This window comes from Pseudochaenichthys georgianus, chromosome 7 (assembly GCF_902827115.2).
Source record: "Pseudochaenichthys georgianus chromosome 7, fPseGeo1.2, whole genome shotgun sequence".
Lineage (NCBI taxonomy): Eukaryota > Metazoa > Chordata > Actinopteri > Perciformes > Channichthyidae > Pseudochaenichthys > Pseudochaenichthys georgianus.
This window is the reverse complement of record NC_047509.1, coordinates 44,023,543-44,167,721: the sequence shown is the minus strand read 5'-3', so window position 1 is coordinate 44,167,721 and position 144,179 is coordinate 44,023,543. Positions and strand designations below refer to the sequence as shown.

The following is a 144,179-nucleotide window of genomic DNA, read 5'->3' as shown; positions in this document are numbered from 1 at the left end:
TCGTGACGCGATGTTTACAGTGAGAACAGCTGTGAGGTCCTTGCAGAAAGCAGAGCAGTGTGTATAATATATATCACTCTATAACAGGCCTACTCTCTTTATTTGCTGTAGTTTAGTAGATATCTACAAACAAAGAGTCGATATTTTTCTAAAACCATTCAGTGCTTCACATAATAAAATACGCAACAGCTGTAGCCTGATTATGTGTAGGTGTGTGTGGTACAGTGTGTGTGTAGATGCAGCGGACAGACAGGTCTCAGTTGGTTTGGAGTCCTCTGCTTACTTTTAATACTTGTAAATAAAACTTTTGGCCCGTAATTTATTTTCCTCATTGCAGCGACCAGAGAGGGGGGGGGTATATCCAGTCTCTGATAGTGTTACGTTATTATGAGTGCTCTGTTTGATTCTGAAATTGTATATATTTATATAAATATATACATATATATGTGTGTGTGCGTGTCCGCATCTGTAGCCATTATTGTCTCATTATACCGCACTGTGAATGAATCAAAGTAAATATAGAAGTGGTCATGAACACATCTGTCCATCAGAGGGCTGCTGCCTCCTGTCATCATTGATGGACGTCTCTTTAAAATGACCGCTCAGAGGAGAGGAGTTCTCATTTCTCTAACCGCCTGCTGCTTCCCCTCCTCTCTCCTCGGTTCCCCTCCTCGGCTCCTCGGCTCGCATCTCCTGTGGGCGGGACTAAGTCTCGAGGATAGGAGTCGAGGAGGGGAGTCGAGGGGGGGAGTCGAGGGGGGGAGTTAGAGAAATGAGAAAGGGCCATAGTAGGCTTGTTTGAGACACATTGCGGCTCGCCTCGAAAGTAGACGAGAGTAGCCGATCGCAGCCGGGGGAGGTGTCAAAAAGCTCGTCTTAAGTCGGACAGCTCGGACTCGGAGTCGGCTTGACTGGCTGGGTTTGCAATGGCGGAAATTGCTTTGCCGTTTTTCGTTGCAGATGAAGTGGATGCAATATAAATGCTCCTCCCTCTTAATGTTTGCAAAACTGATAGGTGACAGGCTACAAATGATCAGTCCTTCAGATCCGCACACATGAAGCTTAATGAGCATGAATTGAACAGACCTGCTGCTGTGTTAATTCTTTAGCTGCCACTTTAAGCTTTATGATGTGTACAACATGGATGTAATTTGATTTAATCTTGCCATTTTAAATGATGTATTCAATAAATAAGGTTAAACCAAATCATTACATTACAATATATTTTATTTTAATGATTTGGTTTAACTTAAAGATAAACTTTATTGTTATTGCACATATTACAGGTACTGAGACAACGAAATGCAGTTTAGCTTCTAACCAGGTGCAACAAGCAGTGAAGTGGAAAGTAATGTTCACAATCTACAGAATAACATATAGAATGAATTGAATGATGAATAAACAGTGGGGTATGAATACACTAGATATCAGCCTGTGAGCAGTATGAACAGTGTGTATGAATATGCTAAGATATATAAAGTATGACAACGGTAAGCAGTATAGTATAAAATATATAGATATTAATTTCATGATGATAAACATTGTGGAACAATGATGAAAAATGGGAATGGATGTGGCGACGTAAAACAGACACAAAACAACAACAAACTTTTGCCAGCCAATTGGAGAGTTTCATCAGCAGCACGTGGTAAAAACCACCAATGAGCGCTCAGCTCGAGATACCAGCGAGCCGTTTCCCATCAAGCATTTCGCATCCGCAGCTCGTGGAGAGCAACTGCGCCAACTCGCCTCGCCTCGCTCTCAAGGCTGCGGGCGTCTTTGTCCCGCGAGATTTCAAAGTCTCATGTGGGCGAGCCTCCAGAGCAAGTCGGACAAAATGACTAACCATCATGCAACGCACTAGCAAGACGTTGATCGCAACTGCGCAGGTCTGCGCAGGTCTTGCTTGTCTCAAACAAGCCTATTGACGGACGGTCAGGGCCCCTCCCCGTCGCTATATTACGTACAGGGTACCCCTTGCCCGTCAGGCTTCTACGGGCAGGGCGTCCCATAGACCTTCATTGCGGACAGCGGACCCCTTGACCGTCAGGCTTCTACGGGCAGGGCGTCCCATGGACCTTCATAATGCCTATTTTAAGGTTCATTTGGCCATTAAAATGCGTTTTGATCTCATTTTATGCGAGTAATGAGTTTTTATTTCTGATTATTTGTGCAGTACATGTACATGATGTTTAGTTTGCTAGTTATGACGAAGATTACTTCATGAATGCTAACGTTTTTTTGGTGGAAATGTGTTTTTTCACAGCAAAGTCACCCTCTGTACTTGGACTTATTGGGAGAATCTAAAGGCAAGAACATCCCAAATATTAATTTAGGTCTTTATTTTAGACCTTTAGTGTTGCCGTCTGTGAGGAAAATACATGGGGCTCAGAGCCTCGTATTTTTAAAATCTTTTTTTCCTTCTAATTTGTTATTCTTTTCAAAATAACACACTGTTATTTACTCACCAATAACACACAATTATCCTTGCTTTTATTTATTGGTTTAATTCCATAATCTCGGGCTTTTTTGGTGTTCGTCAGGAACTGAATTTCAAAATAAAAATAACCGGAAACAGACGTAGGCCTATAAGGGCCATTTCGAGCATCATTGCGATTGTCAACATTTTTGAGTTTAGGATGGCCGAAGACACTACACTACCCATAATCCCCAGCTATCGTTTAGGACTACAGTCCCCCGTGATTACTCTTCAAGGTCTGGGATTGGATGTTGGAGTGGCAGTGCGCCAAGGTTACGCAGCGTCAAACAGCTGTTTGAAATTGAACGAAACCACGCCAGACTATCCAAAACTGGAATCGAACGCCCCCCCAGAACTACACACCACTCTATTGTGTTTCGCAAAATGTTCTATGGGACGTCTCTACTGAACGTTTTCGTTTTTCCCACAATTAGAAGTTGCCAGTATTAAACACATTGGTGTTATCAAATGTAAAACATATAATTAATAAATGGGTGAAAATCGCTGTCCATAATGCGCAGCATTAATATATAGCATTAATATATACCCACATGACAGCTCATTGATACTTTGTAATTATACTCCACTACAATTCAGAGGTTAACCTGGTATTTTTACTCCACTACACTTATTTGAGTTACTTTGCAGATTCTGATTAATGATGTGAAATATAAACAACCCTTAAATCAGACTTTAGTTACACCTGAGTAAAATGAGATATTTGATAGTTGGTGCTTGAGAAGACTAAACATGTATCTGCAATTGACATTAATGGAAACGAGTAATAAAGTATATTAATTACTCGTTATTCTCTACTAATAGTTAATTAAAGACTATATATTATGGCTATTTTGCACATCCCTTTCAAGATTTCAAGATTTTAAAGGTTTATTGACATATCATATACACAACTACGGTGTAGTTATGCAATGAATGAAACACTTGGGTCACAGGTTCCTCAACAGTGCATTACAAGACATCTATCAATATGTGTGTATACTTCCACCATTACACTGTCGTATTCTGCACATTTCTTATTCTATCTACATACATAAGAGTATAATCCATATGTATAATATCAGTTAAAATAAGTGCTTCAACATAGTTAACATTGCAGGAAAGCAAGACCTTAATCTGTTATTTAATGTTTAAATAAAGGTTAATTCGTTTTTCTGTTTTGCACCTCCTCCTATTAATATCTTTGTACATCCTGCACTAAACTGTTTTATTGAAGAGATCACTTATAGTATCTTCTTGATTTTTTATATTCTATATTTCTATCACAGACCTTATACTTTCCCCCTATGAAAGTATATGTACTCTTAATATTTTTTTAATCAAATATAACACATAAAAACAATAATTCAATAACGTGCTTTAACCACTAGGCGGTGCACACAAGGTACACACAGACACTTGTATGTACAACATCTGAAGATGTGTAGTTTTATTCATGCTTTCACATAATTTTACAGCATATTGCTATACTATTTCAGACTCAGTATTTACATTCTTACATTCAAAATTCAATCCAATTCAAATCAGTAATATCTTTAAAAACTACAAGTCCTTTTATATCAGCTGTGCACCGTTATGGTGTAAATATAACCTATCTGTGAATTAGATCAAATGTAAAAGTCAGCCGAATTAGGGTTGATACTGCAAGGAGACGTATTGTGTGAAGAGAAATTGAAGATGTTTTTTAATTGTTGATATATTTATGATCCACGTCAAGTATTCAGTTTCGGCGGCATTTCTTCAGTTTTTCCAAAGGTCTTCTAATCAGGGCGCTATAAATAGAGAACTACGGCAGATCTGTAATATTTAATGCAGCCGAACCGTGTATTACAATGCCGTTATGTGATGACTTTCAAAGAGAAAAGCAAGAGCACTCGGAATTAAGTATTATTTTATTCTTTTAAAATGTTTTCCGGATTTCATATACTATAAACACCAAATCCCAGCATGCATTGCGGCTAAAAACATCCAATTAGTGTAGCTGAGAATCTTGGGTAATCGCTCGAAATGCTACGTCTGTTTTCGGTTATTTTTATTTTAAAATTCAGTTCCTGACGAACACCAAAAAAGACCGAGATTATGGAATTAAACCAATAAATAAAAGCAAGGATAACTGTGTGTTATTGGTGAGTAAATAACAGTGTGTTATTTTGAAAAGAATAACAAATTAGAAGGAAAAAAAGATTTTAAAAATACGAGGCTCTGAGCCCCATGTATTTTCCTCACAGACGGCAAAACTAAAGGTCTAAAATAAAGACCTAAATTAATATTTGGGATGTTCTTGCCTTTAGATTCTCCCAATAAGTCCAAGTACAGAGGGTGACTTTGCTGTGAAAAAACACATTTCCACCAAAAAAACGTTAGCATTCATGAAGTAATCTTCGTCCTAACTAGCAAACTACACATCATGTACATGTACTGCACAAATAATCAGAAATAAAAACTCATTACTCGCATAAAATGACATCAAAACGCATTTTAATGGCCAAATGAACCTTAAAATAGGCATTTTCCACGGAGAATAACACGAAGGTCGGCCATCGTTGTTGATCACGTGGTCTATGAAGGTCTATGGGACGCCCTGCCCGTAGAAGCCTGACCGGCAAGGGGTACCCTGTACGTAATATAGCGACGGGGAGGGGCCCTGACCGTCCGTCAATATGTGACGGGATGGGAGTGAGAACGTGTTGGGTTATTGGTTAAGTAGCCGCTGCCCAATGTGATAGACGATGGCAGGACAGCTTGTAGCAGGTATTTACAACTGATATCCTCCAATTAGTAAGATAATACAAAAGTAAAGTTGAAGTTTATCTATCTCTTATCTGTACTTTATGGTTAAATACTGCAGTAGAGGCTTTAGCATTAGACAGATGATATAGGAGCGATTATTTGTCATCAGTCAAAACAAAACATTTCCTTCTTTTAGCCGTGCTTTTAGCCAACGATTTCAAAAAGCATAAATCCGACACAGGTGCTGTGTTCATGAACATACCCCTACTAAACAACAGCCATTCATCTCTGCCTCCCCGCATCATGGACCAATTACGATGAAGGAGGTGGACATTGTAGGAGCAAACATAGTGGTGGTGGCTTAAAGCCCACCTCCGCTCCGCGCCGTCCGTTAGATGAGCCTGGTCAGATTAATAAGAGAAGGAGTTCAAAACACCGGCATAAAAGTTATAACAATAATCTGATTTTAATGGTAAAAAACACCAATACAAGTTACAGAGTACTCTGGACTCCCAGTTCTACTGCCGTGCGGTACAGATATCAGGACCAGCCAGTCAGAAACAGGGGGCATTTTGCATGAATAAACAACAGACAACAGACAATAGACATATTTGGGGCGGAGAGTCACTTCCTATCTTGCACCTGAGTTCACTCCTTTACTTTCCCAAGGAAGATTTCACACAAACTATTCTTTCCAGACAATCAAACATTGTACACAGATATATTGGTGCTTGAGATTATATTGGCCCCAGCAAGATGTGTGTGCTGGTGGGAAGAGGTGTGTGTGTGTGTGTGTGTGTGTGTGTGTGTGTGTGTGTGTGTGTGTGTGTGTGTGTGTGTGTGTGTGTGTGTGTGTGTGTGTGTGTGTGTGTGTGTGTGTGTGTGTGTGTGTGGTGTGTGTGTGTGTGTGTGTGTGTGTGTGTGTGTGTGTGTGTGTGTGTGTGTGTGTGTGTGTGTGTGTGTGTGTGTGTGTGTGTGTGTGTGTGTGTGTGTGTGTGTGTGTGTGTGTGTGTGTGTGTGTGTGTGTGTGTGTGTGTGTTGGTATCTGGGTCAGTGAGTGTACGTGAGAAGGTTTATATATATATTGAATTACTTTAAAACAGTCCCAAATAATACATGTTCCCTTCAATACAGTTCAAGATAATACCTGTTTACTTTAATACAGTTTAGAACAATATCTGTTTGCTTTAACATTTGGCTCCTTTCATTGGCTACAACAAATGTCATCCTTATGAGAACCAGGAAGTTTACATTTGTTGTCACTAAGCACTGAGGCCCAATCCCAAACCACGCCCTACACCCTACCCCTATACACTCCCCCTCCGTGACGGAGTGAACTCCGTGGAGTGACACATGAGGCTCCCTCCTGTCCAACCCGATATGGCAAGACGTGAACATGTGACGATTTAGCATGCTGGGAGACGTGAAGATATCACGATTTCGTCCCTTTAAACGTGACAGTTACACGGTATTGTTAACCCATGTTAACCAGTGGAGAAATACCCGGAAATGCCAAGCAAATGCTACCCCGACGGTCGGTTGTTATTGTCAATATTAATATAATAATTTTCTTGTTGCCCCAGCTGGTCGACACCTCTTTTAGCAGAAACAAAGGCTACATTAATGTATTAAATCGATGTTAATCCATGCGTGTGGATGTGGAATTAACGGACGTGACGTTGTGCAATTGCGTTGCCAGGCAACAGCTTCGGTTCATGTTAATTTACAAACTCTTCAACTACAACCGTAGTTATATTTACAAACATGTTAGAAGGCCTCATGAAATACTTTAATGTAAATTAAAATGTAAATGTGAAGGAATGTGTGTATAACAAAATACATCCGTCATAAACAATACCGGAAACAGACGTAGGCAAGATCCTCAGCTCGATGATTGGATGGTCACAGTTCCCTCAACCACCGAGGAAGAAACGCTCTTTCTCACCTTCACGCCCTCAGGCGGAGCCTTGTGGCGAAAACAGGCAACTACATGCACCAACTAACCCTGCTTCAACAGTAAACATAACATGCAAACATTCATACATAGTTGGCACAAAGATACTAGACAAATAAACATAAAACATCGTGAACTATATCGTCACACTTGCTTGGTAGCACATGTCTTCCGAGTCACTTGCTTCAGAAGCGAGGCAAGAATACTTCCTGGCATTCGGAAAACAAAGAGTGGAACAGGCGAGCATAACACATAGTGAACTATATCGTCACACTCTCCCCCACTTACAAAATGTCGTCTCGACATTTTTACACCTACTAGTGTTAAACAAATACATGGGTAGTAAGACAAGAGCTTGGGCCACTTTGAATAAAACACTTCTTAATGAGATACACAAGCTGCTGTTCACTGCAGCTGTGAATACTACTGATTTGATCCGTTTTTCTTTTTTTTAAACCCAAACATTTGCATCTTTAATGCATATTACAAAACCATGAGTCCATTCTGTTGAAAAGGGTCATCATTTTTCTTTCTAAATCAATTCAGGAACCCAATCCACACAACACCTAAAGTGCAGCCAACACTCACATTAACACAAGGCACTTTAAGTATACTTGCAAAGAGGCAAGGAGTGTCACTTCCTATTTATTTCCAAGCCCATTACCAGGGCCGCCAGTAGCCATTTAAAGCTATCTCTTTGGTGGAAATTAATCTCTCTGCGAAACTAGGCTGGCCAAGTGTGTCATAAGTCAGAGTCTGTGGTTGCTTTCTTTGTTGTCTTGGATACATTGTCCTCTGCTCCGAGTCTTCCACTGTTCCCTCCTCTGAGCTCTCTGTAGCTGGTGTCACAACATCCTCCTCACCTTCGTCAGATGTCACTGTGTGGACCTGCTCCTCTTGTTCCTCCTCCCTGCTTTGCAGTGGCTCCCTTGTTCCAGAGATCGTCTTCCCCTCTTGAGGATGGCACTTCTGAGCAGAGGGGTTACGTGCAGGCATCCTTTGGTGTTCCTCTGAAGGCCAGGTGAAAGTCACATCATTAAAGTCATCATCTGATTCCTCATCAACATTTGTTTGTTGTGTGTACTTGGTCACAGATGTGTGTCTGTTTGTGGAATTGTTTCTTTTCTTTGTTCGAGTTGGGATGGTAGCCTGATATCTGTCATCTGTGGCTGGGAGGAAGTCACATGGTAAAAGTAGATTCCTGTGGAGGATCCTTGTCCTGCCTTAAGTTCACATAACTTTCAAAATCGACCGCCATTCTGGATAAGCCGTCAGCATCTGCATTTGCTTTGCCTGGTCTGTACTTGATTTTGAAATTAAAATCTGCCAACTCTCTGGAGGGGTGACGGGTGAGCGTTCTGGATCCATAAGCGATCACCTTCAGCTTGCCATGACTGCGTTGGTACAGCACTGCACCAAGTCCTGCTGTGAAGCATCAGTGTGCAAAACAAACGGTTCCTTCAGATCTGGGAAGCCTGGATTGGAGGGTTAGAGAGTTTGTCCGCTAGGTGGCTCAGAACCTGATGATGCTTTTCAGTCCATGTAACTGGTGATGATGAGGTCAACTGCCCGTGTTTTGTTTCCTTTACTTTTCCCTTTTTAGCCACATTGTGGTTTTGTGGTGAAGCAGGAACAGGGAATGGGGCAACAGTTCATACAGGGGCTTTGCTATGACAGAAAAGTGTTGTATGTATGTCCTGTGTAGAACAGGAAGCCTACAATCTGTCTCACTTCTCCCACTGGGTTAGGACATCTTTCCTTCAGGGCCTGCAATGGAGCCACCTCTGCCGGGTCCATGCTATGCCCCTCTTTTCAATCAATCAATCAATCAATCAATCAATCAATCAATCAATCAATCAATCAATGTTTATTTATACAGCCCAATATCACAAATGTTACATTTGTCTCAGTGGTCTTCACAGTGTGTACAGAATATCAGTATGACAATACGACACCCTCTGTCCTCAGACCCTCTGTCCTTAGACCCTCTGTCCTTAGACCCTCTGTCCTTAGACCCTCTGTCCTTAGACCCTCACATCATACAAGGAAAAACTTCCGAAGAAAACCCACAGTTTAAAGGGAACATGGGAGAAACCTCAGGGAGAGCAACAGAGGAGGGATCCCTCTCCCAGGACGGACAGACGTGCAATAGATGCCGTGTGTAAATCGAAGAGATAATACATTTTACAGCGTAGGTAGACCAAAAATGTTTGGAAAGACTAAATGTTTGGAAATGCATGTGTCTATAATAAGAAGATGAATCCACGAGGATGTCAGCAATCCTGTGGGAGCCATCAGGGAAGTAGTATGGTGAGAGTCAGGCAGGACCGCAGAGACCGGTTCAGCCAGGACTCGAAGTCCAGGACTCGAAGTCCAGGACTCAGGATAGAGGATCCAGGACACGACCACAGCAACAGGATCAGCCTCGACTCAGGATCCCGGCGTATATATGGACACAAAAAAGAGATTTGGGGGAAGCTGGGTTAATCGGAACATGAGAGTACACAGGGACAAACAGTCAGAAAGACGGAGTAAGGTGCCCCCCCCCCAACAGTCCAAGCCTATAGCAGCTAAACTAACGTGTCTACATACATGCACTCCCTTAGGATAGGTTGAGGGAAAGGGGTAGCAAGTAAGAAGTAGGAAACAGAGGTGGAGAGCAGGGGCGGCGGGTACTGTAGGCTAGGGAAGGCTAAGCCTTCCCAAATATTTGTGTCACTGCATCCTGGTAAAATAAAAATATAATGTATAATGTTTGTGTCTTTGACATTAGCGCTGCTATGCAGCCACCAGTAAACTGTACTACGAAGCCAGTTCAACAGACCCTGGATATGTTTGAGTTATCTAAACTAACCCTAACAAACGAGCGGTCCTACGACGCTGGTTATCAACTCGGTAAATCTAGCCAGGGTTTCTCTCTCCAGCTGAGAGCGCGTTCATGTGAAAGGGGCGGGGTTAGCAACATTTGACCAATCACAAACAGGGACAAGTGCAGAGTCATACTTCATTAATAAAAAGTAAACTAATATTAGACAAATATGAACTTTAAATATCCATGACATAAACATATAATCCAGGATACAAGCCACAGAGCTGCACCTGCAAGGTGAATACAGAACAACTGGTTAAAAGATAAATAAACCACCGAGTGTTTGAAAGCGTAACAGTTTTATGATACTGCCCCATAAGACACGAGTGGACCTGACTTTAATTACATTTGAGTTGAGTGTTTCGTCAACTTAATGTGTTGCTTAAAATAATACTTCTGCATACAGTATGTGGCACTGTAAGTGTTGCACGGCCAGATACGGCTCGAGAAGCTGACTCAGATAAGGACATATTGTGATATTATATGATCGATGATCTGATTGATGATGTGACATCAGTGTGATATGAATGATAAGTGCGACACGTCGGCGTCTTCTCTGCAACGGCAGTTTAAACTGTATTTCCTTTATCCTGTAATATGACTTGATAGATTTAAACTCCGCACACTGAGCTCTGATTGGTCAGCAGGCGGTGCTTTCACTGAGTTGATCTCTTTTCTATACACGCCGGAGGCGGGCAGCGTCAGGTAAAAGAAAGTTATTTAGCCTTCCCAAACCTGAGCCTCACGCGCCGCCTATGGTGGAGAGTCACACGCAGGGAGAGAGGTCCCCACTGGAACCTGAATCGGTGAGAGGTAAGGAGTAGGTCTGTGGCTACGTTCCACACTCCCCGGCCGGAATAGGCCTCTCTGCAACCTGTTACCCTCTAATACAGGGGTCGGCAACAGGCGGACCGCGGTCCGGATCCGGACCCAGACGCCGACCTATCCAGACCTATAATCAATACATTAATAAGGGATTTCAATTTTGACGGGGCGATTCTATTTTAACCGCTGCCGACAGGGGGCGAAAGAGACGAGTGAGCGATACCGGGAGAGAAACACAGAAGAAGAGACGAGTGAGCGATACAGGGAGAGAAACACAGAAGAAGAGACGAGTGAGCGGCAGATAGAAGCGGAGAGGAAAGTGAGTGAAGAGAATAATTAGCGATACAGGGAGAGAATCGGAGAGGAGAGTGAACAGGCGTGTTAGCGGCAGACAGGGAGAGACAAATAATTACACATGGCGCTCTCCAAGAAGAGGAACGTGGACAGTGAGAACAGAGCCTTTAACCCTGAGTGGACTCCTTCATGTTCATCCTGCCCACCGGGAGCACAGAACCAGTGTGTCTCATTTGTTCAGAGACCGTGGCGCTCATTAAAAGAGACAACACGCCACTATGAGACAAATCACAAAGTGTTTGACCAAACATTCCCTCTCAAGTCAGAACTGAGCTCACAAAAAATAAGCAGTCTCAGAGCCCGATATGATCAGTCCACCAGGATCAAAATTAAAACTAAGTATCGTTCCAGCGCAGGCTAACCGAGGCTAACCGAGGCTAACCAATGAGCTAACCGAGGCTAACCAATGAGCTAACCGAGGCTAACCAATGAGCTAACCCAGGCTAACCAATGAGCTAATCCAGGCTAACCAATGAGCACCTGCATGTGTGTATGAGAATGGCCCTGACACCATTTCAGCCCAGATTTAAACTCCTGGCAGGACAAACTCAAGCTCAATTCTCGCAGTGAATTAAACAAAGTGAGTGAGGGACTGCAATATAAGAGGGAAAGAAAGAGACACTTTAAAACTGTTCAATTGTTATGATGTGTAAAGACTGATGTTGTTCTATAATCGTCTGAAACTGTTAAAGGTAGGTAAGTTTGAGAAACCGGCTCGAGATCGCTAGAATTTGAAAATACACAACCGGAAAAAATCTGCCACTTCCTCACAGAGCCCCTCCTCCAACACACACGGACACGCACATGACCAATGAGGGCACGAGATAAGTTTGTGCACAGATGGAAGGCTGACAGGCAGGTAGGCCATCCAGTTATTTTAGCCGGGCCGGCTCAGGTGATTGGTCATGCTTTTTACAGCGCTACAGCTTCCACAGATGACATTTTTTATGTTTTTTTTGTCAAAGCACTTCAGATATTCATTGCTATCGGGATGTTAAGAGCATTCCATGGAATATAACAAAAAGTGTATCTCGAGCCGGTTTCTCAAACTTACCTACCCCACCTTTAAGTCATGATGTGAAACGGTTAACAAAGAAAAATGGACTCTCAAGCTGCTGCTACACTTTATTTTATTTATCTAAAATTAAGCACTTTTAAGATGCACATATTTTCAAAAGCTATTTTATTTATTTCCTCTATTTTATTTTTAAATGCAGCCCGAGAGGAACATTACACATATCCACAGTATTTACTGTATATCTGTAAAGTTCAATGTTAATTGACAATACATTGTTGTTTATGAATTGTACTTTCTTTATTTGGCAGTCAGTTGTTGATTACATGCAGACGTTGATAAAGCTACAGCTACTTCAATATATATCACACTAATTCATGAAGCAACTTAGACATTTTGAAGTTCCGGACCTTTGCATGGGGACATTTTCTCTAACTGGACCTCGTTGACTTTTAGTTGAAGACCCCTGGTCTAATAGAACCTCGAGAGGTCAGAGAGGGGAAAGGTTTTACATTTTAAAGTTTTAAATATAAGATCTAAGTTTTTAGGATTTAAGTGAAAGAGTAAGAACTAAATTGTATAGATGAAGAGGCACAACGTATCTATGTCAATGCACTAGATTATTAGATTATTATTATTATGCACTAGATTATTAGATTATATTATTAGATTATTTGATTTTATCACTATAAGCTTTATCAAAAAGGAAGGTCTTAAGCGCACTCTTAAAAACGGATAGGGTGTCTGCCGCCCGAACACAAACTGGAAGCTGATTCCACAAATGTGGAGCTTGATAAGAAAAGGCTCTGGCTCCCATTGTACTTGTAGAGATTCTAGGAACAACCAACAACCTGCATTCTTGGAACGCAATGCCCTAGTACAATGGTTCCCAAACTTTTTCAGTCGGGCCCCCCTTGGGTAATTGGAAATATTTTCGGGACCCCCCCCAACCCGGTTCCCATCTATATTGGTAGGATTAATTGTATATTGTTGTAAAAACATTACATTTGTCTCTGCTGATAATAAGAAGATATAAAGATCCAACTATAATTTTATATTTTATTATGGATTACACATGAACAAAAGTGCTTGTAATAGATACTGTGAATTAATTTGGCCTAATTAAAACTGGTTGGCCTTCTTCCCTGAGTAGTAGATTTTTAAATTCAAATTTCTTTAAGGAAAATATATGAATGAACTATTTCTACTGCAGGTTGCAAACGATCACATCACTTTACCATTCCTATTCCACACATAGCTTATCAATGACTTGTGTTTGCTTGCTTTCCCTTGCAGATCTTCTCAAACCGGGGCTGTTGTTTTGAGACTGCCACTCAGTTCATTCTCAATGTTCAGCTTTGATCTGTATTTCATTTTGATGGCAGCAACAGCAGAAAAAGCCTATTCACACAAGTACGATGTTGTCCACGTTCATAAAGCAAAGCAGCAGCATCAGAGCACGGTGCAGAGTCTCTAGATGAGTTTACAGTAGTCCCTCGTTCTTATTAAACATCCATGTTGTAGTCCGCTGTATAGAAAACTGTAGTTTCCATAGTTTCCCCACAGCAGCAGACGCACATTTATGACGTCCGCTGGCGCATCATAAACACGTCGGATAGTGAAAGTGCAGTCGGATTCTCTAAAGTACCGCAGTATCTTCTCCTGAATCCTTTTGAATTCTCCTATCCACTATCCCTTAACCCCGTGACGTTTCACTCAGAGGTCAAGGAATAGACGATAGGGTTAGACGTTAGGAGCTGATTTTTGGATTATCTGACCGCAACCCTGGATCGCCCTGGATCCGCGTTCATAATGCCGAGGAAAATAACTCCCAGAATAACGTTATTAGCACATTTTACAACTTGAAGACTGAATGTTTTTAATAAGGGCTATACAAATATTCATACGGGGTAGTTTATTTAGTTACAAAAAAATTATCCAACGATGTACAGACGTCTCTTTCCGTGCCCAGACTGATACGGAAGTGTAGTACTGCCGTTTGGCCACAACCAATATTTTCATATGAGTCCGGCGCACTTCATAGGGGCTTGTCACTGGGACATGGTGCATGAATGTATAAAGAGAAAAGCCTAGCTGCTGTTCTGAACAGGTTAGCGTCACGTTAACGTTCATTTCGAAGTTTATGAGCTATACTGTAGCTGTAGCATAATGAATAGAAGTGGAGTAGCTTAACGTTAATGCTGTGCTTTGCTATGTAGCGTTAGCTCAGTGAATCAGCTGTAAGCTAGCTGCATCATTGCTTTTACAGTCAATGCTACCTTTTAATAAATCAACTGTACGTATGCTATTGTTTTACGTTATATCCGTATCTTTCGGCCGTTAAGGTCCTTCACTGCTTTCAAGTGAAAAGATTACTGTTAACTATATCATTACTACTTGTATAAGACAGCGTGGAACAGGTGCTGAAGAGCTCTAGAGCAGGGGTGCGAAGAAGTACCAGACTGTTGGAATACTCTGTCAAAGGTTCTGCATTCAAAATGTTCCTCAAGTAAAAGTAGAAAAGTATTATCATCTAAATATAGTGAAAGTAGCGACAGTAAAAGTAGTCGTTGTGCAGATTGGTCCATTTCAGAATAATATATATATGTTTTATAATGATTGATCATGAAAGTGTCCTCAAAGCTGGTGAAGGTGCAGCTAGTCTGAAGTACTTTGTAGGCTGCAGGGTAGCTGGTGGATTTACTCCAGGTGGAACTAAAGTCTGATTCAACACTTGATTAGATTTCACATCATTCATCCACATCTGTGAAGTAACTAAAGGGATTAAATACATGTAGTGGAGGAGAAGTACACCATTTATCTCTGGACTGTAGTGGAGTAGAAAAAGTAGCATAACATGGAAATACACAAGTAAAGTGCAAGTACCTACAATTGTACTTAAGTACAGTACTTGACTAAAAGTACACCACTGGGTGCAACACTCTTTGAAACAAAAAATCAATATTCTTGTTAAATGTTAACAACCTTTCTCCCAAGCCTAAATATCTATTTGGGGAAAAACCCAGGCATTAGCTTGTGGCGAGGGTTTACAACTTCACTTTGCTTCATTCAAGCCGTCATGTGAGCGAGAGGTTTGGAACCACTGCCCTGCTGAATAGTTAATCCATGAATGATAACAGCAGCAGCCGTGATGACGTTGCGGGGATCAGCTGACACCTCAGCACCTTGTTACTCTGCTGCATGTGTACTTAATGACTCTGTGTTGGATTGCAGAGCATCATGGGTAATACTGAGAGTGTGTCGGTGCAGAAGCGGCTGTCACGCTTTCGCCCGGAGGAGCGGCCTGTGGTGGAGGGGGTCTTCGACAAGCTCCAGGGCGGAGGGGCCCCTTCAGGAGCCCCAGGGAAGACCCCAGCAGGAGATACTCTAACGCTTGAGATGCTGCAGGTGTGTTGCTCAACAGTAAACACAAACAGTTCCACAGGGATGCGTATTGTCCCATCAGGCACTAGTGAGCAAATACAACTCTTCTCCGGGGAAACAATATCTCTTGATCTATAAGATGTTTAAGAGTCTACCATGAGTCTGAATGACACAGACATTTTTGGAGAATGTCCAGTTTTTCAAATTCTAATAACGACTTCATAAATGACTTCTTTCTGATCTTTGTTGACAGAGAAATATGATGTGTTGACCTGATGGCTACTATCTCTCAATCTTTCACTAAGCACAATCATTGCTGTCATCCACTTGTTGTCTTCTCCTAGTCCTCAATGGGCAGCGTGGCCCCCGAGTCTATGGTGAGGAGGGTCTATCAGTGCATGTGCAGCATTGACCCTGGGCTGGCAGCCCCCCCAGCTGCTGCCTCTGGAGTGGGGCGGGAGCAGCTGGTGATCTTCCTGGCAGACACCCTGAGGGGCACTGCAGAGGAGCGGGCCCCCCTGGTCAGGGCCATGGCCCAGCGAGGGGCCGGGCCAGGCACTGTGGTCCCCTGTGAGCAGGTAGCAGAGGTGAGTGGAGGGTAACATGGAATAGTAATGTCATCATGGGTGGTCTCTGCTCCGTGTCCCGTCACCCCCCCCTGCTGACTCACCTCTGCTACCTCATGGTCCTGCATGATGACACCAAAGGGTTCTGCTCTACTGACGCCCTGTTGTGGTCCTGTTTGCATTCTCCACAGTTCCTGGAGGACCTGATCTCTACTGTAGTTCAGATAGTGGTCCACAGGGGGCGCCTGCAGGCCTGGCAGCCGGAGAGGATGGGGGACAGCTCTCTGGGGGTCAAGCTGCTGGCAGAGCACCTCTGCTCTGAGCTGAAGCCCTCAGGTAAACACTGCTCTGATGGCGTTTCATCTCCAACAGAGGAGACTCCGAGGCTCCACTGCATGAGTCCATCAGGCTGCGCTGGTTCCTGACTCGCTGAGCTTCTGCTTCCAGCTCCTCCTACTCAGACACATTACAGCAAGACAAGCGTCCTCTGAAGCACATCACCCTCTCTGTTCATCAAACAACATCCCCTCTCCTCTCTCATCTCTCCTCTCCTCCTCTCCTCTCTTCTCTTCTCCTCTCCCCTCTCTTCTCCTCTCCCCTCTCCTCTCCTCTCCTCCTCTCATCCCCTCTCTTCTCCTCTCCCCTCTCCCCTCCTCTCTCCTCTCCTCCTCTCCTCTCCTCCTCTCCTCTCCTCTCCTCCTCTCCTCTCCTCTCTTCTCCTCCCCTCCCCTCTCCTCTCCTCTCCTCCTCTCCTCCTCCTCTCCTCTCTCTCTCCTCAGATCAGGGTTGTGATGATTCCTGTCTGGAGGACTGGATCTTCAGGACCCCCCAGGTGTCTTTGTACCTGGAGATGCTGGTATCTGAGGGTCTGGATGTGTCCCTCAGTGGCCAGCCGGCCCCCACCCTGCTGCCCCCCTGCAGGGACACTCCTTGGAAAGATCTCAGGTGTCTGCTGGACCTGCCCTCCCTCATGTTCCTGGCACCACAGGTCAGAATACTACTGATTAGAATCATTATGAACAACGTGTGTGTGTGTGTGTGTGTGTGTGTGTGTGTGTGTGTGTGTGTGTGTGTGTGTGTGTGTGTGTGTGTGTGTGTGTGTGTGTGTGTGTGTGTGTGTGTGTGTGTGTGTGGTGTGTGTGTGTGTGTGTGTGTGTGTGTGTGTGTGTGTGTGTGTGTGTGTGTGTGTGTGTGTGTGTGTGTGTGTGTGTGTGTGTTAGGGCTGTACCCGAATATCCGAATATTCGGTCGTTGGCCTAGTATTTTTTATTCGGTTTTCAATTTCGTTATTCGGATATTCGTTTTTTTTTGGGCAGCTGCACTGCGGCCAAATTGATCTTATTGAAAGCTCCCATATCGACGTAAGAGTGTGTGCCTCTTAGGGGGGTGCTAACACTTAACCATCAACTTTATCGTTTACGTTCTCCGTCTTTATATGTAGGCTAGATATTACTTTTCTCCGTCACGTTGTTTCCATAGCAACAACAACTTTCTGTCAACAGAGCTAACTCTCCTTCAAAATAAAAGCATGTCCAGACAAAATAGGAAGCCAAGCAAATTACACTTAAGACAACTGCAACAAAAGTAACACACACGATGCTCCTCCTCCTAACACGAGGATGGGTGAAATGCAGAGAAGCCGTGTTGTTACTAGTCTGTGCTCTGAACGCATCCCTTGAATACACCGAAGAACACGCATTGAAGTGGTCGCTCAACCCCCTCGCACGCCGGTCATTACGGTTCCCTGTACTTCACACAGTGGCATTTAGCTTTGGGTTAGTTAGAATTGAGGTAAGATAACATGAGTAAACATTTACTACTGTATGTTCGACAGAATGAACAGCTCCCCCTCCAGGGCGTCACGTTGGAACGATCAACGATCTGAGATAGTTGTGTTAATGAAACGCACAAGGGGTTCTTGAATGAAATAATACTATAAAGGCAAACCAGAATTGTTAACGCCCAATCCGCTCCTTAACCAGAACAAACAGAGACAGATTTCATGCACGGATCCATTATATTGACAGTTTTCCAGCCAAACAACATGAAGCAGTCCGCTCTGCGACACACAAAGTGTCTTTACTGCCTAATCATTTTTCACTTCATGCTGTAAAGCTCCTTGACCTGCCTGGTGCTGGAAGGGGCTTAATGAATCAACGTGCCTGATCCAGGCTCATTGTTCATGCTCCTGCGCCCGTCGGCGGCAACAACAGAAATGTGTGTCGACCTTTTCAGGCTAGAATCCACACAGAAAAGGAACACGAGGACGGCGTGTCCCAGAGGAGCCACCTCACCGGGGTCGTAGAGAATATCTCTCTCTTTGAGCGCGTCCTCTCCACGGAGACGTGCTTCTTGGTCGGTCGATGCAACATCCACAGATTGGGTTTTCCTCCCGCTGCACTTACCCATATATCTACACGCTGAGGCAATTACAATATCCCGCTGAACACCAGCTGACCCGTGAGAACCCCCCGGCATCCTGCTGACGCGCCACTAGATGGCCTCTGGGCGCGGCGCGACAGGTGAACATGCAGAGCAGGCGTGCAGAACCACACCCTCACACCTTACATGAAGGTGGACGTTTAGCAGCTGTAGCTGCGAGGATAATACACATCATAGATCTCATTTCAATATAAACAACATGCCTTAACCTTTTCCTAAGAAACACTTAGATCAATCTGCGACCGTCACAACATGACACACAATAACAGCTACACTGTGTGCTACACTGTGTTACACTGTGTAACACATTGTAGCACACAGTGTAACACATTGTAGCACACAGTGTAACACATTGTAACACACAGTGTAACACACATTGTAGCACACAGTGTAGCACACAGTGTAACACATTGTAACACATTGTAGCACACAGTGTAACACATTGTAGCACACAGTGTAACACATTGTAGCACACAGTGTAACACACATTGTAGCACACAGTGTAACACATTGTAGCACACAGTGTAGCACACAGTGTAACACACATTGTAGCACACAGTGTAACACACAGTGTAGCACACAGTGTAACACACAGTGTAGCACACAGTGTAACACACATTGTAGCACACAGTGTAACACAGTGTAGCACACAGTGTAACACACATTGTAGCACACAGTGTAACACATTGTAGCACACAGTGTAACACATTGTAGCACACAGTGTAGCACACAGTGTAACACACATTGTAGCACACAGTGTAACACATTGTAGCACACAGTGTAACACATTGTAGCACACAGTGTAACACATTGTAGCACACAGTGTAGCACACATTGTAACACACAGTGTAACACACATTGTAACACACAGTGTAACACATTGTAGCACACAGTGTAACACATTGTAGCACACAGTGTAGCACATTGTAGCACACAGTGTAACACATTGTAGCACACAGTGTAACACATTGTAACACACAGTGTAGCACACAGTGTAACACATTGTAGCACACAGTGTAACACATTGTAGCACACAGTGTAACACACATTGTAGCACACAGTGTAACACACATTGTAGCACACAGTGTAACACACATTGTAGCACACAGTGTAACACATTGTAGCACACAGTGTAACACACATTGTAGCACACAGTGTAACACACATTGTAGCACACAGTGTAACACACATTGTAGCACACAGTGTAACACACATTGTAGCACACAGTGTAGCACATTGTAGCACACAGTGTAACACATTGTAGCACACAGTGTAACACATTGTAGCACACAGTGTAACACATTGTAGCACACAGTGTAACACACATTGTAGCACACAGTGTAACACACATTGTAGCACACAGTGTAACACATTGTAGCACACAGTGTAACACACATTGTAGCACACAGTGTAACACACATTGTAGCACACAGTGTAACACACATTGTAGCACACAGTGTAACACACATTGTAGCACACAGTGTAGCACATTGTAGCACACAGTGTAACACATTGTAGCACACAGTGTAACACATTGTAACACACAGTGTAACACATTGTAGCACACAGTGTAACACATTGTAGCACACAGTGTAACACATTGTAACACACAGTGTAACACATTGTAGCACACAGTGTAACACACATTGTAACACACAGTGTAACACACAGTGTAACACATTGTAGCACACAGTGTAACACATTGTAGCACACAGTGTAACACATTGTAACACACAGTGTAACACACAGTGTAACACATTGTAGCACACAGTGTAACACATTGTAACACACAGTGTAACACACATTGTAGCACACAGTGTAGCACATTGTAGCACACAGTGTAACACATTGTAACACACAGTGTAACACATTGTAGAACACAGTGTAACACATTGTAGCACACAGTGTAACACACATTGTAGCACACAGTGTAACACATTGTAGCACACAGTGTAACACACATTGTAGCACACAGTGTAACACATTGTAGCACACAGTGTAACACATTGTAGCACACAGTGTAACACATTGTAACACACAGTGTAACACATTGTAGAACACAGTGTAACACATTGTAGCACACAGTGTAACACACATTGTAGCACACAGTGTAACACATTGTAGCACACAGTGTAACACACATTGTAGCACACAGTGTAACACACATTGTAGCACACAGTGTAGCACATTGTAGCACACAGTGTAACACATTGTAGCACACAGTGTAACACATTGTAGCACATTGTAGCACACAGTGTAACACATTGTAGCACACAGTGTAACACATTGTAGCACACAGTGTAACACATTGTAACACACAGTGTAACACACATTGTAGCACACAGTGTAACACATTGTAGCACACAGTGTAACACATTGTAACACACAGTGTAACACATTGTAGCACACAGTGTAACACATTGTAACACACAGTGTAACACACATTGTAGCACACAGTGTAACACATTGTAGCACACAGTGTAACACATTGTAGCACACAGTGTAACACATTGTAGCACACAGTGTAACACATTGTAGCACACAGTGTAACACATTGTAAGCACACAGTGTAACACATTACACATGGAACACCAGTGTAAACACATTGTAGCACACAGTGTAACACATTGTAGACACACAGTGTAACACATTGTAGGCCCACAGTGTAATCACACATTTGTAGCATCACAGTGTAACACATTGTAGCACACGTGTAACACAGTGTAGAACACAGTGTCACAACATTGTAGCACACAGTGTTAAACACACCAGTGTAGCACCCACAGCTGTAACACACAGTGTAGCACACAGTGGTAACACACAATTGGTAGCACCACAGTGTAACACAGTGTATCCACACGTGTACACAACATTGTAGCACACAGTGTAACCATTGTAGCACACAGTGTAACACATTGTAGAACACAGTGTACCCATTGCAGCCACAGTGTAACACAACATTGTAGCACACAGTGTAACACATTTGTAGCACACAGTGTAACACATTGTAGCACACAGTGTAACACATTGTAGCACACAGTGTAGCACACATTGTAGCACACAGTGTAGCACACATTGTAACACACAGTGTAACACACATTGTAACACACAGTGTAACACATTGTAGCACACAGTGTAGCACATTGTAGCACACAGTGTAACACATTGTAGCACACAGTGTAACACATTGTAGCACACAGTGTAACACATTGTAGCACACAGTGTAGCACACATTGTAACACACAGTGTAACACACATTGTAACACACAGTGTAACACATTGTAGCACACAGTGTAACACATTGTAGCACACAGTGTAGCACATTGTAGCACACAGTGTAACACATTGTAGCACACAGTGTAACACATTGTAACACACAGTGTAGCACACAGTGTAACACATTGTAGCACACAGTGTAACACATTGTAGCACACAGTGTAACACATTGTAGCACACAGTGTAACACACATTGTAGCACACAGTGTAACACACATTGTAGCACACAGTGTAACACACATTGTAGCACACAGTGTAACACATTGTAGCACACAGTGTAACACACATTGTAGCACACAGTGTAACACACATTGTAGCACACAGTGTAACACACATTGTAGCACACAGTGTAACACACATTGTAGCACACAGTGTAGCACATTGTAGCACACAGTGTAACACATTGTAGCACACAGTGTAACACATTGTAGCACACAGTGTAACACATTGTAGCACACAGTGTAACACACATTGTAGCACACAGTGTAACACATTGTAGCACACAGTGTAACACATTGTAGCACACAGTGTAACACACATTGTAGCACACAGTGTAACACACATTGTAGCACACAGTGTAACACACATTGTAGCACACAGTGTAACACACATTGTAGCACACAGTGTAGCACATTGTAGCACACAGTGTAACACATTGTAGCACACAGTGTAACACATTGTAACACACAGTGTAACACATTGTAGCACACAGTGTAACACATTGTAGCACACAGTGTAACACATTGTAACACACAGTGTAACACATTGTAGCACACAGTGTAACACACATTGTAACACACAGTGTAACACACAGTGTAACACATTGTAGCACACAGTGTAACACATTGTAACACACAGTGTAACACACATTGTAGCACACAGTGTAGCACATTGTAGCACACAGTGTAACACATTGTAACACACAGTGTAACACATTGTAGAACACAGTGTAACACATTGTAGCACACAGTGTAACACATTGTAGCACACAGTGTAACACATTGTAACACACAGTGTAACACACAGTGTAACACATTGTAGCACACAGTGTAACACATTGTAACACACAGTGTAACACACATTGTAGCACACAGTGTAGCACATTGTAGCACACAGTGTAACACATTGTAACACACAGTGTAACACATTGTAGAACACAGTGTAACACATTGTAGCACACAGTGTAACACACATTGTAGCACACAGTGTAACACATTGTAGCACACAGTGTAACACACATTGTAGCACACAGTGTAACACATTGTAGCACACAGTGTAACACATTGTAGCACACAGTGTAACACATTGTAACACACAGTGTAACACATTGTAGAACACAGTGTAACACATTGTAGCACACAGTGTAACACACATTGTAGCACACAGTGTAACACATTGTAGCACACAGTGTAACACACATTGTAGCACACAGTGTAACACACATTGTAGCACACAGTGTAGCACATTGTAGCACACAGTGTAACACATTGTAGCACACAGTGTAACACATTGTAGCACATTGTAGCACACAGTGTAACACATTGTAGCACACAGTGTAACACATTGTAGCACACAGTGTAACACATTGTAACACACAGTGTAACACACATTGTAGCACACAGTGTAACACATTGTAGCACACAGTGTAACACATTGTAACACACAGTGTAACACATTGTAGCACACAGTGTAACACATTGTAACACACAGTGTAACACATTGTAGCACACAGTGTAACACATTGTAACACACAGTGTAACACATTGTAACACACAGTGTAGCACACAGTGTAACACATTGTAGCACACAGTGTAACACATTGTAGCACACAGTGTAGCACACAGTGTAACACATTGTAGCACACAGTGTAACACATTGTAACACACAGTGTAGCACACAGTGTAACACATTGTAGCACACAGTGTAACACATTGTAGCACACAGTGTAACACATTGTAGCACACAGTGTAACACATTGTAGCACACAGTGTAACACACATTGTAGCACACAGTGTAACACACATTGTAGCACACAGTGTAACACATTGTAGCACACAGTGTAACACACATTGTAGCACACAGTGTAACACATTGTAGCACACAGTGTAACACACATTGTAGCACACAGTGTAACACACATTGTAGCACACAGTGTAGCACATTGTAGCACACAGTGTAACACATTGTAGCACACAGTGTAACACACAGTGTAACACATTGTAGCACACAGTGTAACACACAGTGTAACACATTGTAGCACACAGTGTAACACATTGTAGCACACAGTGTAACACATTGTAGCACACAGTGTAACACACATTGTAGCACACAGTGTAACACATTGTAGCACACAGTGTAACACATTGTAGCACACAGTGTAACACATTGTAACACACAGTGTAGCACACAGTGTAACACATTGTAGCACACAGTGTAACACACATTGTAGCACACAGTGTAACACATTGTAGCACACAGTGTAACACACATTGTAGCACACAGTGTAACACACATTGTAGCACACAGTGTAGCACATTGTAGCACACAGTGTAGCACATTGTAGCACACAGTGTAACACACATTGTAGCACACAGTGTAACACACATTGTAGCACACAGTGTAACACATTGTAGCACACAGTGTAACACATTGTAGCACACAGTGTAACACACATTGTAGCACACAGTGTAGCACATTGTAGCACACAGTGTAGCACATTGTAGCACACAGTGTAACACACATTGTAGCACACAGTGTAACACATTGTAGCACACAGTGTAGCACATTGTAGCACACAGTGTAACACACATTGTAGCACACAGTGTAACACACATTGTAGCACACAGTGTAACACATTGTAGCACACAGTGTAACACACATTGTAGCACACAGTGTAACACATTGTAGCACACAGTGTAGCACACAGTGTAACACATTGTAGCACACAGTGTAGCACACAGTGTAGCACATTGTAGCACACAGTGTAGCACACAGTGTAACACATTGTAGCACACAGTGTAGCACACAGTGTAGCACATTGTAGCACACAGTGTAGCACATTGTAGCACACAGTGTAACACACATTGTAGCACACAGTGTAACACATTGTAGCACACAGTGTAGCACATTGTAGCACACAGTGTAACACACATTGTAGCACACAGTGTAACACATTGTAGCACACAGTGTAACACAGTGTAGCACACAGTGTAACACAGTGTAGCACACAGTGTAACACATTGTAGCACACAGTGTAACACACATTGTAGCACACAGTGTAACACACATTGTAGCACACAGTGTAACACACATTGTAGCACACAGTGTAACACACTGTAGCACACAGTGTAACACATTGTAGCACACAGTGTAACACACAGTGTAACACATTGTAGCACACAGTGTAACACACATTGTAGCACACAGTGTAACACACATTGTAGCACACAGTGTAGCACACAGTGTAACACATTGTAGCACACATTGTAGCACACAGTGTAGCACACAGTGTAACACATTGTAGCACACAGTGTAACACATTGTAGCACACAGTGTAGCACACAGTGTAACACACATTGTAGCACACAGTGTAACACACATTGTAGCACACAGTGTAACACACATTGTAGCACACAGTGTAACACACATTGTAGCACACAGTGTAACACATTGTAGCACACAGTGTAGCACACATTGTAGCACACAGTGTAACACACATTGTAGCACACAGTGTAACACACATTGTAGCACACAGTGTAACACACATTGTAGCACACAGTGTAACACACATTGTAGCACACAGTGTAACACATTGTAGCACACAGTGTAACACATTGTAGCACACAGTGTAACACATTGTAGCACACAGTGTAACACACATTGTAGCACACAGTGTAACACATTGTAGCACACAGTGTAGCACACAGTGTAACACACATTGTAGCACACAGTGTAACACACAGTGTAGCACACAGTGTAACACACAGTGTAGCACACAGTGTAACACACATTGTAGCACACAGTGTAACACAGTGTAGCACACAGTGTAACACACATTGTAGCACACAGTGTAACACATTGTAGCACACAGTGTAACACATTGTAGCACACAGTGTAGCACATTGTAGCACACAGTGTAACACATTGTAGCACACAGTGTAACACATTGTAGCACACAGTGTAGCACACATTGTAACACACAGTGTAACACACATTGTAACACACAGTGTAACACATTGTAGCACACAGTGTAACACATTGTAGCACACAGTGTAGCACATTGTAGCACACAGTGTAACACATTGTAGCACACAGTGTAACACATTGTAGCACACAGTGTAACACATTGTAGCACACAGTGTAGCACACATTGTAACACACAGTGTAACACACATTGTAGCACACAGTGTAACACATTGTAGCACACAGTGTAACACATTGTAGCACACAGTGTAACACATTGTAGCACACAGTGTAACACATTGTAGCACACAGTGTAGCACACATTGTAACACACAGTGTAACACACATTGTAGCACACAGTGTAACACATTGTAGCACACAGTGTAACACATTGTAGCACACAGTGTAACACATTGTAGCACACAGTGTAACACATTGTAGCACACAGTGTAGCACACATTGTAACACACAGTGTAACACACATTGTAGCACACAGTGTAACACATTGTAGCACACAGTGTAACACATTGTAGCACACAGTGTAACACATTGTAGCACACAGTGTAACACATTGTAGCACACAGTGTAGCACACAGTGTAACACACATTGTAGCACACAGTGTAACACACAGTGTAGCACACAGTGTAACACACAGTGTAGCACACAGTGTAACACAGTGTAACACACAGTGTAACACATTGTAGCACACAGTGTAGCACATTGTAGCACACAGTGTAACACATTGTAGCACACAGTGTAACACATTGTAGCACACAGTGTAACACATTGTAGCACACAGTGTAGCACACATTGTAACACACAGTGTAACACATTGTAGCACACAGTGTAACACATTGTAGCACACAGTGTAACACATTGTAGCACACAGTGTAACACATTGTAGCACACAGTGTAGCACACATTGTAACACACAGTGTAACACATTGTAGCACACAGTGTAACACATTGTAGCACACAGTGTAACACATTGTAGCACACAGTGTAACACATTGTAGCACACAGTGTAGCACACATTGTAACACACAGTGTAACACACATTGTAGCACACAGTGTAACACATTGTAGCACACAGTGTAACACATTGTAGCACACAGTGTAACACATTGTAGCACACAGTGTAACACATTGTAGCACACAGTGTAACACATTGTAGCACACAGTGTAGCACATTGTTCATTCGGGGAACTGTTCTCAAATCAGCAGCTTTGTGCTAAACAGTGCCACCTGTCCACGGACATATACACATATGAGATTGGGTTGCTGAATGTATTTTAACACACAGTGTACATATTGTTTTTACTGGTGTACATGTGATAACATCTGTATATGTCCAATATGTATGCAGTGAGAGCCACCACCCGACACCATCAACCACGGTCATTCTTCATTCTTGACAGCGCAAAGATCAAAATACATGAGTTCTGTTTCTCTAACAGGAACTCCGAGCGCTTGGTGTCAGTAACAGTAAGGAGGAACAGTCGTCTGATAACCCCCGCCTTATAACTCCTGACACGTCACTATCGCGCAGGGGCACATTCATAGTCAGGTCATAATACATTCACATTTCTTCCATGACACAAGTTCCTATATTTCCAGCATCTGTTTCACGTCTATAGCTGCTGTGCTTACAGCGCGTGGTCTGTCCCTCAAAGCCCTGTACGTACTACAAGTCATTCACGCATCAACCTCCTCCAGACAGAGCAGTGCCACACACACACACACACACACACACACACACACACACACACACACACGCATGCACGCACGCACGCACATGAACGCACGCACGCGCGCGCACGCACACACACACACACACACACCGTTGGCCATCAGGAGCCACTCAGGGTTCAGGATCTTGCCCAAGGACACATCCACATGTTGCCTTCCGGGATCGAACCCACAACCTGCTGGTTGAAAGACACCACTCCCTCACAGCCACAGTCAGCCCTTTAGTTGGTTTCACTATAACGCCATAATCAAAGGCTGACAGTCATTTGGATTAGCAACGCCCACATGTGATGTTCTGTAATATGTCTTCATGTTAAAGGAATAGTTCTAATAGTTTGAATTAGAATTTGATGTTATACCCTTCCACAGACAGTGAGCCGGTAGGTCGCCGGTTCAAATCCCGAAATGACCAACTTCTGCTGAGGTGCCCCTGAGCAGAGCGCCTACACGTGCATAGTGGCTCCCCACTGCTCCGAATTATTGGATGGGTCAAATGCAGAGCCTTTATGTATGAGGCAGCAGGGGCTCAGTCTGCAGGGAGTTGGCCTGGCAACCAGTTTGAGCCCCGATCGGACCAAACATAAGGAGCGTGGACAGAGCGGAAAAGTGAATTTCCCCAGGGGGATCAATAAAGGTTAAGCAGTCTGACGCAGACGCAGTCTGACTCAGACAGGAACCGGCAGGAACCGGCAGGAAGCTGAGTAATGTGCTGCTGTGGAGGGGGCGGCAGCAAACGTGTTTTGGACAATAATGAAAAGGCCTACCTAAAAAAATCGATATATATATATATCGGATTCACCAGCAAATACATTTTCATTCATTCTTATCCCTGTGTTATCATCTCTCCAGTTGCCGGACAGCTACAGCGCCCCCTGGAGACTGGTGTTCTCCACACAGCTGCACGGAGAGAGCTTCTCCAGGATGGTGACCGGTCTGACCAAGTGTGGCCCCACCCTGCTGCTCATCAGAGACACAAAGGGCCACATCTTCGGGGGCTTTGCCTCCCACGCCTGGGAGCTCAGACCTAAGTTCCAGGGTGAGAAGATACCCACAGCCCTCCCTTGTTGCTGTGAGACTGAGATGATCTGTGCTCTGTGATGGAGCATGTCTTCTCTATCCGCTGCCTTCACAGTGGTATGGAGAACACAGCACATCAGCCTTCTCTCTCACTTCAGCAAGTACACCAATACTACACAGTGTAGCATCTTAAATACTATACTAGATCATCTGCCTCTAATTACTGTCATTATGTTTAGAACTGCCATGTAACAGTCAATTGAGCTCACCCTAGCATAAGCTATAGTTATACAGCTAACCAGCTTGAGATGTTTTATTATGTTGTCTTTATTAAACAAAGACTTCAAAATCCATTCATCTCAAAAAGAGAAGAGATGATTTCTGCCAGATGTAGCTTTTATCTTATACGTCCAACCTTGCCGATTGTACAGTATATAAGCAACTTAAGGTCAACTTAAGTCATTATTACTCAGTAGTTTGCTGGATTGAAAGCCATTTGAAGCTGAAGTTTAGAGTTGATTGTAACGATCAGGTGAATGCTCATACAGTGTGTCTCTAATGCAGCGGTTAGCTCGCTTTAAGCGTGCCGAGCCGTGCGGGGCCCGTTTTTGGTTGCGTTTCCACTTGGCCTAGTACCGGCTAGCGGGTCCTAATTCACAGTTTTTCTGGCCCCATGAAATCGTGGTTCTAGGGCCAGGAACAACCAGGCTGAGTCGGGCTGAGTATGCTAAACTAGAGAGAGAATCGCTGGCAAGGGAGCTACAACTACAACAACATGAACATATCCGTGATTTAATTGTAATACACGTTTCTAAATGATGCCGACGTAACAACATACTGATACCGGTTAGTAAAAACCATGAATTAATGCTTTGACAAGTCTGCAGACAGACGGCAGGCGAACAACCTTTTAAAATGCGTGTTTTCTAAATGGAGCTTGGCTAAGCTAACGCAGTATATGCTCCGACCGTCCACACTCACAACAACGGCCTCCAGACATAAATAAAGCAGCGACTGTATTCTCCATGACACAGGCAGTCTGTGGTTTGTACTTGTTTAACTTTTGTCTAGTTTCTGAACAGATATGAGGAGCTGTGAGCTCTGAGTGCTAACAGCTAACGGCTGTGTTGTTTTTCTGGGGCTCTCATTGAAGATGACGTCACGGCTCCGCCTACACTGCGTTACTATAGTAACTGCCCCAGCTACTAAACTGTAATGGAAGTACAGCATTAAGGTGAGCCGGGCCTAATAAGGCCTAACCAAACCGAGCGAGGCCTGCAGTGGAAACGCGCCATAAGTGTTTGCCACCATGGTTACGTGACATCATGAAGCTACTTTAGGATTCAAAAACTATCTCCAAGCTTCACTCATACACTTTGTCTTGGAGTGTCCTTGCATCACCATTATTTTTGTAAATAATCATAATCAGTTGTATTATGTATCATTAGGCCAGTGCACACATTATCATTGCACTTAGGCCATTAGGGAATGTTATTAGTTAAACCTCTATCTGCCATACAAATGGTTTCCATGTCCAAGTGTTCACATTCTGCATGCTACCAAGTGGTTCCTCATGTCAGTGTTGAGAGCACTGTAAGGACTTTGGGCCAGCCAGGCTTCACAGTGGCTGGCAGCACCTGTAACCCTACTGGGGGACATGTTGATGCTGCCGGCCATGGGCACTACCTCAGCAGCTGAACATCAGGAACGTGCACAATCACAACGTGTGTTGCTGTTCCTCCTGTTTGTGCACACAACCAAAACACTTCTGAATGATCACTCATCTGATTTTACTTAGATGTGGTTACAGTTGCTCCTTTTAAGAATGAATTTACAGATACATTTAAGACAAACTGAATAAAGATATTTACATAAACATAAGAAGTCAAAGTAAGAATGTGCAAGAAAAAGATAAATAGAATAAAGATATGTATATTAAGATTTGATGAATACCAGTTTATTCAGGCTTCCATGATGCTGTGTAGGAGCGGAGCAGACGCAGCTCACACGTGTGTGTGTGTGTGTGTGTGTGTGTGTGTGTGTGTGTGTGTGTGTGTGTGTGTGTGTGTGTGTGTGTGTGTGTGTGTGTGTGTGTGTGTGTGTGTGTGTGTGTGTGTGTGTGTGTGTGTGTGTGTGTGTGTGTGTGTGTGTGTGTGTGTGTGTGTGTGTGTGTAGGGGACTCTAGATGCTTCCTGTTCACTGTGTTCCCCAGACTGAGAGTGTACACAGCAACAGGATACAACGAGCACTTCATGTACCTGAACCAGAACCAGCAGACCATGCCCAACGGACTGGTGAGTCTGCTGAAATTACATGACATGTCACTTGTTAGACGCTTTTATCCAAAGCGACTTCCATACTCAGTACTGTGGGCGATCCCTCAGGAGCACTTTGAAGTGTCTCAGGGACACAACCACATGCTGACTGCAGTGGGGTTTGAACCTGTGCCCTGATCCCAACACCAACGCACTAGTCCACTGCGCCACAGCCTCCTTCCCACTTACCAAGTCAATATTATGAACCTTTATGTTTTATGTCTTTGAGGGTGGCCACTGTCCGTTGTTATAACATAATGATGGAACTTCTTTCACTTTGGAACAAAGCATCCTTTGACTGAAGGATGAACTGATTCATACTTGGTGGTCAAAGCTCTCCTTTATTGTGATGAGTACAAGAGAGTGTTACTTATCACAGTACAGTAGCTATTGTTTCAATCCACACCAACAACAGGACTCCCAAAGAGCCAGAGTCCCAATTAGACATGGAGAGGTTCACTTCTCGTGCTCCAAACATCTGAACAAGCTCCCAGAACCTCCGGTCCGTGTGACTCCGCTGCACTATGTCTTAATGCTCTTCAGCACTTTGAAGGGCCTTGTGTTGAACGTTGCTGTATAAATAACCGTGCTGTCTGAAAGCCAGTACGGAGAGAGGGCTGACCCGTCTCATAGCAGATCTCATCCCTTTGGAGTGATCCGCCTGCACAGAGTCTCTGACCGGGGGTTTCTGCCAGCACCAAACTGCACGCAGACACAGGCTGAGGATATCTCTTAAACTGTGCCAGATACTACTATACTACTACTATACTATACTACTACTATACTACTACTACTACTACTATACTACTACTATACAGAACACAATACTATGAGTGCTTTTTGTTTCCCAAAAATAAATAGATCAATGAATGTCTATCTCTTAATAAGTGGTGTTCATGTTTACTGTACTCATGGTCACCAGTTAAAGAGCACATGTTTTCATTGAACTTTGATGTAATACAATATGGGCAGATGCATTTAGGCAACTCTAGGAGAGAAGGAAAAACACTTAAAGGCAGATCATGTTTTTATCATGTGGTCTCTCAGGGTATGGGGGGCCAGCACGGGTACTTCGGCTTGTGGCTGGACAGTGACTTTGGCCGCGGTCACAGCCGTGCACGGCCCAGGTGCACCACCTACGGCAGCCCCCAGCTGTCTGAGGAGGAGGACTTCCGCCTGGACTCTGTGGAGGTGTGGGCCGTGGGGAAGCCCCCAGAACCACAGGAGGTCAGAGGACATTCTTTCTTTCTTTCTTTCTTTAAGACAAAACAGAGGAAATAAAGTCAGTGGATAATGTGGTTTATCAGAGCAACTGTTCCATTGATTATGTATCCTGCGGAAGTCATGAAGGAGCCATTCTTCAGTAGAAGAGTGATCATCTTATCTGTGCTGTATTTCACTCTCACTCTGGTTCTGCGTTCACTCCTGAATGACCCTACGGCATCAAGGTCCCTGTTATCTTGTCTTAGTTCTGGACTTTGTCCAAGTAATAATATGCAGAGGTTGATGCTGTGGGTGGGGCCGGATGGAGCAGCAGCAGGGCCCTCTGCTGGGGGGGGAGGTGCTGACAGGGGCTGGGGGCCGGATGGAGCAGCAGCAGGGCCCTCTGCTGGGGGGGAGGTGCTGACAGGGGCTGGGGGCCGGATGGAGCAGCAGCAGGGCCCTCTGCTGGGGGGGAGGTGCTGACAGGGGCTGGGGGCCGGATGGAGCAGCAGCAGGGCCCTCTGCTGGGGGGGAGGTGCTGACAGGGGCTGGGGGACGGATGTGGGGGTGAGACAGACACAGGCGCACAGTCAGGAGGAGCAGACCTTAGTATGACGTATATACTTTATATTTATGTCTACAGTTTGTCACGCACTGAAGTCCATATTCAGTGGAATCAAGAGAAAGGGAATGAGGGAATCCAAAAGAGAATGCAGAAGCTCTGATCTGGGTCCCCCTCTTTGTTTGAGTGACAGGTGAAAGACACAGGTTTGGCCAGGATAAACATTCTTCTTCCTTATTTCTTTATTTTCCATTTTGTAGAACAAGTCGGAATGAAGTATTGTCAGATCCCTTTTTAGATGAAATGTTTTGAATAGGTGGATTCATTTGAGCCACAAGAGGCGTATGTACCTTAGTTCTAAACTGAAACAAAATGGCTGCACAAGCTTTTCTCCTTTGGTTTCACAGATCACAACAAATGCTTGTCCATGCCACTCGCTCCTTTTCAAACATTTCATTTGACCTTTATTCTCACATGTGAGCAAAGTCAGAAACAGCAAAGAGAACACGGTAGAGGTCAGTTTTCCTTTCTTGCCTCTGTGGGCCTCCATAGCAGAACATCAGGCCCGTGACTGCCGGCACCACCTATAGGGCCTCTGTGGGCCTCCATAGCAGAACATCAGGCCCGTGACTGCCAGCACCACCTATAGGGCCTCTGTGGGCCTCCATAGCAGAACATCAGGCCCGTGACTGCCGGCACCACCTATAGGGCCTCTGTGGGCGTCCATAGCAGAACATCAGGCCCGTGACTGCCGGCACCACCTATAGGGCCTCTGTGGGCCTCCATAGCAGAACATCAGGCCTCCATAGCAGAACATCAGGCCCGTGACTGCCGGCACCACCTATAGGGCCTCTGTGGGCCTCCATAGCAGAACATCAGGCCCGTGACTGCCGGCACCACCTATAGGGAAGCGTTTCCTTCAGACTATAAACAGTTACACTTGAGATATCTCTGTATTTGTTGTGTTTCAGGGCGAGGAGGGACAGGGCAAAAGGAGCATCCTGGATATGGACCCAGAGGCCCAGGCCATGATGGAGATGACGGGGAAGACTCTGCACAGTCAGGGCCTCAGGGAGCCGGAGGAGGATCAGGAACAGTGAACCACGTCCCGTCCACCTGGTGCTCACACACACTTGGATGTGCTTGATAACATTTATATCTCACCTAAAGACAAGTGTGCCGTATCAAATATAGTGATATCAGAGGTTCTCCCCTGCCTTTCATTTAGCAACAAGCTGTTTTGAATAACACAGCACTGAAATCATTCTCTTGTTTACATGGATCAGCTGTTCCATATGGGGTTGGCTATGGAAGATGTCATTGAGACCAGGCTAACAATGCCTAACGAAGTCTAAAGGCTTCAAACGGTCAGCGTCCGTGCAGAAGGAGCAGTGGTGTATGGGTGTGATGTCATCATCTCTGAACACTGAAGGTCACACCACTGAGAGCCATGTTCAATAACAGTCAGTATAAAACATGGATCTGTCCTGAACGTGAGCCCATTGTAAGAAAGGTCTCATTAAATGCTGTTTGCAGAAGGGTTCTGGGAGACAGAACCTGACACGGGCCTGTTGTCAGTGTCATGGTGAGCATGTGTTGAATGATAACATCCTTATGACCAGTTGAACTGTCTGAGAAGCTTAGGAGTGACTCAGGGATGAGTCCACTGCCAGAGAGGAGGTTGACTGTTTCTCAGTTATTCTTTCCTCGCTCCTCAAACTGACCAATCGAGGGATGCCTGTGACAGGTGTCTCAGTGACAGACTGTGTTGTGTGTGCAGATGTGATGCTGTGCCTTTTCTTTTCTCATTGTAGTGGTTCTGGTTTGAATATCAAGTACAACTAACTGAGGACTTGCAGCAGATCAACATGTGTTCGGTTATGAACAAACGCTTGCAGAAGCTCAGATGTAACACCTATATATTGATTGTTTATTTATCAGATATATTGATTGAGTATATCAAAGAAACAGAATAACGTGTGGTGTAAGAGGAAGAGTGGTATCATGGGAGATGTTATATTGAATGTTAGGATCCCTTCACATGTTCATCCTTTCAAAAGGTTTTATTAGCCGAGGTCTGTCTCCTCGTGTCAAAAACAAACAGACCCGTGGATAAAAAGCGGCAGAGCAGTTTCACGTTATAAAGTGTTTTTATCGCGGCACTGGCTGCTGCTAAAGCTAGCTCAACTTGCTTTGCTAAAGACTTAAAACAACCAAGAGATACACAAAAGTCTAAGAACAATTCTGGCTCACAATTTGATAACATGGTGACAGCTTCTGGCAGACAATCGCAAGGCTGAGGTTAGCTTAAAGGGGATTGGCTATTACAGGAGACAATATGAAACTGACCTTAGCTTTATTAAAATGTAAGATTTCTCCTGGTTGGAAAATGGTTTGAAACATTTGGTATAATGTGAAAACACAACCCTAAAAATTATATCCAAAACTTAGGTCTAGTGAATTCATATATTTATCTGTTTGCTGACCAATTCAAACTCTAAAATATCTGCAGGATATACTCACATAATAGATCAAATCATGATTATTACCTCTTACTATAATTACAATTGTCGTAATATAGTGTTTCAACTGGATGTAGGAATTTGTGTGTGTGTGTTTTGAAAACATTGTTTCAGTGAATAAAGGAAACACTGCCCCACTGGCTGGAAAGCAGAGCTGCTGTCTGGTGGTTCTCAGCTCAGTGACCAACACATCCTCACTCCCAGGTCGGCCTATGTTGACGTTATGTCAAGTCCCCTGTGTCGGCTTTTTCCAACGCATCCTTCGCGTCCATTTTCAAAGCAAGGGGGGGGGCCCTTAGCGTCCATTTTCAGCTTTCCGGGATGTCCATATGCGTCTATGGACGCTCATGGAAGCACGGCATAAAAGGCAATGTGAGCGTCCATTCCCATTGGATAACGGAGAATTGTACACCCGGAAGTAAGTATTCCTCTTACTGTCGATTGATTTTACAGTGATATCTGCACTACTCATCGACTAACAAACACCAGATTATCCTTGTTAATTACACAACATTGATTGGTTTAAATTGTGTGCAATGCTTTTGTATTTTTCCCCTTCGATTCGGAGAAACAAATATTTTTTCGGAGTAAAGGATGGCAGAAGACACTACACTACCCAGAATCCCCAGCTATCGTTTGGACTACACCATCTGCTCTGTTTGACAAACTCCGGCCCAATCCCAAACCACTCCCTCGACCCTACCCCTCCGTGATGGAGTGAACTCCGTCTGTAGCCACACTCGCAGCTCAACGAGGCTCCCTCCTGTCAGATGGAGGGAGTAAATACAGCAGCAAGCTTTGGGACGGCCTCCCCTCTCTCCGGCAGAAACAGGAAATGCCGTAACTGTATGTAACAACGGTTTCAAATCAGCATCTCTTAGACAAAAAGTTTAAATGAATAACTCAAATAAAACTCCAAACATCTTTCATTGTGTTTCAAAGCTCTTTTAGTTTTAAACCTGATGTTTATAAGCTTCTTAGTTTTTGCAACGGTCTGTAAATATACACAACTTTACAATAAAATGCACACATTTACCTTTTTCTAGACTAAACACAGGTATGATCCTAAGTTAAAAACATATGAGGTTATCATGAGGTTGTTAACATCGCAATTTATCAGTGGATGTTTGCTGGAACTACTTGTAAACAGCGTGTTTCCTGACGGACACACACAACGTGACTCCGGTCAGGTAGAGACCGGTCTCAAGTCAGCACCGCTGCAGACTCGCTGTTTGAGGGCTTGATAGCCCACTCCCCCTCCACACTCGTTGCTTTGGAACAGCCCTCAATATGACGGACCCTCCGCGTGAACGCGCAAACGGAGGGGTAGGGTGTAGAGGGCGGTTTGGGAATGGGCCTCAGTGATAGTCCTCAAGCTCTGTGATTGGAGAGTGTGCTCCGAGGGTTGCAGAGCCTCGAACAGCACTTGAAATGGGATGGAACCACGGCAGACTGTCCAAAACTGGATTTGAACGGGTCCACCGCGTCCCCCCCTCCCCCACCCCGTCCCCAGAACTACACATGCTGGCTATTCTGTTTCGCAACATGTTCTCTATGGCACGTCTCTACTGGGAGTTGTAGTTTTAAAAGACGTTTTCGTATTTCTCATAATAAGAAGTTGCCAGTATTAAACTGTGTACATCCCTGGAGGTTTAGGGGACAGGAAACACATATAATTAATAAATGGGTGAAAATTGCTTGTGCCCATTATGGGCATCATTAATATATATATATATATATATACCCACATGCCAGCTAAGGTCAGAAGAGCTTTATTTAACAGCTGGTCTTATGTCTGTGACCCCTCCTGTTGTTCATTGATAAGCCTGAAACATGCACTTGTCAAGGTTCAGAGGCACATTTTGCAAATATGGCAGTAGCCATCGATCAGCTTAAGATAAGATAAGATATACTTAATTGATCCCAAGTTGGAACATTTGCGTTACATCAGCATGTGTAACAGTTATATATGCAGTGGTGTTTATTTGTAAATCATTTAGTATAATCACACAAATTCTGTGTTTTATATTTAACAATTCTGTGTTCTTTATGTATTGATTGTTCAATACCTGACAAGGCCGGAGATGAAATATCTACATACATCTTATAAGAGTATAATACATTATGTATAATATCAGTTAAAATAAGTGCTTCAACATAGTTAACATTGCTGGAGGTATGCACACATATTGATAGATGTAATGCACTATTGAGGAACCTGCAACCCAAGTTTTTCATTTAATGCAGAACTACACGCTAGTTGTGTAGGCCTATATGATATGTCAATAAACCTTAGAAAATCTTGAAAGGGATGTGCAAAATAGTCATTATATACAGTCTTTAATTAACTATTAGTAGAGAATAACGAGTAATGAACATACTTTATAGGGATCCTATTAATATCTAATAATAAAAATAATGAAATTCAATAACATGCTTTAACCACTAGGTGTCCCTTTATATCAGCTGTGCACCTTTATGGTGTAAATACAGCCTATCTACCAATTGGATCAAATATAAAAGTCAGCCGAATTAGTGTTGATACTGCAAGGAGACGTATTGTGTGAAAAGAAATGTAAGATGTTGTTTAATGGCTGATATATTTATGATCCACGTCACGTTTTCAGTTCCTCATGTTTGTCTTCTCATCAGGGCTCTATAAATACAGAACTACAGCAGATATGTAATATTTAATGCAGCCGAACCGTGTATTACAATGCCGGTATGTGATGACTTTCAAAGAGAAAAGGAAGCACACTCGGAATAAGTATTATTTAATTTTTTTTAAATGTTTTCGGTCTGTTTCCGGTATTTGTTAATGACGGTGTGCTCTGAGATGTGAGACTGGAATTGCACAGGGAAAATAACGTAGGCTATCTTTAGATGCGGATTTTGTTAAACTAATATGTTTGCGCTGTAGACCAACACTATACATTGACGGGGAAGGGGGTAGCAATAAAGATAACACCATTAAACAGTTACACAACATAACAGAAATAATATCGATAGCAGCGTCCCTAGCAACCACCTTGGTAACAATGAAAACGTTATGGACGCAATATCCTGAAGTAATCTTCGTAATAACTAGAAAACTAAAGATCATGTACATCCACTGCACACATAATCTGAAATAACAACTCATATTTCTCGCATCAAATGACATCAAAACGCATTTTAATGGCCAAACTAACTTTAAAATAGGCATTTTCCACCGAGAATAAAACGAAGTTCGGCCATGTTTTTTTTTTCTGCAGGGAGAAATTTGAAGATCACCTGACGTCAAACAGAGCACATGGTGTAGTCCAAACGATAGCTGGGGATTCTGGGTAGTGAAGTGTCTTCTGCCATCCTTTACTCCGAAAAAATATTTGTTTCTCCGAATCGAAGGGAAAAAATACAAAAGCATTGCACACAATTTAAACCAATCAATGTTGTGTAATTAACAAGGATAATCTGGTGTTTTTTAGTCGATGAGTAGTGCAGATATCACTGTAAAATCAATCGACAGTAAGGGGAATACTTACTTCCGGGTGTACAATTCTCCGTTATCCAATGAGAATGGACGCTCACATTGCCTTTAAGGGCAGCCGACACAAACGAATGCCGTGCTTCCATGAGCGTCCATAGAAGCATATGGACTTCCCGGAAAGCTGAAAATGGACGCTAAGGCCCCCCCCCTTGCGTTGGAAAAAGCCGACACAGGGGACTTGACATAACGTCAACATAGGCCGACCTGGGAGTGAGGATGTGTTGCAACCAGTGACATGTATCTTCATCTGATCTTGTCTGACTTTGAGTTGTAAAAGTTGACATGAAAATAAACGAGTGGATCTGAACTAATCCAAACCTGCTCTGAGACTGAAAGGCTGCTCTGTATCTGTATTAACACCCCACCCTTCTGTTCCGCTAACATGCAAATTACTGAGGCAAGTTCCACATGCAAATGTCTTATATAATCTTACAGAAATGCACACAATGGCACGGTGGACATGATTTCATGATTAATGTTTGTTCTTGTCTTAATATTTGTGTATGGAAATCATTTTATTATTTTATTCCCAGAAATGTGAATACATTTGGAACTTGGATCACATTGTATGCACCTTTTCCATCCCAGATACATACAAAGGGTATATTTATAGATGTTATAATTGTATATTTGAATTAAGTATTTATTTTAAACGCTTACATTTAACCATGATAACTGTAATTCAGAGAAGAATATTTTATTAAAGTTGTTTTGACTTATCTGTACTGACACCGATGCAGCAGTGCACACTGCAGCATCCAGGCTGAAGCACATTATTCCTAACTCCAGTGATATCAATGACACAGAAATAACTCAGAAAGGGATCATTCTGCAGCATAACACATATTATATTTCACACTTTAAGTACATAATGCGTATACAATGTTGCACTTTAACTTAAGTAAGGATTTAAAAGCAAGATGACTAGTGTAAAGAAGCAGGTTCTTTTAGGAGCCTTAGTAGGCTATAGGATCTGAATATTGAATAAAGAGTAATATATTCTTACATTTTCTCTACCATTCTTACTTTTAAATGTATAAATGAGGTTGCTTCAGGTTATTGGAATAATTATATGGACCAGTGGTGTAAAGTAACTAGTACTACTGTACTTTATAAAAAAAAGTATTGTACTTCTACTCCACTACAGTCCAGAGGTAAATGTTGTACTTTTACTCCACTACATGTATTTAATACCTTAAATACCTTTACTTTACAGATCTGGATGAATGATGTGAAATATAATCAGCTTTTAAATCAGACTTTAGCTCCACCTGGAGTAAATCCACCAGCTACCCTGCAGTCTACAAAGTCCTTCAGACTAGCTGCACCTTCACCAGCTTTGAGAACACTTTCATGATCAATCATTATAAAACATATCATATATATTATTTTGGAATGGACCAATCTGCACAATGACTACTTTTACCGTCGCTACTTTCACTATATTTTGATGAGAATACTTTTCTACTTTTACTTGGGGAACATTTTGAATGCAGGACTTTTACTTTTGGTACTTTCAATATATTTTGAATACTTTTGATAATACCTTTGTACTTTTACTAAGTAACATTTTGATTGGAGGACTTTTACATGTAACAGAGTATTGACTCTGGTAGGCTGCTTCTACTTAAAGAGCCTGTGACACCATCCCAACAACTGTTGTGCAATGAAATATTGGGCTACTAGTAATCTCGAACCGTCAGTTTAAAAAAGAAAAAGCGATACCGTTTCGTTAAATATCAATAATTTCGAACATCGCGGGGAAATTCCTTCACTCATTTTGAAGTTTTGGGGGAAGCCGGAAGTGACGTCAATGCGGGAACGCTTCGAGAGCCAAACACGGACAAAGTGTGTGTTGTCATCGTAGAAATGGTGAATTACTGAGTTTAGGCACGTTAATAACGTTTTAATGAAGTGACTACAGTATATTCATATTTGTCAGTGCTTTCATGTCAATTCGGCGACATAAACATAAATGATCGTGGTGAAGATGATGATTACATTAGGATTACAAATCGGGAGTGAGAGCTGCTGAATTTCCTCCCGTCGGATGTGATATAAAAACAAATCGATTATTTTTGTGGTTGTAAACTCAAGTGGATGAAACTACATTTATTAGTGCTTTCATGTCAATGCGGCGAACATATGATACATTAAATGATCGTGAGGATGATGATTACAAATCGTTTGTTTGAGCCGGTCTGCATTTACTGATGAGAAAACAAACCGATGCTTTTTGTAGTTGTAGTACACCAACAACATGGATTAAACGTGTGGTTTTTTACCACAATGTTGGGGAAATTAATGGATAAAATGCACGGATTATTATTATTATTATTCCCACTCCGATCGGGACACTAGGTCCACCGTTTCCCCGCAGCGAGGCTCCCCCCGTTGACAGTTTATGTGGGCTGGGTGCAGTGGCGGACTGGCCATCGGTACGAATCCCGATGGGCCGGTACCGAAGTGGGCCGGTCGGATAAGTAACTAGCACATCCCCCATAGGCGGCGCGTGAGGCTCAGGTTTGAGAAGGCTAAATAACTTATTTTACCTGACGCTGCCCGCCTCCGGCGTCTATAGAAAAGAGATCAACTCAGTGTGCGGAGTTTAAATCTCTCAAGTCATATAACAGGATAAAGAAAATACAGTTTAAACTGCCGTATGCAGAGAAGACGCCGAAGTGTCGCACTTATCATTCATATTACATCATCAATCAGATCATCGATCATATAATATCATAATATATCATATATTTCCTTATCTGAGTCAGCTTCTCCAGCCTCATCTGGCCGTGCAACACTCACAGTGTCACAGACTGTATGCAGAAGTATTATTTAACACATTATGTTGACGAAACACTCGAGACAAATGTAATTAAAGTCAGATCCACTCGTGTCTTAGACGTGAACGCGCTCTCAGCTGGAGAGAGAAACCCTGGCTTGATTTACCGAGTTGATAACCAGCGTCGTAGGACCGCTTAGCGAGATCTCGTTTGTTAGTTTGTTGTTAGTTTGTTTGTTACTCAAACATATCCAGGGTCTGTTGAACTGGCTTCGTAGTACAGGGCACAGGTGGCTAGCAGCGCTAATGTCAAAGACACAGACATTATACATTATATTTGTATTTTACATCCCCCGCTCCCCCCGTTGACAATTTACTAGCGGTACCGAAGTGGGCCGGTCGAGAGTCCCGGGATGATTTTTAGTCCCAGTCCCACTGGCTACATGACCATATGATCGCCCATATTGACGCACCTCATTCCTAGACTTCTAACAGATACAACATAAACCGATCCTTCAGCCTCATATGAGCTCTCAGACACGTTCAACATTAACCTGTCATCGCTGTCTGAGCTTGCTGCTGTGTGCGCCGTCGTGCGTTTACATCTGACTGTATATATATAAAGGTTTACATGCAGATGCTGGGATCCTGGACGGTGCAGCTGGAGCGCTGTGCCCGCAATGACGTCACCCATCATTTGGCGGGACTTGAAGAATCCGCGAGAAGATCCAGAAAATTGTCAACATTGAAGGCAGATTAACGGTTATCAAAGTACAAATATCCAAAATCAGTTCAGTAACGGTTTTCAAGGGGACAATATGTACTCAAATTGATGGGTTTGGATGATGGGGGAAAACCGTGTCACAGGCTCTTTAAGTACAAGATCTGAGTACTTCTCAACCTCTGCTGGTAGTTCTATTAGTTAGAAGGTGGTTGTGAATACTTCTTCATCCAGTAATAAAGGATGAGTAATTATTCTTTAATTTCCCTTACCATAAAGGCCTACTTTTCATTTTATGAGTGGAGTTCCTTCAGGCTATAGGAATAATTCTGAGGAGCAGTTTAAAGGACATGAGGAGTCCTCGCCCCGCAGATTGAGAACCACATGTCAGACTGACGGGGCTGACACCATGTTCCTCTGTATGAATGTGTTCTTAGCCGAGAGCTCTGCGGTGCCACAGGCACAGTCGTGACTCGTTTGCATAGATACCGTCCCTGCTTCCGGTCCTTTTTTTTTATAACTTGTCGCTGTGCATATATTGCAAGTGAACTTTTACTTCCTTGTACACAGATAGAGGAACTGGCCGGTTTGCGGCTGGCCTTTTTGTCAACACTCTACATCCTCTGCAGCTCCTTCCATGACTTTCAAACCATGATCAGATAGAAAAGAAGCGGCAACAGAGCTGAAGGACCACCTCACACAGGTCAGACTTTACTTTGTTATATCACAATGATAAGTGAGCAGCAGCGGGTCAACTGCTGCTGCTGGAACCGTTTGAAAAGAGCAGAGAAAACCCGCAGCATATGTGTGTGTGTGCGTGTGTGTGTGTGTGTGTGTGTGTGTGTGTGTGTGTGTGCTCTCGGGCGTGTGCGTGTATAGTAGGCTACTACCGGTTCCACCGGAGTCGGAGGTTTGCTGGTTTCCCCATCACACTCACATCTATCCTCACATGTTGCTGTGTGGCCTAATGCTGAATACGGATTTTGACAGTGGTTGAAAGTAACTGAGTACATTTAATTAAGTACTACACTTAAGTACAATTTTAAGGGACATGTACTTTAGTTGAGTATTTCCATTTGATGGTAGGCTACTTTCTTCTTCTACTCCACTACAATTCAGAGGTAAATGGTGTACTTTTACTCCACTACATTTATTGAATACAGGTAGTTAGTTTACAGATGTGGATGAATGATGTGAAATATAATCAAGTGTTAAATCAGACTTTAGTTCCACCTGGAGTAAATTCACAAGCTACCCTGCAGTATACAAAGTCATTCAAACTAGCTGTGTAGAAAACATTTATATATTTATTTCTTAAAGGTGACCTATGCTATATTTGAAACATATATTGTAGGGCCATACCTATATAAAGTATATAAATATATTTTTTCAAAATACCAAACAGATCCTGCATTTTAGCCATGCTTCATTTCGCTCTATTTGCTCTTTCCAGCCCTGTTTTTGCAGGGGGCTGATTCTGTGAGCTGCAACTGACCACGCCACCCTGCAGGAGAGGGGAGTTGGCAGTTACTTTGGCATTAGGGCAGGGATATCTAGATACTTCCCAAGGTCTGACATAATGAATTGTGCTACTTTTAAAGCAAGCAACGATGTTTTCAAATCTGTAATCAAAAAGCTCCTCAAAAACACTATCGAAGCAGTTCCTGCCACTGCTACGTTAGTTCAAACAGTAACAACGGACTATTTTTCTTAGCGGATGCATGTCAATTTAAATCAATACAACTATTTTTTAAATCAATAAAATAATTTTCTAAATCCATAAAAGCATTTCAATTAATATTGGGAGTCATGTCGTTACTTTGTTGATAATGTGTAATGTAATAAGAGGGATAATGTGCAGCGACTTGGTCATTATGGGGAAAAGAACACCGATAGGCTGATCAGAAGCCCGACGCGAAGCAGGCTACTTCGCGTCGGGCGAATCTAGATCCCTTCGCTTCGCGTCGGGCTCTTGATCAGCCTGTCGGTGTTCTTTTCCCCATAATCACAGCGTCGCTGCACATTATCCCTTACATGTGATTATATAGAGTCATTATTCATTTGTTTTAAAGCAGGAGGCGCAAACGCTTGCCTCGGGGAGGGAGAAATAGAGCCACAGCGGAGAATAAACAGAAGGGCAACCATGGCAACCATGCAAGGGAAGTCTTCTTCGCTGCTTTTGTGGCAGACTACAGCGCCACTTACAGGCCTGGCATATGTACTACAGCGTCTCCAGCGCTTTAGAGCGGCAATGGCCGGCCGTGGCCCAACCTCTCATTCCCCTGATAGGTGGAGAATTTACCAATAGCCGTAGCGCCACCGTCCTGACGTCAGGACAGTGTTCAAATCTGGATCAGTCTGTATCAGATCCGTTGCAGCCCCTTTTTTAGAGATTTGGGTATGGAGGAAAATAGAGAGGGTTGTGTTTTCTGACACTTGGTGAGTTCCCTGGAACACCGGGGACACATATTCATGTATAAAAGACGTACAAAAGTGCATTTTGAATGATAGGTCCCCTTTAAGGTGATTCCCTTTGAACAAAAACGGCTTGGTATGAATAACCCATTTTACTTAAAGGGGACCTATCATCCAAAATGCACTTTGTGATGTGCGTCGGAGAACTCACGCAGCGTCAGAAAAATAAAACCCTCTCTCTTTTCCTCCGTACCCAAATCTTTTAAAAACAGGGGTACAACGAGCAGATACAGATTTGCTGCCGATCTGACGACAAATCGGCAGCGGACCCACAGAAAATTGCTATCAGAAACAATGCCTGACGTGTTTTGGACGTAATCTCGTCTTTGTTTACATTAGCAAGCTTCACTAACACTCAGAGCTAACCTGTACTGGAGAGCACATGTGTTTTAAAAAGCATGACATATAAAAAGGAACTCACCTTGTGGTAAACCCGCAAGAGAAAAAGCATTCGAGCTCCATACTGTTTCAGAAATAATCCTTGATGTGGTTTAGAACAGGATGGCGTTTTATCACAGCAGAATTGGACTTTATCTCCGGTAGAATTCTGATCAGGCGTTAGCTCCGCCTCCTCTTTTTTTTTTTCTCCAAGCTAAGGACCCAAATTCCACGTTTCTCTAACAGGGCTGCAAAATAGGGGTTTGAGCAGTATGAGGGATGGCTACAATGGGTGAACTGTTTGGTATTTTAAGAAAAAAACTTCACAGACAGTGGCGAGCCGTGACTTTTATACCTAGGCCCTCTGATCCCCACCCCTTCCCTCGAAAAAAAGAAAAAAGAGTTATTATGTCACAGCGTATACTTCGGCGGAATATCAAAACAACGGCCAGGGGTACAAAGCGCATCAATGACAGCGTCCCTCTATCACACAAAACAACACCTGTAAATAATCCAATTTGTGTTCTTTGAAATTGAAAAGGATATTGCATTGTGTTACTTTCGTTGCAGTTGTATGTCTTCAGTGTAATTTGGCATGCTTTTATTTTGAAGGTGAGTTTACGCTGTTGGAAGGAAGTTGTCGTTGCTATGGAAACAAGAAAAGCGTCACAGCGGGCGGAACTTGTCATAAAGTCCGCGATAATAAAACCCACCCATTTAGAGGGAAGATATGATTGGTCAATTGTACTGTCATTTGACATTACTCTCTCATTGAGTTACTGTAGCGGGCCCTCTGTGAATTTACAGCAGGACCACCAATCAGCTCCTGTCTTCACAGTTACTTGCAGAGACGGCTAAAGGAGCTTCTTTCATTTAACCCTTCACATTCCAACAGAAACTGAACAGGCAGATTCGAAGGATTTATTTCTGTGGAAATGTTTTTTTAATTACAATTAAATCAAGTTATTTTGGTAAAACTAATGAAAAATATAACAAAAAATATATATATTTTTAATGTTTTTAAATATTATTTTGTAGAATATCTTAGGACTTCAGAGAGGGCCTGAGGGCCCTGACGGCTCGCCACTGTTCACAGACATGTTTTGGCCCTACAATATATTTTTCCAATATAGCATAATAGGTCCACTTTAATATTTAATAAAACTCCTCATTTATATACTGTCTCAGTGACCACCAACTGGCGGCCCATGGGCCACATCCGGCCCGCCAGACATTCTCATCCGGCCCGCACGACGGGGGTGACTGTGGCGTTAGCGGAGTGGTTACTGCATTCGCCCCCCACCCATTTATTTGTTTACAACGTCTCGTGAGTAAGGTGCAGTACCGGAGTCCAACAGAGAGGCAGCAGCTGCGGGACAGTAGACTGCGTACTGCGAAACCTTCCCTCCCCTGAAGAAGAAGTGATCCTTCGTTCTGAAGAGTCTGGTTAATGCGCTCCGCACCACAGCAGTAGCCCCGCTGCGACAGAGTCCAACAGAGAGGCAGGAGCTGCGGGACAGTAGCCTAGAAGCAGGGTTGGGTTGTAACGGAATACTTGTAACGGCGTTACGTAATCAGAATACAAACATCAAGTAGGCTAACTGTATTCAGCTGGCGTTACATTTGAAAAACGAGTAATCTGATTACAGTTACTTTCGTAAACCTGAAGTGAATACATTTTGGAATAATTATTGGAATTATTGGTGGAAAAGTTTCCTCACAAAATGTATCCTAATATTCATTACCGGCAGAACTGTGTGCACACTGCACAGGGCTGCAGCATGTCTGTGAGCGAGAGAGAGATGCAGCGTGTCTGTGAGGCCCGCCCCCGCACGCAGATGAGAGAGAGAGAGATCTCTTTCAAAATATATTGAAAGTTAGAAACGGAGATGGTTGGATAAAATGTACAAGATAACGTTTATGTAGCATTTCTTTATTGTCGAAATGATGACATTTCATAACGGGATGAAATCAAAGTGAATGGCCTGCTGCTGCTTCTTTCGTATAACGTTAGATGTCCAACTCGGTGTCGTGTAGCCATGCCCGCATCTCTGGTCCTAGGTCGAAGAGGCTGGCTTCCGAGGGTGGTCTATATAAGGGGCAGATGGTGATTATATGGACAGCGGTCTGCTCAGGGTCACCGCACTCGCATGCCGCACTGTCCGCCAAGCCCCACGTCTTCATCGAGGTTTTAAAGCGACCGACCCCAGTTCGCAGACGGTTCAGAGTGGTCCACTGCCGGCGCGGTAGGTCGTCTCCTCCAATGGTGCCATCTCCTGGGTCCCAGATGTAACGGTGGATTCGGGAGGGCCCGGCTGACTCCCACTCCTGCTTCCAAGCTGCTGCCAACCATGCATCTCTGGAGATATCCTCAGAGGTGGAGTTGAGCATCTCTTGAGCTGCTATGTTGTAGGGGTGGCGGGACTTGAGTCTGTTTGGAGGTGCTGGAGTTATTGTGGTGTGGTGCAGGATGTGCCAGTCATACTTTTGTGCCTTCCTGGCCAGGGCGAGGGTGGCAGCCTCCCGTCGGAGGCCGGCCGGTGCTATTCCCACGAGGACTAGCAAGAGGGACACAGGGGTAGGCTTTAAGCATCCAGTTATTATTCTGAGGGAGGTATTGATAGCCACGTCGACCTTTCTCGCATGAGGGCTTCTGCTCCAGACTGGGGCGCAGTATTCCGCTACAGAGAAGACCAGGGCTTGAGTGGATATTCGCAGCGTCTTAGCGGAGGCTCCCCAGGTTGTTCCAGCGAGGCAGCGGATCAGCGCGACCCTGGATGTCACCTTGGCCTTGACTTCTTCCAGGTGTTTTTTAAAGGACAATGTCCGATCCAGACGCACTCCAAGATACTTCTGGGCTTGCTGGACCTCCAGACATTTGTTGTCGACGCGCACCTCAAGTTCCCTCCTGGCTTCTCTGGTGCTAAGGTGGTATGCCGCTGCGACTGTTTTCCCGACGCTGAGCTGTAGGCGCCACCTTCGGAGGTATGCTACTAGTGTGCCCATGTCTTCGTTAAGACCCTCTTCTATAGCCTTCCACGTTGGTCGGCTCAGCATGATGGCAAGATCGTCTGCGTAGCCATACTTTCTGGATGTTGTATCAGGTAGGTCGTGGCCTGCTGCTGCTGAATGCATGGGGAAAGTGACTGGAAAAAGTTTTAAAAGTTATTACATCGTTTCAGATAATAAATAATAATGATAATTCATTCTATTTAGGGGCGCCTTTCAAAGCACCCAAGGACACCTTACAATTCATAACATATTCCAAGGAAAGGTTTTAAGACGGTACAAAGAATGCAGTCCGGGTGATGTTTTTCATGTGGGGTGCAGATGAGAGAGCTGTCCAGAATGACACCAAGATGTTGTGTTTGAGTTCTTGATAAGCCATTATAACAATAAAATAAGTGTCTCCTGTTCACCAAAACATACCCATCTGTTATGGAAAAAGAAAGTATTCCAAAAGTAATCTGAATACTATTTATAAAATTCTGGGCTATAAAAAAATCGCTGGCCCGCGATAGTGTCTATTGGTTACATGTCGGCCCTTGGACAAATGTAGTTGGTGATCCCTGCTGTATGTTGTATCAGTTATAAATGTGTTGATCCATTACAAATAAAATGCAGTCTAATATAAATATATGCATAATTTAATATAGTTTTAATGTTGAACTACTGAAGTGTTTTGTTTTGTTGTTAAATCATAATGTAAATGTAAATGAGAGGTGGAAGTACATTTACTCTAAACTGAAGTACCATTTTGGGATACTTGTTATGTATTTCCATTTTATGTTACTTTACAATCCACTTCATTTATGTGACAGCTAAAGTGACTTGTAACTTAAAGCAGATTAAAAAAGAGTATACATTAGCAGTTTAATGATGATATATTATTGTAGGTTAAGCTGCACAGCAGTCTGTATTATAAAGTTGTTTCAATGTACCCTGCATTACTAACTACAACAGTGTGATGTTCACATTAAGGCATATCAAATATGACTTAATAGTAAGATTGGATTATGAGTACTTTTACTTTTGCTTTAGTTGAATGCATGACTTGTACTTCAATGTGTAACCTTTTGAACAAAAATGTTCTACATCCAGAGTAAGCACTAATTTATGTTTTGTGGACAGCCCTGGCCCAATTCAACCCCTGGTTAAAATCCTGTCTCTAATATCTATTTTTATGTCAGTATAAAAACCTGTCTGAAACCAACAGCTAACAACTAACAACCAACAGCTAACAACCAACAGCTAACAACTAACAACCAACAGCTAACAACCAACAGCTAACAACTAACAACCAACAGCTAACAACCAACAGCTAACAACCAACAGCTAACAACCAACAGCTAACAGCTAACAGCTAACAACCAACAGCTAACAACTAACAACCAACAGCTAACAACCAACAGCTAACAGCTAACAGCTAACAACCAACAGCTAACAGCTCTAACAACCTCATAGCCAGAGCCCAGGTACTGTTTGTGTGCTCATTGTATTGAAGACCCTGAAGTTAATAGATCATTTCCATCGTGTTTAATCAATGGTATCATTGAAAAGGTTTGTACTAAAATGACCTCTGCCTTAACCTTTTGGCAGGTGAAATTAACATTGAAATGTTGTTATACATATTGTATATTATATTCCATTTAAAAATATATTTCAGTGTAGAAAAGGTAGACAATGAATATTAACACTACACATTATACTATGTTAAAACTTTATATAATGATATGGATCAGAGCAGTTCTCTAATATATCTCAAAATGAAGAAAGGGGTATATTTCAACAATTTTCTAAACGTACGTATGGCCTTATAATTGGTTCTTACTTGCCTATATTCCACAATATTCCTTTTATTTTAAATAAAAATATATAAGAAAATGTAATGTTTATCTCAAATGTAATCCAACAGCAATCCAGTGTCTCTGTGTTGTTTTGATATCTCTCCGGTCATTTGCAAGTTAAATATTAGATATTGACCTTCAACTCTCCCCTCATCTGTGTGCCCACACTATTTCTAACTCACGTCTTTATGACATCATCACTGCACTACAAAGCCCTAATTCGTTTGTCATAAAAACATGCACTGTTGCATAGGGAGCCACATTTTCATTGACACACATCTGCTGTAAGGCTCATGACAGTATCCATAGCAACAATCGTACATTCAAGGTAATCCCATTCCATCCTTATTTTTACCAATGCCTATACTTTTCCGCACAAAATCTTCAAGCACTGAACTGTTGGAATGAAATGAATGATTGACATAGAGAATAAGTAAGTGAATGGAAATGAGGAAAAGAGAGTGATTATAATATCATGAAGTGAAGTAGAGAGAGAGCACGGTCACAATAACGTGTATTTCAGAGCTCTAACATCGCATTTCAAATGATTAGCTCTTGCGTACGTGGGGGAAAGTATGTGATATTTCTGCGGACCCTCAGCTGAAGGGGGAGGGCCCACAATCCAAACATCCCTGGAACAAACAGAGGTATAACATTTACATTTCAAATTTGAAAGGGAAATTGTTTTGTGATGAGGGACTTCATTTACCTAAAGACAATGTGACTGACCATGAAGTTGTAATTCTGCGGCTTAAGCGCTCTTGTTCTGGGCTTGGGTTTGGGACTTGTCCGTATTTTTGTTGTAAAGCTTGAACCGTTTTACAGTGGGGTTTGACTACATGGAAGTTAATTGTAACATTTTGGTCGTCTCAAATTGTCTTCAGCAGCGTTCACTTGTACTTTGCTCCACCGTCCACAAAAAGACCAAGAGGGTGATGATTGAAATGTTAAATGAAATGCTGTAGTTCACAAAACAATGAGTGACTGAACAGTGTCTATATCTACACTGAACAAAAATATAAATGCAACACTTTTGTTTTTGCTCCCATTTTTCATGAGATGAACTCAAAGATCTAAAACATTTTCTATATACACAAAATAACCATTTCTCTCAAATATTGTTCACAAATCTGAAAAAATCTGTGATAGTGAGCACTTCTCCTTTGCCGAGATAATCCATCCCACCTCACAGGTGTGGCATATCAAGATGCTGATTAGACAGCATGATTATTGCACAGGTGTGCCTAGTGCTGCGTACCGGTACGCCGAACCGGTACTGGACTTGTAAAAAGTTTCGGTTCAAGTCCGGTTAAAACCGGAACGTCAGGAACCGGTACTTGGACTCGCAAAAAAACTAGCACTTACGTATATTCTGGTGTCTGTGGTTATTTAAACATTCCCTGATAAACGTTATTCAGCGTCAATAAATGAGTGCTAATCCCAGTGTGCTCAGTGTACAACATCACATGTCATTTCACCTTCGATTTACGGTTTGAAAACGTAGAATTTCGCCACATGCTAATGCTAACCGGAAGTGAAGAATTTTCAGAATAAAAGTTTTAAGTTAATAGTGTGAACTTTCGGTTTTTTCAGAATAAAAGTGATTTAAATTAGTGTTTTTAATTCAAAATTACGCCATATCAACATTGATTTTAATTTCTAACAGTATGTATTGTAGAGTTGTAGAAAATACATGGTGCACAGACAGTACAGTACACTCTGACTGTACAGTCACTAGAGTGTAGCCTATACTGTATATTAGGCGTGTAACAGTGTGATGCGTATAGTCTACTCTACACTCTACCTTTCAGCAACGTTTTAGGGATTTAGGCTCAGTCAGCTCAGGGACTGTTTGGTTACTTTAGTTTGGTAAATGAAATAAATGTTTGAACTTTGTAGTAGTTCACTGTAGTTGCTGTCATAAGTCATTTGTAGACTAAGTGGCACATTTGTACTTTGTAGAGAAATGTAGACACAAGTTGGAAGGGAGCACAATAAACCTGATGAGTTTGAATTTGAGTTGATTATGAGTTAATTTTCAATTGATAATTAGCTCACAATAAGTTCACTTTAGTTACTCACACAACTTGACACAAGCCATGGGTTCAGGTCCGGACTTATAAGTCCGGACCTGAACCTGAACCTCTGGACTTGAGTCCGGACCTGAACCTGAATGTGAGTCCAGGTACGCAGCACTAGGTGTGCCTTAGGCTGGCCACAATAAAAGGCCACTCTAAAATGTTCAGTTTTATCACACAGCACAATGCCACAGATGTCGCAAGTTTTAAGGGAGCGTGCAATTGGCATGCTGACAGCAGGAATGTCCACCAGAGCTGTTGCCCGTGAATTGAATGTTCATTTCTCTACCATAAGCCGTCTCCAAAGGCGTTTCAGAGAATTTGGCAGTACATCCAACCGGCCTCACAACCGCAGACCACGTGTAACCACACCAGCCCAGGACCTCCACATCCAGCATGTTCACCTCCAACATCGTCTGAGAGCAGCCACTCGGACAGCTGCTGCAACAATCGGTTTGCATAACCAAAGAATGTCTGCACAAACTGTCAGAAACCGTCTCAGGGAAGCTCATCTGCATGCTCGTCGTCCTCATCGGGGTCTCCACCTGACTCCGGTTCGTCGTCGTAACCGACTTGAGTGGGCAAATGCTCACATTCGATGGCATCTGGCACGTTGGAGAGGTGTTCTCTTCACGGATGAATCCCGGTTTTCACTGTTCAAGGCAGATGGCAGACAGCGTGTGTGGCGTCGTGTGGGTGAGCGGTTTTCTGATGTCAATGTTGTGAATCGAGTGGCCCATGGTGGTGGTGGTGGGGTTATGGTATGGGCAGGCGTATGTTATGGACGACGAACACAGGTGCATTTTATTGATGGCATTGTGAATGCACAGAGATGCCGTGAGGAGATCCTGAGGCCCATTGTTGTGCCATTCATCCACGACCATCACCTCATGTTGCAGCATGATATTGCACGGCCCCATGTTGCAAGGATCTGTACACAATTCCTGGAGGCTGAAAACATCCCAGTTCTTGCATGGCCAGCATACTCACCGGACATGTCACCCATTGAGCATTTTTGGGATGCTCTGGATCGGCGTATACGACAGCGTGTTCCAGTTCCTGCCAATATCCAGCAGCTTGGCACAGCCATTGAAGAGGAGTGGACCAACATTCCACAGGCCACAATCAACAACCTGATCAACTCTATGCCAAGGAGATGTGTTGCACTGCGTGAGGCAAATGGTGGTCACACCAGATACTGACTGACTGGTTTTCGGACCCCCCCCAATAAAGCAAAACTGCACGTTTCAGAGTGGCCTTTTATTGTGGCCAGCCTAAGGCACACCTGTGCAATAATCATGCTGTCTAATCAGCATCTTGATATGCCACACCTGAGAGGTGGATGGATTATCTCGGCAAAGGAGAAGGGCTCACTATCACAGATTGTTTCAGATTTGTGAACAATATTTGAGAGAAATGGTTATTTTGTGTATATAGAAAATGTTTTAGATCTTTGAGTTCATCTCATGAAAAATGGGAGCAAAAACAAAAGTGTTGCATTTATATTTGTGTTCAGTGTATATGAAGATGCTGGCCGAACAGTTTGTTGGCTGATATCCTGGTTGTTGTAATGAACATGTGTGTCCTCTTGTTTTATTCACCTTTTTGAGCTGCCTTCACGTCTACAGACTATGAATACACTTCAGCTCTTGAAGACTGTAACAGTGATTTGGATTTGGTGTTGGGGCCCTATCAGAACCTTGATGCATGAGCTCAGCTCCTGAGTGTTGTACAGTGTGAAGGACTCAGCGAGGACAGGGGACTGTGAGGTCACTACGAGGCTCACTTTGTGTCTGCACTCTCTTCTCTGAAATGTTCATGTGCACATTGGTGTGCAGGATTTCAGGTCATATGGTGTGGAAACAGTGGAGAAGATGTGGCAAGTCTGAGTCAGCGTCATAACACTGCTGGGTTTTAGACAAGCTGTGTCAAAAACCCAACAAAACAAATCACAAAGATATATAACAGATATATAACATTGCTGACCGCCAAAAGTTACATTTTGGCTTTATCACATTTTTCTGAAAATATACTTTACATTTTAAATTGTATAACATTCATTACTTCGAACACATTTTAAACATTTCCTTCTCACTTTTTGGTGTATCATAATTTCTGAAAATGTTCTCAGAGTAGATGAAGTACTTTAGTACAACAATAGTACTCATGCCAGTGAAATGGCTCATGTCCTGCTTCATGCTGTGAACTATTCCATTTGAAAAGGAGCAGGCCAGAGTAAAGGAGGAAGAATGAAAAGATGTGGATGTGTAAGACCCCCTGGGACCCAGGCTGATTCCAATATGTCAGCCATACCAAAACAAAAGTCTCGTAACCTGTGTGGTTTATTATTACCTAAAAGAGTAGTTATATAAGAAGTCCATTTCTCGAGAGTTCTTTAAAGTCAATTGGTGAACATGACAAAAAGTCCCCGCTGCTAACATGTTTCCATTGCCACGATGTTAGAAGACTGGGGAAAACCCTTATGGTGCATTAAGCCCCAGAAGCAAAGAGGTGGTTATGGGGAGCCTTTCATACAAACAGCTTTCAAAGTTGGAAAGTTGGAATAACTTCAGTTACTAACCCTATCCTAACCAGTTATCTTCATTAGTTTATTTGAATGATGATTATGAGGCTAAATAGCATGTTTATATCCACTGGCTCAGTCGCCGATGCAAGTTCACTGACCTTTATGTATCCCTTTTAGAGCTAGCTATCTTTGAGCAGATTTTTAATTGGTGGATCATTTTTTAAGAATGTGTGTACTCTACCCAAAACACCTAAGGCAGATGAAAAAAGATAGACTACCTGCTTGTTGGTTTCATTATGGACAACATAAGGGACTGATGAGTGTCTGTGTCCCCTGTCTCAGCCTCAGAGATGGCGGGTTGGGGGCAGCAGGGCGAGATGACAGAGTACAAGAAGACCCTGATAAAGCGGGACCTGGAGATGGGCGTGGTGATGACGGTGTTCCGGCAGAAGGCGGAGCGGCTCACTGTGCAGGTCATCATGGAGACCCGGCAGGTGGCCTGGACGCGCACCGCGGATAGAACCGACGGTGTCTGTGAGTACACTAACAATGACACATATTAACATCTTAGTTTATAAAGTATTGTTCAGACCACCTTTAAAGCCCCTCTTAGTATTCATGTGTCTGCAGCGGTGTAATACGTACATTTACTCAAGTACTGTACTTAGGTACGATTTTGGGGAACTTGTACTTTACTTAAGTATTTTTATTTGATTACATTACATGACATGTCACTTGTTAGACGCTTTTATCCAAAGCGACTTACATCCTCAATACTGTGGACGATCCCCACAGGAGCACTTTGAAGTGTCTCAGGGACACAACGACATGCTGACTGCCGTGGGGTTTGATGCCACTTTATACTTCATCTCCACTACTATTTGGAAGCCAACATTGTACTTTTTATTCCATTAGAAAATAGTTAGTTACTTTACAGATTTAAGTTAATATTAGCTTAAACTAAATAAACAAATCAATGATATATAATTAAAGGTTAAATATCCAGCAGCAGACTATAAAGTCATTAAAAGTATTAGTACTTTAATGCATAGAACAAAAATAATCCAGTCATTTAATATGATTCTGAAATTCCGCACAATAGGTACTTATACTTTTGGTACTTTAAGTTCTTTGTGCCCGTGTACGACTGTATGCATCCTCTGGTTGATGCAGTGAGTCGAAAGTTTAAAATACAACTGTTTCAATGACTGTTTCATGCCGACAGGGATGTTTTAAAAGAGGGGCGCCAGTATTTTTCCTATAATGAACACTCGGGGACATAAACATTCATGTTCAGGATTTACAATAGTCGATAGCAAAGTTGTATTATCCACAAAGCAGTATGTATACACTGTTTTGTGTCATCTGCTATGATATTAGTTATTATAAAGGAAGAGAGAAACTCCCTTTGGACGGAAAGTCTTTATAAAACACTAGAGGAAAAGGAAGCCCCCAAAAAGGAGAATAAAGACCCAGAGGCCAGGTTTCGACTCACCCCTCTTATATTTCAAGCAACCATTTAAATAATACAGTTATGCGAGTATATGAGTTATCCATACCATAATGACATCCAAATATAAAGGACTTATCAGAATTAATTCTGAAAAGGTTGTTTAAGCATGAGTTCCCATAAAAACAATGATATATTGTTTATTTCCTTTCTGTGAAGATATGAACCACAGGAAATGCTCACCTACAGTATAGACACTGACTCGTCTCAATTTGAGAGGACATTTATTTGTTATGACCTGGCTCAAAAGGCCACAACAAGGAGACACACCATATCAACGGTTTAACAAGAGATGTTTATTAAAGCAAGTAGTCCAAATTAATTAAGTGCAAAACAAATGAAGCATGAGGTGTGGATGTCAGTGGTATCAGTAGTGTAAGAGCAGGGTGAGGATTGCATGGACGTGTATGAGTGAGAGTGTTGAAGTGCACAAAGTGAAGCAACTGAACATACTCAACCAACACCGGGTGCCTGTAGGAGAAAGCAGAGAGGGGAAACAGAGAGGAGCAGAGAGGCTTTAAATACCTGCAGGGCACCAGACCAGGTGCCCTGCGTTACTGCAACCAAGGAGGCTGGATGCAGCACAGCCACACCCTCTCCAGATGAACCCACAGGGGCAGCACAGCCCCCCCCCTTAAGACGGAGCCCCAAAGGGATCCACGACAAACCAACATCCTCCTGTGTATATTGACCACCAGGTGTGTGTCCAGTATGGACTTTTTTCAGATGTCTTTTCTTGAACGTCACTTCGTCCATGTTTCTGATCCCATAGTCCTTAAGCCTCATCTTGTCATCACTGGCCTTCTTCAGATCCAAGACGGTTGCATTTTGCACCACAACTATGGGCATAATCTCTGACTGCCTTTAAAACCCTGACAGTCATGAGCATACTCCAAAGCAATCTGGGAATTAACCTCCTCCAAATGTACCACAATTGGCAGATCACAGAGTAAAGGGTCCTGAACAAGTTGAGCAAGACACTGCTCGAATATATCCAGGATCTCTGAGGGAGGAAGACTCTCCTCGTCTTCCTCCTCCTTTGACACAGACGAAGGGAGATCAGGCAGTGAGACCACCTGTTCAACACCACGTTTTCTACACTCCGAAACAGGCGGGTCAGCAGACATCCTACGGCTCTGCGCACGCGTAACAGCACAAACTGGAAACACCCTTGGAAACTGCAAAGCGCTCTCACCTGGCTCCCAGATGCCACCGGCCCCCAGCCCACACAGCACTACCAGCGAGATCGTTGACATCAAGTGGCAACGCGGGACGCACGCCAATAGACACAACTCCCTGCACCAGTTCACAATCCAGCACTATTTTATGCCGTAGCACAGACATCAAGCCCATCTCCATGCCCCTCATCAGCACAAAGTCCCCAGTCTGTCGAGAAAGGCAACACTGACTCAACAATAAATGAGTATCTAGCTGCTGTGTCACGCAACACCTTATTTGGAAGATACTTGTCACTACCGACTACCGATACAACGGCCTCCGTTATGAACGGTTCAAAACCAGAACCCACATCGGCACAAACCGGCTTCTTATCAGGCACCATGCCCGATCCTACACCCAACGGCTTTTTAACCAACACGGCAGAACACATGGCTGGAGCATGTGATGAAAAACGAGGCTTCCCCTCAGGTTCCAGAAACGGACACTGCTCCTTCTAATGACCCTCTCCTCGGCAATAACTACATAGACCCACTCTGGCCCCCTCGGGTCGCCCCGGACCTGCACATCTACGGGAGGAGCCTGGTGGAAACTTTGCACCACCGCGGGCATAGCCACCATCTTCTCCACGTCTCCAATCACCCCTAGAACACTTCTCTGTAAAACTGCCCTTATGCGTCAACACAAAATCATCCGCTAATTCAGCAGCTCTAAGCGCGGTGGAAGGCTTCTGCTCATTTCCATAAGTGACCACACGCTGAGGGATAACATCTGTAAACTGTTCCAATACAATCAGTTCACAAAGACCGTCAAAACTGGCAACCTTTGCTGCCGCGCACCACCGCTGAACATGAGAAGTCAAATCACGGATATACTCCACATGTGTCTGCTTATCCCCCTTGACCCGACTTCTGACGATACGCTTCAGGAGCCAGTTTGTATGATTTTAACACAGCTGATTTTACTCTAGCATAGTCCAAAGCATTTTCGCCACACATAGCTGAATAGGCCTCCTGTGCTCGCCCAGTGAGTACACACTGAAGTAACGGCACCCTGTCCGAATCTGACCAGTTTCTTGCCGCAGCTACGCGCTCAAATAGGGTGAAAAAAAATTCAGGGTCACGCTCATTAAACTTTGGCACCAACCGCAAGTAAGAAATAACATCGCCGCTACCTGCTGCCGAACCATCGGAAGAAAGCTTGCCCTCGCCAATCAGCCGTAATCTAGCATGTTCCACCTCACATTTCATCTTCTCCACCTCCAGCACGCTTCTCTACCTCCTGCTGCGGTTACCTCAACTCCAACTCCTCCTGCTCCAACTTCTCCTGCTCCAACTCCTCCTGTTCAAACTGCAACTCCTCCTGCTCTAACTCCTCCTGCTCCAACTCCTCCTGCTCCAACTCCTCCTGCTCCAACTCCTCCTGCTCCAACTCCTCCTGCTCCAACTCCTCCTGCTCCAACTCCTCCTGCTCCAACTCCTCCTGCTCCAACTCCTCCTGCTCCAACTTCTCCTGTTCAAACTTCTCCTGCTCCAACTTCTCCTGTTCAAACTCCTCCTGTTCAAACTGCAACTCCTCCTGCTCCAACTCCTCCTGCTCCAACTTCTCCTGTTCAAACTCCTCCTGCTCCAACTTCTCCTGCTCCAACTTCTCCTGCTCCAACTCCTCCTGCTCTAACTCCTCCTCTCCAACTCCTCCTGCTCCAACTCGCTCCTGCTCGCAACTTCTCTCTGCTCGCACTTCTCCCTGCTCCAACTCCGCCTGCTCCACTCCCTCCTGCTCGCAACTCCTCCTGCTATCAACTTCTCTGCTCAAACTCTCCTGTCTCCAACTCCTCTGCTTCTGAAACTTCTCCTGTCAAACTTCTCCTGCTCAACTCCTCCTGGCTCTCAACTCATCTGCTCCAACGTCTCCAACGGCAACTTCTCCTGGCTCCACTTCTCCTGCTCCAACTTCTCCTGCTCCAACTTCTCCAACCTCAACTTCTCCTGCTCGCACCTCCTCTGGCTCCACTTCTCCTGCTCCAACTCCTCCTGCTCCAACTTCTCCAACGGCAACTTCTCCTGCTCCAACTTCTCCTGCTCCAACTTCTCCAACCTCAACTTCTCCAACCTCAACTTCTCCAACCTCAACTTCTCCAACCTCAACTCCTCCTGCTCCAACCTCAACTCCAACTCCTCCTGCTCAAACTGCATGGCTAAAAGCTCTTTTTGCTGCTCGAACGTCAAACCCGCTGTCTGAACTACCGGCACGACCCCTGCCGCACCAGACTCACTCTTCTGCAACACACCCTGCTCAAACAAAGATACAGCTTTAATCTCATCTTTCCGCTTGCTCCCTACAACAGCAATGTCATAGTGCTCTGCTATTTCGACCAACTGCACCTTCTGGCAATCATCTACGAAAGACACTGAGGGCGCATCCACACACGCCGACAAAGAAGCCATAATAAATGACCTATACCCGATCAGAAAGCAAAGTGTTAACCTGCCAACACGCAAAAGACAAACCCAACAGAGAATGTTCCGCTCACTGCCTAACGGGAATCTTCCTAATCCCACCTCGTCTTCATGTGGCGGGTAATTGCGCACTGGAACCCTGCGGAGTTGCGGAGCGACCTGCATGCAGGGAACACCAACAAAAATCACGCGGACGTGCCCCCGAGACAGCTGTCCGGAAACAGCTGACACTAACCACGTCGCCACAACACTATGAAAACAACAAACAGACGCAACCCAAGGGGAAACGCCACTTAAGCCTAGCGGGGAAATCCCTTTACAAAAGCGTTTCAAACAGCAACATCTTAGCTTCTGATTGGCACACAAAACCTGCCGCCCTGTCCAACACCGAGGCTTCCTGAAACACAGAAGACATGACGTGTCCCCCAATAGCAGTGCAGAGCCAGCACACAGCTGGACCACCTCAACCAATCAGCTGCTCAACGACACCATGTGCTCCGAGCACTACACACACTTTCAACTACACTTTCTACCAATGACCTGTAAGACGAGCCCCCAGTTGTTATGCCTGGCTCAAAAGGCCACAACAAAGAGGAGACACACCATATCAACGGTAGTCCAAATTAGCCAAATTAATTAAGTGCAAAACAAATGAAGCATGAGGTGTGGATGTCAGTGGTATCAGTAGTGTAAGTGCAGGGTGAGGATTGCATGGACGTGTGAGAGTGTTGAAGCAAGTGAACATACTCAACCAACACCGGGTGCCTGTAGGAGAAACAGAGAGGCTTTAATACCCGCAGGGCACCAGACCAGGTGCCCTGCGTTACTGCAACCAAGGAGGCTGGATGCAGCACAGCCTCTCCAGATGAACCCACAGGGGCATCACATATCACATTCAGTTCCATCATGACAACAGCCTTATTTGCTAAGACTTTGTAATGTAGCTGTGAAGATACATGATGTAGGTTTGTTTTAATAATAATTCACTTCCCAGTATTAGGCTACTGCGTGAAAGTGTGAAAATAACCCTGCCCTAAAGAACGCTGACTATAGGAGGGGCAGTGTGTGAGCTGGAAATGATCTGTCACGCGTGTTTGGTGATGCAGATGAATAATTACACTGAGTCTTCCTCTGATGATCGACATCTGTTTACAAAAAAAACAGCAGACGTGTGTGTGGGTGTGTGTGTGTGGGTGTGGGTGTGCGTTTGTGGGTGTGCGTGCGTGCGTGCGTGTGTGTGTGTGTGTGTGTGTGTGTGTGCGTGTGCGTGTGTGTGTGTGGGTGTGTGTGTGTGCGTGTGTGTGTGTGTGTGTGTGTGTGTGTGTGTGTGTGCGTGTGTGTGTGTGTGTGTGTGTGGCGGTGCTTTGTTTCAGTGGACCTGTTTGAGATCAGAGAGGTTCGTCCAGGGAGGAACTCCAAGGACTTCGAGCGCTTCAAAGATGGCAAAGACAAGCACGATGAGAGCAGCTGCTTCACCATCTTCTACGGATCTCAGTTTGTGCTCAACACCCTCAGTGTGGGAGGTGAGCTGCTCATCATGTGTGCTTTAAACACGACTATCACATGACGAGTATCGTTCTTCATATTTCATATTGTAGCTACCTGATTTATTTGTTGTCAAAGTCATTGTTACGTTTATGTTGGATGTTATAAAACACCATTATTTAAACAAATCTCCATTATCTCCAAATACTTGACACCTGACATTTCACTGCAAATTCTAAACTACAAGACTGCAGAACTTTACTAGCTAACATCTGGCCATCTGGCACACCCTTTCTAGTGTCACAAGCTAGGCTAGACATTAGCATGCTAACTTAGCTACCTATGCGGTCAATTACTGGTCTATTCATCCGTCAACTGCCAGTTTTTTATCATCAGAAATGTAAAGAAAAGACAAAGAACCATATACAGACAGACAGACAGAGGCAATGGGGCTTATTCCATTCAAGTGATCTACTTGGACAGGATGTGTCCTCAATATATCCTTATATGGATCAATTAGGAGGACCGTGGCAGTTTAGCACCCCTTTCTGTAGCTGCTGTTCGGCAGTACGGCCCACACCTGTCAGAGTGTGCACATCTATGGAGCATCTGTTGCCCGGGCTCACAGATTCAGCCAAGCTTAGGTTATAATTGCAGTATCAAATCTGAATTTGCAAAGATGTTGTTAGTGAATGGAAAAGTTCCCGCTCCATTTAGTGAAGCCTTTTTACAGAGCAAGCATTTGTTCAGTGTTCATGCTAAGCTAGTCCTTACTCCATCTCTGTGATGTCCACATCTTGTGTTTAGCTCACCTTTTGTTCCAGGAAGTCAAGTGTTGAAATGTCAAACAACCTTCCTCTTGTTGATTCATCTGAAAGTGTTTGACTCATGAAGCCGATGCTCTTCTCCTCATATCACCTCAGTGCTATACATCTGTTCAGCACAGTTACACTTTCTGTTCTGCTCGTTTGCAGCTGATTCTGTTGACGAGGCCCAGAAATGGCTGACTGGACTAGAGCTGCTGAGGCAGGAGACGCTGCAAGCTCCCACTCCAGTCCTTATCGAGAGGTACACACACGAGGGTCGCCCACTTCCACAAAGGGAGAAACGGGACACATGCATGTGTTTCTGGCGGATTTAGTTACTTTTTTTTGTTACTTTATTTCGGTTTTAGGGTTAGGGTTAGGTTATTTAATTATTTTGGGGGAGCCAGCCCCTAGGGTTCGAACATGTTTTTGGGGGTCAAACCCCCCAAAACCCTCAATGCATAGAAAACTATGCATACCTAACACAATACAAACACAATGGTCTTACACCTGCATTAGGCTACTACATCACATTGTACTCAGCATGTTCAGATCGGACAGGTGGGCAGGAACATCTGGGCACCTCGATGTACAATTGGCTATTTTGTCCAAAATGTTAAAAATAAAATATTTGAAAAATGGTATTAAGTAATGCAAAGTATACATGATGTGAACATGCACGGTGCATCATCATTAGACTTCATGTTATCCTTCAACCAACCATTTCCCCAGCAATCAGCTGACTGACTCTCTCTCACACACACACACACACACACACACACACACACACACACACACACACACACACACACACACACACACACACACACACACACACACACACACACACACACACACACACACACACACACACACACACACACACACACACCTGTCTGTTACCAGATGTCGATCATCAGAGGAAGACTACATGTCGTCAGTCATCTGCATCACATGTGACATGCACTATGTGTGAAAAACATGCGCATTGTCATCGAGTGCTTTTGATATATGACTCATCAGCACTTCTCTGAACCCCTCCACATCCACACAGTGCTGAAGTCCAGTCTCTGATCTCTTCTTGTTCCCCTGCAGTTGGCTGAGGAAGCAGATGTACTCTGTGAATCAGACCAAGACCAGCAGGTAGTGTATGTGTGATCTGGTTGCCCGCCACGTAGCTCTGAGGACGTGTTCCAAACTAACCAAGTGTAAACATGTGACACAACCTGCATGTATAGCTGCTGAAAAAGAAGAATCCTTCCTTAGTCCTAACCGTCACACACAATAACACGTATTAATACATGTTGGATCATATTGATGTGCCTTTCTTCCTTTCCTCCGCAGCATCTCCATGAAGGAGCTGAAGGCTCTGCTCGCTCTGCTCAACTACAAGGCCCCCAGCTCCCGCACCCTCAAAGACAAATTCCAGGTGCTCTGATCTCCTCCTCCTCCTCCTCCTCCTCCTCCTCCTCCTCCTCCTCCTCCTCCTCCTCCTCCTCCTCAGTGTTGTGTGTGATATAGAAACACCATTAACCTACAGTACATGGACAGCATACACATGGACAACCGACAGACCATCTCCTCTACAGGGAAATAGCATGGTTACATTCTATCAGAGATCATCCATGCCTAGTTTGACATTATGTGATATGGAATTTCATAAATGTTCCAGCTCCTGTCGTCTCAATCAGTGCTTTGTGTTCGGCTCTAAAGGAAGTGGGGGCAAAGAAAGATCGCCTGGACTTTGAGCAGTTTCATAAACTGTACAACCTTATAATGTTTGAGCAGAACGAGGTGAGTCTGAATCGATAACAATGACGTATATGTACTGGATATATTATTCAAAATACATGTTTACATGATTTTCATTCATATTATATTTGAAACTCAGATCCTTGATGAGTTCAAAAAGGAATCAAGTGCTTTCATTCTGGGGTGAGCTCCTGTTCTCGTATCCTTGCTACACATTAACACACCCTGACGTGAAGTGAAGCGTTAGGAGAGAGTGGGCGCTGACGGTCTGCTCTCCACAGGAACACAGATAAGCCTGACGCCTCTGCCGTGCTGCTCCATGACTTCCAACGCTTCCTCATCTACCAGCAGAAGGTGAGCAGAGCTCCAACATGGCGAGGTTTCTTCCCGCAAACCAACTACCAATAAAAGAACATTTCGATTAAAGAAAATAAGTTGGCATTACATTGTTGACATCAGCTAGTCCCGTAGCAAGTCAGTGTATGGAAAGGCAACGTGGTGCAGCGGTGACAGCCATATTCACGTTTATAGCATAGCATGTATTTCTCTTGCCAGTTTTAACATGAACAGATGCACCGAGTATGTTTACATGGAGAGGGTTTAACACTTTGCTTGGTTACAAAGAATTTAATTAAAAAGTCACAACCAGTAGTGTAGAAGTAAACCAATGCTTTTCTAAACATTTCTTGATAATCACGATTATTTATTTTTTCTCACAGATTTTCCATTCATTGTTTTGATTGTTTTCTTTCTGTGCCCCCCCCCCCCCCCCCCACAGGAGCCCTGGGCCAGCGACCTGAACCAGGTCAGAGAGCTGATGACCACCTTCATCGACGACACCATGAGGAAAACCAACGACCCCGAGTTCACCGTCAGTGAGGTACTCCCGTCTGTGCCGTCATGTTGAGGTACTCCCGTCTGTGCCGTCATGTTGAGGTACTCCCGTCTGTGCCGTCATGTTGAGGTACTCCCGTCTGTGTCGTCATGTTGAGGTACTCCCGTCTGTGCCGTCATGTTGGGGTACTCCCGTCTGTGCCGTCATGGTGAGGTACTCCCGTCTGTTCCGTCATGTTGAGGTACTCCCGTCTGTGCCGTCATGTTGAGGTACTCCCGTCTGTGCCGTCATGTTGAGGTACTCCCGTCTGTGCCGTCATGTTGAGGTACTCCCGTCTGTGCCGTCATGTTGAGGTACTCCCGCCTGTGCCGTCATGTTGAGGTACTCCCGTCTGTGCCGTCATGTTGGGGTACTCCCGTCTGTGCCGTCATGTTGAGGTACTCCCGTCTGTGCCGTCATGTTGGGGTACTCCCGTCTGTGCCGTCATGTTGAGGTACTCCCGCCTGTGCCGTCATGTTGAGGTACTCCCGTCTGTGCCGTCATGTTGGGGTACTCCCGTCTGTGCCGTCATGTTGAGGTACTCCCGCCTGTGCCGTCATGTTGAGGTACTCCCGTCTGTGCCGTCATGTTGGGTGCAGCAGAGATAGACATGAGAAGCTGTACCAGACTGATGGAGGTGTACGAGAGCCTTATCACTCGTTATTGTTGAAGTTATAATAACTAGAATGAATCACAAAACACGAGTGTATAAACGTTAACTTGAAGCGTTTCTCCTCCTGTAGTTCCTGAGTTTCCTGTTCTCCAAAGAGAACTCTGTGTGGGACGAGAAGTACTCGGAGATCAGCCACCTGGACATGAACAACCCTCTGTCTCACTACTGGATCAGCTCCTCCCACAACACGTCAGTGCGGTGGCTGGCACTCACACACAATAACTCAACATGTCTCCTGTTCACTGCTCATGCCAGTGACTTATCTTTTCATTTGTTCCCACACAAAAAAAGTGCATCAAAAGATTCCGTTATCAGCGTCTCACCTTCACAAGTGATATGTTGGAAGTTAGATAAGGTGTGATTGCTCATGACCTGGCAACCCAAAGTTTAAATGACTTGTTTATAACTGTTGTTTCTAGCAAAGTCAATAGTTTGCTAACATAAAATAAAGTTATTAGTTACATATTATAAAATGTCTTCCTAGAAAGTGTTTCCAGATATCCTGCTTATTCACAGACCAGCCAACAGAACCCTAACCCTCCACAGCAGAGTAACACGTTGGTGTGTGTTCCACAGCTACCTGACGGGGGATCAGCTGCGCAGCGAGTCGTCCACGGAGGCTTATGTCCGCTGTCTGCGCCTCGGCTGCCGCTGTGTGGAACGTCAGTAACTCACCGTCATGTGGAGAAGTTCACATCGTCAGCATTAGTTTCCTTTTGGAGCAGCTTTAATGAAACAAGTGGGGTAAAATAATAACAGTTAGTACTTTATGTCTTTGTGCTTTGTGTGGTACTGAATTGGTCCAGTGGACTGCTGGGAAGGGCCCGGGGAGCCAATCATCTACCACGGGTGGACCAGGACCACCAAGATCAAGTTCGAGGACGTGGTCAAAGCCATCAACGATCACGCTTTCGTCACGTCAGAGTAAGAAGCACAAGACACACACACACACACACACACACACACACACACACACACACACACACACACACACACACACACACACACACACACACACACACACACACACACACACACACACACACACACACACACACACACACACTGATACCTGTGCTTCCGGGCTCAGGTTCCCGGTGATCCTGTCCATCGAGGAGCACTGTCCTCTGGAGCAGCAGCGGCAGATGGCCCGGATCTTCAGAGACGTGTTGGGAGACAAACTGCTGACGGAGCCTGTGGAGCAGCTGGCTGAGCAGCTGCCCTCACCCACACAGCTGAAGGGCAAGGTCATCCTCAAGGTCAGAGGAGGAGAAGTACTCAGATCTTGTACTTGAGTAAAAGTAGAAGTACTCAGGTCTTGTACTTGAGTAAAAGTAGAAGTACTCAGGTCTTGTACTTGAGTAAAAGTAGAAGTACTCAGGTCTTGTACTTGAGTAAAAGTAGAAGTACCAAAGTGTAGGAATACTCTGTTACAGTAACAGTCCTGCATTCAAAATGTTCCTCAAGTGAAAGTAGAAAAGTATTCTCATCAAAATATAGTGAAAGTAGTCATTTCAGAATAATATATATATGTTTTATAATGATTGATCATGAAAGTGTTCTCAAAGCTGGTGAAGGTGCAGCTAGTCTGAAGTACTTTGTAACATTTAAGCAACACATTTAAATACTCAGGTAAAGTTCAAATCCCTGAAAATGTTACTTGAGTAAATGTACTTTAAGTGTGCTGTAAGTGACTTTGCAGCACTGCTCCAGGCACTGGGGAGTAATGGGCTACGTAACAGAAGGATGGGGATAAAAGCTTTGAAGCATTATTCCCTTAGTTACATCAAAAAGAAGACGTCATCAGATTGCTGTTACATGTCGTTGCTGCTACAATACAATAGTATTACCATGTCATAAATACTTGTGTATGCTGCTCTTGCTCTTTACAATATTTACATTGTATTTCCTTCTTATTTTCCTCTAAGCTCAAGGGAGCCGGAGCAGAGGGCTCAAAGACCCCGGTCACAGGGAGACGCACTGCTTGTTATTCTTTCTGCTTTTCATTTAGGCTACTTTTAAGCTTCTTTATTCTAAATATCGTTTTGAATGCAGTTGGTGTACACCTGATTTATTAAACAAAAATGGATGTTTAATTCATGCGTTTAACTACGGATCATTCTGATCCTAAATATCTTGGTTTCTTCTTTTCTGAGGTCACGTCGTTCTTGCATAACACACTGTAAGTGTCGGGAGCAGCTGATCATTTATTCTGGCTATGACTCAGACCTACTAACTGACCTGACAGAAGTTACTGAGTCTGTGTCAGTTTAGTGCTCGGCTCAGATCCACCACCGTCAGCAAGGTCTCACCTCTACTAACCCCTGAAGAACCAGGTTCAATGAACTGCTGCTTCAATTCAGACGACCCGCTAAATCTGTTTAAGAGACCCCGATGGATTTAGATATCAGTAACGAGGTGTGGCCCTACCTAAGTGTGAGTGTGGCAGGGTGCAGTCTCACCTTTGAAGCAGGAGAGGAGAGCGCGGATGTCTTTTAAGTTGTCCCAGTCCAAAAGGTGGGATCAGTTTATCTGAAGAAAAATAGGTCCAAACTAATACAGGGTTTCTACCTTCTCTCGTTACAACATGACAATTCTACTAAACATATCATGCGTAGTCATGTTCTAATTTGCAACTTTAATTCACAGTTTTACATTTATTACATTAAATGTAATGTAACTTCAACTGCCCAATTCAGTTGATTTTTATATAATTTAGAGGTCTTCCCTCATAAAAGACCGGTGATAATAAAAAGCACATTCAAACTTTCATTCACCAAATCAATTCACATCAATTCCATAGCTATGTTCCGACAGGTGGCGGGACTAACACTCACACACACATATCAATGCATTCCACTCATTCAACCCAGAAGAAAGAGATATTTACCAAGTTTGAGAGAACCTCACCGAGAGCAAAGACCCAGCTCTCCAGGGAGAGACCTTTACCGGGAGAGAGTATACCAGGGGAACCCCCCCCCCTCTCTCTCTCCCTCTCTGCCAGTGTCTTTATGCTCAACAACAGGATATAAAAACCTAAGACACCTCCTCCATACCCATATTTGTGGAAACTGGGCGTGGCCTCTGATGTCCAGGACTGGACATGACCAGACATATGCTATGGCTATGTCATAGGACACACCTTCCCATGTGTGTGTAAAAAGGACATGACCCCTACTCTGCAGGACTTGCACAATATTATTCTCGGCTATGACATAACCACCTTTTTGAGGCCTCAGTGTGTCTCTCCTTAAGTCAGGAGCCCCCCCCCCCCCCTGTGTACTGCTGTGAGGGGAGAGGGGAGAAACTGTCTCTCCCTTATCAGTGACACCCATAAACCATTACAGGCCTTACACTCAACTTAACAAACCACTTTGTTGATACTGTAAATATAGAAAATCATAACATATGAAACATTTTCATTGTGGGTTATACAAGAATATAATTGACTATATATGATTATAACTTACTTTTGTTTGAATTATTCAACCTAATATGAAGATCAACAACATTCAATTCATCGTATTGATGTTTATTGTCACTTTCATTTGTTTGCATTGCATTTGATATTGAGGTCATCCAGAAGGAATGGAAAGTAAGCAGATTACATTACATAGTGTGTGTGTGTGTGTGTGTGTGTGTGTGTGTGTGTGTGTGTGTGTGTGTGTGTGTGTGTGTGTGTGTGTGTGTGTGTGTGTGTGTGTGTGTGTGTGTGTGTGTGTGTGTGTGTGTGTGTGTGTGTGTGTGTGTGTGTGTGTGTGTGTGTGTGTGTGTGTGTGTGTGTGTGTGTGTGTGTGGTAATGATTGCACTCTCTTTGTTTCCCGCTCTCAGCACAAGAAGCTCAGTGTGGAGGGGGGGGGGGACCAGTAAGGACTTCAGGAAGGGGCAGAAGCAGGGGGACTTGGAGATCTGGGACCCTGTGGACCAGGTATGTGGGGGGGTGGAATGGAGAAGGCAGCGAAGACTCCTTTAGCACATGGGGATGATCTGTACTGATCCGTTTGAATGTACATCATATCAATTCAAAACAAGTGGAAAGTGCTTATATGGATGATCATAATGAAAGTGATCACTATTGCACACCTCTAGAGCAGCGATAGTGCCACAGTCACATGACCAGCACTACATATTTGCAGCAGGATATTTGTTTCCTTTTCTAACTTTATTTATGGATTTTAAATATAACACAAGGTGCACACATACATTGCACCAAGAGTACACTTACAAGCTTCCCACCTGAGCAGCTTGTTGGATGCTCAGCATGTGGTCGTCCCTTCCTCAGCGCTGGAACAGGCACTACTGTGTGATCTCTGATGGCAAGCTGTACTACGCAGAGGAGACCGAGGAGGACGAGGAGGACAAAGACCCCAGGAAGGTAAAGCACATGGCTGCTGTTTAATGCAGTTTTTACATTTAGAATGAAGGGCTTTCATATAATATACCACAGGTCCACACGTGTCAATCATAAAGATGTTCGAACATTTAGTATAACTAATGAGTTGAGATTTGATGAGTGGGTGAGTAATGTATCAATAAACGCAAGCAGGGCTAAAATGCATCGCAGAAAAGAGTGCAAGCCAGAACTGAAAACTAATGAAAAAGATGAGCTGAAATAGAATGAGCTTTGTTAATGTGCTATCAGTGGGACGTTCGGGTGATGGGCCGGTACCGAAGTGGGCCGGTCGGATGATGTGGGCCGGTCGGATAAGTCACTAGTCACTAGCTCCCCCCCGTTGACAATTTACTAGTGGTACCGAAGTGGGCCGGTCGAGATGCCCGGGCTGATTTTTAGTCCCAGCCCGCCCCTGTGCGCTACCCACCGAGCCCAGAGGTATTATATGCTGACCATTAAGCCCATCAAAGCAGGCTACGCAGTACATGTGTTAAATGAATATGAATTGCGAGCACATTGTAACTTTCTGCACAGCATTGAATGATTGGAGTAATGAGCGTGTGTAGATTCAAGGGGGGGGGTTATTATAGTTAAAAACGGTTGGTTAATTATGATGGTCGAATGTACAGAACGAGATATTCCTGTCTGCTTAGGTGTGAAAGCTTTACACATGAAAAACGATCTCCATATTTTTGTTCTGTGGAAAATAAGGCTGATGATCATTTGCCTACAAAGAACATGAGGTAACAGTTACAGAGAGGACATGTGAAACGTGAAGTGTTGTCTCAGTACCAGGACCTGCACACCTCAGCACCGTGGTTCCATGGTCGCATGAAGGAGGGCCGGCAGATGGGCGAGCGGCTGATCCTGGACTACTGCACAGAGAATGGAGGAAGAGACGGAACCTTCCTTCTGCGACAGAGCGATACCTACGTCACAGACTTCACCCTCTCCTTCTGGTACTGCATGCCGTACACCTTCTTCATCTCATGGCCGACTGGAACGCTATTGTCCCATACGTGGTCCCATTGCAGGGCTCACCTTATCCAAAGGTCCAATTTAAAAAATACCACATTTCAGATTTTTTTTTCTTTTTTCAGATTTGTATGAGAGGGGGTTGTATGTACGGAGAAGATTAGGGCTACATGAGGAATTTTTTTTTGGATGTGAGCAAAAGTCTAAAAAAATATTCTGTATGTTTGAAGTACATAGTCAGTGTAGCAACCTACACTGAATGATGGTATGCTCCTCTTCTCTTAATTAAGAGTACCTATGTGCATGTGTTCCAGGCGCAGTGGGCGGGTCCAGCACTGTCGTATCCGCTCAGGGTCAGAGGGGGCGTGCACGTACTTCTTCCTGACGCCCAACCTGCACTTCCCCAGCGTGTTCTCTCTGATCCAGCACTACAGAGACAACCCGCTGCGCTGCCAGGACTTCGAGCTGCGCCTCACTGAGGCTGTGCCGCAGCCCAGCCCCCACCTGCAGGAGGGGTGAGGCCATAACAGCCTGATACAGCACATGCTAAAAATCATAAAAATACCTTGATATCATTTTTGTAAATTAAAGCACATCATTTATTCCACAACTTTTGGGAAAAAACGTTTGTTTCACTGTTAAACTCATATAAAAAAATAAAATGACAATATCAATATTTTCTGAATACAACAAAAGTCAAGAAATGTTGAGTACCTCAACTTTTTATGTAAGAAATATATAGTATGGTGCTGGATGCTAACTTTCATATGTTGGGCAATTTGCTAAATTTGCATAATTGGTGTTAATTAGCATTAATTTGCATTATAGCCTGTAAGGACAGTTTTGGTTTCTGCACCAAGGGATTGGCCATGGCCTGACTATTGTTGCTACCATTGGATAAAGAGAGCACAAGATTACAATTATTACCTCTACTGTGGAGAATTTATTTCAAATGGATAATCAATCTTTCCACTCCAAATGATCCAGCGTCCTCTAAAACTTAAAAATTGACCCCAAATTCCTTGATATCAGTCCACAAATGTGACCACTTTCCGGTTTAAACTGCCATATTTGATCACGAAAATGTCAGAAATGGACTCAGCATCCTCAATAACCCCCCAAACCACTACAAAACTGTCCAAATCAGTCAAGCCATTTTTTAACTAGATAATTGCTAATCAACGCAACTTATGGTAATTGTGAAAATTGCGCAACATATGCAAGTTAGCTTCTAATGTTGTCAGACTTACGAAGGACAAAGAATTGTAAAATGGAATCAATATCGATGCAGCAGAACCAGATATATATATAACAAGTGCCTGCATTACCCACAATGCAACTTGACCACCACACCCCCTGGTGGAGAGCAGTTTTGCTACCATGCTGGTTTCATGTTCATTCCAACCATTGATCACACAGTGTTTGATCAGGTTTAAGGAGAAACGAGGGCTGTGGAATGTCCCTAATCCACTGATTAGCACCTAGAGCAGGGGTAGGCAAGTAAGTTTGGCCTTGGGCCAATTTTTTGCTGAGCCACAAGATGGCGGGCCAGAACATAATCAAAGTCTAATTCAAGGAATTGATTTTGGTAAGAGGGCGCAGCGCCCCTGTTCCCCGGTTCAGAAAAAACTCTGATATCGTTGATGACCCTCCCCATCAACACTCTGATGCACAGTCAGATCCACTGATTGGTTCACTGATGATATAGGCGCCCAATCCAGAGCCTCTGGCTAGACCCGCCCAAAGGGAGGCTCGTCCTCTCTAGCCCCATTTCAGTCCCAAAGCCAGGGCTATTATCTGTATTTTAACAGACTTATCTTTTAAATTGAGGTGTATTTATTGTTCTCTTCAAAGTTTATTTTTCTCTGAAATTTTAGGGAGGATGGTCCTCCCTTTCCTCAATGGACGAGCCTCCACTGAGTAAAGTAGAGTTATTAACTAGGTAGCAGTGTTATTTAACATTATTTTTGATAAGTATTGTCAAGTTCTCTGGGTTTTTGGCATTTATTTCAGTGTTTGCCCACATTTGAGAGGCTTGAGGGGCAACAGAGGACGCATGGACAACTGGAATCCTTTTTCCTTTTCTTTATTTCAACTTTTCAAGGACACATTATAGATTCTTTCAGGTTGAAAACCTTTAAAAAATACAAAATAAATGAATTACAGCATATTTTTCTTTGCAATTTATTTAATATATTATAACCTAAATTAATCAGTAACCAATATATTTTACTCAAATGTATTTAATAGTTAAATACATTGTACTTTAATTGACCTGGTTCCCCACAACCACACATTTGCCTTATGTGACCCGCTCTATCGAAATCAGTCGGAAGTCGCAACGGCTCATTTCAAAATAAACGTGGATTTGCTTAAAAAACTAGTTTTTCGGGGTTCGGGTGTTTTGTTTGATTTTAACTAAACAAAGTCTTGGCTTTCAGAATATGGAACTTTTCAAAATTTCCAAAATCACACGATAAATAAATGTTTGAAGATTAAAGGGAAGATGACAACTCTCACTCGCCACTCTGCTGTTCCGTAGCGCCACCCCTCCTCCCTCCGGCTGACATTATGAATGTAAGGTGTATAGTAATCATAGAAAACACGGCAGGGTCCGTTACAGTTTGTTTTCATCTGATTTCAAATAAACAAAGTCTCGGCTTTCAGAATATTAAACTTGTTTCGGCAAATTCAGATGATAAATACTGCTTTGAAGCTTCGGCATAATTACAAGCGGAGAACGGAGTAACTTGACGTCACAACAACAACGCATAAACACACACACACACACACACACACACACACACACACACACACACACACACACACACACACACACACACACACACACACACGCGCGCTTCCCCCAGACTAGTATTATTATTATTATTATTATTATATTATTATTATTAGTATTATTAATAATGCTATGATAACGTGCAATTACGTAACTGCCACTACGTTTTATTTGTTGCACTACTAACTACTAAATACTGCTATAATGATTGCATTGATTGTGTGACCGTCTATGTTTCTACGTTTCATGTTGTCTGTGGATGTTTGCTCTTTTTGCTGCACTTTTAGTGTACAGTTTTGCTGCTGTGTTTATTGTATTTTGTTACTCTGGCACAACAATTTCCTTCGGGATGAATAAAGTCTTATCTTATCTTAGTAATCCAAAGCAGCAATGTCCCTCTCCAAAGGCTGGACAGCGGACTATGCGTCCATCCTACCTGGTTCATCAATGCAAAGCCGTCTTATCTGCAATGAAGTTGTGGCTGCTTGCAAAGAATACAATATTAAGCGACACCACGAGACGAAGCATGACACCTTCAAAGTGGCCTTTCCACCCAAGACAGAGGCACGAAAGCGCAAGATGGAAGCGCTGACAGCAGGTTCTGTGCACAGCAGCAGGACCCTGGTGCGAGGCCTCCCAGCCCGACAGAACAGGACAACTGCGTCTCTAAAGGCGTCGGGTGCTCGCAAAGCACAACCGGCCCTTCACTGACGCAGAGGTTTCAAGGAGGTGATGGTGACCGTTTGAGGAACTGGCCACCGACAAGTCCACGGATGGTGTCACTGCGTCAGTGAAACAGGTGTCCCTCTCTGCGAGGTCCGCTATGCGCCGCACAGAAGCACTGTCGGACGCTGTCAGGGGGTTATCAAGGGTCTCAGTCAAGCCAATGACTTTTCCTTAGCCATTGGCGAGAGCACTGACGGTACAGATGTAGCCCAGTTGTGCGTCTATGTTAGATATGTTGATGGAGAGGAGTTCAGGGAACAGCTGCTGTCTCTTATTCCATCAGAAGACGCCACTGGGGACGTTATGTCTACGAGACAGGAAGAGTTGTTGAGGCTGCACTCATTGTCCCTTGAGAGGGTTAACCTGATGGTGACAGACGGGGCTCCTGCTACGGTGGGGAAGCACAGAGGTCTGGTTAGCAGGTTGAAGGAGCACGCCCCCCAAATGCCTGGACTGCACTGTCTCCTCCACCAGTGTCCTTTGCGCCAGACTCAGTGGTGAGCTAAAGGAAGGACAAAGTGATGCGTGTCAGTCATTGTGTCTGGGGTTCATCAAGCACCCAGCATCGGCTTTTACGACAACGTGTGTCTGAGTCAGAAGAGGCCCCCACGATGACCTGCTGCTTCACGATGACGTGCGCTGGTTGGACCGCTTCTGTGCGCTACTGGAGGAGGTCAAGGCGTTCCTTAGATTGAGCGAGATTAGGGCAGCAGCTGACCACCTGGCCCTTCTGGGAGACGAAGGTTCAAGGCCACCTAAACCAGCGTAACCTGCAGCTACAGGGGAGAGGCAAACCCACAGTGGACATGGTTGAAAAGCTTGAATCCTCACGAGGAAGCTGGAGTTGTTCGAGTCAGACTTATCCACTGGCAGGCTCCTCCTACAGTGCACTAACTCCACGGGCACTGGGACAAGTGACCGAGCTGCTGGTGGACTTCATGGAGCAGCTACGGCCAACCTCACGTCAAGGTTTGAGGACTACTCCGTCCCAAAAGACATCATTGCCTTTGTACGCGATCCTCTCACAGTCCGACCGAGTGGAGACTTCGCCTCCCAGGCGAAACAAATGGTCCCCTCCTTCGACGAGGCTGCATTAGAAATGGAGCTAATTGATTTTCAATTTACTTTGGGTGGGAAGCTCAGAGGAGCAGAGCACGATCAAGGGACTCACATTGTATGTGCTCACCATGTTCCCTTCCACCGATACATGCGAGTCGTCCTTTTCTTCAATGAATGCGATAAAGACGCACGAGAGGAATCAATTGACGCATAAAAACCTTGAGAACTGCCTGCGGATTAAAGTGACGTCCATATCACCAGATATCCAAAACATAGCGACCGATGGGAGATGTCACTTTTCACATGAAGTGAGTACCAAGCCTGTCGTAATTGTATTTAATAGCCTAATTATATTTTTATATTTTTGAATGAATGGCTCAATGTAATTATTATCCCTAATGTAGCGTGTTTGCTCTGTTGTTTCAGGACATGCACCACCACCCCTCGCCCTCCATGACCAAGCGGCTTCTCCAATTTTGTTGTCAATGTTTTGACTGAACTTTGTTAATTGTTGTTGTTATTATGTTTGGATGATTTAGTGAGCTGGTGTTATTTTTTTCAAACCACACACCGAATGTTGGCTATTTCAGCGCCACGCGCCGTCCACCTATTGATCCACTACCAGCGTCAGTGCACCTATTGATCCACTACCAGCGTCAGTGCACATATTGATCCACTACCAGCGTCAGTGCACCTATTGATCCACCATCAGCGTCAGTGCACCTATTGATCCACTACCAGCGTCAGTGCACCTATTGATCCACCATCAGCGTCAGTGCACCTATTGATCCACTACCAGCGTCAGTGCACCTATTGATCCACTACCAGCGTCAGTGCACCTATTGATCCACTACCAGCGTCAGTGCACCTATTGATCCACTAACAGCGTCAGTGCACCTATTGATCCACTACCAGCGTCAGTGCACCTATTGATCCACTACCAGCGTCAGTGCACCTATTGATCCACTACCAGCGTCAGTGCACCTATTGATCCACTACCAGCGTCAGTGCACCTATTGATCCACTACCAGCGTCAGTGCACCTATTGATCCACTAACAGCGTCAGTGCACCTATTGATCCACTACCAGCGTCAGTGCACCTATTGATCCACTATCAGCGCCAGTGCACCTATTGATCCACTACCAGCGTCAGTGCACCTATTGATCCACTACCAGCGTCAGTGCACCTATTGATCCACCATCAGCGTCAGTGCACCTATTGATCCACTACCAGCGTCAGTGCACCTATTGATCCACCATCAGCGTCAGTGCACCTATTGATCCACTACCAGCGTCAGTGCACCTATTGATCCACCATCAGCGTCAGTGCACCTATTGATCCACTACCAGCGTCAGTGCACCTATTGATCCACCATCAGCGTCAGTGCACCTATTGATCCACTACCAGCGTCAGTGCACCTATTGATCCACCATCAGCGTCAGTGCACCTATTGATCCACTACCAGCGTCAGTGCACCTATTGATCCACTACCAGCGTCAGTGCACCTATTGATCCACTACCAGCGTCAGTGCACCTATTGATCCACTAACAGCGTCAGTGCACCTATTGATCCACTACCAGCGTCAGTGCACCTATTGATCCACTATCAGCGCCAGTGCACCTATTGATCCACTACCAGCGTCAGTGCACCTATTGATCCACTACCAGCGTCAGTGCACCTATTGATCCACTACCAGCGTCAGTGCACCTATTGATCCACTACCAGCGTCAGTGCACCTATTGATCCACTACCAGCGTCAGTGCACCTATTGATCCACCATCAGCGTCAGTGCACCTATTGATCCACTACCAGCGTCAGTGCACCTATTGATCCACCATCAGCGTCAGTGCACCTATTGATCCACTACCAGCGTCAGTGCACCTATTGATCCACTACCAGCGTCAGTGCACCTATTGATCCACTACCAGCGTCAGTGCACCTATTGATCCACTAACAGCGTCAGTGCACCTATTGATCCACTACCAGCGTCAGTGCACCTATTGATCCACTATCAGCGTCAGTGCACCTATTGATCCACTACCAGCGTCAGTGCACCTATTGATCCACTACCAGCGTCAGTGCACCTATTGATCCACTAACAGCGTCAGTGCACCTATTGATCCACTATCAGCGTCAGTGCACCTATTGATCCACTAACAGCGTCAGTGCACCTATTGATCCACTACCAGCGTCAGTGCACCTATTGATCCACTATCAGCGTCAGTGCACCCCGCTGCCTGATTGTGCCTGTGCTGTGTGTCTTTCACTCTCAACATCGATAAAAGTACAGTAAGCATTCTTCAGGTGCTCTATTCGGACATTATAGTCTATATGTGCGACTGTCGGTCCGATGTTGTAAAAAAACTTATTTTTTTCTCAAAATTACGGGCCAAATATTATTGCTGGCGGGCCAACAATGGGCCGCGGGCCGCCTGTTGCCGACCCATGACCTAAAGTAATCATATTATAAATAGCTTCATTTGAAGGTACAATGGTTTTCTTTCCTTTTGTTTGGTCTGTTAAAGATCTGCTTCCAACTTTTGTTTGGTGTTAACCGCACATGAATGTATTTTTTTTCACTCTCATACGCCCAGAGAGTAACTCCACCCGTGTGTATTTTTCTCTTCATTTTGAATCCATTTGAATATGCTTTAGTGAAATGAAAGGGAAAACACATGTTTTGCCAAAGCCTGACCACTGTCATCTGACTGAACACTTGTTTGTGTGTGCAGCTGGTTCTACAGTAACCTGAGCCGAGGCCAGGCGGAGGATTACCTGCTGAGGATTCCCAGGGATGGAGCTTTCCTCATCCGGCAGAGAGAGGGAGAACCAGACGCCTTCGCCATCACCTTCAGGTGCAGTGACACACACTTTTTGTCTCTCAAGCAGTGGTGTTAGGTAACGAAGTAGATTTACTCAAGTACAGTACTTAAGTACAATTTTGAGTAATATGGTGTGTGTTTACATTAGCAAGCATCGCTAACACTTAGAGTTAACGCTGTACTGGAGACAGGGGAGCCGCCAGGGATTTTGGGCCCCATGAAAAGATATCACATTGGTTACTTACATTTTTTTTCTCTTAATGTTCTACAATTGTTTGGGCCCCTGTCAGTCACGGGCCCTTAGAATCGTCCTAACTGTTCACCCCCTTACGTCGCCCCTGACTGGAGAGAATGTGTAAAGAAGTCGGATGTAAAAGCTGAGTTTCTGCTGGGAGACCGCCTTTTCTTCACAGCAGCTCCATAGGGGCGTGGCCAGCAGCGGCTCCAAAGAGGCGTGGCCAGCAGCAGCTCGGTTACATTTAAAGCTACGGACTCAGAATCAGCACTTTAGTAACGGGGCTGAAATAGAGGGATATGAGGCATGCTACAATGGGTGGTCTGTTTGGTATTTTGGGCAAAACACTTCAGAGACATGTTTTGTAAAGATATGGCCCTATAATATACTGTTCAGATATAGCAGGGGTCGGCAACCTTTTTGATATGAAGTGCCATTAGCAACAACAATTCAGCGTGCCGACGATTGTGTCAACAGGAGGATGGGGGGAGGCTCGCTGCGGGGAAGCAGTGTGTGGACCTGTCAGCGCAACTTACATGATGCAGAATTTAACAAACAAATTAAAATAATTGGTTTAAACTGTATAATAATAAGGACGATCGTCCGTTCTGTGATTCTTCAGAACACACATGTTATGCTATTAGGGTCATGCAGAGTGAGATGAGATCGCTGTCCCTTTAAGAGAGAGAGAGAGAGAGGGGTGTGCATGTGTGTGTGTGGACGGTAGAGCGACAGTGAGGGAGCGTGTGTATGTTTCTGGAAGTGAAACGAGGCAGCAGAAAAACAGAGGTCTGTGATGTATTTTGTGAAACAGAAGAACAACTAAATAAATGCAACGGCCTCCCAAGAAGAGCTCGCCTCTCTCCAGTCATTGAAGCTAAAGTGGGTCATTGAACCTTGTAGAGCCGATGACCGGGAGTCAGAGGCGGTGCATTCAGAATGGATTTACACACTTTATTATTCATTAATCCATAAGACGTGAGTAAATGTGCTGCTCAGTGTAACCAGCTAGCATGAATAACCCCGAACCCCGGTACCCTCACTAACCGGTCCGGGTTGCAACACACACTATATGACACAGTGAATGATGTCCCGTAACTGTCACCACACAAGCCCCCCCAGAATTCACTCATACACAAAGTCTGTGCGGCGAGGAGGAATGACAAGCCGACCACCCCGACTCCAAAGAACGGGAGCCGGGGAGGCGACCTCTGAAGGGGCGGCCGCTGGAAGAGATTGGGCCGGAACCGCAGGCCCAAATTCTGTGACAGGGGTCGAGGCCGGGGGGCAGCCCCGCCGCGGAGGTCGAGCCAGCACCACCGGCTGGTCCAAGTCCAGGTGAGCAGCCTTCACCCGGTCCACCGAGACGTGCTGGGCTCTGCCACCCAGATCGACCACCAAGTGCTTGTCCCCGTGTTCCAAGACCTGGAAAGGAAAGGAAAAGGAAAGGAAAGGAAAGGAAAGGAAAAAAGGGAAAGGAAAGGGGGCTGCAGAGGGCCTCTGTGCGTATCGTGTTGGATGAACACATGCCCTGCCGAACGGAGCCCCACGGGAACCCGGGACACCTGAGTTCCGTGCCGAGCAGTGGGGATCGGAGCAAAGGCCTCAGCGGCGTCCTGCAGTAAAGCCCGCTGGGCCGTCGCCGACCAGGGAGCCGATGCGTTGAGGAGGAGGAAACCACCTTAGCGCGCTGACAAGCCACGCACTCACCAGCCCAAGTCCTTACGTCTTTTTTTAGCCCCCGCCAGACGAACTACGCGGCCACCAAGCGCACCGAAGGCTTACCGCCGGGGTGTGACAGGTCGTGCACTGCCTCAAACACGGAGCCCCTCCAACTGGCGGGGACGACTGGCCACGACAGGCCCGTGGAGACGTCACATAGGAGAGTAACGCCCGCGTCGCCGAACACCACGCCCTCCTCCTTCAGCGCTATGCGGGTATAGTCCAGGCCCAACTGGACGGCTCCGATGACGACCCTTGAGAGGCCATCTGCAACTAGGTTCGATTTGCCAGCCACGTGCTTAATGTCTGTGGTGAACTCCGAGATGTAAGACAGCTGCCGCTGCTGACGTGCCGACCAAGGCTCCGCCACTTTTGACATGGCGAACGTGAGCGGCTTGTGGTCGACAAACGCCGTAAATTCACGGCCCTCCAGCAAAAAACGGAAGTGCCGCACGGCCAGCCAAAGTCCAAGGAGTTCTTGGTCAAAAGTGCTGTACCTGCGTTCCCTGGGTGTTAACTGATGGCTGAAAAAGGCGAGTGGCTGCCAAGCGCCCTCCACCCACTGCTCGTGCACCGCACCAACGGCGTAGTCCGATGCGTCTGTGGTAATGGAGATGGGGGCCGTGGACGATGGGTGCGCCAACAGGGCTGCCTGAGCCAACGTGGTCTTGACCTCCGTAAAAGCAGACTCGGCTTCCGCCGTCCAGTCGATCGCCTGGATGGGGGTCGTACCCTTCAAAGCCTCATACAGCGCCCACATAATGTGGGCGGCCCGGGCGATGAAATGGTGGTAGAAAGTCACCATCCCCAGGAACTCTCAGAGCGACCTGGCTGTGAGCGGGCGAGGAAACGCCGCAACAGCCTCAATCTTCGCCGGCAGGGGTGCTGCACCGCCTTTGGTGACGCGGTGTCCGAGGAAGTCGATGTCAAACACTCCGAACTGGCACTTTGCAGGATTGATTATCAACCCGTGTTGGCTGAGCCTCGTGAAAAGGGCTTGGAGGTGTGACAGGTGCTCTTCCACCGAAGCGCTGGCAACGAGTATGTCGTCCAGGTAGACAAACACAAACGGCAGGTCCCGCAGCACCGAATCCATCAGGCCTCATAGGCCTCATAGGCCTCACGCCGTACGTGTGAATGGGGCCGCCATTAGCCGTCGTCAACCGCAGTCCATGTCCCCCACGAGCAACGTCTTCCCTCGACGCAGGAACAACACTCCGTTGAGCTCCTGTGTCACACAGAAACAAGCTTCCTGAGATTCTGTCTCTGACGAAGAGAAGCCTGCTCGTGCCGCCAACGCCCAGCGCCACTACTCAGCGCCGGCTCCTCTGTTTCCCGGAGGCATGTAACTGCAGGGAGCGACACACTTCTTCGCTCCGGCCCCAAACTGTGCGTGGTAAAGACACTCTCCTGTGTGCCCACGCCGGCTTGGTACCGTCACGTCCAGCCTCCCCCAAGCCTTCTTAACTGTAGAGGGGGCGCCGAGCGTCATAGCTAGCGCCTCTGCACCGGACTGCTGGGTAGCCAGGAAAAAACGGTCGGCCTCTTCAGCCAAGGCACGGGGCTCCGTAATGGACGTGTTGGCCAGCGCCGTCTGAACCCGGGAAGGCAAGTTGCGCAGGAACGTCTCCATGAACAAAATCCGGGGATCTTCCCCCCCACCCCCAGCAGATTCAGCATTTTCTCCATTAGCTAAGATGGCTCGCGATCAGCCATGTTCATTGAGTCTTCGGAAACTTTCACGAAAACGTCAGGGTCACCAGTGTAGAGCCGATGACCGGGAGTCAGAGGCGGTGCATTCAGAATGGATTTACACACTTTATTATTCATTAATCCATAAGACGTGAGTACATGTGCTGCTCTGTGTAACCAGCTAGCATGAATAACCCCGAACCCCGGTACCCTCACTAACCGGTCCGGGTTGCAACACACACTATATGACACAGTGAATGATGTCCCGTAACTGCCACCACAACCTGAAGCTTGTTGCTTCTGCCATGGGAAACGACAGAGTCATCCCCCCTGTTTCCTCGACTACGGTCTGGGAGCCGACAGGAAGGTTCAACACACAGATGGCCAGTCCGCCCCTTTGTAGCATATTATTTCGATGAGAGATGAGCAGATCGCCACTGGGCTTTCAACTAAAGACACAGCCACGCTAACACTGCGGTATTTGTACAGCTCCTTATGGGTACTGCAATTTGTGAAGTGCTTTCCTCTGTGGCGAAACGATCAGCACTGCACCACGGAGGAAAGTGGCAGAAAGTCGCCTGGATTTAGAGAGAGCGGGGCTGCATTGCGTGCATGGCTTCCTTCTGCAGGTAACGGGGAGACGCGCTCTGGCGGCGGTCTCGTTCAGGATCCGAAAATAACATTTAAATATTTTGTGCCAGAGATATAGCATAATAGGTGAGCTTTAAGTACAAGATCTGACTGTGCGTGTGTGTGTGTGGTGTGTGTGTGTGTGTGTGTGTGTGTGTGTGTGTGTGTGTGTGTGTGTGTGTGTGTGTGTGTGTGTGTGTGTGTGTGTGTGTGTGTGTGTGTGTGTGTGTGTGTGTGTGTGTGTGTGTGTGTGTGTGTGTGTGTGTGTGTGTGTGTGTGTGTGTGTGTGTGTGTGTGTGTGTGTGTGTGTGTGTTAATCCTCTCTCTCTCTTTCAGAGGTGACGGTAAAGTGAAACACTGTCGTATCCAGAAGGAGGGCAACATGTACCTGCTGGGAACCACCACAGAGTTTGAGAGCCTCGTGGAGCTGGTGAACTACTTCAAGAAGAAGCCGCTGTACCGGAAGATAAAACTACGTTACCCAGTTAGCCCCAATCTGGTGGATCAATTCAGCACAGTGAGTTACCAAACCCTTAACCAACAGATCAGAACAAATTCATTCCATCGTTCTTATTGTGAAGTCGAAACCATTTCAACGTATTTTCGACAGAATCCTTAACATTTTATTTTAAACGGAGAGTTTATATAAATGACAAGATCTGTGATGTGATGGCAGATATTTTGTTTTCTGTTAATCTTATTTCTCATAGAATTATCTTTGTTTTAGGGAGATTTGGGCCGAGGTCTGTTTAAGTGTAGCTATGTTAGCGTCTCTGTGACGCTGTACCTCAATGCAGCAGTATGTTGAGCTAAATGCTAACACCAGCATGCTAACATGCTCACAATGAAAATGTTGACATCGTGATGTTTATCTGTAATATTGTAATGTTTGGGTTTTCTTGGTGAAGTATCTTTTATCATTTAACACACAGTACAGCTGAGGCTGAAACATACACATCAAGATGTGTATAATAATTATGGAGACATTTCACTCAAACCAAAACTGTCGAGCTGCTTGCTGGTGGTGCTCATATGTCATGGTGATCCATTCCATAGTTTTTAAGATATTTTAATTTTAACGACTGACATTTTCATTCTTGGTTCCAACTGTATGGATACAAATACATACAAATAAGAATATGCCTGCCATTATACGCAGGCCTGTTAACATGTTGTTTCTCTTCCAAAATAGTCACCAATGCATCCTTAAATCGCCTTCATGGGGATTGTTGTTTTAGCCATGATAATGTAAAATGAAGGCCAATACCGGCTCAATGTATGTCTCTTAACCCATCTCTGTGTGCTAACGCAGGAGAAAGGCTGTGCGTCCCTGTATGACGAGAAGACATACGTGGAACCCAACGAGATTGAGCCCTCACTGGTGTGTATGCACCACCATACACTTCCTGCTTTGCATTTGTGTTGTCCTGGGCAGTTTTCCCTTCATGAAGACTTTCTTTGCTGTGTGTGTTTGTGTCCTTTAGCCTCAGAGTACAGTCAGGGCTGTGTACAGCTACCAGGCTAAGAAGACGGATGAGCTCAGCTTCAGTGAAGGAGCTTTGATACACAATGTGTCCAAGTCTGGCGATGGATGGTGAGTCCATAAAAAGACTCCAGTCCACTGGAAAAACTGAAACATAGAGTTTAATATGTGTTATGTCAACAGATCTCACATAACTGCACTAGGTTAGTAGAAAGCAATAATATCAAGTTTAAATAAAAAATATTAGGTTCAACTTATTATATATTATTATTGTTTTCAACTAACCTAGGGGTCTGCAACCTTTTGGACCAAAAGAGCCATTTTGCCCCCTTATCCACCATTTTTTTTTTGTCTGGAGCCCCAAAACATATTTGATAGCTTGATAGCTTATAAAGTTGTATATATTGTTATATCATAGACAAAAACTACAGTTTTTTAATTTAATATCTACTACATTATAGAAAACTGTTTACCTCTAATAATAAACAAAGAACTCTTATAAGGAGAATAACAACAAATACACAGGCCTACTTTAAAATAAATCAACACAGCACTTGGGTAGTCCTCTGCACATTTGAAGAAAATGAATATAGGGCCCACTTTAAAATAAGTAAAACATATAGCTTGCACCCTAAAAAGAGTTTACTGATGACTGAAGATCGTCAGCTGTCTTCCTCTCCTGTGTTCTTCCTCCAATACGTAAAGGCTGCAGCACCTTTGACCACTTCTCTCCACATATCAAACATACCGGTAAACCAGCATCGTGTGCTGTGAAAGCAGATAACTCTAACCACGCAGAATTAAACCCTCTGTGTTCCTCCGATACTTTTCTTTTCTTTGATGTATCCATAGTTCGCTCATCGAGCCGGGGGTCAGGTTATTCGCCTGCAAGAAAAGGCGCTGGCGCGGGACCGTAGCAGGATGTGACGCATATTTTAGTTGATCTAATTTAAAACCGTTGTTTATTTCTGTGTCACAGTATCACCTCAAAATACAAGATACCAAATGTTTCAACCATGCAATTAAATATAAATAGTCCTACAAATATTTTAATTTGATTTCCTTCTTATTTTTGTCCAAGCTCAAGGGAGCCAGAGCAGAGGGCTTATGCGGCTTTCACACCAGCACTTTTCCCTTTCTATCTCCGAGCTAGAGCTTTTCTGGTTCAGCTCCGGTTTCCCTTTTCTGCTCCCGCTCTGTTCACACCGCCCAGAGCCCGACTAGTCCTGCTGCTGCTGCGTCATGACGTCACCGTCTACATCGCTGATTTGCTCCCCAACGGCGTTACGGCGTTCACAACAACAACGGGGAACTGCGTCGGGTCGATGATCGTGTTGCTTTTAATCACACGAAGCCAGAATAAATTGAATAACGACTTCTCCAACCTTATACTTTTCTCCAGAGTGCCGTGGTTCATTGTTTATTAATGTGTTTCTGCAGCATTTACCGACCGCTGCAGTGCTGCTCTTCCACGGGAGTTTATTCTCCCGTTAGCTCCCGGTTAGCTCGCACTGCAGCGGCCGCTCTAAAGTATTCACTGTCCGACTCACACAAGCAGCTGATACATGTCCCCAGTTCCCTTTAAGTGAATGTGTGTCAGTCAGGGGCGGCGGGTACTGTAGGCTTCACTGCATCCTGGTAAAATAAATATATAATGTTTGTGTCTTTGACATTAGCGCTGCTATGCAGCCACCAGTAAACTGTACTACGAAGCCAGTTCAACAGACCCTGGATATGTTTGAGTTATCTTAACTAACCCTAACAAACGAGCGGTCCTACGACACTGGTTATCAACTCGGTAAATCAAGCCAGGGTTTCTCTCTCCAGCTGAGAGCGCGTTCACGTGAAAGGGGCGGGGTTAGCAACATTTGACCAATCACAAACAGGGACAAGTGTACCGACAGCGCAGCGTCATACTTCATTAATGAAAAGTAAACTAAGGTTAGACACATAATGAGCTTTAAACATCCATGACATATAATCCAGGATACAAGCCACAGAGCTGCACCTGCAAGGTGAATACAGAACAACTGGTTAAAAAATAAATAAACTACCGAGTGTTTGAAAGCGTACAACAGTTTTATGATACTGCCCCATAAGACACGAGTGGACCTGACTTTAATTACATTTGAGTCGAGTGTTTCGTCAACCTAATGTGTTGCTTAAAATAATACTTCTGCATACAGTATGTGACAATGTAGCCTAGGTGTTGCACGGCCAGATACGGCTCGAGAAGCTGAGTCAGATAAGGACATATGATATATTATTATATTATATGATCGATGATCTGATGGATGATGTGATATGAATGATAAGTGCGACACGTCGGCGTCTTCTCTGCATATGGCAGTTTAAACTGTATTTCCTTTATCCTGTAATAAGACATGATAGATTTAAACTGTGCACACTGAGCTCTGATTGGTCACTGAGTTGATATCTTTTCTATACACGCCGGAGGCGGGCAGCGTCAGGTAAAAAAAGTTATTTAGCCTTCCCAAACCTGAGCCTCACGCGCCGCCTATGGTGTCAGTCTGAATTGGCATCACAACGCTGTTATGAAAGTTTCTCTGGTTTAAAATGGGTGATGTTAGCATAGCAACCAAAGCTAAACTGACTACTTGCTATTGCTATCCTATTGTGGCATAAACCGTTTTCTTCAGGCACATTTTACTGGCGTATTTTTATTATGATTCTACTTGTGATAGTCGGACACGACAACCTGTGCAGCCCATGTATTGATTCCATCCGATAGCTGCTATAATACAAAACAAAACGTCTGCCTCTCTCCACAATGATCGATAACAGTGAACGGATGGTCAAAGTAAGGCACAAATAAACAGAATCACATGAAGCCTGGTTAGTGTTGCCTGACTTTATAAAGTGTGTTTATAAGCACACTGCTTGTAGGCAGGCATGACAGTCGACCCGTGTTCAGGGGAGGTGGGTTTAGTTTCCTGCACGCCTCGACGTAAGAGAGACGTAAGCGACGCCACCTCTTAGCTCCAAAGCTCTTGCCTCTAGACCAGTGGTTCTCAAACTTTTTCTGTCAGGCCCCCCCTTTGGATAAAAAAAAAGGTCTGGCCCCCCCAACACAAGTCAGGCTCAGTGGCGGCGCCAGAGATTTCTTTTGGGGTTGCTGTGTGGTAGCTTGACGTTTCATAGAGGGTGCTCAAACTTTTAGGGTTTCCCATTAATGTACCGGGCGCTACAGAGGAATGTTCTACTGCAACACTCCCCACGCAAATACACAGTGTGACTGTTACAATGAAGGCTAGATAATCAGCTCACAGCATATAGGTGTAAGCAGGAGTAAAGTGCTATTTTTTATAGGTGGTGTGTGGACCCCACATAGGGGGGTCCAGGGGCATGCTCCCCCGGGAAGATTTATTTTTAAATATTGAAGTTGAAAGCATCAATCTGGTGCACTTTGAGAGCAACATTAGGAGATCAATGGATACATCTCTCAACACCCATTTGAAATAGAACTGTAAACATATTTACTTTTTCTTTATGGATATTTTACAAATCACCCTTTTAAACTTTATTCTTGTTTTACTGTCATATAGTATTTCATAGCTGTTTTTCATTTATTCTCTTATTTTTTTATAACTATAATGATCATATAAATGTGTGCCTCGGAAATAATTGTTTACATTAATGGTGACCAAAACGTTTGAGACCCACTGAGATCACACTGAGAGTCCTTTAGTTCACTGAGTCTCTCAGTCTGACAGGAGAGGACTCTCCTCCACTTTGTTGTTGAAAAAACTCCTTATATCCGTTAGCGTAGCTCGCTAGCACCAGAAGCTAACAACAATGATCTCCGGTACCGGTGCGCGGTCTCTCTCTCTCTCTCTCTCTCTCTCTCTCTCTCTCTCTCTCTCTCTCTCTCTCTCTCTCTCGCGCACACAAAATGGCTCGTTCCACACACACAGACGTAATAGTACTGTACTGTATCATATTATTTACTAATCAATAATTTTTGAAAATATGAATTTTTTTTTTTAATCTTTAAAAAAAAAAAAATGTTATAACCATTTTTCCTCCTGGTCTCTCGCGCCCCCCCTGGCATGCCTCTGCGCCCCCCACTTTGAGAACCACTGCTCTAGACCGACCATTCTTTGGAGCTTGAAGTGAACCGGATTCCGGAGCTAAGAGCCGCTGCGGTGTGAACAGGAAAAACTGGCACTTTTCAGGCTCCAGCTGAAAACTCGTTGGTGTGAAAGGGGTATTAAAGAGCCGCATGCGGCTCCGGAGCCGCGGGTTGCAGACCCTGGAGCCGCGGGTTGCAGACCCCTGAACTAACCTAATACAGTTATGTGAAATGTGTTAACGTAATACATTATTATTCTAATTAAAGTAAATGTTTCAGTTTTTTTAGTGTCAGTTATGAGTTTTGCCACATTTTAGGAATTAACTTTATACCCCTGTGTAATGCATTTTCATTTGCACTTCCTCCTTATTTCACTCCCTGCAGGTGGAAAGGCGATTTAGGTAGAAGGCTGCAGCAGTACTTTCCATCTAACTATGTAGAGGAAGTATCCAACAACAGCAGACCTGACACCAGAGAACAGGTGAGAGTAGAGTTCAGCTCACAGTTTAAACCCAGGTCTATCTGCACACTGAAAATAATCTGTGTGTGTTTGTGACATGGATTAAAACAGGACATGGAAGACAACCCACTGGGGGAACTGTGTAAGGGAGTGGTGGACATCTCCAAGTGCAACGTCCAACACTGTGAGTTATGGAGTGTCTCGTGCATGCTTTACATTCACACACTCCCGTGGGTACAAGCATATGTTCTCACTATCCTCGCTACACTACACTGGTGCTGTTCCTAGTACATACACAGAGCTTTGCAAGGTTTACAAACCAACAAAATAAAAAGACAAAAAACAAACAAACAATATACAATAAGCAAACCAACTAACTGACAAATAAAACAAATGTTACTGCACCTGGTGTAAATTAAACTAAACTCATGTATACATCTTACCATTTTATTTGTCAAACAAGTCTTTATGTCCTTCTAAAAATTAAATAAAGTTGGAAAATGTATCCTCACTGCCTATTGCAGGCACATTGCTTTATTAATTAATTAAAATAAAAGTCCACTTTGAATTAACCCGCTAAACACATTGAATGATGATATTCATCTCAATACACAAATCCCAGTTTAGCTACAGGTGGTTACACACCAGGCATACGTCCATATCATCTAGCTGGTGACGCACTGTTTCCCACCAAAGACTAGTCAATTAACCGGTAAAACTATGATTAAAATGCTATATAAATATCATATCTGCATTACCGCCAGTTTGTTACACTTATACATTCTTGTGTCACTACTTTAATACATCCTTTCATCACTTTAGCTTTCCTGAAGGAAACAGAAACACCTCACTGTGACGCCGCTGCATGTGTCGGCTAAGTCTCCCAAAACAATTTCAGTTTTTTTAGAAGGGGTACTTACAGATGTTTTACATCAACAAGTTGTGAAGATTTGATCCCCATATTGCAGTTCGAGCCGCTTTCACACGAAGTACTTTGCTGTACTAAGTGCCCCTATGGCACTAAGTACAGATCGTGTTCACACCGGAATAAGTTCCCTGAGGGAAGATTACGCAAATGAAGCCGCTGAGGTCACTTCTTCACGGCGTATACTGCCACCCGAAGTCCCCGAGTAAATCGCCAGAACGCCGACACCTCCTCATCTCCACCGCTTCCATGTTTTCTTTTGTATTTCCATAAGTTATCTTCTCTCCGTTGGTGCGCGGGGCTAATGCTAATAATGCTAATGCCAGCAAATACAATGGCGGCTTCACAAAACTGTTTAACATTTTTACGGGGCGTGGTTTGCAATTCGCTCAGCCAATAGAAATTGGTACTTTTTCCTCCCCATTTTGAATTAGCACTTTGCATTTGGAGTGCTGCATGTGCTGCAATCACTAATGTGGCTTCCTTGTGGTTTTAACAAGTCAACTAAATCCAGTGGTGTAAAGTAACTAAGTACGTTTACCAAAGTACTGTACTAATTAACCATTTCAGAGACTTTTCAGGTAAATTGTGTACTTTTACTCCACTACATGTATTTAATACCTTTAGTTACTGTACAGATGTGGATGAATGATGTGAAATATAATCAAGTGTTGAATCAGACTTTAGTTCCACCTGGAGTAAATCCACCAGCTACCCTGCAGCCTACAAAGTACTTCAGACTAGCTGCACCTTCACCAGCTTTGAGAACACTTTCATGATCAATCATTATAAAACATATATATATTATTCTGAAATGGACCAATCTGCACAATGACTACTTTTACTTTTGGTACTTTAAGTATATATATATTATATATATATATATCAGTGGTGAACCGTGTCTATCACAACTGGACCTTCTGTAGACACACACCCCCTGCCGCCGCCCCCCCGGCGTTATAATATCCGTCTTTTCACTGAATTGTCGTCTTGAAAAGGGAACTCACAACAATTCCGCAACAACTTCATCTTCACCTGTTGCACTTGTCATTTCAACGATAAAAACAATAAAACGGCATGAATTGCTTCGTCGCATTCTAGATCCTCTGTCTCGAGCCAGTTAACTAGCGGGCCTTCTAGAACACCCTGGAACCGAGGGGAACTCTGAAAGAATACGCCCATTGGCTACAAATCAATGATTGGTTGATCAAACTGTCAGTCCAAACGTACGCTCTCATTCAGTGCAACGGCCAGGGCATCCGATCAAGGATGTAGAATACCTTGTTGAAGGATATTCTACCCAGAGACCCAGAACGAGAGCTGATTGGTTGCTTTCTTTTCTAACACAAAACCACTGAAATGCGTAGTGCATGGTCCGAGAAGGACACACAAATCAACGTAACACTGTAATATTACAGATCACCAACACAGATACAATTCTCATTTATTCATTTTATATACATTTTATTTATATAATCAAATCGATGTTTTGTTTGTTTTATCTGAGTGTTCCAGGGTATTCTCTGAATACCTTGAAGGTCCTGACGGTTCACCACTGATATATATATATACAGCTAATACTTTTCTACTTTCAGTTGAGTAACATTTTGAATGCAGGACTTTTACTTGTAACAGAGTATTCCTACACTCTGGTACTTCTACTTTTACTCAAGTACAAGATCTTACACATTTTAACAATGGGATTTGAATATGCATTATCTATTAAAATATGCACACTGAAAAATAGAAACATTTACTTTAAATGTAATATGTCAACAGATTTCACATAACTGTATTAGGTTAGTTAAAAGCAATAATATTACATTTAACCTAATATTTTTTTATTGAAACGTAATATTATTTAAACTAACCTAATGACCTAATGATACACAAGTCAACATCTCAGTGTTTCAGTGTGGGAGCGATGCTTCTGCCCTCCCTCACTGAGCCCCCTTGTCTCCAGTGAGGAGCGGTAAGAACGGGAAGTCCAACGTGCTGACGCTGCAGGACGTGGACCAGGACAGCTTGCAGTTCGACCTGTCAGCTAGCTCTCTGGAGGAGCTGTTCGAGTGGTACCAGGTGGCCTGGGACATCACGCAGAGAGAGATGAGCAAGCAGTACAACAGGGAGCAGGAGGTGAGGATCTCAGAGTACAAGAACATGTTATTATATAACAGCTCGCAGAGAGGGTGGAGCATCATACCACATCTCCAGACAGATATGATTGAGATATACTACATCCCGTGTACCCACAGACTGATGTCTGTCAGCCCCACTGTGCCAACAGGACATGTCCATTTGTTTGTCCAATCTCAGATCAGACAGCAGGAGGAAGTAGAGAAGAAGGCGGAGGTCGCCATGGAGATGTCAGACATGGTGGTCTACTGTCAGCCACGCAGCAAGGAGAAGGACCGCTTTGGTAAACACACAGAGAAACACACACTGAACACACACAGACAGACACACACTGAACACACACAGAGAAACACACAGACAGACACACACTGAACACACACAGAGAAACACACAGACAGACACACACTGAACACACACTGAACACACACTGAGAAACACACACAGAGAAACACACAGACACACACAGAGAAACACACAGACACACACTGAACACACACAGAGAAACACACTCTGAACACACACAGACAGACACACACACACTGAACACACACTGAACACACACAAAGAAACACACTCTGAACACACAGAGAAACACACTCGGAACACACACAGAGAAACACACAAACAGACACACACTGAACACACAAAGAGAAACACACAAATAAACACACTCTGAACACACACAGAGAAACACACAAAGAAACACACTCTGAACACACAGAGACACACACACAGAGAAACACACACAGAGACACACACACACACACACACACACACACACACACACACACACACACACACACACACACACACACACACACACACACACACACACACAGAGAAACACACAAACAGACACACACTGAACACACACAGAGAAACACACAAAGAAACACACACTGAACACACACAGAGAAACACACTCTGAACACACACAGAGAAACACACACATACATACACACACACACACACACTGAACACACACAGAGAAACACACACATAGAAATACACACAGAGAAACACACAGACAGACACACACTACAGACACACACTGAACACACACAGACAGACACACACTGAACACACACAGACAGACACACACTGAACACACACAGACAGACACACACACACTGAACACACACACAGACACACACACACACACACACACACACACACACACTGAACACACACTGAACACACACTGAACACACACAGACAGACACACACTGGACACAGACAGACACACACTGAACACATACTGAACACACACAGACAGACACACACTGAACACACACAGACAGACACACACTGAACACACACTGAACACACACAGACACACACACACACTGAACACACACAGACAGACACACACTGAACACACACTGAACACACACAGACAGACACACACTGAACACACACAGACAGACACACACTGAACACACACAGACAGACACACACTGAACACACACACAGACACACACTGAACACACACAGACACACACACACTGAACACACACAGACACACACACACACACACACACTGAACACACACAGACACACACACACACACACACACACAGACAGCCACACACACACACACACACACACAGACACACACACACACACACACACACACACACACACACACACACACACACACACACACACACACACACACACACACACACACTGACCATGACGGTGTGAGCGGGCCCCAGCTGGGTCACAGAATGTGCTCCAGAGCAAACAGTTGAAACCTAAAGCTCGTTGTAACTTTAGATATGAAGCATTGTAGCGTTCTATCGTTATGATTATTAATAGATGTTGTTATTTGTTTTAGAGCAACACTTGGTCTTATCTTTCAAAACTCTATGCCACCTCCTAACTTAGTAGAAACCGTGTTCCTAGTTTAGACACACGTGTACATGTAGTTACATTCCAATGTCCCGAGCCTCTGACCCCTGAGCTCGATGCTCCACAGGAACCGTTGTTACTACGTATGGTAACGTATAATTCATACACACATGAACAACATTAGCAGAGGGCTGAAGCAGCTGATGGGGAGTAGCTCCCGTGCGTCATCAGTAGCATCAATATCATAATGGCTTTTATTTCATCAAAAACGTATAGAAATGAAGGAGTACGAAGAAATAAAGAAAACTAATGAAAACTGAAGGAAAAAAATAAATAAAAAATTAGGGCAAGAAAAAAGTAAATGCATATATAAGTAATACTGGGAATATCAAATACTTGTTAGCTGGAGTAATCTGCAAATATAATAGTTTTTACTTTAGTAACACATTTGAATAGATTGAGTTTTTTAAATACGGGAGTTGTGTGTTCATATTTACCAACACCACAGACTATTCGTAATACTTTTTTTTTAGATGTTATTATTTTTTGTAGATTTGTTGCGTACGTGTTTCCCCATACTGTATTTCGGAGCAGTAATAAAGATAAGGGAGAAATTCTCTGTTATAAAGAGTTCTGAGTATTTTTCCCTGGAGAATGTTCTCAGTACGATACAAAATACCTGTTGTGTTCGACAGTTTAGTTTGTACATCATTTATATGGTGCTTCCAGTTGAGTTTTTCATCAACAATGAGTCCTAATAGTACATGCACTAACTTTCTCTATCTCAGTATTGCAAATCCGTATAATGCAGTCATTTCTACTCTCAGACTTTCTTTTGAACAACATGTCATTTGTTTTGGCCACATTAAGGGATAATTTATTAACTGCAAACCAGTTACATAGTATTTCTAATTCTGCAGTAACAATTTTAACAAGATCACATGGGAGCAGAGAATGGTGGTATCATCGGCAAACAGCATGATTTTTAACATGTCTGAGGTGTTGATAATGTCATTAATATAAATCAGGAACAGTTTTGACCTAACATTGATCCTTGAGGGACTCCACATGTTATAGGAAGATTGTTTGATTTGGCCTCGTCTATGTCCACATATTGTAGCCTATTTATCAGATAACTCTTGACCCATTCTTTGGCTCGACCCCTTTGTTCCATAAAGTTCTAATGTGTGCAGTAGGATTAGCACTTTGAGTTTTGTTAGCACTTTGAGTTTTGTTTACGCAAATGAAAAGTGCGCTTATAAATCAAATATATTATTATTATTATTATTAGGATGGCTCAGCCTTTTTAAGGTCCATGAATATACCAGCTGTCATCATTTTTTCCTCAATATTGTTGGTAATTTCTTCAACCAGTTCAATTACTGCTGAAGAAGTAGAGTGCTTCTTCTGAAATCCATATTGGCTGGGGCATAGTATATTAACTGTGCTGAGGAAGGACTCCAGACGGTTGTTAAAGACTTTTTCCAGGATCTTTGAGAATTGTGGTCGTAAAGAAATGGGTCTATAATTATTAAAACTAGATTTATCACCAGATTTGAAAACCGGAATGACCTTCGAGATTTTCATTTCATTGGGAAAAATACCTTGTTGGAACGATTTATTGCATATATTTACTAGGGGGGCTACAATGTTTGGTGCGACTTGTTTAACAATATTCAGACTAAGTCCTAAATAATCTTTGGACGCTTTACTGTGTTGAGTATTAACAATATCAAGCAGTTCATTTTCTGTAATTGGGTTCAGGAACACACTCTGTTGGCTGCAGCTCTTCAGAAAGTCATCCTCTTTAGATGCAGCTGGGCTGGTGTCCCTCAGGGGCCACTTTCAGTAAGCAACTCATTAAAGCTATTTGCAACATCCGTTGGGGTTTTTCATTCGGTTTGAAATGTCTTGAATTCGTTTCTGTTGTCAGTTATTTTCTTCTTAATTATTATGTGTTAGCTTCCAAGTGGTTTTCATATCTCCTATGGCATTTTCTAATGTTTCAGAGAAGTATCGTTTTTCACAGTTTCTAAGGATTGTAGCCAATTTGTTTTTATACAATTTATAACGACTTTCATCTTCAGTGCTTTTACTTTTAAAAAATGCCCTGTTTTTCTTACAGCAAGCGTTTTTCAGTCCACGAGTGAACCAGGGTTTGAGTCATTATTATTCCTGTTGCCAATCTTCATTTTAATATGGACAACATTCGTTCATGTTTTACATGAAAATCCTTACAAACTCATTATAGGATTTGTTTACACCTTGAATCTCAAATACTTCTTGCCATTTTTCATTTTTTAAGTTAATATTTAATTTATTTAGAGAACTGTCATTTAATGTCCGCTTAGTTATGTATGTCTTTTGTTCTTTGTTATTTACAGGTTCTTTTCCGCAAATTGTGAATATTGGCAGGTGATCACTGACATCAGTGATGAGGGCCCCACTATGACGTTCCGTTTAAGGACGTTAGTGAAAATGTTATCAATAAGGTTTCAGTAGTGCTAGTTAACCTGGTTGGTTTGGTTATTAGAGGGAGAAGCCCGAGAGAAGAACACATATCCATCAAGTGTCTCGCCTGTTGGAGCGAGTTGTATTTTAATAAAGTAACGTTGAAATCTCCACACACATAAAGGTCTTTAATTCTATTCTTTAATTCAGCTCAATGTCTACGGTGACAGATTCAAGGAGGTTGTTGCAGCAGAGAGAAAGACTTTCTACCAGTCGCAGAAAGTGTGTTTTTAACAAACAGTGAAACCACCTCTCTGGAGTTTGCGATTCATATGAAAACCACATAATCGGTTAAAGAATGGTCAACAGTGTTTGAGTCAGTTTGCCAGGTCTCTGCAATGATGTCAAAAGATCTATTTATGAGTTGAAGATATAGTTTGATTTTGTCACTATTTGCATTAAGGCTACGGGCATTAAAGTGTATTAATGAAAAACCATGAATAGCTTTAAGTTCTAAGTTCAAAAGTGTTTCGCTGTAGTAGCAGCAGTTGTTGGTAAGATTCCTGAAGAAAGTAGAGTCTGGGTCAAGGTGGGAGTCGAAGCAGTTCTGTCTTAGAGATGTAGATCCTTAGAGTTCACTCCGGTCACGGTGGTCACGGACGGGTGATTTGAGTCCATGGTGCACACGGAGGTAAGTTCATGACTGATCATACAATACAGAGGATTGATTTTAACTCACAGGACAAAATACAAAACTGAATATAACGGATTATTATCGAGTGGCCGATGGAACTTTTGACTCACGCTTAATGAATGAAGTGAGGGAAAATAGCGCATAGATGTAATTGCATTATTTGTCAATACTTTAGCGGGAGTAATATTCTTATCCTCAGAGTTCATTAAAATATAGATAGAAGTCCTCACTGTCCTTCACAATCGATACTTTTCCTTCGTTTGTTTTGATGAATATTTGACAGTCCCTGGTCCAGGTAGCCTCGATGTTGTTCCTCTTCCTCAGGTCTCTCGCAGTTCTTGCGATATCCGCGTTCCTTTTCGTGAGGTGCTCGTTAATGTAGATTCCGGTCCCTTTCAGTTTCTTGGCGTTTATCATGATACGAGCTTTTGTCTTTCTGCTCACAAGTGTTGTGATCACCTTGGAACAGGGGCGGACTGGCCATCGGGAATACCGGGAGTTTCCCCGGTGGGCCGGTGCTGTGTGTGGGCCGGAGGGCCAACAAAAAAAAAAAAAATCTTTTTTTTTTGCCTAAATCCTACCGGCCCACATGTGTAAGTGTTCCGGCCACTCCCTTTTTTGTTGTTGTTTGCTTACCTAAATCCTACTGGCCCACATTTGTAAGTGTTCCGGCCCAGCCCAGCCCAGTGGGGTGTGGCCAGGGTTGGGTTGTAACGGAATACATGTAACGGCGTTACGTAATCAGAATACAAAAATCAAGTAACTGTATTCAGCTCGTGTTACATTTGAAAAACGAGTAATCTGATTACAGTTACTTTCGTAAACCTGAAGTGAATACATTTTGGATTACTTATTGGAATTATTGGTGGAAAGATTTCCTCACAACATGTAATATTCATTACTAAAGGTACAGCCTTGTCTGGTTTCTTGCTCAAGGGCACCACGGCAGGGCAGGAGGTGAACTGGGACCTCTCCAAGTAGAAGTCCACACTCCAAATAGGTCTGGTCCGGGACTTGAACCGGCGACCCTACGGCTCACAGTCCAAGCCCCTACTGACTGCCATAGATTTAGTCCCTAATTTTGCTCTCAAAATGGACCAGATTGATGCATTTAACTTCGACATTTAAAAAAAAATCTTCCCGGGGGAGCTTGCCCCCGGACCCCCCTAGAGGAGGTGAGGTCCATCACCTGCCCACACCCCCTGTTAAATGGTCTCACCCACATTGAGGATGCTTCGTACGTCGCCCATGTTTTATTCCATGTGTCAAGTCAGGCAAATTGGGTCAAAATGTTATTGCATCAATGATCTGTTAATATTAAAATCACTAAATATATGCCGTAACTATTTTTGCTCTAGGCAACTCAAGGGCTCAGGTAATGTGATTACTATATGAATAATTGTCCAAAATAACACAAAATGCATAGGGTTTTTTGTTAAGTAACATACTTTCGTCGCTGGCCGGCCGATACATGCCGCGCATTAAGTGGGCCTGTCTGTCAATTAATCCCCGGGCCACTTTTTCCCCCCAGTCCGCCCCTGCCATGGAATCCACTTTCCGACGGCTTCCCAAGTGAGTGGCAGATCTCAATCTCCTCAGACTTCAGGTACACGCCACGATCGTTATGTGCCTCGAGCACCTGTGTTTCGACCGAATCATGCTCTGTAGAAGGCGCAGAATCGCCTTTCACTACCTGGGAATATGGTTTTATGATTTTTAATCCGGTCACGATAACATCCTCTTTTCGGGTGTGTTGTTCAAGCTCCTCGATCCTTCTCTCCAGCGTGACAATCTTCTCGTCTTTTTCGTTCATTATCCTCTCCATGCTTCCGATCGTTTCCAGCAGTTTTTTAATTGTTATGCTGTCATCCTTTCGGGTCTTATTTAAGTCACTTATATCCTTGGTAATACTGGAAAAAGCATCCTTAATTTCTAGGAGATCTGCGTTCGCAGCATTCACTCGTGTCGCCATCTTTTGATTATGGAATGGTGGGAAAGCCTATTAATGTGCTCACCATCTCTGTGGAGCATTTGTTTTAAGTCTTAAAAATAGATGTAGTAAAGACGCTCGCAGTTACAAGCATGGCTGTGTGTGAGAACTGTCATATTGCGTACTCACGACTGGAGGGTAACATTCACAGGCTGGAGAAAGAAGTCCGGGAAAACGGAAAAATTAAGTCAACAACCAATGCTGGTGCGGATACCCTTCCATGGCTGTCAACAACCAATGCTGGTGCGGATACCCTTCCATGGCTGTCAACAACCAATGCTGGTGCTGTTCCTGATCCAAAGACGGAGAGCCCGGTAGCTGTGGAGGATAGACTATCCAACGTGACCGAATCAGGTGTCGCTACTACTGTTGGAGCCATGGAGCCGTGCAATGTCATTCCTCCGGCGGTGGCCCCTGCGCACCCAGGTACTGACTGGGCTCGAACGGGAACGGGAGCCAGACCCAAGGCCCCAACTCTTACTTCCACACCAAATCGGTCCCACTGTGCGGTGCAGCCATCCTGGTCCGAGGTAGTTTGTGGCGGAAGGAACTGCTCTGCTGCAGTGACACCATGGCCTCGTCTGGAGACATCGAACCGTTTTGCAGTTCTTCCTGATGAGGCTCCTTGTGAAGCTGACAATTGAGCGGCCCAGACCAAGCAAGGAGGCAGAGGCAGCATGAACACAATACACACAGCCTCAATCCTGCTGCTGCTGTTCACGTGGGCCCAGCCTGCAGCCACCAGGATCTCACACACAAAACAGACAGGGCAACAGACCCTAAATACACACACTAATCAGCAATTCGACACAGGTGGGGGGGAGGAGACAACACAGGGCACCAGGTGCACACAATCAACAGCCACAGACATGGGGAAAGGGGAACACTTTTAACATGAAACCAGGAAACAGAGACAGACAAACTAGTTACATAAATTACATATATTCCCATGCTTCCTGTGCAATGTTTTTAGTGCTATATTACCCGTAACGGAGGCCGAGATCTATGGGCCCAGAGATCACCTCTGTTACATTTCCTTACCCCTCTCCCCAGGAAATACAATGTCTTAGGAATCTTGGCTTCCTCAGGGGGGGCCGTGAAGTCGAAAAGAAGCTTCCCTTTCTTCCTCTCCATGCGCTCCTGCTGGTTCTGCTGTCTGAAGCGCTCTCTCTCCTGAAGGACCTTCTCGGCTATCTTTGCCATCCGCATTTTGCGCTTCAGTTTTTCCCGCTTCTTCCTGCGTCGGAGGTGCCGGTAAATGTGGAACTACCCGCTGCCCGCACCGGCGCTGGAACCCATCACCTCCCGGACGAACTCCGGAGTTTTAGCAATTATCAAAAGCTGCGACTCCTTTCCTCAGGTTTCCTTGGCTTGCTATTCATCTGAGTGTGCACCGCCATCTTTCCAACCGTTCTCAACGCTTCTAACTTCCTCTCTCCTTCCCTCTGTAACCAGAGCTGCTCCTCTTTCTGCTCTTGCACCAATCTCTGGTTCTCCGCCAGGATCTCTGATGCCTCAGCGGCAGAGCCAGCGCCCGTCGAGCCTCCAGCCAATCTGCCGTCCTGCCTCCGGAGTCTCCGTTCCTCTTCCCGTGCGAACTGCTGCTCATCGGCTGCCTGAAGCTGCAGGAGTGACCTCATCATCTCCCTCAGTTCCTCCATCACTCTCACCTCCTCACTTGGTCGAATCCCACTTCTGACACCAATTGTGAAGCTGACAATTGAGCGGCCCAGACCAAGCAAGGAGGCAGAGGCAGCACGTCCCAAATATAACCCGGTGTGGGCATTTATTACAGCATGAACACAATACACACAGCCTCAATCCTGCTGCTGCTGCTCACGTGGGCCCAGCCTGCAGCCACCAGGATCTCACCCACACTACCAGCCTCAACCAGACAGGGCAACAGACCCTAAATACACACACTAATCAGCAATTCGATACAGGTGGGGGGGAGGAGACAACACAGGGCACCAGGTGCACACAATCAACAGCCACAGACATGGGGAAAGGGGAACACTTTTAACATGAAACAAGGAAACAGAGACAGACAAACTTACATACATTACATATATTGCCATGCTTCCTGTGTAATGTTTTTAGTGCTATATTACCCGTAACGGAGGCCGCGATCTATGGGCCCAGAGATCACCTCTGTTACACTCCTACTCATCCGTCGGATGCCGCTGTGGTCTCGCCACACCTGGAAGCATCTCCTTTTCGTGTTGCCGTCTCCCCTCCATCTCATCCTCCATCTCTGGCCCGGAGGATTCGCCAGCCAGGAAAACAAAGCAGGGGACCCCTTTCAGCGCCGAAGCCTTTGTCCTCCTTTCGCACGCGGGTTACTGAAGGAGGCCGGGACCAGGAGACGCTCTGAAGGTCTCATTCTTCAAGGAACAAACCCCACATCCTCGCCGCAGCAGACCCGGCTGTGACCACCCAGCCTCAGCCGGTAAGAGCTGCTCACGCTGTGGATATTGATTGTGACCTGTTCGGTTCTGGCGGAGCCCCGTCTACACTCCCACGGCCGCTCTTCTCCCCCTCAACCTTGATTATCGGCGATTCCAGAGCCAGGAATGTTCGTTTTTTGAATGCATCAACACACTGCTTCCCCAGTGCCATGACATCCAACATTCTGAAAAAGCTCCAGGATTTACTGCCCACACTCTCGTTGCTAGTCATCTCACATGCACAGCATGTGAGATGACTAGCAAGGTAATAAACATAAAAGTAATACAAGCACAACAACATACCTCGTTGGGCTGCATGCTCTGAAAACAGGGAAGTATTCTTCAGTTCTCTTCACAACTTATATATATAAGAATTAGGGCTGTCAGTCGATTAAAAATATTTAATCGCGATTAATCGCATGATTGTCCATAGTTAATCGCGATTAATCGCAAATTAATCGCACATTTTTTATCTGTTCTAAATGCACCTTAGAGGAATATTTTTCAAGTTTTAATACTCTTTTATAAGTGGACAAATATGCTGTATGCAAATGTTTATTATCGTTTTAACAATGACAAATATTCTCATGAATATTAAACACAACAACCTGCAACCTCTCTCATACAGAGTGTGTGTGTGTGTGTGTGTGTGTGTGTGTGTGTGTGTGTGTGTGTGTGTGTGTGTGTGTGTGTGTGTGTGTGTGTGTGTGTGTGTGTGTGTGTGTGTGTGTGTGTGTGTGTGTGTGTGTGTGTTAGGGCTGAACGATTAATCGATTTTAAATCGAAATCGCGATAGCCCAATCATAGTTTGAGTGCCTTTTGTTGGCATATAATAGAATATTCTTAATATTGGCCTATACAACTTGTGGGCGGTAGGATTCCTTAAAGCAATGACAGGAAGCATAAGGGAGGACAATAAGACACATCTCTGCATCTGTTTGTTAAACAACCTGTTTGCCCAGGGCTATACATTGTGAATCTTGGCAAGACAGTATATGCCAAAAGAGTGGTGCAGGGATGAGTCCTAGAACCTGGAATAAGTTAGCATTCTAGCACTTCTGGTTCCCTTGTCTAGAAGTCAATTTTCTTTTTGATTCTTTTTTGGTTCGATGCCTGAAAAAAGGTCTAAATAAGTCACTGGTGATTGACAGTGGTTGCTAACAAATGACTAAATGTCATCTAAACATTAGCCGTCTTTAGCTTAGCGGTGGTGATGCGCAGCCATGCTACTGTGATGTGGTTTCTTTATAGCTTGACATTTACAAAGTCTTCTGCATTTTAACCAATCGCCATGACGCTTCCTTCTTCAATATTGATGTGTGTATTTCTATCATAAGCCATCCGTGCTTCAGTTTGAAGAAGAAGAAAAGAGAACAAGAACACAGCTATTTAAAATAAAAACGTAGTGAAGTTGCAGAACTGTGCGTGGACATGAGCCCCCGTCACCATATTCACTGAGGATGAAACTCTACTGTTCTTTGACCACAACTCAACGTTCTTCAGCAAACAGGATGTGACCACACAGAAAGCTCTGAAGAAGACAGCTTCCTGTGTTACACAAATCTTAATTTGGAAACCCACAGAGTTATCCTACCTAACCTGCACCTTCAGAGCGATCTTTACCGAGTGACTCTTCCATTCTGGAGTTGTTGTTCGATAATATGTACTAGATATTTGAACAAGTCCGTTGATACAACCGCAGCATTAGTATAGTTGTATCTGTTCGAAGCTTTCAATGAAATGAGGAAACATTCAGAATGTTTTTTAACTTTGTGAATTGGGTTTTGCAATAATGTGTAGGTGTTACATCAGAGAATGTATGATCAAATCAAACTTCAATGATAGAGTCCTTTTCTTTCACAAAGTGCTTCACAAACTAAAGACATAGACAATTTACAAAAAATAAAAACAATCTCCCCCTTCTGATGTTATAACCAGAGTAACACATCTCTTTGATTAAGAAGTTAAAAGAATAAGTCATACCAACGCAGGACTGAATAAAATAGGAATAATATAAATAAATAAACCAACAATAATCAAATATAATACAAAAATATAACATTTAATCAAATAAAATGTTGTCAAAAGCCAAATGTAAAAGGTGGGTCTTGAGTTTGCTCTCATGTATGAGCCCGATCAGGTCCTGTGGGGGGCTGGGGGGCGTGATAATAAAAAGACTCCTCACCATTGTAATGATAGGTGTTTATGCTTTAGTTACAATGCATATATGTTACCACTAGGCGGCAGTATAACATCTATGGACATAGATGTTAGCAGAACAAGATGTGATGTGACTGCATGTTGGCTAATAAAGTTGGCTAGTAAAGCTAGTCTAAAGATACAAGAAGATGTCTTATTTATAACCAATAAGAACATTACAACCATGGGTCTTAGTTTTCACTTTGGGTAGGAATAAAAGGCACCAGAAGACCTCAGGGTTCCAGAGGGCTCATAGGGCCAAAGCAAATCTGATAAATAGCTAGGCCCAAGACCATTAAGAGATTTAGAAAAACAATACAAGTATTTTAAAATTCAGTAAGGAGACAATCATTTACAATAAAAGAGAATATTAAAAGCAACAATTGAATCATGCTCTGAATGCGTCTCTGCAGTGAAAGCGTGACCAGCTCCATTCTTCTTCCTACAGACAGTTACAGCTACAAAGAGATCCGCTCCTTTGTGGAGAACAAGATGCCGGGGAAGAGCCGCGGCAACGACTTCCTGCAGTACAACCGCAAGGCCCTGAGCCGCATCTACCCAAAGGGCCAGAGGGTGGAGTCCTCCAACTACGACCCCTACCCCCTGTGGGCCGGGGGCTGCCACATGGTGGCGCTCAACATCCAGACTGCAGGTACTCTCTCTCTTGGTGGGGTTCCCTAAAAGGAAAGTCACACATGAAATAGAGTTTAATTCTGCGTGTATGGATTACTTAGCTTTTACTGCCAACAATATTGTGAGAAACAAGCAAACATTAAATGTCATTTCGAAACATTTTCAGAACAAACACACATAATTTGAGAAAAGGTAAAAATAGCAATAGACTTTTAACATTTACTTTATTGTCTATCTATAAGTTCACAAAAGCAACCAATACATTTTTTTAATAGACAAGCTTAAAAAATGTATATATCATTATATATATATATATAAACTCACACAAATGTTTGAGCGCTTCCTGTTTCTAAGCTGATTCACCGCTCTTAATCTATTACCTATCATCACAGATATCGGCAAAGCTACTGGCAGGCAGGGCCCCGGCATGTCCTGGAAAGAGTTGAGATTGCCATACGCCCTTGAGCCTGGACCCAGCAGATATCAGTTTGCAGCGTTTTGTACACACACATCCCTATCAGGCTTCGGAGACAGCAGATGCTTTCTTGAAGGGGGGGAGGTGGTTGACGTTGTTGCAGGGGCGGGGGTAAAGGACATGCTGCCAACCCTGTGTATTGCCTTCATGTGGTCATCGAACTCCAGGAGGGTGGGCGAGGGTGAAAGGGTGAGCGGAGAGTAGAGAGAGCTGGGGGGTGAAGGAAGAGTATCCTCAAAGGCGTTGATAGGGGGGGTGAAGGGCGGTGGAGACTCCTCCGTGTGTGTCATAGGTCTCCCATAATCAGAACATTCCTCAGGCGGGTGCAGTGATAGATCTTCAGGGCTTTCTGAGCGATGTGTTGTGTCTTTCTCCTGTTTTGATTCCTCTTGCCGCTTGTCCTTGGCAGAGGGAACAGATTGATGACGCAGGCAGTTGAATATGTTGGAGATAAACTATTTTACTCCTGACTTGTTCAGGCAAAACTCCATCTGCCTTAAAAAGATGTCTGCGGTCCCAGAAAAAGTTAAAATTGTCAATAAAATGGACAGAATGGTCGGTACAGGCAGTTGAAAGCCAGGTGTTCAGTGCAAACAGTCTGCTGAATCTCTCCACTCCTCTTCTGACTGGCGGTAGAGGCCCACTGATGAACACCTCTGCATTGAGAGAGCTGACAGTTTCCAACAGACATTCAAAGTCTTTTTTCAACACTTCTGACTCTTGTTTCACAACATCATCTGTTCCAATGTGCAGTGTTACGCCCAGGTCTAGGGGAACTTAGGCGCAACACAAAATGTGCACTCTCCCCACTCTTCCCACTCCTAAGAACACGGACACTGAGTCAGAGAATGCCGTTTGGTAAATTTAATTACCAACAAATTATTACCAAACAGGAGTAACTAAACCATAAAACAAACAAACAAACAAACAAACAAACAAACAAACAAACCTTTAAACACAAAAATCTTACCTAACGAATGAGAAAATAAACATACAGATTTATTACCCAGGACACAGCCCTCCTGTTCCTTGGAATCCTTGTAGCTGCTAACTAGCTGTGAGTTAGCATGCCCTTTTCCATTCTTTTGCAACACTGGTAAAGTGGTGTCATTCCCACGACATAGTCCATTCACTTCCACGTTAACTTCCAACCGTTGCATTTTCATTTCCAACACAGCCATCTTCTGTAGAAGTTTGTGGAAGTCATCTGGAGAGAAGGAGGCATTTTGCTGCCAACTAGCTTAAGCTAAATAGCATGCAGTACCAGGCTTTAGCTGTTGCTAGACCACGCTACTGTAAGACTGAGGTCGTCGTACAAATGTTGAAATATGGCTGAAACCCTCCATCTATTTACGAAGAATAACTAAAGTTTTAAGAAAACAAAAATAGGAAAATCAGCATAAAAAAGTAAGCAGAGGCAAGAGCAAGCAGAAAAGCGTCTGCACTGTAAGGAAGCAATGCGTGTACTCTCATTGACCTGGGGAGTCGTAGGCGCACAGACACAAGATTAATTATCTTAGAGTAGAGCTGTTCAGATTTGACGTAGAGCTAGTGGCATTCTGAGCATGTCAGTTGGAGTTATGACATCATCACACAGGTGTTTGTGTTTGAGGTAACGATGTTATCGTTACCTTTGCTTGAGCCCAGAGATCAAAGGTTTCCATGGTGATGTGCATTAATCAGTGAGAGGAGAGCCTTTCCATTGATCTGAATGAGAGATAAACCTCTTACATGTGAACGTTTTGTTGAAGAACCGTAGCAGATATCGGTGAAGTTTCAACGTGTGAAGCGTCTCAGGACCCTGACAAGCATCTGAGTCTGTTTTTCGTGTACTTTCGGGTCAATAATGTGTCCTTTTTGGCAGATTAACTAAAGGCTGCTGCTGTGAGGAAAGATCAGGCTGAATTCACAATGGGCCTTAATGGAGACATGTTGAAAGTTTTTGTCACTTCATGCCCTCAAGAGGCATTTTGTTTAATTATTTTGCTTAATTATTTTTAATTTTTCAACCTAGGAGAGGTTTTCCTACGTTTTTCATGAATAATTATGTCTCAGGAGCAGTGTTTCCGCCAGAGAGGATGAGAGGGTGTCCACCCCGAGAGCGGGAATTTTGACTTGACCCTTATAGATACTGTCTTTTTAAGTTAGTGAGCCGGATCATTTGGCTCGGCTCTCTTAAAGCTCCGGCTCTTTCGGCTCCCAAGCGGCTCTTCATGATACCACAGTTTACCACGGAGCCTCAGTTTCGCCGCTGCGAGGCCCTGGTGCTCGCAGCTCACGCGCGTGCTCCACTAGCACGGCTCATCGCGTCCAAATCGCGCACGTTCCGTGTTGTCCTGTAGCAGACACCGCCGATGTCGGGGAAACGATCTTCGATACTCCGAAAAGAATCCCACCAGACTCCTCCAACAGAGGGATGTCCTTGTCCTTTTTCCTTTTCGTCATTTCAAGCGATAAAAACTCTCGATCTTCTCTCAAATTATTAATATTTTTGGCGACAAGACATCCCCCTGGCGGAAACGCTGCTCAGTAGTGTAGGGTTTGGGCGAATTTCAAGCTGTCCCCCACTCTAGCTGTGACATCATCAGTGTTGGGTGTAACACGTTACAAAAGTAACGGAGTTACAGTAATGTATTACTTTTTGCTGTAACAAAGTAATGTAACGCATTACTAATGACATTTGGGTAATATACAACCCGTTACAATTCTCGGTAACGCAGTTACAACTCATTTTTAATAAAGTAGTCAAATCTGAAGAAGGCCTCTATACCAAGCTCCAAACTAAGTTAAATATCTCAAAGTGTAAAAGATATGAACAATCATATGCTGCAAAATGCATTTCCTGCAGAAAATGCGTGCGAATGCTGTAAACTGTGAACATTTGTGGCTGAATTTAGCTGAAAATGTTATTAGTTAAATGGTCTTTGTAGCTGCTTTTAGCTACAGAGACCAAGTAAGTGTGTTGCTGAACTTAGCAGAGAAATGCAGAACAGTGAAATTATTTGAATCAAAATTGTTACAGCTCAAATGCATTGCAACTTGAAAGTGAAATGTTAAACTGGAAGAGTAGGAAAAATAGTGAAGAAGCTTAATATTTAAAAGAAAATGTTTAAAAAAGTATAAACAACAACATGTATAGCCTTGATGTCCTGAGATAGCTGAATAATGTAATAGTTGAATGGGTTCTGTAGCTGAAAATAGGCTGAAGGAGTTAAATATCAGATGTAAGTAGTAGTGAATGAATTTGTATTAAGATGAGAAAATAAAGTAAAAAGGCTTGGGAAAGCAGAAGAATATTTGAACTGCAAACTTTTCGACTAAAACCATACGTCACCAATAATGTATAAAATATGTGTAACCTGTTGAAGTCAGTATGAAGTCTCCATCAGACAGAAAAGAATAGGCTGAGACAGTCTGGTGTGTTTGTCAGTGTTTGTTTCTGTGCTGAGCACCTACTCATAACACCTGTGTGAGCCCATATCATTCACTAGGATGGGTCAAATGCAGAGAAACAATTTCCCCACGAGGATTAATAAAGTCCATCTTTTCTTTTTGAAGGTTCCTCCCATTGAGTTACATGTTAAAAAAAGAGCTGAATATTTCAAAAAGTATAACATATTTTTAAAAAGTTGAAAGGTTCCCATCATGTGCTAAAAAGGCTGAATATTTTTGATATTTGAATGGTTTCTGCAGCTGAAAGTATGCTGAAGTTAATAAAGATTTGAAGAACTATAGTGTGAATGCTGTTGCACAGGCTGTCAGTTACTCCAGGTACTTCTAGGTCAGTGTTTCTCAAACTTTTTCATACCAAGGACCACTTAAAGGTGGGGTAGGTAAGTTTGAGAAACCGGCTCGAGATCGCTAGAATTTGAAAATACACAACCGGAGAAAATCTGCCACTTCCTCATAGAGCCCCTCCTCCAACACACACGAACGCGCACATGACCAATGAGGGCACGAGATAAGTTTGTGCCCCGATGGAAGGCTGACAGGCAGGTAAACGGATTGGTTGTACTTTTTACAGTATTACGGCTTCTACAGATGACGTTTTTTTATGGATTTTTTGTCAAAGCACTTCAGATATTCATTGCTATCGGGATGTTAAGAGCATTCCATGGAATATAACAAAAAGTGTATCTCGAGCCGGTTTCTCAAACTTACCTACCCCACCTTTAACCAATAAAAAAACACTCGCGGACCACCTAACTCCACAAATATCCAAAATCGCATCGTTTTTCTAGAACAGATTACAAATCACCTGAAAATGGTACAAACAAGTGGCAACATGTTTGATGAAGGTGTTGTGCTGGGCTATATCATGCAATCGAAAGTGAAACTTTAGCGCGCTCCATTGTGGAGATATTCCTGCGAGAGTGCGGAAAACTTAAATGTATTTATTTATTTCAAATGTGAAATGTTACCAATATACTCGAGGGCCACTAGAGGGCGATCACGGACCACACTTTGAGAAGCACTGTTCTAGGTCATTTGCCTAAGTAAGGCAACTTTCTTAGCAAAACTGACAATTCGACTGCAACCCTGGACCCTGGAACTGACGCAGCTAAATGGAATGCAGCCATAATCAGATGTTAAGCACTATACCTGTATGCCTCTCCATACAGTGGCCTCAGGTCAGGGCTCAGGTTAATGCAGGAGCACCGAATGGCTGGATGTTGGAAGCCTTTTACAAACTAATCTGCTGATAAACCCATACACTAAAATCAAACCTGGGTGACTAGCAGCATTCTGACATTAGGCATGTTAGTACTGAACAGTTGTTGAAATGTAACAAAGTACATTTACTCAAGTATCGCACTTAAGTCAAATGTTGAGGTACCTGTACTTTACATTAGTAGTTTGATTTGAGACACTTTGACTACAAGCACAGGTGTAACCTCTAACAATAAAGATGTGTGCTGTTCATGTGTCCCAGTCAGCAATGACAGTGTGACCTTCACCTTTTTCCTAGAGTCACATGACAGAATATATTTGTTGAAAAAGGGAACACCGCAGCAATCCAGGTTTCCTTCCAAATGTACAAAAGAAATTGGCAATAAATGTGAATACATGTTTGTTACAATTCTCCATGGTTCTTTCACAATGACGTTATAGTGGCCATTATATATCTAACGTATCTTGAACATTTTATATTGAGTATTATTTGAGGTTCATGTCCATTCTACTGTAGATACATTTATATACTTTCTGTTTATTGTTTTTATTTCTTTTATTTTATACTTATTTTCCACCTTTTCATTTTAAATATTGTAATGCCTGAACACACTGCTGCTGTAACATCATTTCCCAATTTTGGATGAATAAAGTATCTATCGATCTATCTAAAAACATTTTATTTAGCGGGGGTCGAGCAGTGGTTCATATGATGTGTGTGTGTGTGTGTGTGTGTGTGTGTGTGTGTGTGTGTGTGTGTGTGTGTGTGTGTGTGTGTGTGTGTGTGTGTGTGTGTGTGTGTGTGTGTGTGTGTGTGTGTGTGTGTGTGTGTGTGTGTGTCCAGATAAATACACTCAGCTGAACAGCGCCCTCTTCAGTATGAACGGACAGACGGGGTACGTGCTGCAGCCGGAGTTCATGCGCTATGATAGCTACGACCCCAACCAGGAGAAGAAGAAGGTCAAGTACGAAATCGCTGTTAGGGTACGTAACACTCTCAATATTTAAAACTGTCTCGAGGCACTTTGATTTGCCTTTTGGTGAAATGGGCAATATAAATAAACTTGCCCACAAAATACACCATGAGGCAGGGCCAGTGAAAAACGGTGTCAACGATATTAGAGGGGCTGATAAACTTAATTTGTAATAAAATCAAACCTGGGTGACGAGCAGCATTCTGACATTAGGCATGTTAGTCCTGAACAGTTGTTGAAATGTAACAAAGTACATTTACTCAAGTATCGCACTTAAGTTAGACTATTAGCACTTAAGTTAGACTATTAGTACTTATATATATTTAGATGCCAATACTTCTGTACATTTACTATAGTAAGATTTAGAATGCAGGTCTTACACAACTAAGTATTGCTTCTTTGACTGAAGTATAATATCTCAGTCCTGAGAGCAGTTCTGACGGCGGTGTGTGTGCAGGTGATCGCTGCCAGACACCTTCCCAAGCCGGGACGCAGCATCGTCAGTCCCTTCGTGGAGATCGAGCTGTGTGGCCACACAGACGAGAAGTTCAAGACCCTCGTCTACCGTAAGTAAAGGCGGGGGGGGACAGAACAAGGGGCGAGGAAGAACTGAGATGAGCTGATGTGTGATCAGTCCTCCTGTCCTCTGCAGGTGATAACGGTCTGAACCCGGTGTGGAAGTCCCCGGCTGACTCAGCGGTGTTCACGGTGTTCGAGCCTGAACTCACCTTCCTGCGCTTCGTGGTCAACGAGGAGGACATGTTCTCAGACCCCAACTTCGTGGCTCAGGCTACATTTCCTGTGAAAGGCATCCGCTCAGGTGGGAGCACAGCAGCTTCAGTTCTCATCATCTAACTATGATCTGTGTTTCTGTCACTCACCCTCGCAGAGGGACATATACCGATACAAAACATGTCAAAGATAAGCCTTCCACACTTATCATACATGATGCCTGTTGCCATGGTCAATGATGTGGGTGAAGACATCCTCCTCCGTGACACGGCCGGCAGACAGTCGAGCTCTACACCAGTGATGTACCGTCAGATCTGATTAGTGTGTGTTTCTCCAGGGTACCGCTCCGTCCCTCTGAAGAACGGCTACAGCGAAAACTTGGAGTTAGCCTCTCTGCTGGTCTACATCAATGTACAACAAGCAGGGGTGAGCACACACACACACACACACACACACACACACACACACACACACACACACACACACACACCACACACACACACACACACACACACACACACACACACACACACACACACACACACACACACACACACACACACACACACACACACACACAGCAGTTGATGTACTCACATGCCCTGTCCTCCAGAAAGCGGAGGAGGAGTTGTACTCGTCCTCCAGCCAGCTGAAGAAGAGGCAGGCGGAGGTGGGGGGCGAGCCCTTCCTGTACGAAACACACACTAACCTCCAGCGCGCCGCCCTCCCTCACCAACACACCCTCCTGGCCAGAGAGGGTAGCACTCAAAGGTGAGCTCATATTATTGGGGGGGTTGGGACCAGGGATGTATAATAAGAACTGGATACAGCGTGGGAGGCGGGGCCTCGTTCATTCCTATGAGAGTTGCTCATTGGAGCATGAAGACAAAATGGGCCAACTTTTGAGAGAGTGAAACGTCACGAAAGTATTCATATAATCCGTTGTTATTGTGCATCCATGGGTAAAGGTAAAACTCATGTAGTGCTGAACACGTCACATGAACGTGCCGGGCGGCGCGGTCCCGTGGGTTAGAGGGAAATAACTCTCAGAATAACGTTGTTAGCACATTTTACAACTTGAGGACGGAATGTTTTTAATAAGGGCTATACAAGTGTTCATACTGGGTAGTTTATTTAGTTTAAAACAAGTATCCAACGAGTTACAGACGTCTCTTTCCCAATGTAAGTCAATGGGACAAAGTGTTTCCGGGCCCAGCGACTGATACGGAAGTGTAGTACCGCCGTTCAGACGACGGTCACAACGAATACTTTCCTCAGAGTCTGGCGCACTTCCTGGGGGCTTGGTTGGGACACATGGCTTGTTAAATGACATGACATGTGATCAGAGGTGGAAGAAGTACTCAGATGTGTTACTTAAGTAAATGTAGCAATACTACATTTCAAAAGTTCTTTGTTACAAGTAGAAATCCTGCATTCAAAATCTTACTTAAGTAAAAGTACCAAAGTATCAGCATCATCAATACTTCAAGAACCAAAAGTAAAAGTACTTCTTGTGCGTAATGGCCCATTTCAGAATCATATATATATATTGAGTTACTGTTATTCATGTGTTTTTATCACAACTGCTACATGTAGAGCTCATTTGAATAACTTGATATACTGCTGCTGGATATCTCAAAGTGTATTTAATAATGATTTATATTTTGTGTAAGCTAATAATCTAAACATAAAAATAAAATAGCAACTAAAAGCTGTCAAATAAATGTAGTGGAGTTATTGCCACTGAACAACTGAAACGTTGACTTAAATGTGATAAGTCAAGAGACTTCACGTAACTGTATTAGGCTGGTTGAAAGTAATATGAAGTATATATATACACACTGCATGTAATACATCCTTTTCTCTGTGCATTTCAGGACAAAAGAGAAAAAGATAAACAACAGTAAGTTCTACTCGTGAACCGTCTCCATGCCGACTATATCACTTCACTCCTGTTTGCTTACTCAAGGAATATTGACCTGTGCATGTGAGCATCTTTAAATGGGGACAAGGTTTCATTTTTGACTTTTTTATGCAAAATGGTTTTTCTATTAAATATGTGGTGGTCTTAATGTGTAATTCTTTGGGGGTAACTTCTCTAAAATACGTCTGGTAAATGTAGGCAACATTAAACGTAGACCTGGGTGAGACAGGTGGAAGGACGGTGATTGTGTGACCCCTTTATAATCGATAAGGTGTGTGTGTTGGGAGAGGGGGGGCTACAGTGTGTGTTCTGCCATCCGTCTGAAATCAAACTGCATCACGGAGACTCAGATTATATTTATTGTATTCCAAGAGGAATGTTTCTGAATAGTGAGCTGCCGTACAGGCTGCGGACCCTTCCGGGAGCTGCTGGTGAATCAATCCTTTACATTTCAAATGGTGATGAGTGTAACAGGACTAAATGGAGCGTGCGGTCACATGGCGGCTGTGTGTCCTTGCTGTGTCCTCTCACCAGTGTGACAGTGTGTGTGTGTTATTGTGCTGCCTTTCTGAACAGTTGATTTCATGAGAACATGTCATGTATTTAATTTGAAGCTACATGATGTCCATTGTTTTTCCGTAAGTCCTCTGATCATTTCTTATGAATTGATTCAATAAAGTATGCTTGGTGAACTTGACCCTATTTCTATGTTTTATCTTTATTTCTTTGCCGAGAGCTGTGTTGGATTGTTTGAATTCACTTTAATGCGACTATATAAGATGTTCCTTTTGAATGTTCTTAAGTCTTGGTACTTAGATATACTTTGGCCAAATATATAACAGTAGGATTTTTCTAGGATATGTTTTGATTCTCAACTTGTTGAGGAGCTGTCGGGGCCGTTTTAGTGCCCATGAGCAAAGAGGTCATGGTCCTGAGCTGAAGCCCCACAGAAGGCTTCGCCCACCTGCGCTGTGTTTGGAAGCCTTCTTTTCCAAGTAGAGAACGATTCAAGTGCCACAGACGGTCTTAGAGTGTCCAACACAGTTATGCAATGCATTTGACATGAATTTGTTTAAACCTAACATTTTAGAAAAGCAAGATCTGGGTGTGATAAAAGCAAACAGACTCGTCCAACCCTGTGAGGATGTGTCCTCAAGCTTCTTCTTTTAACAGTAGTACATTATTTGTGTGTGTGTGTGTGTGTGTGTGTGTGTGTGTGTGTGTGTGTGTGTGTGTGTGTGTGTGTGTGTGTGTGTGTGTGTGTGTGTGTGTGTGTGTGTGTGTGTGTGTGTGTGTGTGTGTGTGTGTGTGTGTGTGTGTGTGTGTGTGTGTGCATATACTTAATTTATGTTTATTAATAATAGATAGGTATGGATATGTGTTTAAAATATGTCACCCCTTGAGTCAGTTTGCTCTCTTTATTTATCTTTATTTATTTTTATTTGATCTTCTATACCCTTAATAGTTCAACAGAGGGTAAATGTACACTTCCGCATTAGTCCCATCCTAGTGTTAGGAGCAGTGGGCTCCATAATGCACAGCCCCCGGGGAGCAGTGCAGGGAACGGTGCCTTGCTCAGGGACACCTCAGTAGCACTTCACTTCGGAACAGTCGTCAATCTTACAAGACCTTCTAAAAACAATTACAACACTTTCTTGATTGGCCTTATCTCTCAATGTTCCTGAAAGTGAACTAGGGTGTTCTTGAACTTGTTTTTCAATCATAGTATTCATGCACACACCAATGTTAATCCAACAATGCCCTGAAATGCGGAGAATATATTTATCAGGTTGTATTCACCCATGTCAAAGTCAATCAAATAGTGTGTGCTGATATCCTCGGTGCATTGATACCACAATGTGTTGCAATGCTGAGGAAAGAAACAATTAGCATAAACAGATACAACAAATGCAGCTCAATACTGCTGTGATTTACTTATAACTTTAGACTTGATTTATTTAAAACAAGGGACAGTGTACATTAATCAACATATTAAAAACATGTAAAAGTACTCGAATTCGCCAAAAGGCTAGTTTTCATCGATAGTCCCTTTGCCAGATGGTGATAGGCATCCTACAAGCAAGAATTAAAATACCACAACATTGTTATACCAAAAAATAAATAAATAGACAACATCACTGAATACAGATAAGAGTAGTCATCATAATAAACAAAACATTCACAATACGCACTCATACTAACACCTACACCCACACATCAGTGCTGACACTGTTGATTATTAACGAGTGACTTTTTAACACTGTGCTTGAATGTGCAGTAGGACGAGGACTCTCTTACCGGGTGTGGTATTGAATTCCATTGGTGGGATGCGTGGAAATGATTGATTGATTGATTGATTGATTGATTGATTGTTTTGCTCGATCTTAGTGCTGCATTTGATACTATCGACCATGATATCCTATTGCAAAGACTAGAGCACTTAGTTGGCATACAGGGAACTGCTTTAGGCTGGTTTAGGTCCTATCTATCTGAACGCTCTCAGTTTGTACGTGTTAACGATGAATCTTCCACGCAAACCAAAGTTAGCCATGGAGTGCCACAGGGCTCAGTGCTCGGACCTATTTTGTTCACATTATATATGCTTCCGTTAGGCAATATTATAAGGAATCATTCTGTAAACTTTCATTGTTATGCGGATGATACTCAACTATATTTATCAATCAAGCCTGATGAAATTAATCATCTAAATAAAAATTCAAGACTGCCTTAAGGACTTAAAAACGTGGATGACCTTAAACTTTTTGATGTTAAACACGACCAAAACTGAAGTTATTGTACTTGGCCCGAAGAATCTACGAAACAAATTATCTAAAGACATACTAACTATGGATGGCATTAATTTGGCCTCCAGTGAGACTGTAAGGAATCTTGGTGTTATATTTGATCAGGATTTATCCTTTAACGCCCACATAAAATCAATTTCAAGGACCGCCTACTTCCATCTACGTAACATTGCAAAAATCAGGCATATCTTGCCTCAAAACGATGCAGAGAAACTAGTCCATGCATTTGTTACTTCTAGGCTGGATTATTGTAACTCTTTATTATCAGGGAGTACCAAGAAGTCAATCAAGTCGCTTCAGCTGATTCAAAATGCTGCGGCTCGTGTACTAACCAGAGTTAGGAAAAGGGACCACATTACTCCTGTTCTGGCTGCCTTACACTGGCTCCCTATAGAACACAGGATAGAATTTAAAATTCTTCTTCTCGCCTACAAAGCCCTTAATGGGCAGGCGCCATCTTACCTTAAAGAACTCATTATACCCTACTGTCCTACTAGGGCATTGCGTTCCAAGAATGCAGGGTTGTTGGTTGTTCCTAGAATCTTTAAAAGTACAATGGGAGCCAGAGCCTTTTCTTATCAAGCTCCACATTTGTGGAATCAGCTTCCAGTTTGTGTTCGGGCGGCAGACACCCTATCCGTTTTTAAGAGTGCGCTTAAGACCTTCCTTTTTGATAAAGCTTATAGTTAGGGCTGATTAGATTCAGCCCCTAGTTTTGCTGATATAGGCTTAGTTTGTCGGGGGACATCTTACTTCTTCCTTCTCTCTGTCTATACCCGTGTACACTCATGTTCCGATTAACCCAGCTTCCCCAAATGTCTTTCTTTTTGGTGTCTATATACGCTGGGATCCGGAGTCATGGATGATCCTGCGGTCCTGTGTCCTGGATCGCGAGCGCTGGATCTTGAGTCGTGGCTGTGGTCCTGGATCATAGGTCCTGGATGGATATCCTCGTGGATTCATCTTCCTATTATACACACATGCATTTCCAAACATTTGGACTACCTATGTTGCAAATGTATTATCTTTTCAATTTACACACGGCATCTATTGCACGTCTGTCCGTCCTGGGAGAGGGATCCCTCCTCTGTTGCTCTGATTGATTGATTGATTGATTGATTGATTGATTGATACATTTATTTCGAACCAGTAAAATAAATAATTACAAAACAAATGTTGCAGTGCATAGTCATGTAAGAGAAATCAAAACAAAAAAATGACATTTACAACAACAACAACAGCATTAGCAACATAAACAGTCCCACATCTAGTGTTCGAAAAGGAGTGAGAAGTATTATAATTTATTTAATCTCACCCCCTTGTCCCTAAATGTTTTATATATTCTATAATCTGCAATAATTATCATTATTATTAATTATTATTGTTATTAATCTGCTGACATATATACATATACACATATGTACTGTACGTACACACATACATTCACATAGTCAAACACCTTCCCAGCTAGCGGGGAACGTTCTCACAACGTTGGCTAACATTACCTACAGGTTCTAATAAGGTTTTAAAGAAACGTTTTAATCTGATGTTCAAAGAACCTTTTTAGGATGTTTATTTTTTCAAATAATGTTCCTATAAGGTTTAAGGTTAACTAAGAGATAACGTCTTAACTGCAACATTCAGAGGATGTTTTGAGGATGTTATTAAGGCCTGAGATGACAGAAAGTGTTTTTATAAAACGTTCCTTTAATGTGACATGTTAACAAAGGTGGAACATTTTTCCTGCAACATTGTAAGGATGTGTTTTGGACGTTGTTGGGTAACACATTAAAGATGTTCTTTATAAAACGTTCCCTCAATGTTACATGATAACAAATGAAGAACATTCTCCAAGCAACATTCTGAAAATGTTTTCAGGATGTTATTGAGTCCTGAGATGACAGAAAGTGTTTTATAAAATGTTCCTTTAATGTGATATGTTAACAAAGGTGGAACGTTTTGCCTCCAACATTCTAAGGATGTGTTTTGGACATTGTTGGCTAACACATTAACGATGTTCTTTATAAAACGTTCCCTCAATGTTACATAATAACCAAAGAAGAACATTTTGAAAGCAACATTTGGATAATGTTTTCAGGAGGTTATTCTTTTTTTATAAAACGTTCCTGTGATGCGAAATATTAACACGGTCATTGTCAACGTCAGATTTATTTGTAGTGCGATTTAAAAAAACAAACTTGTTGCATTTGTTTGAAAAGGATGTTTAAAAAAATCTGATGTCACCACATTTTCCTTTAAAAAAACAAAAACAAGCACGTAATTCATGATATTGCACGTTTGCGTCGGCATGTCTGAGTTCCCAGCTAGACATTGTTGGTTCTAAAAACATTCTGAGAATGTTACCATTCATTGTTCTAGGAATGGTTTCATCGAGACGTTTTATTTTGGTTCCTAGAATGTACTTCTGAAAGGTAGGATAATGTTCTCTAAAAACATTCTTAAAATGTTTGGTGATAACATTGTTCGAACATTATACCCCAAGTGTTTTTGTTGTTTATGCACATATCGCTATGGTCATATGGATCGAATAACACTTAGAAAACCAAAGACAGTCATTTAGAAGAACTAAAGTTACCTACTGTAACTCCAGCTTCTATGAGTATTGGCGAAGCCCTCTAAGGCTTTCGCTATTGGGTAATCCCCCTGCGCAGCACTGAAACACGTGTAGTCCACGCCCACCCGCAAGGTGGGCCCCACCCTCGGGCCTCCTTCCGGTATAAATAGGAAGGAGGCCCGGCAATCTGCTTCCATACAAAATAACTTTTCTTCAGCTATTCGTGGAGCCAGTGGGGCCCAGCACTTAGAGGGCTGCACCATTACTCATAGAAGCTGGGTTACAGTAGGTAACTTCAGTTCTATTTCGTATATGGCTTCGCCCTCTAAGGCTATCGCTATTGGGTTAAGGGCGAAGCATGATGTAGTCTGCGCCCCACTGGGTCCGCCCGGCACTAGAAGCACAGACACACCTGCTCAATAACACCCCCTGCCTGTTGCGCCATGCGTAATGGCACCTCCCCGTCCCTGGAACATAGCAAAACATGAATATGTTCCATGAGTGGACGAAGGCTGGGAACAATACATACCGGCCGCTGTGAAAAAGTAGAGACGAAGGTCATACTTTGCCCAGTGATAAAAAGAGGGGGAACAGCAGCTCTCTGCGTGCAGACAGGCAGGAGAGCGCCCAGCTGGATCCCTGACGTCACTCACTCTGACCAGACACTCCGTACAGGGTGTGTCAGAGAGGAATGGGAGACATCCCTCAAATACAATTGAGTAAATGAACAGGGGGAAGACCAAGATGCAGCTGTGCAAATATCTTCCACTGACATTCCTCCGTGCAAAGCCGTGGAGGAGGACATTCCTCTGGTGGATCCACCCAAGTGGATGTCTTCTCCGGGGGATCCACCCCAGAGGAGACATATGCCTGCGACACAGCCTCACACAGCCAGTGTGACAGCCGTTGTGCAGACAGAGGCTGCCCGATCGAGCGCTCTCTATAGTGCACAAACAGGCGCTGAGAATGGCGCAAGGCAGCCGTGCGCGCCACATAGCAGGACAGCGCGCACAGGACAGAGGAGATGAGACGCGGCTTCTTCCTCCGACCTGTGAGGAGGCGGAAAGAAGCCATCCAAGGTGATCACTCTCGACTCTAAAGAGCGTGTGATGACCTTTGGCATAAAAGCCGGGTTAGGGCGTAAAACAGCTGAACTGCATCTCCTTGGATCCGGAGGCATGACGGAGCCACAGAGAGAGCAGACAATCACTCACCCTTTTCTCTGATAGAGCCACAAGCAGTACTACTTTGGCTGAACGCAGTTTAAGGGGAACCTGGTCTAAAGGTTGAAATGGGGCTTTGCTTTAGTGCACTTAACACCAAAGCCAAATCCCACTGAGGCGCCAGTGTGCGTGACACTGGTCTGAGTCTCCATACTCCTCGCATAACGGCTGCTGCGCTCTGCGAGCCCCTCGGGTCAATTCGCCGGGAATATACATTGCTCTGATGAGAGCAACGTGTGTGCGCGCCCAGAACAGCAGCCGCCTGGCTGCGTTCAGACGCTGCGCAGATCGTACTCCTCCCTGGCGATTGAGGTAGGCTGCTTCCATAGCCGTGGCCTGTTGTCTGTGCAAATCAACACATATTTGATTGTACAGCAACGGGGCGACTCCCCCGTTCTTTTCCGAGATTTAGAAAAATAGCGGGGGTAAAAACCGCGCAAGACACTGTTCCTGGGATGACAGGAGTGTTTCTTGTATCCCATGGAACTGCTGGGGGGAGAGGCTTCTCTGTGATGTGCCGTAATGGTCGTCATGGTGACGAGCCACGCCACGCCATCGCCGCTGCCCGTGTGGGTTGTGACACGCCGGAGGAGAGCCGTCAGTTCCTCCACTCGCTGCCACGAGAGCCGCGCTCTGCTGGCTGAGTTTAATTCCACTCCCAGATAAACGATTGTCTGAGAGGGAAGAGGACAGCTCTTCTTCCAATTTATTATGAAACCCAAGCTTTGACAGATGCGATACGAGATGTACCGTCTGTAGAGCGACTTCCTCCCTGGAGCGAGCCAGCAAATAGCAGGTCGTCCAGAGAAAACCACACTCTCATCCCTCCTCTGTGTAATGGCTCCAGCTTTCTCTATACAAAAATGGGAGGAGCCAGGAAATATCTGAACGGCAGACGATTGTCTGGTCTGATATTCCCTGAAATGGAAAACGCAGGAATTTCCTGTGTTTCGGGATGATGGGTACGTGGAAGTATGCATCCTTCAGGTGGAAGTATGCATCCTTCAGGTGGAAGTGAACCAGTCGTCCTGGTGAACACATTCCAGCACCTGTTTGATCGTCAGCATGTGGAATACTGACAGATCGAGGATGTCTCATTGCCCCAGTCTTTTTCGGGATTAGAAAAATAACGGAAGTGAAAACCCCTCATTTTCCTCCCTTTGAGGAACCCTGGAAATATCCTCTTTCAACAGGAGTTCCAGCGGCTCGGATTGGAGCGCAAGACATAGCTTCTGGGAGGACAGAGTGTTTCCTGTATCCCATTGAACTGTGGGGGGGGGGAGAACTGCAGGGCGTATCCTCTGCTGATCAGCCTGCTCATCCATCTGTCCATCAGACACACGCGCTGCCACTCTGAGAAAACTCTGAGAAAACTCTGAGAGCGGGCGCACGTGCTCGAGATGTGTTTTTGGTCATCATGGTGACGAGCCACGCCAGAGCCCCTGCCGCCGCTGCCCGTGAGGCAACCCAAGGTGTGGCGCTGCGGGCGCTGCCGCTGGGGGCACTCAGCCTGGAATACTGCTCATTCCCCCGTTTTGGCTTCTCTGTGATGTGCTGTAATGGTCGTCATGGTGACGAGCCACGCCATTGCCCTCGCCGCCGCTGCCCGTGAGGCGAAAGGGCTGCGAGGAAGCCTCCACACGCTGCGTTTCACTCCGGCTGTCATCATGAGGCGTGTACACGCTCAGGGGATGAGTGGAGGTGTGTGCAGTGCTGTCCACATGAGGCGTTATAACGGCGCTCATGGGTTATCATGACCGTGTGTAGGAGGCGTATCTCGGACAGAGGAATGCCGCGAGCTCTGCAGGTTATTAACCGACAGGTTAAAACCAGCAGGCTTCTGCAGGGAGCCCTGCTGTCTACTTAATCAACAGATTAGTGGCAGCCGGCTTAATTACCAGCTCTGCTTCCTCGGAGGCTCTCGCGGAGCAGACCAGGAGCGGGGAGCCTCACTCCCCTTTGACTCGCCGCCGGGAGACCCTGTCTCTGGGGTGGCGGGGGAGCGGAGACGTGGGACGGAGCCCCTACAGCCGCCGAAGGGCGAGTCTGACGCCGAAGCGGTTGCTGTGGGCGTCTCTCCGCTTGTGGCCTCCTGTGGCCGGCGTGGACGCCGCAGCTGCTGCGGGCGTTGGTGCCGCTGTGGGCGCTCAGCAGGCTGGAGCCAGCTGTACATGCTGGCGAATGCCGTCCGCCTGTTCCGCGGCCGTCTTCATGGACTCCACCATGGCGTGGAACTGGGGTCCGAACAGCCCGTCCGGGCAGATAGGAGCGTCCAGTAGCACTTTTCTGGCCGTCTCCGTAGACGCCTGCGGACGCGCACAGAATGAGCGCCGTGCTGGCCGCCTTGCTGATTTCCTCTGCCTCGGTGGTGGATCGCTCTACCAGTATCACCCAGTGGCGTAGCCCACCCAGTTTACTCATTGGCCCACCCTGAGAAATATTCGGTGTTATTTAAAATAATTAAAATTATTTTTTTTATTTTTTTTATTATTATTAAAGGTGGGGTAGGTACGTTTCAGAAACCGGCTCGAGATACACTTTTTGTTATATTCCATGGAATGCTCTTAATATCCCGATAGCAATGAATATCTTAAGTGCTTTGACAAAAAATCCATACAAAAATTTCATCTGTGGAAGCCGTAGTAGCCTACTGTAAAAAGTACACCCAATCAGATTGGATTGCCGCCCTGTCTGTCAGCCTTCCATCTCGTGCACGCACAAATGTATCTCGTGCCCTCATTGGGCGTGCAGTCATTAGGCGTGCATTGCAGCAGTACTTCAATAGGCGCGTTCACACCGCAGTACTTTTCCCAATTTAGTTCCGATATAGTTCCGAAATGTTGCGTTCACACCAAAAAGAGCCGGAACTAAAATGAGTTCATGAGAACCTTTTCACCCCCTTTTCCGTCCCTGCTAGAGAGCAGGGACTTTCGTGAGAGAAAAAGGTTCCTATGTCTGATTGGCTGGGCGGATTGCAAACCAGGCCCCGTAAAACTCCCAAAAAGTGTTGTGAAGCCGCCATTTTATTATCCTCGCATTAGCATTATTAGCATTAGCTAATGCTAATGCTAATAATGCTAATGAGAGGATACTGGGCTGCAAAGTTTGTTCATCCATATCTGATGTATCAGTCTTCAAAACGCAAGGTGTGTGTGTGTGTGTGTGTGTGTGTGTGTGTGTGTGTGTGTGTGTGTGTGTGTGTGTGTGTGTGTGTGTGTGTGTGTGTGTGTGTGTGTGTGTGTGTGTGTGTGTGTGTGTGTGTGTGTGTGTGTGTGTGTGTGTGTGTGTGTGTGTGTGAAAAAAGCAGCGCTGTCTGCTTATTTGCAATGTAGGCTAGGCCTAATCAGAATAATTTCCAGTCCAGATTCAATGTTTGCATTAGTAGGCTATTGTGGTGACCACCTATTTAACCACTGGTACATAATTCAATCATGGAACTACAGGTTGGGGGTATTGTTCCGCACGGACACTAATGCCTACTGTACCTCCGGGGCATATACTGTGTCCTCCTTCCTTTATCTCTCTCTTGTCTATTCGGACTGCAAGCCAGCAACATGTCCTTTTCTGCTCCTCATTAAAGTTCCCTTTTGCACCTTCGATGCACCGCCTCTGACTCCATATCTCTCGGCACTACACTGGTGACCCTGACAAGTCTCGAGAAGTTTCCGAGATTGGACCGAACATGGCTAGAGAGGCCGTTTTTCGCAAACTGCCGGAGAATTTTGGAGACGTCCGTGGCTGCCACGTGCACACGGACTGAGGCTCGGTGCGCCCCTCACGGAATGGCTGAGGACGTTGCTCGCCATTCCCCCATCGTCTCGGCACTGGAAGACAGCAAGACTTCCGACTACAAGGAGACGATGCACGACCTGCTAGGTACGGAAGACCCCGACTTCTACTTCATGGAACTGTTTCTTCGGGATATGCGGCTGCGTGTCCAGGCTGCGCTAGCTAACACGGCTCGTGTTGAGCCCTGTGCTTTAGCCGAAGAAGCTGACCGGTTCTTCCTGGCCGCCCGGCAATTTACCCCTGAGGTGCTGGCCACTGCGCGCAGCGGCACCTTCCCTGGTGGGGGCACGCCGCCTAGCAGAGGCTCTGGGGCTGACGACATCGACTAACGGCTTCCGGCTAGCGGCCGTCGACACCAGCTAACAGCTAACCACTACAGCTAACGGCTAGCAGCTACCGACGGCTAACAACGACAGCTAACAGCTAACAACGGCTAACAGCTAACGACAACTAGTAGCTACCGACAGCTAACAACGACAGCTAACAGCTAACAACGGCTAACAGCTAACGACAACTAGCAGCGGCAGCTAACGGCTAGCAACGACAGCTAACGGCTAACGACGGCTAGCAGCTAACGGATAACAACGATGACTGACGGCTAACAGCGGCAGCTAACAGCTAGCAACTAACGACGTGTTGACATCTGACTGTTAACAATTTTTTTTCCGGTGCCGGAGAGGAGGTTCGACCAGCTGGTTGACCTCATGTGGACACTCTCATTTTTTTCACCGCCTCGACGGCGGTTCCAGACGCCACTCACGGTATCATCGACGCCTGGGTGGTGCACTCCTGGACTCCGTCTCGCCTCAACAGTTCCGGACGTCGCCCATGCTCCATCGGCCCATGGGTGGCGCGCTCCGGGACCCTGTCTGGCCTCTCCTGCCTTCCGGGGATATCCAGACGCCACTCACGTTCATCGACGCCTGGGTGGCGCACTCCTGGACCCCCTCTCGCCTCGACAGTTCCGGACGTCGCCCATGCTCCATCGGCCCATGGGTGGCGCGCTCCGGGACCCTGTCTGGCCTCTCCTGCTTCCCGGTGATGCCTCAGCACCTGCTGAGGACTTCATGCCCGCCGCCGCGGCACGTCTGCCTGCGGCCGGGTTGCTCTCCTGCTTCCCGGAGATACCTCGACACCTGCCGAGGACTTCGTGCCCGCCGCCGTTGCACGCCTGCCTGCGGCCGGGTTGCGCTCCTTCCTCCCAGGGGGACTGCTCCTCTCTTCCGGGGATACCTCGACGCCTGCCGAGGACTTCATGCCCGCCACCGTTGTGCGTCTGCCTGCGGCCGGGTTGCCCTCTTTCCTGCTGGGTTCTCCGCAACACCTAGTGCGGCCCCCTTACGACGGCCCGCCCCCGGTGTGGATGCCCTCGCCCTCGTTAGGGCCCCTGCCCTCTCCTGCGGCCCCCTTTCGTGGCCCGTTCCATGGCCCGGTCCTCACCTGCGGCCCCACCCTCCTCGGCCCTTGTGGTGCTTCCTCCACGGACGTGGGGATATATTTTTTTGCCATGTTTCAATTCTGGGGGGGCTTGTATGGTGACCACCTATTTAACCACTGGTACATAATTCAATCATGGAACTACAGGTTGGGGGTATTGTTCCGCACGGACACTAATGCCTACTGTACCTCCGGGGCATATACTGTGTCCTCCTTCCTTTATCTCTCTCTTGTCTCATCATTTTCTGATAACGATGAAATAGCCCCGCCTCCCTCTCCCCACGTCTCCCTCTCCCCACCTCTCCTGCTGCTGAGCTGTCAGAAAGAAAAAAAAAGTTAACGGAAACTCTGCCGCACGGTTCCCTCGTCCCTTGGAAGAGGCGGAGAGGTGGGTGTTTTTAATCTGCTGGTGGACAGTCCGGAGCAGGGACGTGCACAGACATTTGGAGGGGCTATTGCTCTAAACTGGAAAAAGGGCCTCCCCCCGAAAAAAACACAAGACCTTTTGAAAATTGTAACTTGTTTTTAATGTAAAAGAAACCAAACTATTATTACATCAACTAAATTGAACAGTGATTCACATCTCATAACAAAATAAGCTAAGGCGAGTACAAAAATCAAGTGTATTCAGCTGGCGCTACATTTGAAAAACGAGCAATCTGATTACAGTTACTTTCGTAAACCTGAAGTGAATACATTTTGGAATACTTATTGGAATTATTGGTGGAAAAGTTTCCTCACAAAATGTAATATTCATTACCGGCAGAACTGTGTGCACACTGCACAGCGCTGCAGCGTGTCTGTGAGCGAGAGAGGGATGCAGCATGTCTGTGAGGCCCCGCCCCCGCACGCAGATGAGAGAGAGAGATCTCTTTCAAAATATATTGAAAGTTAGAAACGGAGATGGTTAGATAAAATGTGCAAGATAACGTTTATGTAGCATTTATTTATTGTTGAAATGATGACATTTATAACGGGATCAAATCAAAGTGAATGGCCTGCTGCTGCTGAATGCATAGGGCAAGTGACTGGAACAAGTTTTAAAAGTTATTACATCGTTTCAGATAATAATAATAATAATAATTCATTCTATTTAGGGGCGCCTTTCAAAGCACCCAAGGACACCTTACAATTCATAATATACTCTCAGGAAAGGTTATAAGACAGTCTAGAGAATGCAGTCCGGGTGATGTTTTTTATGTGGGGTGCAGATGAGAGAGCTGTTCAGAATGACACCAAGATGTTGTGTTTGAGTTCTTGATACCCAAAAAACGCCATCAGACTCGGCTCCAGAGAAGAGGTGGTTGGGAAACCAGCATCTGTGAACCCCTCCACCTTGGTGAGGGGAACAAATGTGGCCACCGGAGCCTTCAGGGTCCTCGGGTTCGCCGCTGCCCCCTCCTGGAACCTCCTGATGGCCGGGAAGCGTGGCCAGATCGGGTCACTCCTGACCGTCTGCACCCGCGAAAAAACTCAGGTTATGTCATCCGGAGCACACCTCTCCTGAGCTAGGGGAACGGGGAGATCTCTGCAGGCGGCCGCCTTGCGTATAATCTCCGGCAGTTCCCCTAGGATGCCACCTATCGCCGGTAGCGCTGTGGTGACGGAGAGGGGGAAAGCATGTTCGGCCGCCAAGCTGGCACCCTGCTCCGACTCTGTCTCCCCTGTCCGGGGGAGAGGAGGGAGGGGAGAACCGAACGGTTAACCGTGGAGGGAGGCGGGGTAGGAGTCGTCTAACTCCTGCCCGGCACTCGGCCCCAGGGACACGAGGCCCGTCCGCGGGCTCGTAAGCCTGGACGGGCCAATCTTCCTCCTCGGCCCGCAGTGTGTGCATGCTACCTGCTGGTTTAGAGCCGCGTACGCGTGCTCTGACCCCAGGCATAGTGATGACAGTTTGACACTGAAGCTTCGAAAGGAGCTTCAACCCTGGACTTCCTATTCCATAGAAGCAGTGCTTCGAAGCTTGCTTCAAATCACGTGACATGTGACGTCCGAACCAGCAACTGCTTCAAGTCACGTGACATGTGACGTCCGAAGCAGCAACTGCTTCATTTCCTGAATGAATCACTTGACTGGTTCGCGGTCCATTCACGCGATTCAATGCACTGCCTCGTCTCGATTCTGACAGGTGACAGGTTGAAACAGTTTCAAACTTGAGTGCTTCAAGACTTTATGACCGCTCTAAACAATGTGCAATGTGTGGGTTGTTGTCGTAGTTTGCGTTGTTGCTGTTGAGTTGTTGTTGGTATTGCATTTGAATTGTAGTATCATTATAGAGCAAGCCAGGAATAAAGATAGGTCGTTCTGGCTCGGGAAACACTTCGAAATGTGGAGAAGTTGTGAACAAAAAGACAATAATCAGTCATAACAGTTCAATATTTTAAGGAATAGATAGCCCAGTGGGTAGAGCCGGCGGCCCGAATGAGGCGATGTCCTCCGCGCAGCTGGTTCAAAGCCCGGAATGGATGTATTTTAATCATTGCTTTTCAACTTTAATACTTTAATAACTGATAAAAGGCCCTCTCCTCCCAAAAAAAATTCCAGCACTCTCTAGTCTCTTCTCAATAACCCAATACACACAATTATCAATCTTTAATTGCAAATAGAACATGATATTCAGTCTTAGTGTGTGTGTGCATCGAATATTTTTCAAGGCAAAGATACATTAAACCCACTGCAGCCTTGCACTTCGCCAGGAGAGGTCGCTGTAACTGAAGCTTCGAGAAATGAACCTATTTCCGACACAATTGTCCAAGTGGTTCGAAGCTTCATTCAAAGCTTCATTTTGCCATCACTACCAAGGCAGGATTCGCATACTGCTTTTATCTCTGCTGGTCATAACTCATTATGAACCCAGAGCCACAATCTCTCACACAATTGTTACTCATGTTTACTCAGTGTCTCTTGTGCTTCAGTAACGGTGTGCTGAAGAAAAGAGGAAGCAGATTGTCGGGCCTCCTTCCTATTTATACCGGTAGGGAGCCTGAGGGTGGGGCCAACCTTGCGGGTGTTTCAGTGCTGCGGGGGTGCGCAGGGGGATTACCCAATAGGGATAGCCTTAGAGGGCGAAGCCATATACGAAATAGAACAGGCCGACTATCACTGCCAGTCCCTTAAACCCCTGTTAGTGTTTGTTTCTACTGTGTGTGTCTCTCTCTCCCCCCTCCTGCCTGCTGGTCTGCTCGACACGGCTGGGAGCAATCTCCAATCAACCACACCTGCAACCTGCTCATCAGCCACACTATGAAAGCCTGCAGCCTGCACTCATTACCTGCCAGATTGTTGCCGTGAACAGTTTGTTGCGTGCCGCTCTAGCTTTTTACTAGCATATTCTTTGACAACTTTACCTGCTTTTGCCTCACACTCATTTTTATGTCTCTCCCAGGAGGAATCCAAGGCCTTCCACACTCCCAAGACCAGCCAGGCCTCTCCACCCTGGAACAACTGTCTCCCACTGCTGCCATAACCAACCTCCACTCCCAGCTCCCCTTTTCTAATAAACAAATGTTACTTTCACCAGCTGATTCCGAGTCATCCTTTTACACGTGTGAATAGTCAAATTCCAATAGTTAAGTAAACTATCAAAATCATCCTAATGACCACAGTGGTCAGTCCACTTATCCAGGAATTTTGAGTTGAACAATTACAGGAATATTATGTCTTTATGTTCTAATAATGTAAACATATTTTAGTAAATTGTTACCACAGAACATTTGCATAATGTTTTAAACATAAAGCACGTTATCCTTCTCTAAAATAATAACATTCTGGCAACATAAACAAATCTAACTTGCAGCTGAAAACGTTTTAAGAACAGTAGGGCATAATGTTCTAACAATGTTATCGAAAACATTTTAAGAATGTTTTTAGAGACCGTTATCCTACCTTTCAGAAGAACATTCTGGGAACCAAAAGAAAACTTCCCGCTGAAAACATTCCTAGAACAATGAATGTAACAATCTCAGAATGTTTTTATAACCAAAGATTTCTAGCTGGGTTCCCCATCCCTGTACCTCGAGAAAATAATTTCTCTGTATTTCCTCTTGAACTGGTTGATGTCTGGACATCGCTTTAGCTCCACATTCACACTGTTCCATAGTCTCACTCCACAGGCTGAGATACTAAATGTTCTTCTGGTTGTACGGACCCTATGAATTTTGAATTGAAATGGTCTCCTTGAACTATATCCCCCCACTCGTTGAGTGAATACTTTTTGGATGTTTCCTGGTAAAACGTTATTATTTACCTTAAACATGATTTGTGCCGTTTGGAATTCTACCAGGTCTGTGCATTTTAACAATTTTGACTGCAGAAATAATTTGTTAGTGTGATCAAGGTATTTGGCATTGTGAATGATTCGTATGGCTTGTTTTTGTAGAATAGATACTGCATGTATTGAACTTTTGTAGTTATTGCCCCAGATGTCAGCACAGTAAGTCAGATATGGTAAGACTAGTGAACAGATCTAGAACTTGTTTTACTTTGTTTAGTATGGAAATGCTTCTTGACAGCTTTGATTGTACATGTTTTATGTGTAATTTCCAATTTATTGTGTCATCTATTATTACCCCAAGACATTTAATTGCATGGACTCTTTCAATTAAAACCCCATCTATTTTTATTTGCATTTGTGTTTTTGTTCTATGTTTACCGAACAGCATTCATTTAGTTTTACTCAAGTTTAATGATAGTTATTTTTGTCAAACCATGTTTTTAATTTGTGTATTTCATTTTCTATGTTCTCCACTAGCTGTTCTAAATTCTCCCCAGAACAGAATATATTTGTATCATCAGCAAACGGAACTAGCCTCAGTACATATCAGATACTCTACAGATGTCATTGATGTACAGTACACTGATAAGAACGAGTGGAAGATGGCATGGATGGACCCTCCGCTAATGTGTTGAATAATCGTGGATTTGGAGTCATGTGAGTATATTTATGCGCTTGGTTATCTGGTTACATTCATGTTATCTTGTCAGCTGAATGCAGATATTAAAAACGTACATTAAGCTAGTCAGTCAGCTTAGCTCGTTAGCATGCTAGCTAACTCAGCACGTGGGATAAATCAGATATCAAGGTGTGGGTTAGTTTTTAGTGGGTTATTTATTATGTCAACTCCGTTTCTAATACGCTAGAAGACTGCAAAATGCGTCTATGATTATTTTCAATCTTTCGAATCCAGACGAGTTATCTCTCCCCCGCCATTACACACGCGGCTGTAACATGCCACACACTGCCACACACTGCCACACACACACACACACACACACACACACACACACACACACACACACACACACACACACACACACACACACACACACACACACACACACACACACACACACACACACACACACACACACACACACACACTGCCACACACACACACACACACACACACACACACACACACACACACACACACACACACACACACACACACACACACACACACACACACACACACACACACACACACACACACACACACAAGATGGCGGAGAGAACACGCTCCGAGGTGTGGTTACACTTGACCTGTCTCGATGTGGACAATGCTCGTACCAAAAGTGCAAGAGTTTAGCATGTCAGGTCTTAAAAGGTATTACAAGTTGATAAATCAATTTAGCGAAAATTAAGGCTATTAAAAAGTATTAAACGGAATTTTCCACAGCAACGACAACATGAAACACCCTTTAATTTACTGAAACAACATGTCGGGAAACCCCCTCAAGGTGGCCCCATGCATCGCGTGCCATAAAATGCTGCTTCTTATTTTAAGTTTCGTTGCCTTGCTCCGCTCTGTGGGGGGGGGGGGTTTATCTGCTGGTGGACTACCTGAGAGATATACAGCAGGAGAACACGCCGTCCACCTATGGCGTTATATTTGTGCCTCTATGCTGAGCACGCAATGAAACATGTTGAGCATAGAAAATGCTATTGAGCGCGCACTTGAACATTTTTGAGCACAGAGAAATATATTTTCTCCCATTAAACTCCTGCTCCGTGCGCAAGCAGACCACTGCACGCGCTCTCTCTCCCCCGCTCGCTCGACCTCTCCAGCCTGTGCACGCTCAGCTTTGCCTGAGCTAGCTCAAGTTGTCACAGCGTTCCAAATGTGCCACAAAACCAACCAATCGGAGAACTCGAGAAGGTCAATTCTGATTGGCTGGTCGTCTCCAATCATATCTTCTATCTGAGATGAGAGAGGGATTTTCGGTTTCCATCAGGCTGTTGACGTTCTTATTACACATCTATCGTTGACATTTACAGGACATGACAGACTCGAATGAAGAGAATAGTACGCCACAGTGTCAGGTGAGTTATACATTTCTAGTTTTCTGATATCACGTTATTGTTTGCAATGCCTGAGTTTGCTAGCCGGCAACATAGCTATAGGGGTAGTTTAAGCAAACCGCTAACAAACCGTAGCCGACATGTACATGAACCGTTCGGAGGTGTTGATTACTTGCTGTAAGCAGAATGACAAAACATGTTTCTCTCTCTATCACAATTTTGGGTTGACCAGAACCTGGACCAACTTCTGTTTCCTGTTCTACAATGGGCATAGAGCTTGTGTTAATTTTCAACCGGACAGATGAGGCTAGGATACCAGATAAAGTTAGCAATGCACGTTAACCATGAACAGCCTATTAATCCGTTCTCTTAATGTTATTTCTTCCAACGTTGTGGAATTAGAGAAAAGGGGCTTCTTAACGTGCTTTTATCCGGGTGGAGGGAGTTACATATTAGTTAAATATAACATTGGGGCGTGTGATTGTAGTGGGTGGAGAAATGAGGATACCCATTTTGGAGTTCAAGCTGGTATAATATAGTTAACGAACGTTACACAATAATAAGGAAGAGAGCTATTTGTGTGATACATCGCTATTGATATGGATTTAGAGTGGATATTTGAGACTTCCAAACAGTAAACAAAAACATAACTTATGTGTGAGTGTTTTCAGCAGAGTCATATTATGTCTTTGTGATTCTGTTGATTATTACCTGTCTGTATTATGTTGCAGCTCAGCTGATGTTGGATTGATGGCAAAGGGAGAGGGACTTAAAGAGCCTGTGACACGAGTTTCCCCCATCATCCAAACCCATCAATTTGAGTACATATTGTCCCCTTGAAAACCGTTACTGAACTGATTTTGGATATTTGTACTTTGATAACCATTAATCTGCCTTCAATGTTGACCATTTTCTGGATCTTCTCGCGGATTCTTCAAGTCCCGCCAAATGATGTGTGACGTCATTGCGGGCACAGCGCTCCAGCTGCACCGTCCAGGATCCCAGCATCTGCATGTAAACCTTTATATATATACAGTCAGATGTAAACGCACGACGGCGCACACAGCAGCAAGCTCAGACAGCGATGACAGGTTAATGATGAACGTGTCTGAGAGCTCATGAGGCTGAAGGATCGGTTTATGTTGTATCTGTTAGAAGTTTAGGAATGAGGTGCGTCAATATGGGCGATCATATGGTCATGTAGCCAGTGGTGGACTGGGACTAAAAATCATCCCGGGACTCTCGACCGGCCCACTTCGGTACCGCTAGTAAATTGTCAACGGGGGGAGTGGGGGATGTCAGGGGCGGCGGGTGCTGTAGATAGTAAATGTAAATATGTAAATATTTGTGTCACTGCATCCTGGTAAAATACCAATATAATGTATAATGTCTGTGTCTTTGACATTAGCGCTGCTAGCCACCTGTGCCCTGTACTACGAAGCCAGTTCAACAGACCCTGGATATGTTTGAGTAGCAAACAAACTAACAACAACAAACGAGATCTCGCTAAGCGGTCCTACGACGCTGGTTATCAACTCGGTAAATCAAGCCAGGGTTTCTCTCTCCAGCTGAGAGCGCGTTCACGTCTAAGACACGAGTGGATCTGACTTTAATTACATTTGTCTCGAGTGTTTCGTCAACATAATGTGTTAAATAATACTTCTGCATCCAGTCTGTGACACTGTGAGTGTTGCACGGCCAGATGAGGCTGGAGAAGCTGACTCAGATAAGGAAATATATGATATATTATGATATTATATGATCGACGATCTGATTGATGATGTAATATGAATGATAAGTGCGACACGTCGGCGTCTTCTCTGCATACGGCAGTTTAAACTGTATTTCCTTTATCCTGTAATATGACTTGAGAGATTTAAACTCCGCACACTGAGTGATCTCTTTTCTATAGACGGAGGCGGGCAGCGTCAGGTAAAAGAAGTTATTTAGCCTTCTCAAACCTGAGCCTCACGCGCCGCCTATGGGGGATGTGCTGGTGACTTATCCGACCGGCCCACTTCGGTACCGGCCCATCGGGATTCGTACCGATGGCCAGTCCGCCACTGCACCCAGCCCACGTAAACTGTCAACGGGGGGAGCCTCGCTGCGGGGAAACGGTGGACCTAGTGTCCCGATCGGAGTGGGAATAATAATAATAATCCGTGCATTTTATCCATTAATTTCCCCAACATTGTGGTAAAAAACCACACGTTTAATCCACGTTGTTCGTGTACTACAACTACAAAAAGCACCGGTTTGTTTTCTCATCAGGAAATGCAGACCGGCTCAAACAAACGATTTTTAATCATCATCCTCACTCATCATTTAATGTATCATATGTTCGCCGCATTGACATGAAAGCACTAATAAATGTAGTTTCATCCACTTGAGTTTACAACCACAAAAATAATCGATTTGTTTTTATATCACATCCGACGGGAGGAAATTCAGCAGCTCTCACTCCCGATTTGTAATCCTAATGTAATCATCATCTTCACCACGATCATTTATGTTTATGTCGCCGAATTGACATGAAAGCACTGACAAATATGAATATACTGTAATCAACTTCATTAAAACGTTATTAACGTGCCTAAACTCAGTAATTCACCATTTCTACGATGACAACACACTTTGTCCGTGTTTGGCTCTCGAAGCGTTCCCGCATTGACGTCACTTCCGGCTTCCCCCAAAACTTCAAAATGAGTCGAAGGAATTTCCCCGCGATGTTCGAAATTATTGATATTTAACGGAACGGTATCGCTTTTTCTTTTTTAAACTGACGGTTCGAGATTACTAGTAGCCCAATATTTCATTGCACAACAGTTGTTGGGATGGTGTCACAGGCTCTTTAAATGAGAGTGAAAACACAAGGTACGTTTAAAATAGGTCAGCAATGTCCCATCCTATAGGTTGCTAGATGTATCTAACCCTTTCTCCTGTCTCCCTCTCGCAGCACCAGAACCCCAGGGGGATTCAATGGAGCCTAAAGACCTGCAACGAGACCCTCACCCTGCACCTGAGTCTCAACTCCCAGAGTTTAGCAAGCCTCTCCCTGTTCCTTATTTTTATTAAACAGACGTTAAGCTTCCCAATGGTGTGGTCTTCGTTTTGTGAAAAATATGATTACCTCACATATGTTGTTGCAGTTGTTGTCTTTTGTGATAGTTAAATTGCTCCTGCTGACTTGAGCCAGACATTCTTTCCGCCTCTCTGTGTCAGTGGGGTCATGTGTACTCCTTTCTCTGAGCGCTTGGAGCATCCCCCGGCAGCACAGCAAACCATGGGGGAGACTATATGCCAGGACAACACGGAGGAAAAGGCACAGACAAACGGCATGATATGCTATTCGATGTTTATTGAATTCCATTTATTTACAATGGATGTTCCTAAAACAACACATGTAACATCGTCGTCGTCGTCGGTCGTCGTCGTCGTCGTCTGCTGCTGCTGCTGCTGGTCCTTTGACTCATTGTGCTGTCAGTTGACCATCATTGATGGCACCTGTCGGTCTCCTGTCCTTTCTGAAAGTCATAAAGATTACATTAGTACTTTAGATTACTTATGTCCTCAATTACCATGGGATTACTGAAACCACCATGAATTAAAGAAATGGTAGAAATGTATCTAATCAGAATTTTGAAACCTTCCTTCCCTCCCTCTAAATATATCAATAAACATTAGGAAGTGATGCTCCTGACTACCATACAGGTTTAAGAAGATACTATTTGTTTTAAAGAATTCAAAGCAATAAACAACAGCAACAGGCTCTAACCAAGGCAACGTTAGCCTAACATGTCTATGTTAACAGGTAAGATAGCTGTTCACACTATGTATATTTTATATAGTTTAAATCTATCAAGTCATATTACAGGAGAAAGGAAATACAGTTTAAACTGCCGTTGCAGAGAAGACACCGAGGTGTCGCACTTATCATTCATATCACACTGATGTCACATCATCAATCAGATCATCGATCATATAATATCACAATATTTCCTTATCTGAGTCAGCTGAGCCGTATCTGGCCGTGCAACACTTACAGTGCCACATACTGTATGCAGAAGTATTATTTTAAGCAACACATTAAGTTGACGAAACACTCAACTCAAATGTAATTAAAGTCAGGTCCACTCGTGTCTTATGGGGCAGTATCATAAGACTGTTGTACGCTTTCAAACACTCGGTGGTTTATTTATTTTTTAACCAGTTGTTCTGTATTCACCTTGCAGGTGCAACTCTGTGGCTTGTATCCTGGATTATATGTGTAAATCATGGATGTTTAAAGTTCATATTTGTCTAATATCAGTTTACTTTTCATTAATGAAGTATGACGCTGCGCTTGTCCCTGTTTGTGATTGGTCAAATGTTGCTAACCCCGCCCCTTTCACGTGAACGCGCTCTCAGCTGGAGAGAGAAACCCTGGCTAGATTTACCGAGTTGATAACCAGCGTCGTAGGACCGCTCGTTTGTTAGGGTTAGTTTAGATAACTCAAACATATCCAGGGTCTGTTGAACTGGCTTCGTAGTACAGTTTACTGGTGGCTGCATAGCAGCGCTAATGTCAAAGACACAAACATTATATATTATATTTTTATTTGACCAGGATGCAGTGACACAAATATTTGGGAAGGCTTAGCCTTAGTTTTACGTTAAAGTCAGTACTGACTCAGACGGAAAAAATCTAACGTTTGCCTGTAAACTGTGTCCGCCCGGTTTGAAAAAGCAAGTCCGTACATCGACGACGTCGACAGCAAACCTTAAACGGCACATTGAGAACAAGCACACGACTAGCCTTTCAAGGTATGAGTGGCGAATAAAAAAGAGAGCCAAAACAGATCCTCTACCACCCAAATCCCATTAGCATCGTACAGGAGCGGCCCTGTTTTCACTGTCTCCCAGCCGCAGCTAGACAACCTGGGTTTGCAGTACGTCACTGGAGACCTGCAGCCTTTGAGTAAAGTGGAAAGGCCAGCTTTCATAAACCTAATTAAAGGGTTGCAGCCATCCAAAAAGGTGCCATCAAGAAAAAGAGTACAGACACTGCTAAACAAGCAATTTCAAGAAAACATATGTGAACTTAAATCTGTACTCTCTGATGTCGATGCTGTGTGCACAACAGCAGATTGCTGGACAGCTGTGAATAAGTCCTTTATAGGCATCACTATACACTGGCTAAACAAAAGTGATGTTTCTGAGAGACACTCTGCAGTACTGGCCTGCCGGCGGATTGAAGGAGCACATACACACGACGTATTGGCAAAAGTATCATCAGATGTGAACAAAGAATTCAAGGTTGTGTGTACAGTAACAGACAACGCTTCACATGTTGTCAAGGCATTCAACTGTTTTGGGATGGACAGGGCTATTGATGCCGAAGAGCCAGAGACAGTGGTCAACTTGGATGAGACTGAAAGTAAAGATGCCAATGAACCAGATTCAGCCTTTGCTGCCGCCAGTGAGAGCTCAGATGAAGATGACCAGATGGAGCCTGAGCCTCTGTCAGCTGGATCATCCCTCTCTCCCCCTCACAGAAGGTGCATGGCTCACACCTTGAATCTAGTGGCCAACGATGCAGAAAAGGTAACTGAAAAATGCTACAAAGCAATGTCGAGGGCTGTTTTTGCAAAAGCATCTGCTCTGTGGAACAAGGTTAGCGAAGTTCAAAGGCTTCTGATACTGTGGAGGAAAAGCTTGGGATTAGCTTTGTTGCGCCACATGACACAAGATGGAACTCTGTCTTTCTTTCCATGGAGCGACTGTCTCGCATTGCAACACTAACTACCAAGGCAGAAGTGAATGTGGATGAGGTCACCTCTGCAAATGATGCCACTCCCCTACACGACAAGCTGCTCCTGCACGATGTGAGTGATGAGTCGATTCTCACCAGATGAAGTCAACTTCATACACAAGTTTGTGGATGTGATGAGGCCTTTGGCACTTGCACTAAACATCCTCCAAGCAGAGAAGAACATCTTTCTTGGGTACCTGGCTCCAACCATTGTGCAACTGCAACGTCATATGAATGATTACATGCCGTCCCCTCATAAAGAGCATCTTGCAGTCACTGAGCACAAGGCTGGCAGGTCTTCTGGAGAAGAGGGAGCACATACTGTCCGCTATACTGGTGCCAAGATTCAAGCTTGACTGGGTCCAAGATGAGGAGAAACATGTGCAGTACAGATTGATGCTGAAAAGAGAATTGCAAACCAACTCTGATGACTCGGATGCAAGAGACTCAGGTCAAACCCAGTCCAGTGGCGAAAGTAACAAGAAACATCCTGCAGCTTCATTCTTCAGATTGAACAGAAACCCTCAGGTTCCTCAACAATCTGAAGTGGACACTTATTGGGATGCCCCAACCACAGATGGGTTTGATGAGTACATGCAGTTTCCAAAACTCAAAAGGCTGTTCATAAAACACAACACAGCACTGCCCTCAAGCGCTCCGGTAGAGAGGCTCTTCAGCATCGGTGGTCAAATATGCAGGTAGGGATGAGCTGTGATTATATTCCTAATCTAATTATTTCAGTAATTGCCATTTGCCTCAGTACACAATTCCTTTAATACAGATTACTGTTACAATGTTTGCCACAATAATCATGATGTTAAAATGCCTTCTCTTCTTCTTCTTTCTTCTTCTTCTTTCATCTCATTCAGGCCCAGGAGAAACCGGCTGGGAGATGACAACTTTGAGAAGCAGCTGATCTTGAATGCCAACAAAAATATTTGAAGGTATATATATTATTGTTGTGACCTGTTTTTTGGGCTATAGAAGTACAATGTATTGCTAATGGAGATGAGTATATTGGTGTGCAGAGGTGAGCTGCATACAAATAACAGTCAGAGCATATCTTGTTTTTGTTTTTACAGGAAGCAAGAAACAGCAGATCCACCAGGGAGTGACCAGACCACTGTGACCGAAACAGCAGATCCACCAGGGAGAGACCAGACCACTGTGACCGAAACAGCAGATCCACCAGGGAGAGACCAGACCACTTTGACCAGTGACAGCAGATCCACCAGGGAGAGACCAGACCACTGTGACCGAAACAGCAGATCCACCAGGGAGAGACCAGACCACTGTGACCGAAACAGCAGATCCACCAGGGAGAGACCAGACCACTGTGACCGAAACAGCAGATCCACCAGGGAGAGACCAGACCACTGTGACCGAAACAGCAGATCCACCAGGGAGTGACCAGACCACTGTGACCGAAACAGCAGATCCACCAGGGAGAGACCAGACCACTGTGACCGAAACAGCAGATCCACCATGGAGAGACCAGACCACTGTGACCGAAACAGCAGATCCACCAGGGAGTGACCAGACCACTGTGACCGAAACAGCAGATCCACCAGGGAGAGACCAGACCACTGTGACCGAAACAGCAGATCCACCAGGGAGAGACCAGACCACTGTGACCGAAACAGCAGATCCACCAGGGAGAGACCAGACCACTGTGACCGAAACAGCAGATCCACCAGGGAGTGACCAGACCACTGTGACCGAAACAGCAGATCCACCAGGGAGAGACCAGACCACTGTGACCGAAACAGCAGATCCACCATGGAGAGACCAGACCACTGTGACCGAAACAGCAGATCCACCAGGGAGTGACCAGACCACTGTGACCGAAACAGCAGATCCACCAGGGAGAGACCAGACCACTGTGACCGAAACAGCAGATCCACCAGGGAGAGACCAGACCACTTTGACCAGTGACAGAGGATCTTCATTCAGATAAGGCATTTTCAGGATGGACAGAATAATGTCCTTGCCCCTGCACACTTTTGGACTCTTTTTTTATTTTCACAAATTATTATTTGTGATTTAGTTATTTTAGTTATTTATTTGAACTGTAACCAGTGGTGACAGATCTTCACTCAGTATTTTCACTCACACTGGACAGAAAGTAATAGCAGTACTGTCCATGGGCCTTGGACTCTGACTGACTCTTTAAGTTATTGGGTTTTTTTTACCTTTTTTATCTCATTCATTTGGGCTGAATATTGCACCCAAGTTATGACCCAAGTTATAGAACTTTTTGCTCTTTGGGCAAACAAGTCAGGAAAAAAAAAGAATGCGACTGACTTAATGAAAAGAGAATTAATGTTTAAATGTTTTGCACTTTGAATATTGAACTTTGAGGTACAACCTTAGTTTCATACCTCAGCCTGGTTCCTACCTCGTGTTGTGTTAGTCCAGAGTTATGTCGGCACATGTTTATATGTTATACATTTGCACAATGACTACTTTCACGTTTGGTACTTTAAGTATATTTAGATTATTATACTTAATAAAGACCATTCAAGCAGCACGTTTTCCCTCATGTTTTTGAAAATATACTGTAGAGATGAAAGCTGCAGCTACTACTAGTGTGGACTGAATGGGCGGCAGAAAAGCGTTATGGAAATGCCAGTATTCTGATTGCTGTCTGTGGTTCTATATGGGTTGTGGCAATCATTTTGACAAATAATAGCTCGCAGCAACGTATTGAAAAAATAACTTTATAAAACGGACAAGTCAAATCAAGCAATCTGATTGGTTCTTAGCCGTGATATACTGAGCGTATACCACGGGTAGAATTGTAAGTTACTTTTCACAACAAGTCAGTATCCCTCCGCGTCTGAGAAAAACAGTATACCGTTAGGCTGAAAAGCAAACTGCCTGCAGTTTGCTTTTCATACTGGAACAAGAAAGCAGCGGAGAAGTAACGGGGCAGAAACCCTCCTTTTTACGCAGCGGTCCAGACATACACATCAAACGGCAAAACATATTCAGTGTGCAGTTCCTTTGGCATTAGGGCAGGGATATCTAGATACTTTCCAAGGTCTGACATAATGAGTTGTGCTACTTTTAAAGCAAGCAACGATGTTTTCAAATCTGTAATCAAAGAGGTCCGCAAAAATACTATCGGCCAATCAGATTGCTTGATTTGACTTGTCAGTTTTATAAATATATTTACATTTCTTCTGTTACGAAACAAACTTACAAAGCATAAAATGGGAACATTTAAGATTAACTTCGACCTCCGGGGGGTCTTACTATGGAAGAGTGGATTGAGCAGTGCCTATCTCCAGAAAAAAAAGCACCTAAACGACGACATGCAGAGCTACGTGAAGAGCAGGTAGACCAACTGGAGAAGTGCCACCATTCAAACGCTTTCTGATGCGGGTCTTGAAACAAAGCAGAGAAAGTATGACCGTTAGTGGCCACAGGTGCGAAAGCTCTCTCCAGAGCTGCTGGAAGCCACATCTCGGGGACCGGAGAAAGTGGAGCAATATTCTCACCACGCCGAGCGACAGCCTAGAACAACCTCAACAAGTAACCACGTAAGCCATGCTACTGATGCTGGACAGGTTTTCAGTGGCTGCACAATAAACGGCAACATACACATGAATGTAAATACATAGCCAAATAATGGATCAACGCTCTCTGTCTAATATGTTCGCTAGCTGTTAGTGTTGTTGCATAGCAACCACCTCGCACTATGTTTCGCGCAGAAGGTAACGGAGGGACTATTTTATTTGGAACATCATTATTTACTAATAAAAACTATTTAAATTAGAGTGTGTATTTTTTTTTCATATTGCCACACTTGGTAACCGTTTTATAAAAGCAATAGCTCACTTCAGGCCGTGATATATGCTCATTATATCACAGCTAAGGGGGTTGTCGACCCTCCGCAGAATTATGAACTATGAACTGAACTAGTTTATTTTAAAATGTGTGAACTGTGAACTGAACTAGTTCATGTAGAAAGTGAACTTTCCCAACACTGCCTACAACACACCTCTACATTATTTGGGATTAAAGGTAAATTTGAAAAACCGGCTCGAGATACACTTTTTGTTATATTCCATGGAATGCTCTTAACATCCCGATAGCAATGAATATCTGAAGTGCTTTGACAACAAATCCATAAAAAATGTCATCTGTGGAAGCTGTAGTGCTGTAAAAAGCACACCAATCATCTGAGCCGGCCCGGCTAAAATAACTGGATGGCCTACCTGCCTGTCAGCCTTCCATCTGTGCACAAACTTATCTCGTGCCCTCATTGGTCATGTGCGCGTTCGGGTGTGTTGGAGGAGGGGCTCTGTGAGGAAGTGGCAGATTTTCTCCGGTCTGTATTTTCAAATTCTTGCGATCTCGAGCTGGTTTCTCAAATGTACATACCCTACCTTTAAGTGGTGGAATAGATCAAATAATATTCAGTATATCTAACTATTTTTTTCGTATTCCCGCAGGCAAAGTATCAACGAAGCTTACATCATACAAATGTAGTGCAATATACAGACTGTTTAGCTTATGATGATCAGCAGCCCTATGAGCTCATTCTCTCAGTGTATCATCAGGAATACAGAGACACATCATTTAAATAAGACTTTTAAATTAAATGATAGGTTAAGAATAAACATCTTAAAGTAAATAACAATAAACAATAGCCCTATAAGGCCCCCGGTTGTAATTTTACAACATTACTTTAAGCTATCCTAAAAAAGTCAGTAAATGTTTTTGTTTTTTTTAAACTACATTTACATAGTCAAAAGGTCCTTTTGTTCAGCCTCACAATGCTATTGGGTAGTACATGTGTTATAGGTCCTGCCCTCTGGCCATACACACCAGGGATTTTGGGCCCCATGAAAATATATCACATTGCGGGCCCCACCACCAGGCCCAGGCCACACCAACCAAGCACAATTGCTGTAACCACACCTCCAGAACCCAACCCACTAATTTATGCTTTAAATAACTCTACCTGTACATGCTTGCATCTATCTTGTAGTCCAATACTAACCGCACAATATTTACTGACACTGAGCTGTGAAAATATAACACTTATGGGGGGACAGGGCTGCTGAGTCTAGAGATGGATCTGTTGGTCCTGGCACCAGGGGGAGGGACAACTGATTTAGTATGAATAGCTGCTAAAAATGTACCTGCTAAATGTCAGCTAAAAGAGGAGTGAAATTAAAAACCTGTGTAGATATTAACAGTATGTCAGCTTAGTAAAAAAAAAACATAACAATTATTATTTACAATGGACTAGGCTACGCGTAACTAACAGACACATTTTCACCACTCATAGACCACACCCACCGTTTCTTTGAAAAACTGGGTGACATCAGGGTGACATACATACATGAGAAATGAATTTAACTTCTGTTAGACAGCTATCATACTGAATAAATATTTACTGTGAATGTATGCAAAAATGTATGGCATATGGCTGTCTAACAGAAGTTAAATCCATGTATCACTTATTCTGACAATGTACTTAACCCTATGACTTAACCCCAAATAAAAGAACCCAATGAAAAGAATTGTTAAATAATAGTGAAGTCACGTTGTAATAACAATAACTCATCTCTCGAGTTTTATTTTTCAGCTTTGCCAAAAGCCACTGTGTCAAGTGTCCTTCTTGGTTTGCCGTCCGGAGTTCTCCAATATGGCGGACCATCTCGCACATGCGCACTGCAGATCGGGCAGAGCTGAAGATCGGGTAGTGACAGTCATAGACATATAAAGAGTAGACGCCGCATTGGCTGCTGGGGCGCAAGAAATACGGCCGCCATCTTGGACCGGTCATCCTACCCATAGATATATATAAACACTAGGGCTGAAGTCGAATAGTCCATTTAGCTTAGGAACCTTCCTAAAGGAGTGAAATGACCCGGAAGTCCCTCAGTGGCAGCCATGATAAGTGCCGTTCGAATTCTCTAGAATGATGAGAATGAAAGGAAAGGAGGTTTCAAACTTCCTTTATCACCTCCTTTAGCTTAGGAACCACTGGATCTCCCTTGACGAGAGGAGAGGAGAAAATGCTGCCCCACAATGCATTGCAGCCGCAGCATTTGCCGTCACTCAACAGTCGGCCGTTCACGGAAACAACCGATTATGAGAAATGATATCATGAAAGTTACGGTGCTTATTAAGCATTTTAAAACGTATGTGGTAAGTTGCCAAAGTGCTTTGTTTTGAACATTCATCAGTATTATAATCAAAAAGAGAAATATGAACGTTAGTTTTTACTGAAATGATCAAATAAAGTCAACATTTCACAGTCTTCACTGAGCTGTGTGGGGTTTGTTCAACTTTTAAAAGATGTTTGAATGGTGATATACACAGTGATAGATGTTAAGGACTAACGTTTATAATAAATACATTTGTATTGATTTTAAGATCTTTTCATAGTTCATACAATCTTTGGGATCATTAGTATTAATGTGGACTGGAGGGAGAGGGAGACGAGCAGAAGTTTCACTTTCCTTTTTTATTTCAATTCCAACTTTGGTCATGAAGAATATGTTTCTCTGTTGTCCACGTTCATAAAGCAAAGCAGCAGCATCAGAGCACGGTGCAGAGTCTCTAGATGACTTTACAGTAGTCCCTCCTTCTTATTAAACATCCATGTTGTAGTCCGCTGTATAGAAAACTGTGGTTTCCATAGTTTCCCCACAGCAGCAGACGCACACAATGACGTCCGCTGGCGCATCATAAACACGTCGGATAGTGAAAGTGCATTCGGATTCTCTAAAGTACCGCAGTCTCTTCTCCTAAGTCCTTTTGAATTCTCCTATCCACTATCCCTTAACCCCGTGACGTTTCACTCAGAGGTCAAGGAATAGACGATAGGGTTAGAATTTAGGAGCTGATTTTTAAACTATCCGACTGCAGCCCAGATGGCTCATGGGATATTTTCCAGCGTAGCTGACCGGCCGCCATCTTGCTACAGTCAACAGTTACTCTGATTCGCGTTATGGTAGCTGTTGTAAGGTGAGTGATCTACACAAAAATACTCTTAACTCGCTGAAATCTTGATTGATTTACAAACGGTTTGGTTTATTATAAACATTATTAGCATGGCTATGATACAGGATGCTTGGACATGTTGAAATTGCAGCTTTTCTTTGTGTATGTGGTTGTATTTATTAGCTGGCTAATAACAAGAGGCTGTGAGTGAGACCTAGTATTACAAAGTTCACCCAGCAACTTTACACCAGTGGGAGAGGCAGAACTGCTCTTTCTTTTCAACACAACTTAAGTTACACATGATTTCTTCCACGTGGTTTGGCTTGTTAAAAACATCTTGCATTATGATACAGGAATTTGCTGGCTTTGTGTTTACAGAAGTACCTGACTATGCCGGACTTTTGTGCAGCCTACGGATGCTCCAATCGCCGCTGTCTGCAAACAAGAACCCGTGGGATCACCACATATGTTTATGTTTGCTCAGTCTAATAAACCCATAACATGGTTGTGAAAGAATACCAAAGCTGAGGCTGGACGATGATTGATTGTTAGTGTGCCATGTG

At 44.1% G+C, this 144,179-nt stretch overlaps 3 protein-coding genes and 1 long non-coding RNA gene across 4 annotated transcripts; 2 read left to right on the top strand and 2 right to left on the bottom strand.

The window, feature by feature from the left end:
- Positions 1 to 14,210: 14,210 nt before the first annotated feature.
- On the top strand, positions 14,211 to 35,616 carry meak7 (MTOR associated protein, eak-7 homolog). The gene is made up of 9 exons (XM_034087409.2): positions 14,211 to 14,354; positions 15,479 to 15,652; positions 15,973 to 16,215; positions 16,386 to 16,530; positions 16,974 to 17,182; positions 28,694 to 28,880; positions 31,037 to 31,155; positions 32,224 to 32,403; positions 33,913 to 35,616. Exons 2-9 carry the CDS (start codon positions 15,485 to 15,487, stop codon positions 34,039 to 34,041), a joined length of 1,380 nt encoding a protein of 459 aa, XP_033943300.1. The 5' UTR covers positions 14,211 to 14,354; positions 15,479 to 15,484; the 3' UTR covers positions 34,042 to 35,616.
- A 14,186-nt stretch (positions 35,617 to 49,802) lies between these two features.
- plcg2 (phospholipase C, gamma 2) lies at positions 49,803 to 113,427 on the top strand. The gene is given in 34 exon segments (XM_034088158.2): positions 49,803 to 49,823; positions 55,143 to 55,334; positions 61,319 to 61,468; positions 62,405 to 62,498; positions 63,332 to 63,379; positions 63,581 to 63,665; positions 63,950 to 64,030; positions 64,128 to 64,171; positions 64,270 to 64,342; positions 64,767 to 64,868; positions 65,606 to 65,724; positions 66,112 to 66,197; positions 66,342 to 66,459; positions 66,626 to 66,794; positions 69,368 to 69,388; positions 69,390 to 69,464; positions 69,819 to 69,911; positions 70,719 to 70,888; positions 71,219 to 71,419; positions 78,221 to 78,343; positions 82,926 to 83,106; positions 83,902 to 83,970; positions 84,074 to 84,183; positions 88,550 to 88,646; positions 88,737 to 88,809; positions 91,514 to 91,686; positions 91,867 to 91,969; positions 103,770 to 103,973; positions 109,945 to 110,084; positions 110,532 to 110,640; positions 110,727 to 110,894; positions 111,144 to 111,232; positions 111,420 to 111,577; positions 112,684 to 113,427. Coding segments are annotated over 33 exon segments (3,753 nt in total). The 5' UTR covers positions 49,803 to 49,823; positions 55,143 to 55,150; the 3' UTR covers positions 112,727 to 113,427.
- LOC117449482 (uncharacterized) lies at positions 56,764 to 57,848 on the bottom strand. The gene is given in 4 exon segments (XM_034087191.1): positions 56,764 to 56,781; positions 56,836 to 57,172; positions 57,174 to 57,194; positions 57,196 to 57,848. Coding segments are annotated over 4 exon segments (747 nt in total). The 5' UTR covers positions 57,567 to 57,848.
- Positions 66,705 to 69,186, bottom strand: LOC139434196 (uncharacterized). Its single transcript, XR_011643608.1, has 3 exons — positions 68,426 to 69,186; positions 67,998 to 68,067; positions 66,705 to 66,788 (listed from the first exon to the last, which is right to left on the bottom strand). It is a non-coding gene; the product is annotated as an uncharacterized lncRNA (long non-coding RNA).
- Positions 113,428 to 144,179: the final 30,752 nt, after the last annotated feature.

What these genes read in the sequence shown, in the direction of transcription:
- meak7 (XM_034087409.2), top strand. Translation starts at nt 15,485, where the DNA reads ATGGGTAATACTGAGAGTGTGTCGGTGCAGAAGCGGCTGTCACGCTTT. An exon ending in TAACGCTTGAGATGCTGCAG is followed by an intron (nt 15,653 to 15,972) that starts GTGTGTTGCTCA and finishes GTCTTCTCCTAG; the next exon opens with TCCTCAATGGGCAGCGTGGC. An exon ending in AGACCATGCCCAACGGACTG is followed by an intron (nt 31,156 to 32,223) that starts GTGAGTCTGCTG and finishes GTGGTCTCTCAG; the next exon opens with GGTATGGGGGGCCAGCACGG.